Source organism: Palaemon carinicauda, chromosome 4 (genome assembly GCF_036898095.1).
Source record: "Palaemon carinicauda isolate YSFRI2023 chromosome 4, ASM3689809v2, whole genome shotgun sequence".
In the NCBI taxonomy this organism is placed as follows: domain Eukaryota; kingdom Metazoa; phylum Arthropoda; class Malacostraca; order Decapoda; family Palaemonidae; genus Palaemon; species Palaemon carinicauda.
This window is the reverse complement of record NC_090728.1, coordinates 32,191,570-32,330,905: the sequence shown is the minus strand read 5'-3', so window position 1 is coordinate 32,330,905 and position 139,336 is coordinate 32,191,570. Positions and strand designations below refer to the sequence as shown.

The 139,336-nt window shown below is 43.3% G+C and overlaps 4 protein-coding genes across 4 annotated transcripts in view; 1 reads left to right on the top strand and 3 right to left on the bottom strand.

Moving 5' to 3' along the window:
• Positions 1-8,161, top strand: part of LOC137639344 (glutamate receptor-like) — a 20,219-nt gene extending 12,058 nt beyond the window's left edge. The window contains exon 5 of the mRNA XM_068371623.1: positions 8,141-8,161. Coding sequence (XP_068227724.1) covers positions 8,141-8,161 — 21 coding nt within the window. The remainder of the gene's footprint in view (positions 1-8,140) is intronic.
• A 10,123-nt stretch (positions 8,162-18,284) lies between these two features.
• LOC137639864 (thymidylate kinase-like) lies at positions 18,285-55,474 on the bottom strand. The gene is made up of 6 exons (XM_068372126.1): positions 55,276-55,474; positions 52,458-52,639; positions 45,937-46,033; positions 20,200-20,302; positions 18,830-19,018; positions 18,285-18,419 (listed from the first exon to the last, which is right to left on the bottom strand). The coding sequence occupies exons 1-6, from the start codon at positions 55,326-55,328 to the stop codon at positions 18,309-18,311; spliced, it is 735 nt and encodes a 244-aa protein (XP_068228227.1). The 5' UTR covers positions 55,329-55,474; the 3' UTR covers positions 18,285-18,308.
• Positions 55,475-61,586: 6,112 nt separating this feature from the next.
• On the bottom strand, positions 61,587-111,909 carry mRpL18 (mitochondrial ribosomal protein L18). Its single transcript, XM_068372127.1, has 4 exons — positions 111,757-111,909; positions 86,189-86,360; positions 75,487-75,718; positions 61,587-61,954 (listed from the first exon to the last, which is right to left on the bottom strand). The coding sequence occupies exons 1-4, from the start codon at positions 111,797-111,799 to the stop codon at positions 61,766-61,768; spliced, it is 636 nt and encodes a 211-aa protein (XP_068228228.1). The 5' UTR covers positions 111,800-111,909; the 3' UTR covers positions 61,587-61,765.
• A 9,311-nt stretch (positions 111,910-121,220) lies between these two features.
• Positions 121,221-139,336, bottom strand: part of LOC137639021 (uncharacterized) — a 178,461-nt gene continuing 160,345 nt past the window's right edge. The window contains exons 3-8 of the mRNA XM_068371340.1: positions 131,761-131,895; positions 130,609-130,854; positions 128,514-128,700; positions 124,464-124,643; positions 123,952-124,156; positions 121,221-122,690 (exon numbers count right to left, since the gene is read on the bottom strand). Of these exons, the coding sequence (XP_068227441.1) occupies positions 122,604-122,690; positions 123,952-124,156; positions 124,464-124,643; positions 128,514-128,700; positions 130,609-130,854; positions 131,761-131,895 (1,040 nt within the window). The 3' untranslated portion in view covers positions 121,221-122,603. The remainder of the gene's footprint in view (positions 122,691-123,951; positions 124,157-124,463; positions 124,644-128,513; positions 128,701-130,608; positions 130,855-131,760; positions 131,896-139,336) is intronic.

Genomic DNA, 139,336 nt, shown 5'->3' with positions numbered 1-139,336 from the left:
CAATCCAAAAAAGGTAGGGTACAATTATTCTCCAGCTCCATAGTGAAATTTATTGATGGTACCAAACTATTCATTCTAAGAAGAAAGTTATCTAAATTTTCCTTGAGAGGGCACGAATCGTTGTCCAAATTGGAGGCAAAATGGAGCACCTTGTCCAGGGACCAGGAGATAGGTTTTGGTGGGGGTGCTGGGCGTAGACGAGCGCATGCCTTCGGCAGTTTATTGAAGATGTCGCTGGACAGATCAATCTGGAAGGCGTACATTAGTGGTCTAGTCAAGGCCGATTTGCAAGTAGAAATCGTGTTGGCTGCTAAGCCCTGTCCATGAAGGTGAATGAAGAAGGACATGCAAAAATCGATGGTGATTTCCGTAGGATTTTTCGTCTTGACGAATGAGACCCATTTTCTCCAGGATGATTCGTATTGCCGTCGCGTGGATTCGGTCTTGTATTCCTCGAGGAAGTCTAGACTTTTCTTCGAGATCCCAAACGTTTTCTTCACGGCTAGGGAGAGAAAATCATGAGATGAAGGTCCCTGACTTTCGATGATGAAGCGAAGACAGTCGACTTCTGTACTTGCTGGGAGAGAACTGGGCCCGGGAGAGGGATCAGCGTGGGTTGTAGCTCCAGGACTAGGGGGTACCAGTTGCTCCGGGGCCACTTGGGAGCCACTAGGGCCGCTGTTCCTTTGAAGGTTCTCAGTTTGGAGAGGACTTTTAGCAGAAGGTTGGTGGGAGGGAACAGGTAGATCCTGGACCATCTGTTCCAATCCAGTGACATGGCGTCCACTGCTTCTGCCTTGGGGTCCTCGTACGGGCCACATATCGAGGAAGTTGATTGTTGTCGCTCGTTGCGAAGAGATCGATCTGAAGTTCTGAGACTTGGTGAGAGATGAAGGAGAAGGATCTTGCGTCTAGAGACCATTCCGACTCTATCGGGCTTGTTCGAGATAGAGCGTCCGCCGTCACGTTGCGGAATCCTTGTAGGTGAACTGCAGATAGGTGCCATTTCTTCTTCTCTGCCAGACGGAAGATTGTTAGAAGCACCTGATTTATCTGGGGCGATCTTGAGCCTTGGCAATTGAGACATCGAACTACCACCGAGTTGTCCAGGGTCAGACGAATATGGATCGAGGGAGGCGGGGAGAGTTTCTTCAGAGTTAGAAGGACCGCCATGGCCTCCAAGATGTTGATGTGAAACGTCTTGAATAGGGGAGACCATATTCCTTGAGCCTGTTTTTAGTGGGAGTGACCTCCCCAACCCTCCAGCGAAGCGTCCGTGTGGATGTTGAGTGATGGAGGTGGGTGTTGAAGAGGGATGGACCTTTTCAGGGCCTTTGCTTCCGACCACGGCTTTAGGAGTAACCGAAGTCTGTTTGGGAGCCGTCTCTTGAGGTCTCTTCGAGCGATGGATGCGGAACGTCTCCAGACTCCCGCGGCATCCTTTAGCTGTGCACGTAGCACTGGGTTTGTTACTGAGGCAAACTGTAGAGAGCCTAGAACTCGTTCCTGCTGACGTCTTGAGATCCGTTCGGATTTCAGCAGTCGCTTGACAGACCCTGCTATTTCCTTCCTTTTCTTCTGGGGGATGGAAAGGCGGTGTGACTGAAGGTTCCACTGGATTCCTAACCATTGGAACTTCTGAGCTGGAGAGAGGCGAGATTTCTTTGTGTTTATCTTGAATCCCAGGTGTTCTAGGAACTGGGTAACTTTGTTGCAGGATCTTAGACAATCTTCGGGCGATGGAGCCCAGACCAGCCAGTCGTCGAGGTAGGCCATCACCTGGACACCGCGGAGGCGAAGCTGTTGAACGATGGCGTCTGCCAGCTTTGTGAAGATCCGAGGGGCCACGTTGAGGCCGAAGGGCATGGCCCTGAAGGCGTAGCTTTTCCTTTGGAGTCGAAATCCTAGGTAGGAGGAAGCGTGGTGGTTCATTGGAATGTGCCAGTAGGCATCCGCTAGGTCTATGGAGACCGTGTAGGAACCTTGAGGCAGAAGGGTCCTTATCTGTTGGAGAGTCAGCATCTTGAAATTGTTGTTCGCTATGAACTTGTTGAGGGGGGATAAGTCTAGAATGACTCTGAGTTTGTCGGAGTCCTTCTTGGGGACGGAAAAAAAGTCTCCCTTGGAACCTGGTTGGCTTTACCCTCCTTATCACCTTCTTGTTCAAGAGTTCTAGGACATATTCTTCCAGAAAGGGGGTTGATTGTTGGAAGAACTGCTGGAAGGTTGGGGGTAGTTGAGTCCAACTCCAGCCTAGACCCTTCTTGACGATGCTGTGTGCCCAGGGATCGAAGGTCCAACGATCCTGGAATTGGCGGAGTCTTCCTCCCACCGGAAGCACTTCATTGCTTCTGGTGTCCCGAGGGTTTACTGCCTCGGCCGCTAGCTCCCCTTCCTCCTCTGCCTCTGGAGGGACGGCGAGATGCGTCTCTGCCTGCACCTCTGTTTGAGCCTCTACCTTTGGGACGAAAGGTAGTTGACTGTTGCTCGAAAGCAGGGGTGAAAACCGGTGACTGTGGCAAGACCGGTTGGGTGACCAGCTGAAAGGTCTGCTGTGGCTGAGCTGCCACTTGGGGAGTAGCGGATCCCGGAAACTGTTGACGTTGCTGGGGTTTCGGCTTGGAGGATTTCCTCTTAGGCTGAGGGCAGTCGTCCTGAGAGGATTTCCTTTTCTTCGACATGCCCCACTTGTGGAGAAGGTTCCTGTTCTCCGTGGCGGCCTTGTCAGTGATCTCTTTCACAAGGGAGGAGGGAAAGAGGTGCTTACCCCAGATGTTGGAGGAAATCAGCCTCCGGGGTTAGTGTCTCACTGTGGCACTGGAGAACACGAATTCACGACAGGCTCTACGAGCCTTCGTGAAGCTGTACAGATCTTTTACTACGGTCTCCAAATGTGTTTTGGCGAGAACCATGTAGTAGTCAGGGACCCTAGTGTCACCGGCCATGACGTCGAGCTGTACCTGGAGGGACATGGATGCGGCGAGCCTTTCCTTCGTGTCATGTTCCCGACGAAGGAGATGGTCATTAAGTTTCGGGAGGTCTTCGTTAAACTGACGGCCAGCGACGTCAGGTTCTAGTTTTCCTACCACGAATGTATGCTGGACATCTTTCCAATGTCGAACATCGGGGGGAGTAGTCAGGGAGAAGGGTCTGCACTCCTCCAGTGCAGGGCAAGGTTTTCCTTCTTCCACTGCCTTATGTACCGCAGTGAAGGCCTTTTCCAAGAAGAGGAGGGTCGCATCGTCTGGTGCAACGTAGGTAGGGTGCTTCTTGCTAAGCGCCGTAAGTTTTGAGCAGGTAAAACCCCTACTTTTTACTGTATTGGCCAGCATAGCCTGGGCCTTCGGGAGATCGAACACAATCACCTCCTTCGGTTCGGTCTCCTCTTTAGAGGCAGGTTCGGATCGAAGTCGGACGTAACAGTCCGGATAAGCCTCAAAGTTCGGGAAGAATTCCACTTCTTTCAGTACAATCAAGCCGATTTTCTCACTGATGAAAATCCTGCCTGTTGTAATTGGCATGTGCTCGGCATACCTCCAGGGGTTGGTATCTGAGCATGCCGGGAGGTCCTTAACCGAAATCCTTTTCGGCTGCTTAGAACTTCCCATGTTGGACCTGATGTACTCGTGTGTCTCACGGAGTTTCTTGTCCATGAGAGCCTCGAGCATTTGGAACATCTCCTGGGCGCTGGATGGGATGGGATCCGGGGTAGCGGAGGTAGACGGGAGTGATACGTCCGTCAGTGTAGGAGTCGGTGTGGGGGTGGAAGGTGGAGCAACCTCCTGCTGCGACTCAGTGTATTCCACCTGGTCTTCTTCATAGTCCAATTCATCGCCCATGAGGTTCCTCTCCGTGTTCTCCGACACTTCCGACATACGTTCCGCGTTGTCGGCCACCAAACGGCACTCGTGCATGGACTGGGCCATGACTACGTCAGGTTCCACCGTTATCTGGACGGTGGGGATCTGATCCTTGGGGACCACAGAGTCTGGGGATGCCTTCGGGAAAAGCAAGGCCCTCAAGTCTTTGGTGGCAAGGTATGGTCCGTTGGCGTTCTTTTGGAAGCCACGCACCCACTTGCGTAGCTTCTCTCGAGAAGCGTCCCTAACCTCCGCTGAAGGAGGATTATTGAACGCCTCGACCAGGCGGTCCTTGCAGACTGTACAGTTCTGCGGGTCCCAAAACTTCAGATCGCCTTTCTTGTTGGCGCAAGGGGCGTGGGTCCTACACGCCGTGTGCCCGTAGAAGTGCGGGCGCTTCACTCCACAGAAGCCGTTGTCGCATTTCACGTACTCCTCCTGTAAGAGAAAGAGAACATGAGTATGGGGAAGTCATATTAATGACTTATATTCTAAAGTTAAATATTAAAAGGTTAATTTTTTAACTTAATCTTAAGTGATATAAACATTGTGATGTTTGGGAGTGGAGCGGGAAATGAAGTAGATAGACACATACTCCGTGTAACCCGCCCGGCTGGTTACCGTAACCTTATCCATAGGCAATTTGTTTGTGACCGAGGACACAAGGCAGAATTCTTCATAGATTGCCAGGGAGGCAAGGGGAATTCTAGTAGTTATTGCCAAGGATATAAATCTGGGACTGAGACCACTCAGACCATTGAATTGGGGATGTAGAAGACCCCATAGGGTAACGGTTTCCGGCAAGCAGCCGTGCTAAGATACACACAGGATGCTGGAAAATTGTGATATGCAAGAAGACAGCACGGCTACTAATAGAACGGTAAGACAATACCTATCTATTTATGTAGTCAAACCATCTGGTTGCAAGGTAGGGCTATCAGCATGTGTTGACAGCTAGGAGAAGGGGTGCAAGTCTCTTGGCGCCTCCGGAATGCCCCGGCAGACCGGCAGCACGCCGGGGGCCGCTCCAGCGGAGTTTCTGGCATTAAGACAGGCAGATAGAGAAGTCAAGAGTAATGCCAGGATGGCGGCCGCCGGTACAACGGCGGCACGCCGGCGGGAGGCGGAGGCTCCGGCAGCCAAAGGTTGCCGGCTTGGTGACAGGGACAAGGGTGAGCTATAGCAGAACCGGACCGCCGGCAATGGATGCCGGCACGCCGGGGGCCGGACCGATGGACGGACGACCAAAGCTAGGAGGTATGAGGGTAGGCCATCGGCTGTACGCCGACGGGAGGCGGCAGCCCTCCGGCACACGGAGGGCTGTCGGCCAAGGGGGGCAAGGAAGGTGTCACCAAGGGGGGAGGTCGTTATCGCCGACAGTAGAGGCGGCAAGGGATCGGAATCAGGACAGTGAAAGAGACAGAAGGAGGGATGTAGGAGTACAGACACGAACCCCAAGGCATCCCACCTGAATGGGTGTACCCATGATAGGGGCTAGCCCTATCACCCAGTGGCAGGGGGCCGCAGGCGGCCGGGAGCCAGTGTAGCCCAAGGGAGGGCTATGGAACACCCAAGAGGGGGAGAACCCCTGCGGACAAAACGCATCCAGTGGCTAACCCCATAGGACACTATGAAGGGTATATGTACCAGAGCGGACTGCACACAGGGACTCAAGGTAGCCCTATCACTCCACCCTAAGGAGGAGTTGTAGGACAGGGGACAGATGGGTATAGGCTAACCTAAGTATAGGCTAGGCCATACAAGAGATAGGTGGGGAGGGGAGAAGAAGAAGGGTCTTCCATAGGGGAGGTTCTGTACCAAAACGGCCACCAAGGAAGGGAGGACGTTCCCTAGCCTAAGGTAGGCAGCCTGGCTGAGAACGGTGCATGGGTACCGTTTCAAGCAAGGCACAGAACTAGCTCCCCCCAAGCCTAACCTAGAGCAGGGATATTACATCCTGAACCAGGAAGGTTGGAAGACGTATCGCAATTGCAGGGAAGTTCAGGTAACCTAGCCTCAGCAATAGAGGAAAGGGCAGGCCGTTCCTCATTCTCGGACGCAACCCTAAGGGGAGATCATTCCCTTAGGGAGGACAGAGAAGCGATAAGTGCTCTGATAGGAGCTTGATCCCCTTACGTGGTAGGGGGAGCAAGGCTACACAGAGGGAATGCCCTAAGGTAGGGGGTGAAGGGAGCATATAGGGGTCCTACATTTAGGTTAGGTTAGAAAGGCACACTATCAAACCTATCCCCTATATGGTCCCTGAAGGCAAAAACACTTGCATCACAGTAAACAGTATCATAAAATAATGCCACTATCTTCATAACTTAACCTAGGATCACTGTAATATATCATGCATGAACACTGATGATAGGCACTCTGGCCTAGGGGCTAGGCTAGCGATCTGGTATGGGGTCAGGCGATGACCAATAAAAGAGCATCAAAACACGATATATGAAGTTCCTAGCTATGAAGACGAAATAACTAATAGTATCGATTAGTTAATAAGGCCGGAAAAGCTGTTGAGGCTAGCTAAATAAGGCATGCAAGACAACAGCGACGCCATAAAATGGCGTATCCGGTAGCAGCACAGCTCTGCCAAAAAACATAAATATCTCGAAAAGTAAAAGTTACTTTACGGTCAGAGATTATTTAAACAATACTGGAACCTGGTACTCAACTTTCCAGAAGAAGGCGAGGCCGAGGGTAGAGACATGGCTAAGATGCAAGTCGATAAAGTAAGCACAGGGAAAATCCGTCTTAGTAAGGCAAGCTACTATGCGAAGGATGAGGACGGACGTGACGTCATTTAGCAATGGCGCCCGTTTGTTTACGTTTCGAGTACCAAAAGTAGCCACGGACGAGATTAGCTGTGGAACGGCTCCCCAGCTATTCTCCGCCCCTACACATCGAAGTGTTAACTCTATGTGGGGTGCAGATAGCTATGTGGCGCGTTAATACATGCGTCCCCTGTTGAAATACGATGTCTTAAAGGGAAACCTTTAGGATACTCGCTCCAGAAGTTAGAATTCTGTGATAACCTGTGGTTAAATTCTCTGGGAATATCTAGTAGTTATTTACCCAAGGAAGCTACCAAAAAGGAACCTTCCATCAGGACGCCATGGCTTGAGCCCAAAAAAAACATGAGGAAGCGACTGAGAGGGGCAAGCCAGCCTCAACTTGGTGCCGGTCCCAAGCCCAGGTAAATGGGGGAGGGTTGGCGGCAGGAAAAGCATCCGGCCATGAAAAATTTGCCAAAACAAATATGGACAGTGAATATTATCAGATTGAAATTAATGCTAGATGGAGAAAGCTGGCCACAAACATCAACCCCACATGAAAGTGGGAAATGATGCAGACAAACGAGAAGAATAAAAAACAAGAGGAAGAGAAATAAGATAGAATATTGTGGCACAAGTGCACCTTCAAGCAAGAGTTCTACTCAGACAGTGAAAGACCATGGTACAGAGGCTATGGTTTCTAGTGGTGTCTGCAACTAGGATGATTAATTTTTCCTCTAAGGTCTGCATCCTCATTAGCTAGGAATTGGGTATTTGGGGTAGCCTATAGGTCTAACTGCCGAGTCATTTACAGCCATTGTCTGGTCCTTCTTTGAGTGGAAAGGGTTCTTTGGCACTGATCGTATGTACATACGAACAGTCCTGTCCCTTGCCTCTGTCATTCATGAGTGACCTTTAAACTTTGTCAATTTCCCCCCTAGAAACTCTGTCTTGTTAACAGGGCTTACTTGGGAAATTTGCAAAATTTCTAGGACTTTTATTACGGTGAATGAAATTACATCATTATTGTGAATAAGAAATGATAACTATACAGTATGATTATATTATTCATAATTTTCCTGATATACAGTACAATGATCACAAATGCAGAATGCTGGCAATAGTTTTTAGATATTATAAGATACTTTTTATGCTGGCAATAGTTTTTAGATATTATAAGATACTTTTTATAAGAGAATTCAATCAGTTGTCACAAATGGTATTTGTATTTTGCGAGGCCTCTACTGGCGTGAGGGTGGACATGCCTTTTAGAAGTAATGGCTCCACTCAAGAAATAATTTCTGTTAATGGACCAGCTTCAATTTTCATATGTAGTCTATAGAATCTTAGTAGCATTTTGCTTAAAATATTTGCCTTATTATTTTCAGAAAATTAGTCCTCTACCTTTCCTTAAGACAGACAAGAATTTCTTCTTCATATCTGAGGTTGTCTTTATAGTCGGAAGATAATTCAGTAATTTTAACCTAATGTTTATTCCAGATAGCAAATATAAGATTATGAAATAAACTAATCCTAAAAACTTAACACTGTAGGCTATACTAGAGGAGAGTGCACATAAATTTGTTCTACTTAAATTATGCAATAGAATAAAAAAAAGATGTTGCATGTATGAAATAAAATATAAGAAAAATATTAGCTCATTTTTTCCTTGATATTTATGTAAGCATCAAGTTTAGAAGGTTACTGCCTGCACTGATGTATTTTTAATATTAGTATACACTTAGCAAATGTGGCTTCAAGTCCAGTTACAGAATGGTAAAAACTTTCATTCCTCAACTTCCCACTCAATATCAACATATCATGAGCCTGTGGTATGAACCAAGAGAGAGCCAGAGTAAAGAGTGAAAGAAGGGAACGATGTTCACGGGAAACGGACAAGGAGGGGTACTTGGCGGTTTTGTTGAACTGTTCCGTGACCTTTGAGGACGTACGGAAATCTAAGTGTAAGAGCGCATGATGTTCCTTGATAAAGGAATATTCCAGAAGTAAATCTTCCTCAAGGCCCACAGGGTGAGCAGGGCATTGTCCAATACCAACAGACAATTCAGAAGGAGGTGCTTCTCTTCCACAGTTTTTTACAGGTGGACCAAAACAGAAGTATACCCACTCGACAAAGAAGTCTCGTTGCCCAAGCTTTCACATTAACCCTCCATCACCGAAAGCTTCTCCTTGAGCACTTTGTGTAACTTGAATGTTCAAGGAGTGTCCAAATGATTCACGAGTAGGGTCTTGACCTGACAATTCCCACTGGCGTTTGCACCGAGTGCAAGGGTAAGCCTGTCCTTGATAGACCTATGCCCAGGCAGTAGCTTTTCTTCCGCCGTGATGTAGGTCCGAGGCATTTTTTTCCAGAAAAACCCAGTTTTGTCGCAGTTGAAGACTTGCTGGGGACTGTAACCTTTCTGGAGAGTCAACTCGTCAAATGTCTTAACAAAGGCCTTTGCTATTTTAGTGTCCGAGCTAGCCACCTCCACATGTCACATCGAATGAATGCCATTCTGTCTTGAATTTCTCAAACTACCCCCATGAAGCCTTGAACTCTGTGAGTGCCTGCTGCAAGGTCCCTTCTGCGTCTTCTTCAGCTTGAGCGTACATGAGATCACCTAAAATGGTGCTAGACAGTGGCAGATTAGTCTTGGCGAGTCTCCAGCAATATCCTTGTCCTTAATCCACAGATGTCTCTTTTTCTCTCACCATGGATGTGGCTTTTCTAACTTGAAAAATCACACCCTTAGGTGTTGCTGCTTTGATGGCTTCCTTCTGCTTAAGGATGGTGCCTAGTCAATGGATTCCAGCCCTATTCCTTAGAGATCACACTCAACCACACACCAGCCTCATATTTCTTGATTGTCTTGAGCTTAGTCTCCAAAGAAAGCACCTTCTTCTTTTCTTGAGCATCAGCTACATTCTTGAGACCCATGGCTATAGAATTAAGAGTTGAATGACGCAACACAAAAACTATAAGTACTATAAGCGAAATAACCAACACAAATTCTATGTGAACGATGGCGCTGCCGAAATGAAATGGTCGAGGAACGCCAATACTTAGATGCATAGACGCATAATGGGAAAGATGCTGACCAATAGGAGAGCAGGATCTTTTGGCAGTAACTAGCATCAGGGTAAGGAGATAACCAAGGAAGAGCTGGATGACAGTGACGAGTTTATTGTTTAGGAGCGTGCGAATTTTAAAATGTTATTTTAATAATAAAATAAATTTTTGAATATACTTACCCGGTGATTATAATAGCTGCAACTCTGTTGCTCGACAGAAAAACTCTACGGAAAAATTCACCAGCGATCGCTACACAGGTAGGGGGTGTACTCAACAGCGCCATCTGTCGTTCAGATACCCAGTACTCATTGTAAACAAAGAACTCAATTTTCTCCTCGGTCCACTGCGTCTCTATTGGGGAGGAAGGGAGGGTCCTTTAATTTATAATCACCGGGTAAGTATATTCAAAAATTTATTTTATTATCAAAATAACATTTTTCAATATTTAACTTAGCCGGTGATTATAATAGCTGATTCACACCCAGGGGGGTGGGTAGAGACCAGCAAAATATGTTTACATCATATGAGCTAAGAATTTTTATTTCATTTTAGAAGTTATCAAAATAACAAAAACAAAATAAATAGGTACCTGGTAAGGAAGTCGACTTGAACAATTACTCTGCCTTTTTAAGTACGTCTTCCTTACGGAGCCTCGCGATCCTCTTAGGATGCTGAGCGACCCCTAGGATCTGAAGTATCAAGGGTTGCAACCCATACAACAGGACCTCATCAAAACCTCTAATCTAGGCGCTTCTCAAGAAATTACTTTGACCACCCGCCAAATCAACCAGGATGCGAAAGGCTTCTTAGCCTTCCGGACAACCCAAAAACAACAATAAAAACATTTCGAGAGAAAGAGTAAAAAGGTTATGGAATTAGGGAATTGTAGTGGTTGAGCCCTCACCCACTACTGCACTCGCTGCTACGAATGGTCCCAGAGTGTAGCAGTTCTCGTAAAGAGACTGGACATCCTTAAGATAAAAAGACGCGAACACTGACTTGCTTCTCCAATCGGTTGCGTCCATTATACTTCGCAGAGATCTATTTTGTTTAAAGGCCACGGAAGTTGCGACAGCTCTAACTTCGTGTGTCCTTACCTTCAGCAAAGCTTGGTCTTCCTCATTCAGATGGGAATGAGCTTCTCGTATTAACAGTCTGATAAAATAGGATAAAGCATTCTTTGACATAGGCAAAGATGGTTTCTTAACTGAACACCATAAAGCTTCAGACGGGCCTCGTAAAGGTTTAGTTCGTTTTAAATAGAACTTAAGAGCTCTTACAGGGCATAAGACTCTTTCTAGTTCATTTCCAACCATATACGATAAGCTTGGAATATCGAACGATTTTGGCCAAGGTCGAGAAGGCAGCTCGTTTTTGGCTAGAAAACCAAGTTGTAGAGAACATGTAGCCGTTTCAGATGAGAATCCGATGTTCTTGCTGAAGGCATGAATCTCACTGACTCTTTTAGCTGTGGTTAAGCATACCAGGAAAAGAGTCTTTACGGTGAGATCTTTCAGGGAGGCTGATTGTAGCGGCTCGAACCTGTCTGACATAAGGAATCTTAGTACCACGTCTAAATTCCAACCAGGTGTAACCAAACGACGCTCCTTCGTGGTCTCAAAAGACTTAAGGAGGTCCTGTAGATCTTTATTGTTGGAAAGATCTAAGCCTCTGTGACGGAAGACTGATGCCAACATGCTTCTGTAACCCTTGATAGTGGGAGCTGAAAGAGATCGTTCTTTCCTCAGATATAAGAGGAAGTCAGCTATTTGAGTTACAGAGGTACTGGTCGAGGATACGGATACTGACTTGCACCAGCTTCGGAAGATTTCCCACTTCGATTGGTAGACTCTAAGGGTGGATGTTCTCCTTGCTCTAGCAATCGCTCTGGCTGCCTCCTTCGAAAAGCCTCTAGCTCTCGAGAGTCTTTCGATAGTCTGAAGGCAGTCAGACGAAGAGCGTGGAGGCCTTGGTGTACCTTCTTTACGTGTGGCTGACGTAGAAGGTCCACCCTTAGGGGAAGTGTTCTGGGAACGTCTACTGGCCATCGAAGTACAGTACCTCGGTGAACCATTCTCTCGCGGGCCAGAGGGGAGCAACTAGCGTCAACCTTGTCCCTTTGTGAGAGGCGAACTTCTGCAGTACCTTGTTGACAATCTTGAACGGAGGGATGCATATAGATCTAGATGTGACCAATCTAGGAGAAAGGAATCTATATGAACTGCTGCTGGGTCCGGGATTGGTGAGCAAAATATTGGGAGCCTCTTGGTCATCGAGGTTGCGAAGAGATCTATGGTTGGCTGGCCCCAGGTGGCCCAAAGTCTCTTGCATACATCCTTGTGGAGGGTCCATTCTGTTGGAATTATTTGTCCCTTCCGACTGAGACAATCTGCCATGACATTCAAGTTGCCTTGGATGAACCTCGTTACTAGTAATATGTTTAGACCTTTTGACCAGGTGAGGAGGTCCCTTGCGATCTCGTACAACGTCAGAGAGTAGGTCCCTCCTTGCTTGGAGATGTACGCCAAAGCCGTGGTGTTGTCCGAGTTCACCTCCACCACTTTGCCTTGAAGGAGAGACCTGAAGCTTTTCCAGGCCAGACGTACTGCCAGTAGCTCCTTGCAGTTGATATGCATTGTCCTTTGACTCGAGTTCCATATTCCCGAGAATTCCCGACCGTCTAATGTCGCACCCCAGCCTACGTCCGATGCGTCCGAGAAGAGAACGTGGTTGGGAGTCTGAACAGCCAGGGGAAGACCCTCTCTTAGGTTGATATTGTCCTTTCACCAAGTCAGACAAGACTTTATCTTTTCGGAAACCGGGATCGAGACCGCTTCTAGCGTCTTGTCCTTTTTCCAGTGAAAAGCTAGATGGTATTGAAGAGGACTGAGGTGTAGTCTTCCTAGTGACACAAATTGTTCCACGGATGACAGCGTCCCTACCAGACTCATCCACAGCCTGACTGAGCAGCGTTCCTTCTTCAGCATCTTCTGGATGGATAGTAGGGCTGGGGGCTGATCGTCTTGTTGTTCAGCAACGTCCTCATCAGAGGGTTCCTATTCCGAAAACTGATGAGGAAACGGCAATGGAGTGGGCAACGTCTTGCTCGCCGAGTCCGGTCGCACTGGTGGATGCGTGACGGAGCCGGACGCAATATCATGGAACTGCTGCACAGTCTGTGAACTGTCAACAACCATGGGTGCGCGAGGAAGCACAGCGTCAACCCGAGACTGTCTAGACCGTCTGGGTTGTGCAGTCAACACCCTACCGGGTTGCTGAGGTTGACGCACTGCGTCAAAACAAGTCACCTCTGCTGGTTGTTGAACGTCCTGAACGTCAACAACCACCTCCGAGCGTCGCTTAACGTCAACGTGCGGCTGGCAACCCACACTGGGTCGCATCGGTGGAGGAACCACCTCAACTGGCAGACGCGAGTAGGTTACCTCAGCGTCAACAGGGCGCACAACCGACCGGTTGGAAGGTTGTTGGCCAGAAGGTTCGGTAGCAACCTTCTCCTCATTTAAGTCCTCTATCAAGGACGCAAGCTTGGACTGCATGTCTTGCAGCAAAGCCCATTTAGGGTCTACGGGAGCAGGTGTGGCAACAGGCGGGGTTAGCGACTGAGGCGGAACCGTTTACCATCCCTGAAAGCCTTGTTATGCGTGACATAATTGTACAGCAAAACTTCAAAGGCTCGAAAACAGCTGTGAAGTTGACCTGTAAACAACTTGGAGCGTCTCCTGGCTAGGCGCCAGGGAGAGTCTACCAGAATTGAGAAGTCTATCTGGGCAGAGGCATGAACTCCCAAGCCGAGAACTTCTCTCGTGTCATATCAGACTCTCGCTCTATAAACCAGTTTAAAAGAAGGGAAAGCAAAGGCTGTATCCCCCAAACTCCTCCTGGTGAAAAACCAGTCGCCTAGCCAACGTAAAGCTCTCTAGGAGAGCGAGAGAGCACTAGCTTAAAAACAACGGCTTCGAAGTAGCTAGGCCTAGTGTAAGCTCTGACGTTTAGGCGAACGAGGAGCAGCAGTTACAAAAAGATCCGGACGAAGATCCTTAAAAAAATCATCATGATTTAATTAAAGTCCATAGGAGGCTAAGCAGCTTAAGGCTCCTCTCCATCTGACAGAGTCCTCAAGGGAATATCAGTAGGAGGGAGAACAGCAACTTCCTCATCTACAGGAACCTTGTCCGATAAAAGCCGAGTCTCAAGCAAGGGAGAGACCTACCGTGGTGGCAATGCTTTACAAGCAGCGTCCACACTCACTGGTGCATTAGTAGCGGACCAGAACGCAACGTCATGTAACTGCTTGACAGTCTGTGAACTGTCAACAACTGAACTGTCAACCACAACAGGTGCGTGAGGACGCACAGCGTCCACTCGAGACTGCTTTGACTGCCTAGACTGAGCAGTCAAAACGACTCTAGAATGCGGAGGTTGACGCACAGCGTCAAAACAAGTCAACTCCGATTGTTAGTGAACGTCTTGAACGTCAACAGGAGCATCAGCAAGTGGCCTAACGTCCAAATGCGGCTGAAAAACCACACGAGACCGCATCGAGTGTGGTTCTAAACAACCTGACTGACGTGACTAAGCTACGCCAACGTCAACAGTAAGCACAAAGGAACGTTAGGTTGGCTGAAAGCCAGGATATCGATGAGATAAACGGCTAGACTCAACGGACTAATCGGTAGAATAGTCTTCCATAAGGGAGGCAAGCATATACTGCATGTCTTGCCATACAACCCATTAAGGATCAACGGAAATGGTTGTGGTAAGAGACGAGGGTAACGTCTGTGACCGCAACACTTTGCCTACAAAAAAACTCTCGGAGTCTGTGTTACGCTTTTGTTAGGCGGCGAGCAGTTATCCGATGACTGCATAGGGTCAGAGCTGTCCTAATGGTTGTAACCAGGACGCTGGACCTGTCCTGAAAGGACTGACTTTCGCTTAAGGGCTTCGAAACCTTGTGACAGGTTTCTTATGCGAAAAGCCTTCGGATGACGAGGAGAAACAACGTCTCTCTCGTCTTATGGTAGGGGAGATCTTGGTAAGATACACCCGATACCATAGAGGGAAAAACGTCTGTTCGTTGGTCAAGGCCTCTCGAACCCATAAGTCGTTTGACATTACTTCTCCCCTGGGCTTGGGAGCATGTAAGAGGTCCCGGACTAGGTGAACGACAGGCATGAACAGACGAACCCTCGGACGCAACACTGTAACACTTTGCGCCTCGGACGCAACACTGTAACACTTTGCGCATATCACTTTATCACTTCGATTTTCTGTTTTGCACTTATTTCTACCTGAAACACGCAATTCTACCCTTCATTAAAAGGTAGTAATTGCGAAATCAGTCGTATAATGCAAGCTCATTAATACCAGCAAAAAATAGAAAACATATTTCAAGATAAAAAAAATCAGTGGCTGGGAAAGAGACTAAACACTAGTTCATATAACTACGTTTTCCATCTCTCACCGCACATAGCTTGGGGACGAGAATAAAAACCTAAAAACGTTTTATCCTTCCTCCCCGTACAGCGACTAGGGACGCGAGTAACACGAGAACAACGTTACCCGCTTGAAAAGAACGTTTTCTCTCCTCTCTCTCCCTCCGTCTCTATCTCTCTCTCTCTTGATTTCGCACCTAAGAGAAGAGCCCAATTATATTTCATCAAAAAAACATGTTATTTGACTAAAGGAAAAAACTGAAAGGTTTTTCAATAAAAAGTTCCTTTAAATTAGAATTTAAAACATTTAAGCTAAGAAAGAATGAACAAAACGTCAGAATCGATTTACTCTTACTGCAAAGTGAAACCGTGATACACTCTCTCTCTATCGTAACGATAGAGCGCATGTTGAACGTCCTGAACGTCAACAACTGCGTAGCATAAAAAAACTAAACGTTAGTTCATCTTTGAAAACAGTACGAAGACTATCAAAGAAAATCTTTCATAAATATTACATTTAAAAAGTTTTAAATCCTTAGCTCTTTAAAAGCTAATTACGATATAAAGGGCTCAACGTTGATTAACTTCGGTTTCCAAGTTAGGACCGCCTACTCTCAGGAAAGGTCTATATAAACAAAACATTAAAATTTATTTTTATATGTTTATAATAAATGGAAAGTTAATCGAAGAGACCTAATAAAGGCGGAGAGATATAAAATATATAGAGGAAAATCTAAAACGTGATAAGAATTACTAAAAGCCTAAACACACTTCCGTCTAAGGGAAAGGTCGGCCATTTAAAAGTGAAAGAAAGTCCATACTCTCTTTGTCACCATAATTAAATCTATCCAAAACGAGTTCAAGATTTAAGATGAAGATAAAACACCTGCATAGCGAAAGCTCAAAACTAGAATAAAGTACTTCACCAATTAGTTGTGAAAAAACTCCAGTTTAGCAACAGCGAATAAGAGCGTCTTGTCGATAGCTCGACAGAGAGAAAATTGAGTTCTTTGTTTACAATGAGTACTGGGTATCTGAACGACAGATGTCGCTGTTGAGTACACCCCCTACCTGTGTAGCGATCGCTGGCGAATTTTTCCGTAGAGTTTTTCTGTCGAGCAACAGAGTTGCAGCTATTATAATCACCGGCTAAGTTAAATATTGAAAAATTATTTTTCACTGGTCAGAATTTAATTTCGAATCATGCGGGGTTTTTCGTAATACAAGTCGATAAAATCTCTGTCTCTTTTCATATGAATTTTTCGTATACAGAAACTTTCATATCTAGAGGTATTACTATATAACAGAAAAAATATCAACACCCAATTAGCATAGGACTTGTAGTCCTTTGCACTTGTAAAATAATGCTGTTATTTGATAATTTATTACAAATATTGTACATGGCAGTATAAGTACATCTTCTCTGTACCTGAATCACCTTTAATTTGAGGAAACAAATAACTTTTTAAAACAAATTCTAGAAAATTTATTAAATGCAGTATCTTTTACCAAGTAATTGCACAATTTTATCAATTATCGAAAAGACCACATGGTAAACATAATAGCTAATGTATATTAATGTAAAACAACACATGGTAATGACTTCTCATTACATATAAATGGTCCACTTCCTCCAAGAAAATACAGCTAAATACAGTAACTGCATTTAATTTACAAATAAAATCTATAACACTTTCAAAGATAAAGGTTATTCTGCACAAAGACCATGTTATGACTTAAAAGGAGAAAATGAAGAGTGGACCCCCCAATAGTTCAGTATCAAAAAAAAGCCTTATCCATATGACAATTTTAAACAAAACCTTCTGACAAAATTGAAATAATAAACAGCTAAAATCTTTCTCAGCTTTGACAAAAAACCTGAGTATGAAACTCTACTTCTATAATGAAGTGATGCATACTTGGTCCTTAGAGTATTGTGATAAGGTCAGGAAATATGGAATTGAATGCAGTGACTTTTATACACTAAGAATAAAGGGATGAGGAAGTGATAACGGAAGATTCCCAAAACTTTCACCAAGCTACAATCGGTTGAACTATAAATTGGTTTTTAACGATATTCTACATATTTGAGACATGCAGGAGATATGATACAAATTGCAAAACACCCATTAAACAAACAATAGTGTAAGCAAGGAAAAACATATATATATATATATATGTATAATATACTGTAATGCATAACTTATGGTTACATGTTCCCTTATTTCTCTTGCACTAGGTAAAGGACAATTCTGTGCAATAATGACTTTACTGCCATTCTTAGTGAGTAAATTTTGAGATTCAAACAGATTTTTTATATAAAAAATAAATTATTCTAAATTCAGTTAAATTGCACAAAATAAGAGTGTAGGCAAATGGACAGTTATTTTGAACATTTATAATTTACTTAACAAAACCTCTGAAGTACTCATCCTAGTATTACAAGCCTCCCTTTCATAGCTTTCTAAATGAAGAGCTAAGAAACAACTTGCCTCTCCCAAATAGAAATGTCTGAAATTGATGACCAAATCATGATAATGTCGGGGCTTATAAGGTTTTATCCTGTTACAACAACATGAAGCAGTAAACACTATGATATTACAGTGATTACAGACTAAGACTAGGCTGCCCAATTCTGATACAATTGCTACATGAAATAAATGTATACCTTCTCTTAATGATTGTTAAAATAACTATTTGCACACCTTTGCTAAAATGACTTCTACAGTAGTATTGCTAGGTACTGTATATCTATAGAAAAAACATCACAAAACTACCTTGGCCTATTAGTAAAGGTGTAAATATGAATTGCTAAAAATATAAAAATAGCTAATTAAAATAAAACAAAAGGTTATGTCTACAACAAAAATAATAATACTTTGGTGAATGGTATGTCAAATAATAATATATAATGTACACACTTCTTGCCATTATCATAAAATACCTTAATAATATTACTAGAACACATTTAGACTCTTATATGGCTGATCACAAGATTTGTAAAGTAAGACAGTTAAAGAAGATGAATTTCTAGGTAAAAAAAATTACATAGCAGTACAGCTGGTGGCCAAAAGCATGCTAAAAGGAACCCTCAGGACTTCATATGAGTCATGTCTTTTCAGTTGTGTACTGTACTATACTATACCCAAAGTTTTCCTATCTTTACTCCATCTATGCTGCCAATGACATTCAAAACTTCAGCTACCAACTCTTTCTGCAGGGCTTCAACAGTTTTATTTGCATCAATTACCTGAAAAAAAATAGTAGTATGAGTGTTTTTAAATGGGTGAAACTATAAACTTTTACTACTACTAATAATAATGATAATACTATAAAAAATAAGCAAGACAAATTTACTACTCTCTTATCAATATTATCATATCCTTGTGAAAGCAGGGAAAAAATGCTTAAACTTTAAGGACATGCACTGTTATGTTTTGGATAATGTAACAATATATTCAGTTTTTCATGCAAAGGCATAATTGTTGTTTTGATGCCATACAAGCTCTGAAGAATAAAAGGTTAATTGTACTATAATTCTCACGGGCGGAGGTTGGCAAGGATTATTAGCACTAAGTTTATCTTATACAATATCAATATACATTTTATTCCTTAAAATTCATTAAATAGATTAATCAGACATCAAAAGTAAATACTCACTTTCCAAGATTCATCTCGCAATAAACGATAATTCTCATTAACTCTTTTCTGAAATTCGGCTTTTTCATACCGCTCTTCCCCATATTGGCCACGTCTCTGAGCTTCTTCCATACTCAGGTCCAAGAAGAGTACTCTATCTGGCTTCGGAAGACCTATATCACTTTGCTTACACCACTCCAAACTCATACCCTTGAAAAATAACAAATAAAGTTCAATAAAAGTTATGTTTGTGTATTCAGTGTAAATTGTATACCAAACTGCTTAGTAATACAGTAAAGTATACTGTATATAGCATGGAACTTTCTGCTTGTCTACATATTCATGTTTGAACTTACCTTTAAATAAAAAAACCCATATGCAATACAGAATACAGATTTATTTCTATCACAAACATATATAGTACAATATATAAAATTAGACATCAAAACAAAGTTTAAACTATGAACAACTCCTAATTCAACATTAATCCCAAATTACAGTACAGTACTGTACTTGTTCACCTGACCTCACAAAATTTTTACATAATTCATTATATAAAATTTTTTATACAAAACTGTTACCCATCACACGTATAACGTAAACTGAATGACAAATATACTGTGGAATATTAAGGATGAACACCCACAAGCCGTGAGTTTGAATCCTAAGAAAAATACTTTATCATAATTATTTCTATACTGAGGGCTGGTTGCTTAAGTGTAAGTATTACAACAATCATCCACATATTCTATGCAAACATATCGGTTTGCCTCCCTCACTAGCAATTTTGGGTTTATAATTCCCCAGTAGAGTACTTTCAAGTAAATTATTCTAAACAATGTATAAAAACATGATTTGGATTTAAATTTTGTTGATGAATACATTTTACTATTATTGTTTAAAAATAAATTATGCAAGTTTAGCTTGAGAAAAAAGTACAATTAATTGCAATTAAGTACTGTACTTCTAATTTTTGGCTTTGCTGGAAAAAAAAATCATATACTACAGTACACTGAAAAATCGATTACGAAGCCTATGCAATAAAAGCATAATACAGTACTGTACAGTACAACTGTTTCATAGAGAACTGCATATACATTACTGTACAAGACTTCAATGGTAATAAAGAAGTTCACAACTGAAAGGAGAGAGAGAGAGAGAGAGAGAGAGAGAGAGAGAGAGAGAGAGAGAGAGAGAGAGAGAGAGAGAGAGAGAGAGAGAGAGAGAGTCTTACCATCACTCTATTATATATATAATGAAAAAAAAAAAGTTTGACTATTATGCAAATAATTCTATAACTATTATGATAATAATTCTATTGCATGTCACTTGGTAATAAATTTCACACCTTTCTTGAGTTTAGTCAATACCACATTCATGATTTACTTTACCTCTTTTGCTGCAGAAAATGCAACTCCAGAAAATGCATATCGATCAATTATTACTGAAGTACCACTAAGCAATGTTGATGTAATTTTTGGAAGCAATTCCCATCTGAAATAAATGAAAAATGACAAACTTATAACAGAGTTTGTATTTTTCCTAACATACAAACCCAAATTCTTTACTATAGGAGATATTCTAGCGCGAGCTGGAAAATACGGCAGAAAAACCTTAATAAGGTCGTTAACGACCAGGCAGGTAATTGCCCACCTGTTAGTGGTGGGGGGGGGGGGGGACCGCCGGTCGGTAGCTGCTGTTTACCTTCAATCAGATTTTAGCTAGGACTATCCTAGGGGGCGGTGATGGAGGGAAGTTTTGTGTAAAGAATTCGGGTTTTTATGTTGGGAAAAATACAAACTCTGTTATAAGTTTGTCATTTGTTCCTACACTTGATACAAACCCTCATTCTTTACTATAGGAGACTCAAGTCTTGAGGCCAGGGTGGCTAAGGAGTTCCCTATTCCTAAGGAAGATAGTCCTCAGACTAGACTCTTTAGAAGCAACAATCTTTTGTCAATCTTCTTTCCTTGTAGATCCCCATAATCTCAGCATGACTGAAGGTTTGTAGCTTCGAGGAAACAAATGTTTCAGGATGAAGTGGGTCAGGAACATTCGACTCAGACCCCTTCAAACTTGGGATTCCCCTGACCTTGCAAAGGGGAAACCTTGTGACCACGAGTATAACTTATACCCTGTGAGAGGAATCAGATGAGTATCATATCTTATTTCCATTGGCGAGTCCAGCTGAAACTGGATACAGACTAGGATCCCCAGATGGGAGGGAGAAGGAGACAAAGAATAGATGGATGTCCTTCTTAAAACCTAGTGTAACCCAGTATCCTCAGCCAATGGTTACTGTCCCCTGAAAGGGCGTAAGGTAGTTACAGCACCTGTTGACCTGTCACAATAGGCCCTATAGAAAGGGTGTCTAGAGACCTATGTGTCACGTCGCTCAAATAGTGAGCGGTGAATGTAGATTGGCGTTTCCAGACCCCAGCACTTAAGACTTGAGAGACTGAGAGATTTCTCTTAAAGGCCAGTGAGGCAGCCACTCCCCTAACTTGATGGACTCTGGGTTGTGCTACCTGTGGGTCTCCGTGAAAAGACCTCGCAATAACTTTCTTGAGCCAGAAAGGGATGGTGTTGCGAGAGGTTCTCTCCTTTACCTTGTTGGTACTAAGGAAGAGATGACGGAGATGTGGTCTGAAAGGTCTGGTGCGCTTCAGATATTTCTTTAGTGCCCTGACTCGGCATAGTAACGACTGGTCTGTATCCTATGTTACCTTATTGAGGCTGGAAAACAGAAATTCTTGAAATCTCTCATCGGTAGATGAAGGATTATGAGTCAAGCCACCAAGCCCGGTACGAAGTTGCGAGACAACCCCCCTCCCTTAAAATGGGTGACAACGTAAGACAGACCAAGTAGCTCACTGACCCTTTTACCCAAGGACAGAGGTACGAGGAAAGACGGTCTTAAGGTTCAGAAAGTAGCCTGAGGTCCTTAAGGGCTCTAGGGCAGACCTTTCAGGGAACGTAAGACATGTCTCACGGTGATGGTCTAATCTCAACGGGGGGGGCAAGATCACTCAAAACCCCGAATCAATCAAGGTGATGTCTTCTGAGGCGGAGAGGTCAACCCCCTTCTCAGTCTACAGATGAGGCTCAAGGCTGAGCGATAGCCCTTAATCGCCGAGACTGAGAGGAGCTTTTCCTCACTGAGGTACAAAAGGAAATCTGGGAACTACTGATTCCTTCCTTTTGAGAACCCAATTGCTCCACATGGTCGCTGTTGTAGCGGTTAAGAAGTCCATTGTCTTGGCCCAAGCAGTTAGGACTTCCTGTAGGGACTGCCTGGAGTCTTGGTTTGACAAGTCCTCGTGGCTTGCGAGGTAGCTGACTGTACCAGACCACGTGTCAAGCCAGAAGGGTAATTGCCGAGGCTTCTGCGGCTGAGAAGAGCCTGGAAGAGTAGTGTGTCTCTGATCTCGGCGAACAGACCAGGTTTAAAGGTTTAAAGGTCGCTCAAGAATGGCAGAGGCAAGGGACAGTAACATTGCACTAGCAGTTAGGACAATGCCCTAGAGACTGACCATATATTATATGGTCAACGACCAAGCCTCCTCTCCATTCCAGCTAGGACCAGGGAGGGCCAGGCAGTGGCTGCTGATGACTCAGCAGATATACCTATAGGCTCCCCCAAACCCCCCAACCTTAGCTCACAACGATGGTAAGGTTGCAGGCACTAATGGCACTAACGAGTCTGAGTGGGACTCGAACCCCAGACTGTCAAACACCAGTCAGAGATGTTACCAATCAGGCCACAGCCAGAAGATCAATTCTGGTCTTAGGGTTTGGGGTGGACAACATAGCCTGTCTAAGGCTGGAGCGTCAAGAGGTCGAGGCATGAGATATTACACATAGTTCTTAGAGTCCTTAAATAGGAGGATTCTAAGTCGCTCGACGGCAGCTCTCCCGAGGATTCCTCAGGCTGCGCTAATTCCTCGCGTCTTATTACAGGTAAAGTGGAGACACGAGTAGCAGACAAACCTTATGTCTTACCCCTCGCATCTTTCTTATCAAAAGGGGAAGAACGGAGAAGTCGGAGTGTCTGGAGGAAATGGCAAAGACCGTTGACGAGAGTCGGAAGACTGTCATAAGAGTAAAACTCTTGATGATGATGGTCGCGCGCATAGCGCTAATTGCGTGCGTACGCGGACACTCTGTGCTGATTGTTACGAGAGCCCGACGACTCAGCGTAATTGAAACTCGAAGGTTCCAAGTCATGTGAACTCGTGAGTCCAGCGCGACAGAGGCCCGAAGGTCTCCTAAGGTTATGAGAACCCGTAGGATCAACATGACGACAGTTCAAAGGCTCCTGATCACGCCCACCGAAAGGGTGATCGTCACGAGACCCCGAGGGGTCAACGTGAGGAGAACCAATAGGTCTCCTTACAGCAAAAGGGGGAGAACGTCAGGGATGAAGATAACTCCTCCGCAGGGTAGATTTGTTCTCCCGAAAGAGAACGTCGCTTAAGACAAGGCTCTCGCTCCGCCCCTGGAGGAGAACCAAAAGCGTAAGGGGGAGGAGCATGGATCAGCAAACTCCTACAAGTTTTCTCTCGTGAATGGGAGGAAGGTTCTCCCGAAGAAGATCGCCTAAAACAAGCTTTCTCCCTGCTCTATGGGGAAAAGCGTAGGCGTAATAACCTCTCTCTCGCAAACGAGGGAGAAGCAATCCCAAAGGAGGACATCGCCTAAGACAAGCTTTCTCCCAGTTCTATGGGAAAAAGCATAGGCGTAATACTCTCTCTCTCTCGCGAACGAGAGAGAAGTTCTCCCGAAGGAGGACATCGCCTAAGACAAGTTTTCTCCCAGTTCTATAGAGAAACGTAGGCGTAATAATCTCCCTCTCGTGAACGGGAGAGAAGTCCTCCCGAAGAAGGACATCGCCTAAAACAAGCTTTCTCCCAGTTCTATTGGAAAAAAGCATAGGCGTAATAATCTCTCTCTCGTGAACGAGAGAGAAGTTCTCCCGAAGGAGGACATCGCCTTAGATCAGTTTTCTCCCAGTTTTATGGAAAAAATGTAGGCGTAATAATCTCCTTCTCGTGAACGAGAGAGAAGTCCTCCCGAAGGAGGACATTGCCTGAGCCAAGCTTTCTCCCAGCTCTTATGGGAAAAAGTGTCGACATCATAATCTCTCTCGCGAACAAGGGAGAAGTTCCCCTCGAAGGAGGAACAAGCCTTAGACTTGCTTTTCTCCCAGCTCAAGGGGGGAAAGCACTGTCTTTGGGGATGAGATAGCAGAGGTAAAACTCGTCGAGCTGTTCGCAACTCTTCATGAAGGAGAGAAGGTTGCTGAATGGCTGAAGTGGGGATGCTCTCCCTCGGAAGGGGGGGTGGTTCTCTCACGCAGCCCAATTCCGAGGAAGGTTATCACTCCCTCGTAAGGGGAGGTTCTCTAACCCCTGGAGGTGAACCTCCTGGCAGCAATCTATGTTTCCCAACAACAAGTTGATCAAGTTGCAGGTTGACGAGTGCTACCTTGTAACATGGGCAGCTCATGAGCTGCCACATGAAGCGCAGGATAGCGAACAGAGCGGCCGAAGCCATCGGCATTGTGTTCTACGTCGCTGCTATCTGGGTGTTTTCTTTTAGCCCCTCTAACATGTTTCCCCACTTCCTTCTGCTCTCAACCGAAGAGAAGAAGGGCCGAACCCCTGCATCTTCCTCCGAGGTTTCCGAGAGACTCGTAATCCTTAACTCATTAGGGAGCAAAGGAACTGGGGAGGTTGTCCTGTCTGTAACATGAGAGCGAGGGATTGACCCCACGAGTGTATGACCGGAGGTTTGCATGTGTAGCGCTAATTGCGTGCGAACACCTTGCGTGACGGGAGTCTGAAGACTCTGCCATAGGAGTAAAACTCTTGATGGTCATGGGCGCAGTGTTGGTTGAGCGTACGCGAACACTCCGCGCGACAAGAGTCCGAAGACTCTGTCATAAGAGTAAAACTCTTTGTGACCTCCTTTCACGAGAACTAGAAGGTTCAGCGTGATCGTGTGTGCCCCTAGAGGTTGTGTCGCGAGAACGCCAGAGCAACGGGAAACAGAAGCTTCCCTTGTCACTAGACATAAGTGTCAGCGTGACTAAATGCACGAGAGCCCGAGGTTTCAGCAACTTGAGTTGCGAGAAAACGAAGTTTCCTTGTCATGAGACCCCAAAGGGTCAGAGATCAAGAAGTCGAAGTCGAGAGCGATCTTCTCTGAAGATAAAGAGTGAAAGCGAGGAGTGCGAAGAAGAGGGTTCGAAGTCAGGACGTGCTTTGTCCTTGGCCGCGCTCCTGGCTTCTTAGATGATCCCTTGCAAGAGAAAGACGACAGCGAGGCATAACAATGACGAGAGGGAGCACTCTTCTTAGGTTTGTGCCAAGAGCGCTTATAGTCTCGAGGAGAGACAGAAGGCGAGGAAGAGCGAGAACGATGATGTCTCTTCCTATATCGCCTGTCTCTTCAGCGGGAACATCTAAGTGAAGGTGCGATAACTCTCCTTTTCCTCTTCTCTCTATCCCTCCTGACCTCCAAACAGGGCGATGACGAGGAGGAAGCGCTCTTCTTATGTTTGTGACAAGAGCGCTAAAGTCTTGCGGCGAGACATCTCGTGAAGAGATAGAAAGTGAGGAAGAGCAAGAACGATATCACTTCCTATGTCACCTGTGTCTCCGGTGAGAACGTCTGGGCGAAGGAGAGCGAGCTCTCCTTTTCCTCTTCTCTCTCTCCCTCCTAGCCTCTGAAGAGGGTGAGGACGATGTAGAGGAGGAGGAGGAGGAAGAGGAGGAGGAGGAGGAGGAGGAGGAGGAGGAGGAGGAGGAGGAGGAGGAGGAGGAGGAGGAGGAGGAGGAGGAAGAAGAGGAGGAGGAGGAGGTACGGCGATGTTTGCACTCGCGACGTTGTAATTTGTAGATGCACAATGGAGTGCGAAGTAGGCGCCGCAGGAGCTGAAGTTACTATATCCACTAAAACTTCCATAGGCGCCGACTGAGTTGATGGGAGGTAGGCGAGGTCCGGAACTCCCGAGGGTTCCAAAACACAAGGGACCTGAGGCACTACCTTGGCCACAAGGAACTGGTTCCAAACTTCCTCCGAAGGAGAACCAGGAAGTCCAGGGGCAGGCCATACCGCTCGTACATGATCTGGAATGGAAGCAGTAAGAGTCATTCCTGGTGGCGGAAAGTATTAACCCCCTGGGGGAGGCAATGTAATCCGCCTGACCAAGAGGAATGGGGGTTAAATCAATGGTGCCACTCTTCCTCGACTTCCCCCCGGAGGGAGGCAGGCAAGGAAGAGAGGAAAAGTCTGAAGGGAGAGATCGAGAGGCCGAAGAAGAGGTCCGTAACTCCTTACCTTCGACGGCGATCCTTGAGGTAAAGAGTCCTTCTAGGACTTCCTATACTACCTCTCTCGAACTTCTCCCACTGAGAGGGCGACCACTTCTACATACTTGGCAGGGAGAGCCTTCAGAACACCTATGACCTCTGTACCCAGGGCATAGGGAAAGAGGATCCACCTCCAGCAGTGACATAAAGGTGCCCGGAACACTTCCTCATAATAGAGAACATCATCTCTAACAAAGAAAAAGGAGGATTAATAAAAAAACCAAAAAAGAAAGGCTAGTCTGCCAGTCAAATAAAAGCAGGAGCAGCGGTGTTACCACTGCGATGGCTAGAATTAGATTGAGGGTAAACAGCAGCTACCGACCGGTGGTCCCCAACCCCCACCACTAACAGGTGGGTAATTACCTGCCCAGTTGTTAACGACCTTGTTAAGGTTTTTCTGCCGTATTTTCCAGCTCGCGCTAGAATATCTCCTATAGTAAAGAATGAGGGTTTGTATCAAGTGTAGGAACAATACAATATTAAGTGAGCAGTAAACATAATAATTCTAAACCTAAAGTAAACTAAAAACAAAACAGGACAAACTAAAATAACTTCTATTTTTACCTTTAAATAGTAAAATGCTGTTATGTAATTTGAAAGCGTCAACTTCTCGACTTCCGAACAATAAAAATAAAACCTCTCTTACTACCATGTAAATCCTTCAGTAGGAACACTATACTGCCACTCATCTATCATGTCCCAAGAGGTAAACACCGGAAAGTGTCTCTCAGGAATAACATCAACAAAAAATCACAATTTAGATTAGTTGAGTGGTGCCATACCTCCACACAAACTTCTCTCTATCTCACACTGATTTTTAAGTCTTCTTGGTTTACAGTTTGTCATAGTGTGTACTCTGTTTCAAAATTGCAAAGAATGTCTTCCATTTGTAGTTTACACATGTATTTGTCTAAAATCCCAGTTGAATAGGTTATATTTGGAGTCAATCATCCACCATGTGATCAATTCCAGGCACCGATAGTTCTTTGTCCATTCGTTGCCCTCAATATGTAGACTGATGATATAAAATAATATTGAATATTACTTATTCATTTAAGGCTAAGCTAAAAGAAAGAGATAAAAAGTGCAAGAAGAGACCTTTGGATAGAATTAGCGCAAGTATTTTGATCACATCCTCAAGTATTATTGATGAAGAATCTGCTACCGGAGTTGTTGATGGTGTAGCAGCCAATAAAGTAAATTTAGATCTTTCAAATAAAGTAGAAAATTTGGGGAACCAAATTGGAAGTTTTATATTTTTTTTCAAGTAATTTCCTGCAATCCTGGATCATCTTCATTAATACTGGCAGAAATTAATGATAAAGGCACTTTATCTAATGTTAATAAGGGTGGCTAACACACCAAAAAAAATTAGTTTACACTCATGTTTGTATGTCTCAATTTCTGTTATTGATGCATTTTTACCGTTCATGACAGACTAGCTTCTTTCTTATAACACTTATTGCATTTTATTCAGTATCTTCATCTATGCTCCATCTGTATTAATTGTACTTGATGCCAAAGGTTACAAGGTTTCCCCCATTTGTTACTCTTCTATTTCATTTTCATTTATTTTTTCCCTTCCATATTTTTACTGTATAGTTAAGTCTATATTTATTCCTTATACCCTTATTCCTTCCCTTACTCCATAAGATCCTTATTCCATTTCTTATATCTTATCATCCTTATTCCATATCATCCAGTATTTTCCACTACATTATTTTGATTTAATACAAATTTTTTCTGGGCTCGAACCTGTGCCGCCCAGTGAATAAGCTCCATTTAGCACTTATTCTTAGGTAATTTACTGCTAAATATACCAGAGAAAAAATGTAAAGGAGTGCTAGGTTAACTAGCTCGCTCACCTATTGGTGTCGGTATAAAATTGGGCTTATATTCCAGAGGTCCCGCACTATTTAGATTAATCCACGACAGAGAACCCCAATAGAGGAGAGCTGTTCAACCTCACTCGGTACTACTAACAATGCATCCGTTCAGAACCCAACTCCTTTTAGCACAACGAGTAAAGTAACCCGCATTTTGTTTGTGCTCTCGATTTTTGGTTATTTTCCATTTAATTATGGCTTCTTCGTCGGTTTCCCAGGAGACACCGTCTAAGTTAAGTACCAAGCTGGGTTTTACTATGTTTTGAGCAACCTAGATCGTTTAATATTTATATTATAGGAGTTTATTCTCTTCGTTCATACCGATCTTGCTTGATTTCACTACAGTTGGTACTCCTGTTTTTGAGAGCTTTTAATTTTCACTTGCGGTGTTACTATGTGTATTATTTTTATTATCAAATATTATTTGTTATTGTGAATATTCATTATTTAGCGTTTAGAATCCTCGTGGTTCAATTTTTGGGCCGATATCATTTACGTATCGTTATGGCTGCCGACCTTCGTGCTAAGACGGCAATGTTATTGTTAGCCATCAGGTGTGTCTTTTGTGATTTGATTATTATGTTGCATGCCTTGCCCAAAAATTTTCTGTGTGTTTATTCATACAATTTAACGCTATTATTATTATTATAATGAATATTTGTGCCATTACTCCGTTTGATCTGTCTGGTTGGGGATCGTCAGTTGGTAGCCCTGCTGCCTCGTATCACGTGATCCTCCCCCACGCTCCCCCTCTAGCTAGGTGGGAGGCTAGGCTTCTCCCCCCTCCACTAAGGGACCGTTGCCTTCCCTCCTTTTAGAGGGGGTAGTTAAGTGTTTATGGACTTTGTCCTCCGGGTGTCCCGGCGGGTTCGTCTCTGTCTAGTCTGGTTGGCCACCGGTCAACAGAGTTGGATCCCGGTGCACCCTATTTTATATTCACTTTTCATTCTGGCTTATGTTATACGAAACCCTCCGGGTTCGATTGGCAGTTCTTAGCTACAGTTCCGCCCCCCTATTATTTCATAACATTTCCTATGATGTTAATATATGACAGATCACTACCCCGGAGTCCCTAAAGGAATTGGTATTAGATATACCTTTATTTCCCGGCCCAGGGTCTACCCCGCCCCGGGAAATCAGACACCATGTGTCTTAATTCCTTGTTATTGCATCCTTTTTATGCTCCCGGCTTGACCGGAATGGATTGCTATACTTTAGTCTCAAGTTAGACTTATGTTTAGGCGGGACCTCCGGTCCCGCCCCTATGTAAGAATATTACAGTTAAGCTCTAACCTTGTGTTAGACCTATGTTAGGCCCGGGTCCTCCGGACCCGCCCCTACTTAAAGAATAGTACAGTTAAGCTCTAATCTTGTGTTAGACTTATGTTAGGCCCGGGTCCTCCGGACCCGCCCCTACTTAAAGAATAGTACAGTTAAGCTCTATTCTTGTGTTAGACCTATGTTAGGCCCGGGTCCTCCGGACCCGCCCCTACTTAAAGAATAGTACAGTTAAGCTCTAATCTTGTATTAGACCTATATTAGGCCCGGGTCCTCCGGACCCGCCCCTACTTAAAGAATAGTACAGTTAAGCTCTAGTCTTGTGTTAGACCTATGTTAGGCCCGGGTCCTCCGGACCCGCTCCTACTTAAAGAATAGTACAGTTAAGCTCTAATCTTGTGTTAGACCTATGTTAGGCCCGGGTCCTCCAGACCCGCCCCTACTTAAGAGAATTACAGTTTCTCATATACTATTCTTTTTATAGATGGTGCATTGTCTGACGCCGGCCTGTGCAGCTGTTCTGCACCAGCCTTGTGGCCACTCCGTCTGCCGATCTCACGCCCCTTGTGGGGTTCAACTGGAAGACGTTGTGGTATGGCACCCGGATAACTGTGTGATTTGCTTCGACCTCATCACTACCCTTGGATCTGACTCGGTGAGTCCCGTTGGCTATATTGCCTTCTTATTTTATTTACTATTAGTAAGATATCTATGGTCTTGAAGGACCATTGGGAGTCTTCCTTTTATAATTCCCACTATTATTTCAGGCATCCCCGGAGCAAAAGTCTGCGGCTCGGGCCACACTGAAGGTGTGGGTTGGTGGGTTTGCCCGGAATGTGAAGTCTAAGCAGCCGTACGTCCTATCTGAGGACTACTGCACCATGGTTTACCCCAACGCCAAGTCTTCAGCTGCGGTGGCTAGGCATGTGGCAGCTCCCATCATTGCCCACATTGATGCCACTATAACGGGTCTCATCGACCCAGAGCAAGATCCATCGGACGCCCCCGGAGGTCTGGAGGACAATGTTGCCTCCATGAACCTGGACGTCGAACCAATGTTGCTAGACGAGCCGGACACAGGTAGGGTGGTAAGTGAGGCAGGTGTGTCCGGCGCTGAGATCCCTATCCTCAGCCCCGCTCTTTCTTCTTCTTCTGATCGCTCTTCTTTTCTTGGATTGTCTGGGGACCGTGATTCGTCTCAACGTTCACACCCGGTTCCCCCTAAGGATAAGTCTACTTCAAGGACCTTACCCAAAGCTCGCAAGCCTCACAAGACCTCTCATGGCTCTAAACATGGTACGAACCCGTCTTCAAAGACCTCTGGTTCCTCCTCTAAGTCTCACGACCCGGGAGTTCCTTCCGCCCCTCCTGCTGCTAGCCCGGGCCTTTCCGAATCAGCCATGCTTCGCATCGTGTCGGAGATGCAGACAAAGTTGGTTTCGGAGATGCAGTCGAGGATGGACACAATGTTCTCTAACTTCGGTCAGAGAATTGGGGCTTTAGAGCAAGGAGCTCCGGAGAGAGTCCAAAGCTCTCTCATCCCGGATGCCTCTAAGCTCCCGCCGTTTGCCAAGAACAACCCCTGGCGGATGGCTCTTCATTCCCCGTTCTCAGACGGAATGTTGACTCTGGAGGGCCTTGGCACTCGTCCTCTAGAGGACTTTGAATTCTTTCCTCCGGGTCTGGCATTTCCATTTCATGGTTATGCCAGACTTACCGAGGAAGCTTTAGTCCGATTAGACAAGGTCCCCAAAGAGACGGTCATTTTCCCGAAGGAGCAAGCCCAATCTGTTTGGGCCAGATTTTTGAATGACATCGGCTGCACTAACACCATGCTGACGCCTTATAAAAGCTCCTTTACGATGTTCTTAATGGACAAGAACACCTTGACTCCATGCGTCAATAAGGTGGCAGAGCTTGCCTTTCAATATGCTCTGGAGGAGAAGCCCTTGCCTCCCATCCGAGAGGTGGATCCAATCTCCCTCCTTCTTCCCTCAGGTATTGAGTGTTGGGACAACGTCCATACCACCTTTACCTCCGGCAAGCTTGCAGCAGACTGTGCCTCAGTCTTGTTTAGTGAGAAGCTTCCCCGTCTCCCGGAATCCCTCATTAAACAGGAATATGATTCCCGCCTACGTGTGGGCCGTACTCTAAACCTGGCCACATCCACGGAGTCGATAGCCTTGACTTACGATACTGAGAGTATTTTTAAGTCTCTCAACAAGGCTACGTTACAGTCTTTATATTATGACTTGTATGACTTCGCTACTGCTAAACGCAGATGTCGTAAGCATGTTCTAGCTGAGGCGACGATTAGGCATGAACCTAATAAACTCATCCGGTCCTCCTGTTGGGGTTCAAATCTCTTCCCCGAGGATCTCGTAGAGGAAGTCTTGGCGGAGGCCACTAGGGTTAATCAGAGCCTTAAAGCCCGTTGGGGTTTGACCCCTAAACGCAAGTATGACCCCGCAAATTATCAAGCCCGGGGTAGGAAGAAGCTTAGACCATATACCTCCACCCAGTTCAGGCAACAACAGAGTGCTTCATCCAACTTCCGGCTGCCTCTTCCTCCATCTTCTGCTGTCCCTGCACGGCCTTCCACCTCTCGGGCTCCTTCGGATGACTATGTCACCGTTCTGCTACCTAAGAGCCAGCTTTCTGGTGCCTCCGCCACTTCCCCTGCCTTTAACCAGTCCTACGAGGCTCATAGCTCTTCCCAGAGTTATGGTAGAGGTAGAGGCTACCACCGTGGCTCTAACCAGAACAAAGGCAGGGGAAGAGCCTTTCGCAGAGGAAAGAACTTCCGAGGCGGACGTGGAGGCAACTCCTCAAACCAATACTGAGGTTCAGCAGGTAGGGGGGAGGCTCTATGCCTTCCGCAACAAATGGAGGTTCAGTCCCTGGGCGTTCAGTATCATCTCCAAGGGACTGGGGTGGAGTTGGATTCAAGGACCTCCTCCTCCGAACAAATTTCGTCAACATTCCACTCCGGATCTGGTCGAATTTGTCCAGGATCTTTTACAAAAGAACGCCATACAAGAAACGAAACATCTGAAGTTTCAAGGTCGGCTGTTCAGTGTCCCGAAGAAGGATTCAGACAAGAGAAGAGTGATCCTAGATCTATCCCTTCTCAACTTGTCCATTCAATGCGACAAGTTTCGAATGCTTACCGTCTCGCAGGTGCGGACCTTACTTCCCCGTGGGGCCGTCACCACCTCTATCGATCTTACAGACGCCTACTATCACGTCCCGATAGCGAGACACTTCCGTCCGTACCTAGGCTTTCGCTTAGGGGACAAAAGTTACTCCTTCAAGGTGATGCCTTTCGGGCTCAACATTGCCCCAAGGATCTTCACAAAGCTAGCAGAAGTCGCTGTTCAGGAACTCAGGAATCAAGGGATTCAAGTAGTAGCCTATCTGGACGACTGGCTCATTTGGTCAGACACCTCCCAAAATTGCCTAAAAGCCACTCACAAAGTCATCCATTATCTTCAATCTCTAGGCTTCCAGATCAACTTCAAGAAGTCCCGTCTTCTTCCAAAATCGAAGTTCCAATGGCTCGGCCTGCAATGGGATCTTATATCTCATACTCTGTGTCTTCCCAGACCCAAGAGGTTAGAGATTGCAAGGAACACCAAACGCTTTCTCAAAGACAAAGTAAGTTCCAGACGACTCCAAGAGAAGATTCTGGGGTCCCTTCAGTTTGCCTCAGTGACGGATCTTCTTCTGAAGGCAAAATTGAAAGATATCAATCGTGTCTGGCGTTCGAGGGCGAACCGGAAGCTCCGGGACAGGAAAGTCCACCTTCCTCCCATTCTACGAGAAAGACTTCTTCCTTGGACAAGAGCAAACAGTCTGTCAAAGTCAGTTCCCCTTCGATTTCCGCCTCCGGAATTAATCATTCACACGGACGCATCCTTATCAGGTTGGGGCGGCTATTCTCAGCTCAAGAAAGTTCAAGGTCTTTGGACTCCCTTGTTCCGCCATTTTCACATCAATGTGCTAGAGGCCATGGCAGTTCTTCTAACCCTGAAACGTCTCGCTCTTCCCAAGAAACAACACCTTCGTCTGGTTCTCGACAGCGAAGTGGTGGTCCGCTGCCTCAACAGAGGCGGGTCAAAGTCAGGGCCTCTGAACCATGTCCTAGTAGCCATATTCTCCCTAGCAGCCTCGAACCGTTGGCATCTTTCAGCTGTCCACCTGGTGGGAGTCCGGAATGTAGTGGCAGACGCCCTGTCCCGGACCTCCCCTCTAGAATCGGAATGGTCACTCGATCTAAAGTCATTTCGGTGGATTCTCTCTCAGGTTCCCGGTCTCCAAGTGGACCTCTTCGCCACGAATCCAACCACAAATTGAAAGTATATGTGGCTCCCAATCTAGACCCTCAGGCTTACGCCACAGACGCCATGTCACAGAATTGGGACAACTGGGAAAAGATTTATCTCTTTCCCCCGGTGAATCTTTTGCTGAAAGTTCTAGACAAACTGAGATCCTTCAAGGGACAAGTAGCCTTGGTCGCACCCAACTGGCCCAAGAGCAACTGGTATCCTCTCCTGCGGGAGTTGAGACTATACCCTCACCCGATACCCAATCCGGTTCTATCTCAGATAGTACAAACACGCGTTGTGTACGCTTTCTCAAACATTCAGAGCGCCCTAACTTTATGGACTTTATGAAGTTTGCGGCTATGCATGGTGCCAATATTGATCCTCAAAACACCTTGTTCCTAGAATCGGATAAACGGGATTCCACCATCCGCCAGTATGACTCTGCAGTTAAAAAGTTGGCAAAATTTTTAATAGATTCAGACGTGAACTGTATAAACTTGAACCTTACAGTCACTTTCTTTAGATCTTTATTAGAATCAGGTCTGGCAGCCAATACTGTCACCACTATTAAATCGGCTCTGAGAAAGATCTTCCTAGTGGGTTTTAACATAGACTTAACCGACTCTTTGTTAGCTTCAATTCCGAAAGCTTGTGCCAGACTGAAACCGGTTACTCGTCCTACCCCGGTGACCTGGTTCCTTAATGACGTACTCAAATTGGCTTCTGACACCATTAACAGTTCTTGTGATTACATGCCCCTTCTCAGGAAAACACTTTTCCTAGTGAGCTTGGCTTCCGGGGCAAGAATTTCTGAATTGGCAGCCTTGTCGAGAGACCCGGGTCATATTGACTTTCTGCCTTCAGGAGAGGTCCTTCTTTCTCCTAACAAATTCTTTTTGGCTAAGAATGAAGACCCTCAAAACAGATGGACCTCCTGGAAAATTGTTCCCCTCACGCAAGATCCGTCGCTGTGCCCTGTCACTACTCTTAGGTCTTATTTATCCCGGACCTCCTCTAACTCCTCGGGGCCTCTATTCGTTAGAGAACAAGGCGGTACCATTACTATTAAAGGGTTCAGGCAACAAATTTTGTATTTTATTAAACAAGCTAACCCTGACTCTTTTCCTCTTGCGCATGATATCAGGGCGGTTGCCACCTCGGTGAACTTCTTTCACCACATGAATTTTACAGACCTTTCCAGGTATACAGGGTGGAAATTACCGTCAGTGTTCAAGAAACACTACCTTAAACATTTGGAAGCCCTAAAATTTTCTACAGTAGCCGCAGGGAGCGTAGTTACTCCCGAGTAACTCACAGGTTAATACCTTGACTCTTTATCTCTCCCTCTTACCTGCCTCATTTATACCCTATTGTATTCGTTGGTCTCGCACCTGAATACTGTTATTATATTTGTAAATTTTATGCTCCTGAGTATCTGTATATATTATCACTCACGGCATTATTATACCTACCTTATTGGATTTATGTTCATATTTAAGATACCCTTATAATTGGTTTTTTGGTACTCATCTCTGATTAAAGCATCCTGTATTTCTCTTACGCTTATGTTTTTTCCTTTATTTTGCAAGTTTGGTGACATTTTTCTCTTGTATAGATTCACTGGGCGGCACAGGTTCGAGCCCAGAAAAGGGATTTTGACGTAGGAAAAATCTATTTCTGGGCGAAGGACCTGTGCCGCCCAGTGAACCCTCCCAGCTCCTCTCCCTTGGAGTCCCCAAACTTTGGGTGCTAAGGAGTTGGGTTCTGAACGGATGCATTGTTAGTAGTACCGAGTGAGGTTGAACAGCTCTCCTCTATTGGGGTTCTCTGTCGTGGATTAATCTAAATAGTGCGGGACCTCTGGAATATAAGCCCAATTTTATACCGACACCAATAGGTGAGCGAGCTAGTTAACCTAGCACTCCTTTACATTTTTTCTCTGGTATATTTAGCAGTAAATTACCTAAGAATAAGTGCTAAATGGAGCTTATTCACTGGGCGGCACAGGTCCTTCGCCCAGAAATAGATTTTTCCTACGTCAAAATCCCTTGTATAGAATAATTTGTCAAAACTTTGTCAATCCCTTTCCCAATTTTCTATTTGAACCTCTTAAAGCTTCATAGAACCATTTCAAACTACAATAAACACATGTTGTCAATATTACAGGCTGAGTAAGTGTAGTAGTACACAGTACAGTTAGTTGTTTAAGTAAGAAATAATTTCCATTAACATTTTTATTTAATGAAAATTATGCACATTCTTTAAAAGAAGGATCTTTGAAGATATAACATGAGCACATGAAATGTGTTCAACTCTATTCAACAAGGTAAGTGGCTGTAACAGGAATTTCATTTCGATTTGATTGTAGTGTTAAATTTCCACATGGAAAATTATTATTGAATATAGTATAACATGAATAGGAGGTAAATCAGTTGTTGTTTGCGGACGATACTGTACTGGTTGCAGACGCGGAAGAAAAGCTTGGCCGATTAGTGACAGAATTTGGAAGGGTGTGTGAGAAGGAAGTTGAGAGTTAATGTGGGTAAGAGTAAGGTTATGAGATGTACGAGAAGGGAAGGTGGTGCAAGGTTGAATGTCATGTTGAATGGAGAGTTACTTGAGGAGGTGGATCAGTTCAAGTACTTGGGGTCTGTTGTCGCAGCAAATGGTGGAGTGGAAGCAGATGTACGTCAGGGAGTGAATGAAGGGTGCAAAGTGTTGGGGGCAGTTAAGGGAGTAGTAAAAAATAGTGTTGGGCATGAATGTAAAGAGAGTTCTATATGAGAAAGTGATTGTACCAACTGTGATGTATGGATCGGAGTTGTGGGGAATGAAAGTGACGGAGAGACAGAAATTGAATGTGTTTGAGATAAAGTGTCTACGGAATATGGCTGGTGTATCTCGAGTAGATAGGGTTAGGAACGAAGTGGTGAGGGTGAAAACGGGTGTAAGAAATGAGTTAGCAGCTAGAGTGGATATGAATGTGTTGAGGTGGTTTGGCCATGTTGAGAGAATGGAAAATGGCTCTCTGCTAAAGAAGGTGATGAATGCATGAGTTGATGGGAGAAGTACAAGAGGAAGGCCAAGGTTTGGGTGGATGGATGGAGTGAAGAAAGCTCTGGGTGATAGGAGGATAGATGTGAAAGAGACAAGAGAGCGTGCTAGAAAAAGGAATGAATGGAAAGTGATTGTGACGCAGTTCCGGTAGGCCCAGCTGTTTCCTCCGGTGCCTTAGATGACCGTGGAGGTAGCAGCAGTAGGGATTTCAGTGTTATGAAGCTTCATCTGTGGTGGATAACGGGAGAGGGTGGGCTGTGGCACCCTAGCAGTACCAGACAAACTCAGTTGAGTCCCTTGTCAGGCTGGGAGGAACGTAGAGAGGAGAGGTCCCCTTTTTTTGTTTAATTTGTTTGATGTTGGCTACCCCCCAAAATTGTGGGAAGTGCTTTGGTATATGTATGTATGTAGTATAACATATTTCACATTATAATGCTATGATACCTTTAAAGACCTTCCTTTTAAGTGAGAACATTTTCTTCAATGAATAAAAGATATCAAATATCAGAAATTTTAAATAAATTCTTACTTCATCAGTTTTCAAACTGAAATAAAATACTTAATCTAAATTAATATCATTTAAGCTTACAAAAAATAAGAAAAACTTTCAAGTCTATTTCAAAGAGAAGGAGCATGTGTACCCACTTTCACAAATTTACTTAATTATGAGTTCTTTAGACAAACTCTGGTCACGAATTTCACAACGATTCTCGAAATACAGTATGGCAAATTTCAGCAGAAATAAACATTTTTGAAAATTCATTTCTATCATCATTTCACTATCATCATCATCTCCTACGTCTATTGACACAAAGGGCCTCAATGACAATAATTTTCTATCTCCTCAAATCAAAAAACACATTGTTAAAAATTTCACACAAAGAAAGTATGCTTGAACAAATGTGATAAAAAATATCCACTACGTACTGTATATACAGTAGTACATTATCGTCTGTGTGGCTAATTCAAGATCATACATCACACACTATTGGCTAGCAAAAGTCTGCCATTCAGGGAATGATAATCTATATCCTGGATGCTGATTGGCCCCATGAAGCACAGCATCACCCAAGAGTGATGTTAGTCCAGGCTGCATTTCCACTTTGTGTTTTGCAAGCTATATGTCTACAAGTGTTATTTTGTACGTGTGTGTTTTGTGATGCTTGTGTTAAAGTTTTTACTTATTACATTCAATCAAACTCTACGATAGTGCCTACGACTGGCTTTGCAGTAAATACCATAGCATTGGCTTTGTCACCTATTGTAGTTCATTCATTATCATCATTCAAGTTTCATTGGAGTCTGATATGATTTACATAAAATATATTCATAAATGCACGATATGCTGAGGGAGCGATACGTGAACCTCGATATGGCGAGATATTACTTATTAAATTTGCTATATCTCACTAATGCAAAGTTGATACAATTACTTCCCTACCCGGGAATGAGACATTAAAAATTTTGAACGAGAAATCTACGTAGCACCAACAGGCATTTGATGCTGTTTAATCGCTTATTTTATTCATTGGCAACTCAACCCACTAGTAAACAATAGTGTTTATACACGTCATGGACATAATTATTTTTCATTTTTGGTTGAAGCTCTGAATACAGTAGTACATGAATTCCAGGTAGGTACTAAAATAATTTTAGTTTAAAATTGTTATATTTTAGTTTGAAAATATAACAAATTCGAAGATAATTTGTATTTTTCCTAACCATACAAACCTTAGCTATTTACACAAGGTTTACCTTTTAGCGCAGTTGAAATGGCGAGCCATTAGAATTTAACGAGGGTGTATTACCCCCGCGCTAGTTAGCGGGGGGGTAGGGGAGTGGTAGCTAGCTACCCCTCCCCTCCCTCACACACAGATGAATGCTCACTTTCACTTAGAGGTAGGACTTGTCTTGGGGGACAGGGCTGGCGGGCAAATGTGTGTAAATAGCTAAGGTTTGTATGGTTAGGAAAAATACAAATTATCTTCGAATTTGTCATTTGTTCCGTAACCGAAATACAAACCACGCTATTTACAGAGGGTGACTTACCCCTTAGGTAGGGTGGAAAGTCCCCAGCCATACTGGCTTTGGCTTTACCCGGGGACTCAGATAAAAGGAGTCCCTGCACCTCACAAGTTCCTTGCTTCGCAAGGAACCATGTGGCCTACGTAAGCTTGTGTGTGAAGGAAGAAGTGTGACCCGTCCTAGGCAGTTGACCAGGAGTTCCAGAAGGAACTCTGGGTTAGGACGTTCTCAATACCACCTCGTCAGGGTATGGGGGACGCGACAGTATTGACTCAATACTCGGAACACAAGGAAGCATGGTTTACCTGCAGAGGTTCGAGGTCAGCTATGCAGAGACCAGGATGCTGCTTCCCCGTAGAGGGGATGATGAAGAAAGAAGTAAGGGCCAGACATACTTCTTTCGTTCATGCAGACTAAAACCTGATAACAATGCCCTCAACCTTCTGCTACCAGTCCAAAAAGGAGCCTGAGGTTAGACCAGCTGTTGTGTAGCCACCACAGAGCGATAGAAAACGTATCGAGACTCCTGTGGGTCACGCCCTGCAGGAAGCGGGCTGCGAAGGTCATTAGACGCTTCCAGACTCCAGCTTGTAGCACCTGCGTCACAGAGTAGTATTACTCGAAGGCGAGGGACGTTGTGATGTATCCAACATCGTGCTGTAGGGCGACGTGACGGGGGAGGGTCTGGAGACAAGTCGAGATGAATGTCCTTGAGTCCGGGCTGAAGAGGTATACTGGTGACTCTCCCCCATGTCCTCCTTGTGCTCCCAAATCGGCTGCAACTGAGGACAAACTGCAGCTGTTCCCAGTGCTAACCTCTCGATTCCTTTACTGGCAAGAAAGAGAAGGTCTTGGGACATCAGATACAGAATGGAGACTCGAAATCTTGAATGAATCGGACCGAAGGGCCGGGACCCCCAGATTCTGAGTCTAGCCAACAACTCAGGAGCGAGCCTGAATGTTGCCTTCCCCTCTTCCTTAGAAAGGGGGGTCGTAAGAGACCAAGAAGATTGCTTACACACTGGCCGTGGCCAGAGTGAGCAGGAGACCCAAGGCAGAATACAATCCGAGGCCTGTCGTAAAGGGTCTTGAGAAGATCTCTTAAAGGACTAAAAGTCCGAGCCATGCTCCAAGTTGGAGGTCTTCCTCCGACTAGGGCAGGGACGATCGTAGCTTCACATGAGCGAGGATAGATCCAGCGGTCAGGAAAAAGTTATTCCTTTAAGCCGGAAGGTCAGGGAAAGGCTGAGCGACAGGCTTCATTGCTGAGAGCGGAAAGGAGTGTCCTCCCGCCGAAAGGCAATAAGACCGTTATTGCTGGAGAAGAGGCCTCAAGGGAAGAGGCATATCTCCCACGGCACCAACCACCTTAGACTCTTCACTTTGCCTGGGAGACCCCTGTGGATGACTATCGCAGATGACGCGACCTCCGTACCGCGACTGTAGCGGGTTGTCTCTTCTTGTGGAGGAGGCGTAGTGTCTCCAGGCATGAAGCCGAAGCGACGCCCCGGTTCGGGAGAGATGTCGCAGTGTGGTTGCTTGAGTAGTCTGCGCCGTGGGAGAAGCTCTCCCGGGAGTTCCGTCAGGGAAAGCAGAGGGTCCAGAAACCGTTCTGCGCATAGTCCCAGTGGAGCTCTCCCATTGAAAGGTTGACAGACAACCTGGTCTTGTTGAGACCCATTGTCCAGAGACAAAAAGGAGGGAAGACGCAGGCGTCGAAGTTGTCCCACCATCACCGGAATGCATCTTGCCAGAGTCTCGGGGTCTGAGACAGGGGGGAAGAATAGCGGAAGCTTGAGGTTCCAAGCTGTCGCGATCAGGTCCCCCAGACCAGTACTTGCTGGTTACCCAAGGTCAAAGACCCCCAGGTACACTCTCTCTACGAGGCTCTGCTCGGATAGACTGAGAGAACATTCCCCTGCCTGGAATGAGAGAGCCGATGGTGGTATTGAGAGAATCTCAATCATCCCGGTATCTCTACTGCAAGATGTGAAGGTGTGAAAATGCGTCCCCTGCTGGTTAGAATACGCCAGAATCATGAAGTCGACGCGCACGGGGCGACTCGGCAGGAGCTGTAGGATCTGTAGAGGGGCCAGACTAAGACCCCTAAGCCTGCCTGAATGATGGAGAGGTATCCTTCAGGTCTTGACCATAGGCCTGGACCGGAACATGCTCCCCCCTTTCCTTTGACGAGTCCGAGAACAGCATCAAGAATGTGGGGAAAGGACGAGAATATCCACTACCATCAAGAGGCTCCATAGGTCAACACCCATTGCAGGTCTAATAGTTCCGCTGGTCCCATAGGGGCCAGGAAGTCCGGTTAAACAAAGCCTGAAGCCACCGGAACTTGGATCGCCCCACATGGAACTTATCCTGAGGCGACCGTTCGGACTATAGACGGGTCAATGAGGAAAGGAGAACTAGGAAACGTTCCAAGGTAGGGCTGAAAGCTCTGCTTGACTGAGAACAGGTACTGCGACTCTCCTCAGTCTTGCCACAGTCAACCGAAAGGAAGGCTCGGAGGATGTGGTAACAGAATCTGGCGTCCCCAGGTGGTCACCCATCCAAGTACCGATGTTGCTTAACCTCGCTGGACGGACGAGAAGCGGGGTTTCCAACGTGCTAAGGCCGTTGACTCAATATCATGGCTAGATACTCCAGATGTTGAGGCAGAGGAAGAGAAGGCTCCAAGCAAAATACCATGAGCCCACACTCATGGTAAGCATCCGGAAGCTTGTCCCGGCGCTGAAGAAGGTCGAACCCGAGCCTACCGGAGTTGACCAGCCCTCCAAACAGCAGAGGAGGCGGAAGCCTGCACCTGAGCGGCCAAGAGGAAGGCAGGGAGAGTTCTCTGGGGAAACAAACCTGCTATGCCACGGCGGGATAGCCACACTGCATCATAAGCAGGAATACTTGCAGTCTAGGCTGAATTCGACGAGCACCCTGGAAGATGGATGGAATGGAAACTGAAAGTACCCGTCCTTCCGATCCAGGGTTTAAGGAGTCCTGTCGCCTCGTTACCAGTCTGGTCGATTCTGCTGGTCTACGCTGGCCGAAGTTTGTTCGACAAACTTGATCAGGGCTGAGAGGTCGACCAAGGACATCCCCTCTCAGATCCTTTCTTACAAGAAAGGATCGACTGAGGAGGCCGGGGGTGAAGCCGTCGATGATCCTAAGGAAGACCTTCGCCTAAGGTATGGATCATTCTGCCCAACCGGGCAACTCTGCTGACGCTATGGCATAGAGGTTCAGAGACACTGAATTCGCTGACAGAGACGGCAGGCGCGATATCCTTGGCTGATCACAGAGATTGTGCGGGAATGGGCATCGGGAAGCTGTCATTCGGATGAGTAACCTTAAGCATCCTCCCAGAGAAAAACTTGCAATCCTAGAATTCGTGAACTCCTTTTAGGACTATGCCCCCCCGGGGGAGTCTCCCGTGCCATCTGTTCCTGACAGGAGGAAACTGCAATTGGACACCTTGTCCCAGTTGTCGTAGCCGATAACTTAGGCCGACGTGATTGAAAGAAAAGGGCGCCGGAGCCCTGCAGAGTCTGGAAGAAAGCGCCTTGGAGGAGTGAAAACGGAAGTCGATTTCCTCCGCACAGCCGCTGTCTAAGTCTCTGTCCTTGGGCACAAACAAACTCTTCTCAAGGATGGAAGGGTGTCTGAGGTCGTCGACCTCCACAAATGAGACACCCGAAGGAAGCCCTCAGTCATCGCGTCCAGATGGTACAACATCGAGCTTGTCCGCAAGTTAGATACTTAACGACGAAAGGCCAAGGTGCCTGAGCTCGAGAGGAGGAAAGTACCCATGCTCTTCCTGTAGCTTCCTTGAACCCAACCTCGGGCTGTAACCGAGGAGGGAAAGAACCTGGTAAGCTCCCAGAGGAAGGGGTAAGCAGTCACCCCTTGTCCGATGGAGAAATCTCGAACGGAAAGCCCCCCCCCCGCCAAAAATCCTTCCAGGGAATGACGGGGAAGGGCTAACCAGGTTCAGGAAAGAGGAGTGTTGCTCAGATCTCCCTTAAGTTTCTCCTATTCTTGCAAGTGCCATGCTCTGCGTTTACGGGGTGAGGCCGTGTTCTGGAAATACGCTCCAGAAGAACTCGCCAGGCTGGCCATGCTGCGAAAACTCCATTGGGAATCGTGGTCGCAATCGCCCTGGAGCTCGCGCGACGGTAATTCAAAGATTTTCGCGTGGGCGAACGTGGGAGCTCCCATGCGCGGTAACGCAAACGAAGGTGAGCGAAGGAGCGCAGAAGGAGGGCGAGCGTGGTAGGAAGGGCGAGAGCTGGTGGTCGGCGAGCGATAACCCATAGACGAGCAATGGATACTGCAAGAAATAAGCCGACGTTTGTGCGAAGAAACACCATCCGTCCGTGCGATGGAAAACCGTTGGTTCGCGCGTGGGCGAACATTGGAGAGCATGGGCACGGACGCGCATGAGCGTAGACGTGCAGGCACGTGGGCGTGTGGGCGCGCAGGCGAATGGTCGGGCGGGCGCACAGGCGAGCGGTCGCGCGGGCGAGCGGTCGTGAGGGTGGGCAGGTGGATGAGTGCGAGTCCGAGGCGGCGAACGCAAGCGTTGGCGCGATGGCGAGGAAACGCGCTGCCGCGTGGGGGAGGAAGACCGCTGGCGATATGGATCAACAAGCGATCGGTGGTGAGCTGGTGAGCGCTAACGCGCAGGTTGGCGATGGGGCGTTGTGTTATGCCGACGCGATGGTCGAGCAGCATGCGCAGGTAAGCGATCGTGCGTTGGCGAGCAGTATGCGAAGGTGAGCGATCGCAAGCAGCATGTGCAGGAGGGCGATCGCGCTATGGTGATCAGCATGCGCAGATGGGGGGTCGCGCGATGGCGAGCAGCCTCTGCAGGTGGGCGGTCGCGCGATGGCTATCAGCATGCGCAGGGTCGCGCGATGGCGATCAGCATCCGCAGGTGGGCGGTCGCGCGATGGCGATCAGCATCCGCAGTTGAGGGTCGCGCGATGGCGATCAGCATCCGCAGTTGAGGGTCGCGCGATGGCGATCAGCATCCGCAGTCGAGGGTCGCGCGATGGCGATCAGCATCCGCAGTCGAGGGTCGCGCGATGGCGATCAGCATCCGCAGTCGAGGGTCGCGCGATGGCGATCAGCATCCGCAGTCGAGGGTCGCGCGATGGCGATCAGCATCCGCAGTCGAGGGTCGCGCGATGGCGATCAGCATCCGCAGTCGAGGGTCGCGCGATGGCGATCAGCATCCGCAGTCGAGGGTCGCGCGATGGCGATCAGCATCCGCAGTCGAGGGTCGCGCGATGGCGATCAGCATCCGCAGTCGAGGGTCGCGCGATGGCGATCAGCATCCGCAGTCGAGGGTCGCGCGATGGCGATCAGCATGCGCAGGTGAACTAGTAGCTGGCGAACCATGTTCCTTCAGAAGAGTTGGAGAACGTTGGCGTGCCGGCTGTAACACACGCGGGCGATCCGGAGATCGCCAAGAGACAGGTGATCGCTGGCGAGCTGATGATCGCTGACGAGCAGAAGGCTACGCGTGGAAGCCTGCGTATAGAAGAAGAGTCCTTGACCCCGACCTGAACCGAAGTTCTAGATCGCGAGGGCGAACGTGGGCGCACAGGGCGCGTAACAGGAACCAACAGGAACAGCAGGGATGATCATCATGAAAGCGCTGACGAACAGGAGAGCGCTGATGAGCAGAAGAGCGCCTGTGTGTTAACACTGAGCAGGAGCAGGAGAGAACACAGCAGAAGGGCGCGCAGGGAAACCCTGACACGCAAGGGAAGAACCCCCGTGGGAGGCAACCCTTTGCCCCGAAGGAATCGTTGTCCGCCGGGAGACTGATGTCCGTCGGAAGACCGCTGTCCGTCGGAAGACCGCTGTCCGTCGGGAAGACCGCTGTCCGTCGGGAAGACCGTTGTCCGTCGGGAAGACCGTTGCCCGTCGGAAGACGAGATCAGACTGCTGTCCATTTGCACCAAGGCGGAAGATCGAGAAAAAGGAGTTGTAGGCTGCAAACAGAGATTCAAAAAGGCGCCTCAAGCACCCTTATAGAGAGATGAGAGGCCCTTACGACGAGGCGGACGGTGGGCCTTACGGCGAGGGAGGCCAACAGCAACAGCAACAGAAGAAACCTCCGAAGAGGAGTCTCTATGAGTGTACTCACTCGCGAACGAAAGAGAAACACTTCGTAGAAGAGACTGGTCAGCAGTGACCTAAAAGGAGCAATCCTCCGAAGAGGAGCTCCTGCAGTTGCCCAGCCCCTTGAGCGAAACTGCAGGTGTGACCGCTCAGCACCAAGAGCATAGTCGCACAAAAAAAGGCAAGAGGAGAACCCTCCATAAGGGGAAAAACTCAAGCCTGGACAGGAAAAACTTCCCTCGGAAGGAAAGTTACCTGCCCAAGGAGGCAAGCCTCCTGAGAGTTCTGAAATGAACTGGAGAGCTGTCCGTCGTCACACGAGTACTTCCAGTAGAAGGAGACACACCCCTTACGAAAACACAAGGGGGGAGGCAGCAACAGCCGAATCCCCAGGACTCAACAAGACAGCTCACACCGTTGCCATATTACAGAAACGAACTAGATCGGTAACTGTAAAAAAATAAAACAAAAAAAACATTAGTACACATTCATTCCCCCGGGAAGGCTCCGAAGAGGAATCCCGAGGGAAAGGAAACAAGAATTACACAAATCTGAAAAGGAAACTTACTGATTTCTATACTCAAATATGTATACAAACATGAAAACATGTTTACATATATATTGAGTAAATGAAAAGTAAGCGATTAAGTAAAGACAAAACAAACAATGGCTGCCAAGAGAGGACCAAGACAGAGACGTCTGTCACAGTCCGAGCCAAAAGTGAAAGTGAGCATTCATCTGTGTGTGTGAGGGAGGGGAGGGGTAGCTAGCTACCACTCCCCTACCCCCCCCGCCCCCGCTAACTAGCGCGGGGGTAATATACCCTCGTTAAATTCTAATGGCTCGCCATTTCAGCTGCGCTAAAAGGTAAACCCTGTGTAAATAGCGTGGTTTGTATTTCGGTTACGGAACCATTATTAATTATTCTAGACTAAATCTGTTAGTTATAAGCAGTAATATAGTTCTTGCAAAGGTACTAATTTTCATCATTCTTGGATGGAAAATATTGTTATTATTAGTAAAAACTTAAAAATACAGACCTGTTGGCTGAAAATAAAAGATGGATAGAATGGTCTTCAAGTTCACTACTGCATGCTAAGTAGCTGTCAATAATGCTGCCAATCTTTGTGGTTCTATCTGGAATGAAAACGGGAAATGACTGTCACAGTCTCATACATTCCATAATCAAGTTTACATTCCATAATATTATATACTTCAGTACTTCACCTTCCAACACATCAAATAGTTAATAGTTATTTCTATGTATAATTTCTGTAATTAGGTTTTCCTAAAGAAGTCCACACAAAAGTCAAATTTTAGATCACTTTATCCACTGATATACCTATAGCTTGACGAATTCTAATTAGGGATGGATTAAGCTTGTTGGCTGAACCTCCTCTGTATGAGACCAGTGTGTAAGCAAATAAGCAAGGAAATATTCTTCCACTAATGAGACGCTGGATAGCTTTCGGTTGGTAAAGACTAACATGGGAGGGTTTTGATAAAACCTTAGGATTTGTAACTGCTTCAATAGGTCTTTTCCCTTAAGTAGTGTCACTATTTTACTCACAAGTAGAGCCAGGATATAAGGGAACGATTCCCTCTAAGGCCAATAGGTTTGTATGATTATTCCTGCATTCTTGTCCTTTCTCAATTGGCTTAGCACCTACCTTACTTCAAGTACTGTATAGCAAATGGTGGGTACAGTAAAGTTCCGGTTCCTCCCCTCTTGAAGTATTGCCTGAGGGTCTGGTCTACCAAAGTAATGCCCCTAAGCTTTCAAAGTTCCCTTCACACTTCTGGGTGTAATGACCATTTTATGGGCCATTAGTAACACTAGGTTTATCAACCCCATTCACCTGCTAAATATTGAAAAATAATTTGTATTTTTCTTAGCCATACAAAAGTCATTTAATTGAGTTAGTTGTAATGCAGCCTGTTACAACCACTTGAAGAATTATCGATAGTCTGGCAACCTGGTGCGGTTGCATTATCCACCCTCTATGAGGGCAGGTGCATTGGTCCTTGCGTCTTGGATCCCCACTCTATCCCTGGTCGAGATTTGTAGGGTGGCAGAGGTGGAAAATATAACTTAAATGACTCAGGGTTTGTATGGTTAGGAAAATTAAAAATTACCTTAAAATTTGTACGTTGTTCATAAGTAGATACAAACCCTCATCATTTAATTTATAGTCTTCCCTTGGAGGGAGGGGAAATCCCGAAGTGAACAGGGTATCTATCTGACCCTTAATCTAGAATGATCATGACCGGTCTTGATAAGGAGCAGGGACATAGCATTCTAGCCTCTCGTGATTCATGGATAGGTAAATGTGTCATGGCCCGACGAGAAAGGTTTTAATCGTGTAGAACAGCCCGAGGTATGTGGCTGAAGGACTTAATTAAACAAAACATCATTATCTCTGATGGTGAGCTTACCTTGAAGTGTCCGATTAGTGGTAATACCCCCATGAGAGGGAGAACAGGAAGAGAAGAAAAGATCAGGCATTCAACTCAAACAAAAAAAACATAAAAGTAACTGATAATGCGACACTCAGAAGTCCTGCAGGAACTAGAATTATACATCAATTGTTGGACAGACACAATAGGACCTAAAAAAAAAGTGTCCAAGGACCTGTGGGTATAATCCCTCTGATAGTGGGCTGTAAAGGCAGTACAGTATGTCTTTTCCAGACTCTCACTTTAAGTACCGTATTTGACAGCCTATAAGACGCACGGGCATATAAGATGCACCCTCATTTCAGCAGGTCAGATTCAGGGAAACAGTTTTTAGTGTATTTAAGCATATACAGTTTTGTTGAAAATAGTCTAGCTGTACATTGCACAAGTCGAAACATATCGTATATTTCAACGCATAAGACAACCATTAGTGCATAGGCTAGCTTTTGTTGTAAACTTAAAAATCCAAAATAAATTAATTAAAGACCCTTTTATATCATGCCTTTGCTAAACATAAAACTGAAACCATTGCTTTGTTTACATTTCATCACCGATCATAAAGAACAAACAAAACCATTTACACGTGTATAAGTTAGCTTTTGCAGCAACAGATATCTTACTAAGTATTGATTATGAAATAATAATATTATCAATTATTTTTACTTACTTTATCCTTAGTAATTCCCAATAATTGAAATAAAGAGCTATTCTATATAAATTTTTTCCTAATAAACACTGCCTAGAACAATAAACGTTGTCTTGTTTATGTTTCATCGCCTATCATAATGAACAAACAAACTCATTCACACATTCGAGCAATAACTAACAATACTAAGAGCTTTTAGTAAAGAAGTTATTACAAATATTTCTCTTGATATATCCCTAAATAATTTCTACAAGTCAAATGGCAGAAAAGCCATTTTGTTTGAGTTTAGTCAATAAAAACAAAGTAACACTAATGACAGTATGATGTGACAGAGAAGATGGTGCTTGTTTGGAAAAAGAGTGAGGATAATTTGAATCATGGTGGATTCTTAACGAAAAATAAATATGCTAATCTAAATTTGATTACTACCGTTATTAACGACACCATTAAAATTATCAAAGGCTAAGGAATGAGAAAGGAAAAAGATTGCTGAGAACCCAACCATAACTTCTGGCCTTGTTGAGTACCCTTCACATCAGACAGAATGTGGGAAAGGCATAAACGTCGTCGTTGTCCCCAATGTTATTGGAATGCATCTTGTCAGAGAACCTTGGGGTCTGAGACTGGGGAGCAGCGGGGCCCTGAGGTCAGGGCCATTGCGAACAGATTCACAGTTGGAGAACCCCATAAGTCAATATTTCGTAGGCTATTAGGTGATCCATAGACCATTTGGTACCCATTATCTGAGATGCTCTGCTCAGATTGTCGGAGAGCACATTCCTCTAGCCTGGAATGAAGCGGCTGATAGTGGTACCAAGTAGACTTCGGCCCATCTCAGTATTTCTACTGCTAGATGGGATAGGGGCTGCGAACAAGTACCTCCTTGTTTGCTGTTGCTCACCACCACTGAATGGCCCACCAGGAACTGATGGGATTGTGGAAGGACCAGAAAGATGGCCTTCATCTCTAAGAGATTTATGTGAAGGTATTTCTTTAACTCTGGCCAGAGGCCTGAGGTCGTGTGGTGTAGCACGTTGTGTCAAAAACAGAATCAAGTGCGGAGGGAGAACTAGAAGATCTACCACCCCTCCGCAGATTGTCTGCCACCCACCACTTGAGGTTCGTCCGTTCCTCTCGTCCCATGGGCATCAGAATGTCCGGGAAATCAAAAGCCTGATTCCAATTGGACTCAAGCCACCACTGGAGAGTTCGAATCCTGAGGCTGCCGTTGGGAACTAGACGGGCCACGGATGATAGGTGTCCAAGGAGACATAGCCACTTCTGGGCAGGGAGTTCTCCTTATCTTGGGAAAAGGTTTTGTGACCTTTTACAGCCCCATTATCCGGTCTTCTGCTGGGAAGGTTTTATGGAGATTGGTGTCTAAAATCATTCCTAGGTATACCAGTCTTCTGAGTGGGAAGCGGGGAAGACTTGTCTAGGTTTACCATGATCACCAGATCTTGGCAAAACATCATACTGTAAGTTTGTCTCGGTGCCAAAGAAGGGTTGCCACCGAGTCTGCTAGGATCAGCCAGTTGTCCAGATAACGGAGGAGACGGATGCCGATCCTGTGAGCCAAGGACGATACTAGGGCGAACACTCTGGTGAAGATATGGGTACTGTGGAAAGACTGAAGCACAGTGCCCTGATTTAGTATTTCCTGTTGTCTAGACTGAATCTCAGATACTTCCTTTAAAATGGATGGTTTGGAATTTAGAAGTATGCTTCCTTTAGGTCCAGCGTGCACAAAAAGACCTGTGGTCTTACCACTTGTCAAACCTTCTCCAACACGGTACTAGTAAGTAATTTGGCCCAAAGCGAGCCAGCTCCTTTGTGGATCCCTTCGCATAGGAGCTCGTCGACGCTGGGGTCTTGACACGTAGATGGGTAGATGAGTGAAAGGGACGCAATACCCTGCATAAGGACTCTTCCCAGGGAGAGAACTCAGCCTTAACTGATGAAGAAGTGGGTAAAGCAACGCTTGACCTTACCTTGGCTGGTTAACGACAAGACCGAGGAGAGTCTGAGGTCACAGGCGAAAGGTGATCAATAAGATGTCCATTGGTGATCAGAGAACAGTGAGCTGGAGATTGACAATTGGTGAAAGCACGAGCAGACAATTGACGATACGGCATGGTGATCAGTGACCGCCGATCGTTGAGCTTGCAAGGTAGGCTGGCCACCATTGGGCTGGCACCAGTTGAGATGGCAATCGGTGTGCTGACGATCGGAGCGCTGCAAAATAGGAGAGCTGGTAGATGATCGGATAAGCAGAAGAACAGCAGTACGGTTCAACGATCGACTAGTTAGTGATCGGCGAGCCAGAGATTGAAGATCAATGCCCGGGAGCTCTGAGAGGAGGCTCAGAGTGTTGCTGATTGACAAATGGAAGGTTAGAGTAAGGTTCGATGATTGAAGTGTTGAGCTAATGGTTGATGAACGGCGAGCTAGTGATCAGAAAGCTGACAATTGGCTATCGGTGAGCTGGGGATCAAAGGTCGGCAAAACTGGAGGTTGATGAGCTAGCAATCAGCAGGCTGACGATTGGCTATCCATGAAAGACGACCTAGCAATCAGCGATCAGCGTGCTAGTGATCGGTAGTCGGTGAGCTAGAGATTGGCGAACTAACGAACAGCAATCAGCGAGACTGGAGGAGAATGGAGGTCAATGATCGGAGAAAAACGAGCTAGCAATCGGCGACTGGCGATCTAGCGATCAGTAAGCTAGCGATCAGCGACCTGCATTCAGTGATTGGCACGCTAATGTTCGGCAATCGTTGAGATAGCAATCGGAGAGACTAGAGCTAGTAGAACGACAAGCTGCAGTAGGTCAAACAGCCGAACAATGATCTGGAGACATTATATGCCCTTTGGAAGGGCAAACATCCTTAGGAGAGGCTAGCGAATGAGACCTCAACGGTGCGTAATGAACCAGGGTTCGTTGACGAGCAGGCGAGAGGTGGGCTGGCGATCAGCGAGCTGGAAATCGGCGATCGGCAAGCGGCCATTTGGCAATTGGCGAGCTCGCAATCAGCGATCGGTAGGAGATCGATGAACTGACGATAAGCAAGTTGATGACATATATTGGAGCGCTGGTGATCAGCGATCCATGAGGCTGGAGAAAGATGAGCTGCAAAAGGTCGGAACAGCTGATCGGCAAACAGCCGACCGATGATCTGGAGACAGGATATGCCCTTTGGAAGGGCAAATATCCATGGGTGAGTTTCGCAAACGAGACCTCGACGAGCGGGCGAGTCCAAAGAACCAGGCGAAAGTCAACCAGTATAATCAGGACGAGAAGGATCCCCCAAAGAGAAGAGCTGCAATGACGAGGCTGGAGAGCCGAAGAGGCGTTTTTTCGTCAAAGGCGAAGGAGCACAAGAACGGTGGGGTCAAAGTCCACGGTGACGAACCCCCTAAGGGGTAGGAGGATCAGCAAGTTGATCAACAGCAGCAGGTCTCCAAAGAAGTCTCTATGAGTGGCCTCTCTCGTGAACGAGAGAAGTGAACACTTGCAGAATAAACTTGCCTCAGACTTTGCTCCGCACCCGACGGAAGAGTCGACTCAGCAAAGGAGGAGAAGCGTAGTCTCAGGCAAAGAAAGAGAAACAGTAAACAGCGTCAATGTGAAGTGATGAAGATGATGAAGGGAAGTTCTCCCTTGGAAGGGAGGACAACCCAACACCTGGGGAGGATAACTCTCCTTTGGAAGGGAATACTGTATAGTCCAACCCCTGGAGGCGGATCTCAGGGCAGCCCTCTTTGCTTCCCATCAAGCCTTGTTCAAGATCTGCTTCAAGATCTGCATCAAGCACTGCATGAGAATAGGTAGCCTGAGGTAGTTCTTCAAAGACAGTGTGCTGATCAAGAGCTGCCACAGGCGTAGAAAGACAGGAAAGTGATGGCAGGTTCAAAACAGGTGAGGAGAAAAAGCGGCAACGACTGCTTACCCTCTGAGCCAAAAGTAAAGTGAAGCTCAGTCACAGGTGTGTGAGTGAGGGGGTAGCTAGCTACTCCCCCTACACTCCGCTAACTAACGGGATGGGTAGTTAACCCTCGCTGAATTTTAATGGTTCATCCTTTCAGCTTCGCCGAAGTAATACTGTACCCCTAATAAATAGTGTAGGTTTGTATACCAGTTATGAAACAATTACCAATTAGAGAAAACATCTGTTGCCACTGAACGCTGATATCCAAATGAGTTGTCCGTAAGCCAGCAGAGGGTGGGGGTCCTTAACACCTAGTACAGTAATAAGTTTTTAACTGACGTATTCTCAGCTTTGCAGGTAAAGGATGAGGGTTAGTATTTGAGTAGGAACAAAGAAAAGTTCCTTACCTTTAATCTTTAGGAACCAAATTTCGCCTTTCCCCATTTCTATCTTTTACATTAGAGTACAGTACTTCAACATATCATCATCATCATATCAACAAAACAAGTGCAACATTATTTCAACTTACCAGGAAATCTCATAAATGTTGCCGGTTTCCCTGATGCATTCAAGGACTCGACCAACTTTTGTGCTTGAGTTGTTTTGCCCGTTCTGTCACAACCTTCTAAGATTATAAGCGCACCACGGCATGGAGTAACGACCCCATTCTCATGTGTTTCTGTTCCGTTCATCCTATTTATTGTGTGTGACCTGAAACACTGAACATTATAAGGACAAAAGAAAAGAATCCATTTTAGAGATTAACATCCTTCCTATAAAACTGTACCAAGAGAGGATTGTCTAGAGACAAAACCCTTGATTCCAGGTTTCTGACAAATATCTATATTAAGAATAGGTGAACCGAAAAAAGAACTGGTAACTAAAAGAAACCATCAACTGTACTGTATTTGCAGCGAAATATCTTGGGAGAATAGAATGACACTATTTGTGTAATTTTTTGTAGATTTACTATGCATCCCAAAGAATGATATAGGCTATACTGTAGAGAAGAAAATGTTATTTTACCTTTAATTATTGATTCCTCAGTAAGTTTTCCCCTCCCAAAACCCCGGTTCCCACTGGGTAGCCCCATTACCGTAGGATATATTAAGGTATACCTTATTGACTATTTATTTGCAATGGAATTAAAAGTCATTTTCAAAGAAAATGTAAGTTTTTTCTATACAAAACCCAATTTATTTATTAGTAAAGCTTTTCTTGTGTTGTTCTATGATAATACCTTAACAACTATACAAAATTAGAATTTGATTACCCCGGTTATCATAACCCAGCGATTCATGGTTATGGGTTTAAACGAATATACAAGTAATAATTTATTGAAATATCCTGATTAAAATAGTTTTGGGAAAATTTTATTTAGACAAAATTAAACTGGGGCATCAGGCCCCAAGTAGATAAGAAGGTAAGGATATGTCTCATAGGTTGGGTTAGGTGGGGAAGTAAGTTCAATTATGGAATGGTGCAATATTAGTTAGGGTATTGAAACTTGCATAATTGATTAGATCTTTGCAAATACACTAAAATGAATACAATATACAACTGGCGGAAACCTCTATTAACGAAGTTACAGATCTTAATAAAAAATAACCGTTTTGCTACTTTTGTTGTCATAGCACATAATAAGCGCCTCCTTCCACCCAGTAGTTCAGAAAAAGACTGATAGGTGGGGCTTCTGCCATAAGTTATCTCTTTGAACAGAATATAGAGCCCAACATTTTATATTCTAAAACTCTTTATTATTTATAGGCCTAATCAATATTGGAATATGCAATATAATCATAGCTCTTACTTTATTGATCAAGTAAGAGGGATGAAACATGTCTCTGACACATTTAGTCAGATCATTGGAAATGGAAGCCGAGTCCACGTTCGAACAGATGCTGGACCAGGAAGCTACAACTCGCCCCTTTGTTTAGTGTGTAATCACAACTTTAAGTTTGTATAATTGATAATTAACGCCAAAATACTAGTCCACAGGATTAACCGCGTGGCAAAACAGTCCAGTTGGCAGAAAATAGGAGCAGTGAGATAATGTTTAATCTGAGGCTAAGCAAGCGTACAGTACAGCAAAAACCAATAAATCATAAGCTCAATTAAGTAAGGAGGTATTTGTAATACAATGAATATTGCTACTAACAACTCCATAGAAAATGGGATGGAAACCCCTGTTTTCTATGTGTCTGAAAGTTCTGGCAAACAAAAGCTCAAGTGTTTCATGACTGTTACTGGGCTTTAATTATGGTAACTTATTTTATTATGATAACTTTCTCATGAAGATACCTGATGGAAACAGTTTAAAAAGGGTAATTTAATTAACACAATTGGACAAGTACACTATATCTTAGGATGTCTTGGACATAATTGATGACGATACCTAGCACAAACCCATGGCTTTTCAGGTATGGTAGTCGGTCCACCATAACTCAATATCTTTGGATTTCCATCAGAAATCATTGTCGAAAACGTTCAAAACACCACAAAATACATTACAAACAAGTCTTACCTACAAATCGTTAATTGCAACATTCTATAATCTAACCGGGAAGTTTATATTAGGTGGTGTTCTTGTGTAATAGTCTTGCAGTACAACGGCCAAGGCTATGAACGACTGTAAAATAAATATTCGGACTGTATGTACAATAGAGGCCACTTGTGTGCGCTACAGCCTACTAAGAATACAGCAGTATAAGGGGGGTCACAGGGGGCTCCTCCAGAAAGTAAGCGGGTAAGGACATTACTTGTAAGTTAGGTTAGGTTGGGGAAGTTTAGGTTAGTCTGTGTTCTTGCGTTCACCAACTCTCTGGGTAAGTAAGGTAAGGTTCACCTTAGTTTTGAACTCTGACCTGACATAAGGCCTTGCGCAGAATGTTATCCGTAAGCCATGAAATTAATGTAATAAGCTATAGACACCGGAAAGCATAACGTGGGGTGTAAGTATGATAGCAGCCACATATATGTATTATTATGTCTAACTTAGAATACAGCAGTGTAAGGGGGGTCGCATGGAGGCGTTAGCTCCCCGTTACGTAAGTAGGTAAGGACACACCTTGTAGGTCAGGTTAGGGGAGAAAGTTTAGATTAGTTGTCTATCTTTAATGAACGCGTGAGGAACTGGCCGCTGATATACAAAGGCTCTTTTCATTAAGTTGGCCTAACCAAGAGGCAATCAGTCATATAAAGGACATGGAAAGGTTAGGAAATTATTACTATGGTTCATTCAACGTTATTGCTGACATTCTTAATAAGGTATTATTGTAGTGTATTACAGGGCAAGTTTACCATTAATAAATATTCTAAAATATGTAATCAAAGGTTATTCCCCTTACCAAAGTTGGCTTCCAATAATACAGCTGCGGCGGATAGCAAAACCTTTGAGCATCTACAGAATATTTTGTTAATTAAATGGATTATTCACTTGACACTAAATAGGAATAGAGTATACGTGGCTATTGCCTCATTAAACAGCATGCGCGCCTTTTCAAATAATCCCGTTGTTGTGTAATTAACGTTCATTTTCTGAATTATATTACCGCTGTAACGCCTCTTCCTTTATTGGATTAGATTGAGTTTTAGATTTGCCCTTCCTCATGCAAGACAGATTCTTGCTGTTTAGCAGACCCTATGCCCTTATAATAAATAATTTTTATGAAATAGAAATAAGCGAAAGGGTTATGTGGAGTGAAGTACATAATCACCAAAGGGGGGATTGAACAAGTTGCAACTACATTATATTTAGGGTTAATAACGATGATATGCACATGGTCAGTAGAGAGTTTCTTTTAGAAATATTAGAAAAGTAGGAAATTTTATAAAGTTGAAGAGATAAGAAATTACAGAAAGCGAAAATTCAAGATAGAACTAAAGTATAAAGTAGCAAATTAAATTTAAAGAAAAACAGAAGAAAATAAAACAGAATTGTCAATGCTGGCGCTTGAAAATGGGACTGGGAGAGGGGGTAGCAGGTGAACATGTACTAAGGAAGCTATTAATATAATAAGGGAAGCAAATATGGAACATTTTGCAAGAAATTAGGAAACATGAAGACATATAGTAGGAGAGCTGGTGTTACAGGCTAGAATAAAGATATGTATAAGACAGTAGTATATTTTTTTTCAACCTGTAGTGTTATTGAAAAAAAAAAAAATGTTAGAGGGACTTCAGTACAAGATCGCTGAATTGGCGCTTGAACAAGTAATAACAACACCATAACATGGATGAATAACAGAGACAGGGCCATGGCCAGTAGAAAACAAAATTAATTCTTATAAGATAGTACACATTGATAATATCCTCTGATATAATACAGTGCAAGATTATGCAATATACAGAAAGTTCATTGTAATTAAAGTCACTTCCTACAGGGACAGCATAGCGTTTTTTTTTTTATCTTTCATGGCATTTCTAGTAATAAATCAGGCAACTTTTTTGTTTGGTAGGTTAATTCTAATTTTAATTTTGGGCTACTGATTCTAAATTTTCTAAATGCTTTACAACTAAAAATAAGTTCTATTGTACCATTCGCTTCTCTGCACGACTCACAGTCTATCCTTTACTTCCTGTTGTCATATATATATATATATATATATATATATATATATATATATATATATATATATATATATATATATATATATATATATATATATATATATATATATATATATATATATATATATATATATATATACACTGTATATATATTAAATCCATTATATTTATCCTTATCTTCAATAGTATTACAGTTCCCTTAATGTTAAGTTCACATATATAATCCCTTCTGTTATTTGTAAATCTTAATTTTGTTATTTCTTTCTTTTCTTCATGTTACCTTTTAATTTGCCACTTGAACTTTCATTCATTCTTAGTTTTAAGCTTTCTATAATTTCGTAACTTAAATCTTAATACCATATATCTTGTATATTTCTACCAGACTTTTTCTGAGAATCCCATTATAGTTTCCTTTATTTAGTCTTCCATTATCTCTCGACTAATCTTTTGTCATTTGATATTATGAAAAAGCATCACCTCTATAATATTCAATTCTACTCTCTACTGATCATAAGCCAGTTTCTGCTATTAATCTCCAATAAGGAGTAGTTGCAACTACTTAATCAAACATTCCTTTAAAAATATTGTACTGAATTCCCTCTAACTCTTTCATTTAGGCATACACCTCTCAATAGTTAGAAACAATGTAAATACCAGTTAATAGTTTCCTATGTCTATTCTCATCTGGATTAAAAATTCTCCTGCTCTGTTACCGTCTTCATAGATTTTAACTTCTTATACCATACCATATACTCTATTTTTTCTTCCCTTTTGCTTATGCCAAGACTATGGTCTCCTTTTTCTAGTTACCATTCCCCTAGGTATTTATGCTCGTTAACCATATTAATCCCTCCACTTTTAACCAGCTCTTTATTCCATACTGCAGAGGCTTCTTATCCTTTGTCTACTCTATTTCTGATATTACTCGGGAAAATAATGCCATCAACATATATCAGGGCTTCTATTCTGATAACAGGTATTGTCTTCCCACATACAGTATTAAATTTTACATTTACAGTAGAGCATAATTTTGGGTAAAAAAATGTACTTTACATTTCCTTTAATTCTAATTTCCTCTGTAGTGCAATATTACTGACTGGAGTAACTATTAACCATAGCTTTACTTTCCTATTTTGATTTGTATATAAACTCAGTATCACCTTTACCTACCATTTTACCCAATACTTTAGTACTGTACAGCCATTCAAGCATAACTTATTAAAACATTTAAGACATCACAGTACCAACATCTGGTATTGAAATGGTGTCAACTCATGGGCGGGATATTCGTAATGCAGGAAGAAACTTTTTTTTTTCTCAGCAAAAGCTGATGTTTGAAACTCATTGGAATATTAATACGTGTATTACGTAAGACTTTTTCATACAATGTGTTCCAATAAACTGAAACCTTTTCCTCATCCAAAATGCATTGCCTATGCAGTTTCAACAAAACAAGCATTTTTTTCAATGGCATACTTGTGAGAGAAAACCAGCTTAATCTAACATAGATAAAAAATAACTGTAGTTCATTTATCTCATCATATAAAACTGAATGAATAGCTTTTGCATGGCCTTTATAGCATGTGGAATAAATTAGCAAGCACTTAGTTCAAAATGCTCACTGGAGAACCAAATTTAATACAAATGAAAAAAAAAAAAAAAAGATCAACCCTCACAGGTTGTTGTGGCCTATTGAAAAACCCCATGCCTGGCGATCACCTGGACTGAGGTTTGAGTCTCGCTCAAGCTCGATAGTTTCTTGTAGTGTCTATAACCTTACCCTCCTTGTAACCAAAGGATGGGGGCTTTGGGGGAGCCTATAGGTCCACCTGCTGAATCATCAGCAGCTATTACCTGGCCCTCCACGACCATAGCTTGGGTGGCGAGTGGGCTTGACTACTGATCATATATATATATATATATATATATATATATATATATATATATATATATATATATATACTGTATACATATATATATATATATATATATATATATATATATATATATATATATATATATATATATATATATAAATCTGTTTTTGGGTGAGATAGCCATGTTGTCCTGATGGAAGGTTCCCAATAGTAGCTTCCAAGGGATATATGAACTACAGTGATATTCCCAGAGAACTTACCTTTAGGTCTCCAAAATTCTAACTTCTGGCACGAATATCCTTAAAATTCTCTTAAGGATATCGCATAAATCAGGGGACGTATATCTTGATACGACACATTGCGATCTTCACCTCAAATAGCGTTTTCGCCTCGAGGGGGAAGAGTGGCAATTTTGGAAGGGGAGCCGTTATCAAGGTTACCCTATTTCCCATACTACTATTGAGTATCAAGATGGCGGTCATTCCTTGTAGTATTGAGCATGGTGCTACAGATATAGTAGTTTCGGAAGTGATTCTGCACAGGCCTTTTTTATAGAAAAGGAGGGTGGGTCCATCAGGACGACATGGCTATCTCACCCAAAAATAGATTTTTTGATTGAGAAGTATTCAAACATCAGTCAAAAAAAAAATATCGTCATTTGTGTCAACCTGTAAAACATGTCAGTAAAAAAGAAAATAAAACCAAATAAGGGAATTGCTGTATGGCCTTTGAAAAGTAAGATTTTTGTTGAACGAGGACAGGTTGATCTCATTGTGATGCAATCAAACCCTGACCGTGGATTTAAATACATTTTAAACTCTCAGGATAATTTCTAAAAATTCCTGATTCTTAAACCAATGAAGTCCAAGACAACAGCAGAAACAGCATACAATCTAATTGTCATATTTTGCTGGATGATCCCACCTGCTGTGCTTCAGTCTGACAACGGAAGAGAATTCACAGCTTCTGTCATCAATGAAATTAAGTTAATTTCCCCGCGAATGAACATTGTCCACGAAGCTCCAATACATCCATAGTCCCAAGGAAGCATTGAGAGATCTAACTGCGATGTCAAGCAGATGCTGATAGCTTGAACTATTGGCAATGACTCGATTCAATGGCTTAGTCTATGATTTATCATGCTTCAAAGAAAAAAAAAAAATCTCTATAGAACACCCTTGGAAGTTTTTTTGTGGTCAGAAAGGGGCATCAGGTTAGGAAAGGTCAAGTATGCCAAAAGATGTCATTGAGAAGCTTGAAAGAGAAGATGAGTTTGAGCATTTATTACCCAAAATTACAGATGCAGAAGTTGATGATCAAGAAGCCGCTGTCGGTTCGGAACACAATATCGACGAAAACAATAATGAATGAAATTCAAGAAAAAATGGAAGAAATTTTGGAGGCCCTGTAGAAGTTACAGTTTCTGAAAGTGGATCTGATGCAGAAGGAAAAAAATCATAAAACATAAGCAGTCGTTTATCTCTGTTGGATGCCTGTTTAAAAGATGCAACATCTGGGCAATAGAAAAACAGAGAAAAAATGCTTCATACATCTCGCACTCAACTCTTACATATTCAAGATAATCTTGCAGTTTTTGTCCCGGTGAGTGAGTTTGACCGGGGAAGATAGGATTGCAGAAACATCCCAGGCATAATTATCGCAATCCGAAATGACACCTACCAAATCGGAACGAACCATGGCATTATAGACAGTTGGATATCAGGAAACCAGCTTATAAAAGAAACATGGTTAAGACAGACAATTCTTCCATTTTGACAAATTACCACCCTGCACTCATTGTATGGTGGTCAAGGTTTCACAAAGTGTTCCTGTCAGGGGGATTGCATGAAAAAAGATGTCATTGGAAAAAGAATTAAACTTTGTGCCACAGCCATTGTCATTCACAAAATCAAACTTCCAAAAATAAATAACAAGGTAATTTGGTCAGCAGATTACGATTTTAGCATTTCTTAACGTTTTTATTCATCTTCTTAAATTTTGGCTGATAGTTGTTTTGGTTTTCCATTTTTGTCTATGTAAGCAGCATGTATTTTATGATAAATTGTGCAAAGATTGCAAAGGTTAATAATTGGTTAATACCCTCGTTGATGTGTATAATAAACTAGATATGTTATAATGAAAAAAGCTATATCTATTGGAAATCAAACAAAAGTTGCCTAATACACAAACTAAGCAAATTGCCTATTTAACAAACTAGGTTACCTAATTTACGAATTAGACTGCCTAGTTTATGAAGTAGGCATAGTTTTAAAAGGAGTTTATAAGTTAGGCATCGTATTTGCCTAATATATAGATTAAGCAAATCGATTGCCTAGTTTAAAAATCAGGTAATTCATCATATTAGGCACGACATATATATATGGTCAGTCTCTAGGGCAAAGATCTGCTAGCTAAGGCATTGTTACTGTAAATTGTCTTTGCCATTCATGAATGACCTTTTAAACTTCAAGTACTTACACATATCCTTACCAAAAACCCATTAGTGTTAAAACCCCTTTGTTGGCAAGAGGAACAAAATCTGAGGATAAGACATCATCAATAAATTGAAAAGAAAAAAAATAAGGAACAAAGAGATAAGGGTTGGATTTATGAATCTTAGCCAGTAAGGCCTTAAAGCATCTAAGTAAAAAATGGGGGAAACCCCAGCATTTATATTATTTAGTAAAAGTTGGAAGAAGTTTGACAAGAAGAAAGCAAGAAATTAAAGGATAAGGAAATTTTGAGAGAAGTTGACAGGGTTGCTGAATAAGGTGTAAAGTCAGGGGATATCAGGATGTCAACAGATACACAAACAGTTAAGAGTATTTACAAGAGAATCAGGAATCTTTAGGCATGTGTGACTTTCCTTTTTGGTGGTTGTTTCTATTTCGCTGGCAAAACAGAAATTGTACAAGGGAATTTGCAAGACTACAATATTATGAATATGTTTATGACACAGGAAACCAATATGAGGTAATAGAAACACAAACAACAGCATACCAGATGAAAATATTTGATGGTAGATTTCCTATCTAGAAGATTATATTCAAACCAGGATTTAAAGTATTATGACTGGACAATACAAAAGTAATCATGGCATATTGAAAACACTCGTACATATCAATACAAACCTTATTCTTTATAAAGTGAAGGGCAAGTATTAATGAGTATAAAGGAAATTCACTATCATTAAAACTTATAAACACTATAAAAGTTTTTCACATTATTTTATTTTCATAGAGCATTTATATTTACAGGATGAACATCAATGCAATATTAAAGAGCTCTCTCGATGTAGTGTTGCTAAGTTTCTTTATTTATATAAGGATCTTAAAACTTGATAAAAACATAATTTTACAAAACGGGGAAGTTTTCACAGCATGTAGGCTAGTTAAGATCTTTTCTTATCCTCCTTCTCCAAAGACATTTCTTTGTCCTCCTTCAGCACATCTTCTTCAAGTATGTGCCAAGGTAAAGTTGGTAGATATCTTTTCCATCGATACATATCATGTGAGCCAATGTATTCGGGTTCTTTCATGCAAATACCTCCATCTTCTACAGCTGCCATGAATCTTCTTAACTGTAAAACATATTGATAAATCACAGTATAGAAAAAACTACCATTAGTATCTAGAATTTATCAGATCAGTAAAAAATTAGTAAACTGAACAATTCTCCATATTTTGTTTAAAAAATATTAATTCTCTGTCTATATTCCCATTTTACAAGAGTAATGATAAGATGAAGATAAAAGTTTTTGGTAGCATTCTTAAGACTAAAATAAAAATTACAGGTGACAAATTTGAAGAAAGTTACAATGGTTATAAAGTATTTTCTGGGCTCGACCTGTGTCGCTCCGTGAAATGCTCCTCTAGCACCATTTCTAAGGCATAGATATTGCTGAATATACCAGAGAAAAAAAAAGAGATGCGTGGAATGCCAGGAATAAACCTAGCTCGCTCACTCATTGAGTATCGGTATAGAAAACTGGGGCGTGATTGAACCACAACCATAGATCCCTCGCCAATTAGACCTCTCCTTCATCAACATCCCCCCTCTCTACCCCTACATCTCCACACCCCCTTTCTTCATTCCTCCTCAGCACCTGCACAGGTTCCTCGCCCAGATATAGATTTTTCCTTTGTCAAAATCCCTTATATAGACTGAATACATTCATATCAATCTCTGTACACAAGCATCAACTGCCTTGAAGAATTAGTAACTAATAGTGTAAGTACATTAGTGATATACAGTGGAACCTCTACATACGAATTTAATCCGTTCCAGAACTCACTTCGGATGTAGAAATTGTTCGGATGTAGAAACGAATTTTCCCATAAGAATACATTGAAATAGGATTAATCCGTGGTTGAGCCCAAAAACCTATGATAACTTCTTAATAAACTACTACACATAATTTTCCCATGAGAATAATGAACACTAAATTAGATAATAGACATGTAAATAAGAAGAATAGACATGTAAATAAGAAGAATTAGCAAAAAATGATATTTTAATTATAAAATAAATTTTTGAATATACTTACCCGGTGAATATATAATAGCTGCAACTCTGCGGCTCGACAGACAACATACTTAAAAAACTCGCGAGCGATCGCTATGCAGGTTGCGGGTGTGCCCACCAGCGCCAACTGTCGGCCAGATACCACTCTTGGATGTAAACAAAACCTTCAATTCTTCTCGTCCCGCTGCGTCTCTATTGGGGAGGAAGGAAGGGTCATTTAATTTATATATTCACCGGGTAAGTATATTCAAAAATTTATTTTATAATTAAAATATCATTTTTAAATATTTAACTTAGCCGGTGAATATATAATAGCTGATTCACACCCAAGGAGGTGGGTAGAGACCAGAGTTAATTATGTTTACAGCGTATAAGCTAAGAGTTTTTTCATTTTGACAGTTATCAATATAACAAAACCAAAATAAATAGGTACCTGGTAAGGAAGTCGACTTAGACGATTACTCTGCCTTGTAAGTCTGTCTTCCTCACGGAGCCCAGCGATCCTCTTAGGATGCTGACAGACTCCCAGGAGCTGAAGTATCAAGGGCTGCAACCCATACAACAGGACCTCATCAAACCCCTAATCTGGGCGCTCTCAAGAAATGACTTTGACCACCCGCCAAATCAACCAGGATGCGAAAGGCTTCTTAGCCTTCCGAACAACCCATAAAAACAATATCAAAAACATTTCAAGAGACAGATTAAAAGGATATGGAATTAGGGAAGTGTAGTGGTTGAACCCTCACCCACTACTGCACTCGCTGCTACGAATGAACCCAGTGTGTAGCAGTTCTCGTAAAGAGTCTGGACATCTTTCAAGTAAAATGACGCGAACACTGAGTTGCTTCTCCAAAAGGTCGCGTCCATGATACTTTGCAGAGATCTATTTTGCTTGAAGGCCACGGAAGTTGCTACAGCTTTAATCTCGTGCGTCTTAACCTTAAGCAAAGATCGGTCTTCCTCACTCAAGTGTGAATGAGCTTCTCGTATTAACAATCTGATAAAATATGACAAAGCATTCTTTGACATAGGTAAGGATGGTTTCTTAACCGAACACCATAACGCTTCAGATTTACCTCTTAAAGGCTTAGTACGAGCTAAATAGAACTTAAGAGCTCTAACAGGGCATAGTACTCTCTCTAATTCGTTGCCTACGATCTCTGATAAGCTAGGAATATCAAAAGATTTAGGCCAAGGACAAGAAGGCAGTTCATTCTTGGCTAGGAAACCAAGTTGAAGAGAACAAGTGGCTTTTTCTGTCGAAAAACCGATGTTCTTGCTGAAGGCATGAAGCTCACTGACTCTTTTAGCCGAGGCCAAGCACACCAGGAAAAGAGTCTTAAGAGTGAGATCCTTCAGGGAGGCTGAATGTAAAGGCTCAAACCTGTCTGACATGAGGAATCTTAGGACCACGTCTAAATTCCACCCAGGTGTAGCCAAACGACGTTCCTTAGAGGTCTCAAAAGACTTAAGGAGATCTTGTAGATCTTTATTGTTGGAAAGATCTAAGCCTCTATGCCGGAAGACCGAAGCCAACATGCTCCTGTAGCCCTTGATCGTGGGAGCTGAAAGGGAGCGAACTCTTCTCAGGTATAAGAGAAAATCAGCGATTTGGGCTACAGAGGTACTGGACGAGGATACAGATACTGACTTGCACCAGTCTCGGAAGATTTCCCACTTCGATTGGTAAACTCTAATGGTAGAAGCTCTCCTCGCTCTTGCAATCGCACTGGCTGCCTCCTTCGAAAAGCCTCTAGCTCTAGAGAGTCTTTCAATAGTCTGAAGGCAGTCAGACGAAGAGCGTGGAGGCTTTGGTGTACCTTCTTTACGTGTGGCTGACGTAATAGGTCTACTCTTAGAGGAAGACTTCTTGGAAAGTCTACCAGCCATCGAAGTACCTCGGTGAACCATTCTCTCGCGGGCCAGAGGGGAGCAACTAACGTCAACCTTGTCCCTTCGTGAGCGGCGAATTTCTGCAGTACCTTGTTGACAATCTTGAATGGTGGGAATGCGTATAGATCTAGGTGAGACCAATCTAGGAGAAAGGCATCTATATGTATTGCTGCTGGGTCTGGGACTGGAGAGCAATAGATTGGAAGCCTCTTGGTCATCGAGGTTGCAAAGAGGTCTATGGTGGGTTGACCCCAAGTCGCCCAAAGTCTCTTGCACACATCCTTGTGGAGGATCCATTCGGTTGGAATTACCTGATCTTTCTGACTGAGACAATCTGCTAGAACGTTCAAGTCGCCCTGGATAAACCTCGTTACTAGGGAGATGCCTCGATCTCTTGACCAGATGAGAAGGTCCCTTGCGATCTCGTACAGTGTCAGAGAGTGGGTACCTCCTTGTTTGGAAATGTACGCCAAGGCTGTGGTGTTGTCCGAGTTGACCTCCACCACTTTGTCTCGAAGGAGACTCTCGAAGCTCATCAAGGCCAGGTGAACTGCCAAAAGCTCCTTGCCGTTGATATGCATGCTCCTCTGACTTGAGGTCCACAGACCTGAGCATTCCCGACCGTCCAGTGTCGCACCCCAACCCAAATCCGATGCGTCTGAGAGGAGAACGTGGTTTGGTTTCTGAACTGCTAGGGGAAGTCCCTCTCGTAGACTGATATTGTCTTTCCACCAATTCAGGCAAGTCTTTACTGTTTCGGAAATCGGGATCGAGACCGCCTCTAGCGTCTTGTCCTTTTTCCAGTGAAAAGCTAGATGGAATTGTAGAGGTCGGAGGTGTAGCCTTCCTAGCGATACAAACTGCTCCAGGGATGACAGAGTTCCTACTAGACTCATCCAATTCCTGACTGAGCAACGTTCTCTCTTCAACATCCTTTGGATTGCGAGCAGGGCTTGATCTATTCTGGGGGCCAACGGAAAAGCCCGAAAAACTGGACTGCGAATCTCCATCCCTAAATACAGAATAGTTTGGGATGGGATCAGCTGGGACTTTTCCAAGTTGACCAGAAGTCCCAATTCCTTGGTCAGATCTAAAGTACAATTGAGATCCTTCAGACAGCGATGACTGGACGAGGCTCTGAGAAGCCAGTCGTCCAAATAAAGGGAGGCTCGGATACCCGATAAATGGAGGAATTTTGCCACATTCCTCATAAGCCTCGTAAACACGAGAGGAGCAGTACTTAGACCAAAGCACAGGGCCCGAAACTGGTACACCACATTGTCGAACACAAATCTCAGAAAAGGTTGGGAATCTGAGTGAATGGGGATGTGGAAGTAAGCGTCTCTTAGGTCGAGAGAGACCATCCAGTCTCCCTTTCTGACCGCTGCTAAGACTGACTTCGTGGTCTCCATGGTGAACTTTGTCTTTGTGACAAAGACATTCAGAGCACTGACGTCTAGCACCGGTCTCCAACCTCCTGTCTTCTTTGGTACTAGGAAGAGACGGTTGTAAAACCCCGGTGATTGAAGGACCGAGACTTTGACCACCGCTCCCTTCTCTAGCAAAAGAGACACTTCTAGTTTCAGGGCTTGTCTCTTTGCTTCCTCTCGGTACCTGGGAGAGAGATCGATGGGGGACGTCGCTAGAGGAAGTTTGCGTACAAATGGGATTTTGTACCCCTCTCTGAGCAACCTCACAGACTGTTGATCTGCGCCTCTCTTCTCCCAGGCTTGCCAGAAGTTCTTGAGTCTGGCACCTACTGCTGTCTGAAGCTGCGGGCAGTCAGACTCTGCCACGCGAGGACTTGGCTCCTTTCCTCTTTCCTCTCTTCCCTTCGGCACGAGTACTTCCCCTGCTGGGGGCTCTGCCACGAAAGGGCGGAATAAACCTGGACGCTGGAGTGTCTATCCTAGGTCTAGCAGACAAGGCAGACGAAGGGATCCCTTTGCGAGCCGAGGACGCAACCAAGTCATGGGTGTCCTTCTGCACTAGAGACGACGCTATTTCCTTAACTAAAAGTTCAGGAAACAAGAACTTAGACAAAGGGGCAAAGAGTAGCTCAGATCGTTGACAGGGCGTCACTCCTGCTGACAGAAAAGAGCAAAGCGACTCTCGTTTCTTTAGGACTCCTGACGTAAACGAGGAGGAGAGCTCATTGGATCCATCGCGGATGGCCTTATCCATGCAGGACATAATGAGTAAGGAGACATCTCTATCGGCTGATGAGATTTTCCTACTCAAGGCTCCCAAACACCAGTCAAGGAAGTTGAAAACTTCAAAAGCCCTAAAGATGCCTTTAAGTAGATGGTCCAGGTCTGAGGATGACCAACTAATCTTTGAGCGTCTCATGGCTAGGCGGCGGGGAGAGTCTACAAGACTTGAGAAGTCGCCCTGGGCAGAGGCAGGAACTCCCAAGCCGAGAACTTCTCCCGTGGCATACCAGACGCTCGATCTAGAAGAGAGTTTAGATGGGGGGAAGGCAAAGGCCGTCTTCCCTAAACTCCTCTTGGTTTCCAACCAATCGCCTAACAGCCGTAAAGCTCTCTTGGATGAGCGAGAGAGAACGAGTTTTGTAAAGGCTGGCATGGCAGCAGGTACGCCTAAAACAAACTCAGACGGCGGCGAACGAGGAGCCACAGAGACAAAGTGTTCAGGGAACAACTCTTTAAAAATGAGCATGACTTTTTTAAAGTCCATAGATGGCGGAACTGCTCTAGGCTCATCAATATCTGGAGGATGATCCTCAGGCTGAGGGTCAGCAACGTCCTCATCCGAAAGTTCCTCATCTGATAACTGATGAGAAACAAGCAAAGGGGTTGACAATGCTTGACACGCAGCGTCCGCCCGCACTGGTGCATAAGTGGCGGAGCAGGACGCAGCGTCCTGAAACTGCTGAACAGTCTGGGAACTGTCAACAACAACAGGTGCGTGAGGACGCACAGCGTCCACCCGAGACTGCTTAGACCACCTGGGTTGTGCAGTCAAAACAACTCTAGGTTACGGAGGTTGACGCACCGCGTCAAAACAAGTCAACTCTGATGGTTGGCGAACGTCCTGAACGTCACCAGGCTCATCAGCGAGTTGCCTAACGTCCACATGCGGCTGAAAATCCACATGAGACCGCATCGGGTGTGGTACAACCCCAACTGGTTGACGTGAGATGGCTACACCAACGTCAACAGGACGCGCAACAGAACGCTTGGGTGGCTGAAGGCCAGGATCTCCATGAGATAAACGGCTAGGTTCAACGGAAACCTTCTCTGCGTTGTAGTCTTCCATAAGGGACGCAAGCTTAGACTGCATGTCCTGCAGTATAACCCATTTAGGGTCTACGGTAACGGGTGCGGTAACAGACGGGGTTAGCGTCTGAGACGGCACAACTTTGCCTTGCTTAGGCGGCGAGCAGTCATCCGATGACAGCAACGGGTCCGAACTGTCCCAATGGCTACATCCAGGACGTTGGACCTGTCCTGAAGGGACCGACTTGCGTTTCAGAGGCCTAGAAACCTTGCTCCATGGTTTCTTGCGTGAAACGCCTTCGGAAGACGAGGTAAAAATGGGCTCTCTCGTCTTATGGTAGGGGCGATCTTGACGAGATACGCCTGATACCATAGAGGGAACGTCTGTTCGCTGATCAAGGCCTCTCAAACCCATAAGTCGTACGACATTGCTTCTCCCCTGGGCTTGGGAGCTTGCAAGAGGTCCCGGACTAGGTGAACGACAGGCACGAACAGACGAACCCTCGGTCGCAACACTGTTCACAACACTTTGCGTAACACTAATCACTTTCCCACTTTCCGCCGTGGCACTATGGCACTTAAGCTCCTTCACGTCAGCCATGAGTTGATTACGGTCACTTGCTAACGCTTCAACTCTCTCCCCCAAGGCATGAATAGCACGTAACATGTCTTGCATAGACGGTTCCTGAGTGCTAGAAGGGGGGTTAGGAACAACCACTACAGGGGAAGGATTAGGTTCAGGGGCATGTGGAGAGGAAAAATCTACGGACCTAGATGAACTTCTCCTTACCCTATCTCTCTCTAGTCTGCGTGTATACTTATCATATTCGATCCAATCGAATTCCAAAAGGCCCACGCATTCCTCACACCGATCTCCCAATTGACAGGTTTTACCCCGACAATTGGAACAAACAGTATGAGGGTCGAGAGAAGCCTTTGGAAGACGCCTATTACAGTCCCTAGCATTACACTTTCGAAATCTAGGTACTTGAGAAGGGTCAGCCATTTTGAATTAGTCAAAGAAAATTCCAAAAACAATCCAAGTCATCAACAAATAATCCGATTCAATAAAGAGTTCAAGAGTTTATGTTGAGGAAAAACACCTGTACTGCGAAAGCTCAAACCAAAATAAAGAACTTCACCAAATATGATGGGAAAACTCCAGGTTCTACAGCGAGTATAAATACGTCTTGTCGTCAACGTCGACAGAGAAGAATTGAAGGTTTTGTTTACATCCAAGAGTGGTATCTGGCCGACAGTTGGCGCTGGTGGGCACACCCGCAACCTGCATAGCGATCGCTCGCGAGTTTTTTAAGTATGTTGTCTGTCGAGCCGCAGAGTTGCAGCTATTATATATTCACCGGCTAAGTTAAATATTTAAAAATGATAAATAAGAAACGGGTTTTTAGTGTCACTTTACCTTAGAAACTCCAGCGCAGGTGTTGTTAGTCTTCGCTACGCAGAGAGGAGAGAGGAGACGGACGGACGGCGAGGAGGTAGAGAGGTTAACTACGATAAACGTACACTACCGTAACTTATTCTAACTTACACTAAGTGAACTTTAACATAACTTAGCTTATTTTTTTTTTATTTTTATATTTTATATTTTTTTTTTTACATTTTCATTTTTTCTTTTTGATGATTACGTAATTTTAATCACTATCACTCTCTACATTTAAAATTGACTGAATTTCTTTTGCTTCACTCTTTTCCGTTTTCTGTGTTTCACTTTCTTCCGCTTCACTCTTTGCCGTTTTCTTCGATTCACTTACATCCTCTTCATCGCGAGTTCGCTTCGCAGTTTTTTTAAAGAAAGCATCGATAGATAATTGCTTGGTATGGCTTTTCAGAATGTTTCGAAAGTGAGTTAGGCAAACATCATCGAATTGAGAAACTACACGACAAACCTGCAATTTCTTTGGATGGTATTTGTCGATGAAGTCGACCCCGTCTTGATATTTTCCTAACACCTCTTTTATTTGCGCTGAACCTAACACATGTTCTACCTCCTCGCTCTCTTCCTCGTCATCACTCATGTGCTCCGACATAGCATGGAGTTCCTTGAGCTCATCCGTCGCGATGTTCGGTGACGAGTTCCGTAATGTCATCTACGTTGACCTCCAGACCCATGGACTTGCCAAGGGAGACGATTTCCTCTACGGCTTCCGCTGCACCGACCACGGGATCAGGTTCGGGGTCAAAACCCTCGAAATCTCGGGGAGCAACAGCATCAGGCCAAAGCTTCTTCCAAGCGGAATTCAGGGTCCGTCGAGTTAATCCCACTCAAGCCTGATCTATGATCTTCAAGCAGTGCACGATGTTGAAGTGGCCCCTCCAAAATTCACGCAAAGTTAAGTTGGTGCTTTGCGTGACATTAAAGCACTGCTTAAATAAGTGCTTGGTGTACAGCTTCTTAAAATTAGAGATGACTTGCTGGTCCATGGGCTGGAGGAGAGAGGTGGTATTCGGTGGAAGATACAGCACCTTTATGAACTTGAATTCATCAAAGATATCATCTTCAAGTCCGGGGGGGTGAGCGGGTGCATTGTCAAGGCATAGCAGGCACTTTAAAGGCAATTTCTGTTCATGAAGATACTTCTTCACAGAAGGGCCGAAAACTTGGTTTACCCATTACACAAAGAATTGCCTAGTGACCCAGGCCTTCGAGTTGGATCGCCAGAAAACATGAAGCTGATCCTTATCGACGTTGTGTGCTTTAAAGGCCCTAGGGTTCTCTGAATGGTAAACCAGTAAGGGCTTGACTTTAAAGTCCCCGCTAGCGTTGGCACATAGGGCAAGAGTCAACCGATCCTTCATTAGCTTATGCCCAGGCAATTTCTTCTCTTCGGCAGTGATGTAGGTTCGACTCGGCATCTTCTTCCAAAACAGCCCGGTTTCATCACAATTAAACACCTGCTGCTCTACGTAGCCTTCTTCCTGCAAGATCTTTTCGAAGTTCTTGACAAAGTCAGCTCCAGCCTTTGTGTCCGCACTAGCAGCCTCTCCGTGGTGAACAACTGAATGAATCCCGGACCGTTTCTTAAATTTCTCGAACCAGCCACGAGATGCCTTGAAATCATCTGAGGAAGGCTCGGTTGAACTCTCCCCAGCATCACCCCCAGAGCTCTCCTCCTTCAAGTCCGTAAAGATGGCGTGCGCCTTCTCGCAGATAACGGTCTCGGTGATGGTGTCGCCAACGATCTCTCTATCCTTAATCCACACTAGTAGAAGTCGTTCCATCTCTTCCATGATAGGGGTACGGCGTTTGGAAATTATGGTGATCCCCTTAGAAGGTTTCACTGCTTTAATAGTTTCCTTCTGTTTAAGGATTGTCGAGATCGTCGATATATATCGGCCATACTGTTTAGCAAGTTCACTCACGCGGATGCCACGCTCATGTTTTTCAATAATTTCCTGCTTAATTTCTATAGAAAGCATTTCCTTCTTCCTTTTCTCACCACTACCACTACCACTGGCAAAACTAAGCCTTTTAGGACCCATACTTTACGTAAATTACCGTTAAAGGATGCACGTAAAAAATCACGATTAAAACAGAGTTAATAGCAGAACGCACAGAGCAGAACCGCAAGAAGCCGACGAGAACAGAGGACTGACCCAAGCCGCGCTAATTGAGCGTCCCTCCGAGGTCGATGTGCTGCCTTCTATCGGCGGAAATAAAAAACACTTCAGGCGCTATGAGCACCGACTACGCGTACGAGTATTGTTTACTTCGGGTGTCGAAAAAAACATTCGGGTGTAATCGGAACGTGTTCGAATTGCACTTCGCGTGTCGAAAAATTCAGATACAACCATACAACCGGTACGACGAAAATTGCTTACTTCGTGTGTCGAAATAAAATTCGGGTGTAGAGTAAAAAATTTGCTCGAATTTTACTTCGGATGTTGGAAAATTCGAATGTAGATACGTTCGTGTGTAGAGGTTCCACTGTACTTATATGTAGCAAATCTATATTAAAAAATAAATCCCAGAAGACTACTTAAAACAAATTGCATAACACGAGCAAACGTCCGATAAGCCCGGCAATGCCCTTTGCCAAAAACACTAAAGGAAATTAAGTAAGGAGCATACTGTTCTTTAAGATAGTTAATGTGGTTTATAAAGCCATAAACCATTGATATTAACCAAAAAATTAATCATCAGAAAGTCGAGACATAATTTTTCTTCATCTCATTAAATTTTGTTCATTCATTCTCACCGATATATTACTTAACATAACATACAAAGGTGAAATTTCACTAGCAAAGGCAATAATCCATGGCACATTACTGAGTACTATATTTCTGATATGGATGGTTGAATAACTACAATCTACTCTGCAAAGTTTTATGTTTTTTGAAGAACAATGTAAAATACCCATACTCAAATCATAAGTTACGAAAACAACTAGGAATAGTTTCAGTTTTCCCGTTCAATGCCTCATCTCATTTAACAATTCCTATTGTCATATCCTGACACCTGTTTTACAGATGAAAGTAGCCATACCATGTGCAATACCTAAACACTAATACAAATTTCCTATATCAATTTCATCATCCTTCTTCAAAAAGTAAAAAGGTATTATTATCATTATTATTATTACAGTATTATTAATATCATTACTAGCTAAGCTACAACCCTAGTTGGATAAGCAGGATGCTATAAGCCCAAGGGCTCCAATAGGAAAAATAGTCCAGTGAGGAAAGGAAATAAATAAATAAATAAACTATATGAAAAGTAATAAACAATTAAAATGAAATAATTGAAGAACAGTAACAATATTAAAACAGATCTTTTATATATAAACTATAAAAAGACTCATGTCAGCCTGTTCAACTTAAAAATATTTGGTGCAAGTTTAAACTTTCAAAAATTCTACCGATTCAACTATTTAATTAGGGAGATCATTCCACAAATTGTCATAGCTGGAATAAAACTTCTAGAATACTGTGACTGTATAGTATTGAGCCTCATGATGGAGAAGGCCCTATTAGAATTAAATGTATACCTAGTATTACGAACAGGATGGAACTGTCCAGGAGGATCTGAATGTAAGTGATAGTAAGAATTATGAAAAATCTTAGGCAACAAGCATAACGAACTAATTGAACGACGATGCCAGAAATTAATATCTAGATCAGGAATAAGAAATTCAATGGACCGTATGTTCTAGTCCAGCAGATTAAGATGAGAATTGGCAGCTGAAAACCAGACAGGAGAACAATACTTGAAACAATGTAGAATGAAAGAATTAAAACACTTTTTTAAAAATATATAGATCATCAAAAAATCAAAAGACTTTCTCAATAAGCCAATTTTTTGAGCAATTGAAGAAGAGACAGACCTAATGTGTTTCTCAAAAGTAAATTTTCTGTAGTGAGCCACACCTAAAATTTTGAAAGAGTTATACAGACTTAAAGAAACAACATTAACAATGCTGAGATCCGCATGTTGAGGAGCTACTGTCCTTGACCTATTTACAATCATACTTTGAGTTTTGCTAGGATTCAACTTCATGCCCCATAATTTCACCATGCACTAATTTTAGCTAGATCTCTATTAAGGGATTCAGCAAACTCAGATATAAATTCAGGATATAGAATTGATGCAAGGCGTGTAGCATCATCTGCATATGCAACAAGCTTGATCACTCGGCCAAACCCCATGTCACGTGTATATAGTATGAAAAGTAATGGGCCAAGAAAACTACCCTGAGGAACTTAGATACCACATTCTTATAATCACTATGGTGCCCATCAATAACAACTCTCTGCGATCTATTGCTTAGAAATTCAGAAATGACACTAAGAAAAGACCCACCCATTCCCAACTGTTTTAGTTTGAAGACAAGAGCCTCATGATTAACACGGTCAAAGGCAACACTCAAATCAAGGCCAATCATATAAAACTTTCTGATCACAATCAATGGATTTCTGTATGGCATTGGAGAATGTAAGAAGGGCATCACATACTCCAAGCCCTTTACAAAAGCCAAATTGAAAACTAGAGAACAGATGATTACCTTCCGCAAACCTATTTACACGTTTTGCCAAAAGACATTAAAAACTTTGGATAATATGGGAGTTATGGAAATTGGGCGGTAATCAGTTGGACTTGAGCTGCCACAAACACATTTACATAATGGAGTGACATTATCATTTCTCCAACAAAATAACATAACTTTGGAGCTAAGAAATCTGCAGTCCTTATAAAAAAACAAAGGAAAAAATAATTTTTGGGTCTAAACCTCCATAAGCATCAAGGTCTATCAAGAGAGCTTCTATTTCACGAGATCAAAATGCTAAACTAGTTAGTATAGCCTCAGGAAAAAAGGAATGAAAAAGAACAAGTTTCTCATTACTCTGCTTACTGTCAAATACATCAGCCAAGAGGGTTGCCTTTTCCTATGGACAGTGAGTGACAGAGCCATCTGGTTTGAGTAAAGGAAGAACTGTTGTGTCTACACCAAAGAGTGCAGATTGAAGGGTAGCTCAGACATGTTCCCGAGTTGAACCAGAAAGGGTTTCTTTTATGGTTAAATTGTATTCCTTTTAAGTTGAAGCATAAACTCTCTGAGCAAAAGCTCTAAGGTGAGTATAGTTATTCCAAGTCAAATCTGATCTGTTACCCTTCAAAGAAGTTAGTCCTCCTGCTTCTCCAAATAAGCACATCTACAATCATCACTGAACCAGGGTTTGTATTTCACTCGGTACCTTAGCACATGAGAAGGGATACGCCTATCAATCATGTTGACTAAATTCTTATTCCAAAGAACAACCGGATCAACATCATTCTACAATTGTGACTAATTCAAACCCAAAAGATCACACAAAATGCCATTCCAGTCTGCTTGAGATTTTATATAAATCTTACACGAGTATGATGCATCTGGGCAAGCTGCTCAGTCTTCATGACTAATGAAATCAAGGCATGATCAGATGTCCCAACTGGAGAACCCACCTTACTTGTTATAACACCAGGGGAGTAGGTGTATACGAGGTACAAGCAATTACCAGACCTGTGAGTAGCTTCACTTATGATTTTCTCACAGCCTGATTCATAAGCAAAGTACAAAGCTCTTACAGTATATAAATGACCCTAGTAAAACTCATAACACACAGTAAGTTGGGAAATCGATATAAATAAAAACTGCGAAAAGAAGAGAGAAAGAATACAGAACATGTAACATTACAGTAGCAGTAAAATTCCCAAGATTATCCTTAAATGTTACTTCAAACTGAAATACAGTTTCGACTAGGGTTCTTTCCATTTTCATCTAGGGAAGTTTTCATAGTTTTTTTTTAAAGCCATCCAATATTTTACACATATAAGATAAAAATTGAAGAATTGAAAATACGCAGGACATGTAAAAAATGCATGAATACCCTCTCTTTAATGATAAAAAAAAAACCATCAACGTTGAATGTTTCAGTATCAAAGTCAATAACCAGCGCATACCTTTTCTGAAGACTCAGCAGATTTTCCTAGGTCAGTGTACACCTCAGAGATTCCTGACTGTAAGCACCGATGTGCCAGTATTCTTCCAATATTTTCAGCAGCACTAACATCTGCATTTGAATGCAAGTGTTGTTTTATAGCCCATTCTTTGGTGGAAGCAGAAACAACAACAGTTCCTGTGTAATGCTCTACTTTGCCAGTTATGAACTTGTGAGTTTGCTCAAACAACAACCTGAAAAAAAATGAATTTTAATAATATTTATTACAGAATGCTTCAACTATTGAAGACACCATATCTTTAAAAGATAAATTCTATCCCACTCTCCCCTCCTGTGATGCTCAGTACCCTACGTGGAGGCACTGAGTGAACACACAACTGGGCATTACTCCCGGGAACTCCATATATTTGGAATCATCATAAACTTGGAAACAAAAAATTCTCTTGATAACACTAAAATTAGGGAGGGAGGAGGGAATTAAATAACTACCCGGTAAGTACCTGTACTTAAATAATATATCCTACAGCATGATCAAAATAACAAAATTGGAAATAATTTTTATTTTTCCTAACATACAAACCTGGAGCTATTTATAGGATATTACTTTCGGCAATGCTGAAAACCAGCCAAGACAATTTTAGTGAGGGATAATTACCCCATCCGCTAGTTAGCGGGAGGGTGTTGGGGTAGACTAGCTACCCTGCTCACTCACACCTGTCGGTTGAGTAACCAATTTTGCTTTCTAGCAGGACTCCTAGGGGGACATGGTGGCGGGCCAATTTGTATAAATAGCTCCAGGTTTGTATGTTAGGAAAAATAAAAATTATTTCCAAATTTGTTATTTTTTCCGACACAGATACAAACCTTCGCTATTTATAGGGTGACTTACTCTTAGGAGGGAGGAAGTTCTACCAACTGTCCTTGGTCATGACCCGAGGTTCCTTCTAATTGATTTTGATCTAGTCAGTAGGAACCCTACCCTCGCTAAAATCAAAGTAGTTACAAGGTAACTAACTGATAGCGCCCTGCAGAAGCTTGTGTGAAAGACTCGTGGCTTGTCTTTACGTAGGAACTCGAGGATTCTAAGACATATCCAATACCCTCCCACATGAGGTATTGGTGACGTAACATAGTATTCATTCATACTCGGGATGCACAAGAGAAATGACTCTTACCTGCAGAGGGGTGAGGTCAGCTATGCTTCGGTCTTGCGGAGCTATTTCCCCAGGGGGAGAGAAGGAGAAAGAAAGAAGTGAGCCAGACATTCTTTCCATTCACCCTAGGCTAACCCGGGTAACCTCAGCCCTCAACCCTCTGCTACTTCTCCATCAAGGAGCCTGAGGCATTAGATCACTTGTGTGGCCACCACAGGACCAATGGAGAAGGTTTCCATGCTCCTGTGGGTTACGTCTTTCAGGTAGTGGGCTGTGAAGGTCGTCTGACGCTTCCACACGCCCGCTTGCAATACCTGTGCCACAGAAAAATTCTTCTTGAACGCCAGAGACGTTGCAATGCCTCTAACGTCATGAGCTCTGGGTCGGTTGGACAGAGGAGGATCTGGATATAGAGCGTATTCGATTACTTTCCTTATCCAGGAGGAAATAGTATTCCTCTTGACCTTCCCCGTGCTGACAAATAGTGCTCGTACATGGGGGCGAGCTTTTGCTGTTCTTTTTAAGTAACACTTCAGACTCCTTACTGGACATAGTAACAGTTGGTCTGGATTTTCGGTTACAGAACAAAGACTCTCTCTCCGAAATGGGCCGAACTTGGAGTCCGGCACACCCGGATTTTTAGTCTTAGCTACAAACTCAGGGAAGTAGTTGAGGATTACTTCCCCCCATTTCCTAGAGTGGGAGACATCGGCAGATAGACCATGAAGTTCGCTGACTCTCTTGGCCGAAGCCAGAGTGAGCAGGAACACCGTCTTCCACGTGAGGTGGCGATCTGAGGCCTGGCGTAGTGGTTCATAGGGGAAGCCCTTCAGAGACCTGAGGACCCAAACCACGTTCCAAGGGGAAGGGAGGTCAAGTAAGCTCGTAACTGCGTATGAGCAAAGAAAGTTCCAACGAGGAGGAAATATCGACTCCTTTCAGTCTAAAGGCGAGACTCAAGGCTGAGCGGTAGCCTTTGACTGCCGAGACCGAGAGGAGCATTTCTTCCCGAAGGTATATAAGAAATTCTGCTATAGTTGGAACAGAGGCGTCGAGGGGAGAGATACCCCTTCCACGACACCAACCACAGAAAACTGACTACTTCGACTGGTAGACTGCCTCTGTGGATTTCCTGAGGTGTCCAGCTATTCTTTTCGCAACCGGTTGCGAAAAGCCTCTCTGTGTGAGGAGGTGCTGGATAGTCTCCAGGCGTGAAGTCGAAGCGAGGCTACGTCTTTGTGGAAGATGTTGGCATGTGGTTGTTTGAGGAGGTCGTGCTGAGGAGGAAGCTCCCTCGGGATCTCCGTGAGGAGATGCAGAAGGTCCGGGAACCATTCTGCATGATGCCATAGCGGAGCTATGAGGTTCATTTGCAAGTTGTTGCTTGCTCGTACCTGGTTGAGGACCTTTCTCATCAGACAGAACGGGGGAAACGCGTAAGTGTCCAGGTTTATCCACCGTTATTGCAAAGCATCTTGCCAAAGAGCTTGGGGATCTGGGACTGGGGAGCAGTGCAACGGGAGCCTGAAATTCAGGGCCGTTTCGAACAAATCCACAGTCGGGGAACCCAGCAAAGTCAGGACTTTGTTGGCTATCAGAGGATTCAAAGACCACTCGGTGCCAACTATCTGAGTCGCTCTGCTCAGCTTGTCTGGTAGCACATTCTCTTGCCCGGAATGAAGTGAGCTGATAGAGTCACCGAGTTGTCTTCTGGCCATCTGAGTATCTCTACTGCAAGATGGCACAGCTGCTGCGGAAAGGTACCGCCCTGTTTGCTTAGATAAGCTACTACCGTGGTGTTGTCGCTCATCAGCACGACGGAGTGCCCCGCCAGGACCTGGTGGAACTCTTTGAGGGCCAGAAAGGCTGCCCTCATCTCTAAGAGATTTATGTGCTGGTACCTTTCTGATTTGGACCATTGGCCGGAGATGTAATGGTGCAGCACGTGAGCCCCCCACCCTTCTTTTGATGCATCCGAAAAAAGCATCAATTCCGGGGGAGAGATGAGAAGATCGACCCCTTAGCAGAGGTTCGGCTCTGCCAGCCACCACCTGAGGTCCGACTGTTCCTCTAGCCTTAAGGGGACTAGGTGATCCCGGGAATCGGTGTGCTGGTTCCACTGGGATTTTAGTCGCCACTAGAGGGATCTCATCCTGAAGCGACTGTTGGGGACCAGTCGGGTCAGGGAAGAGAGGTGACCGAGAAGGCGAAGCCAATACTGCACCGGGAGCTCTTCCCGACTGAGGAAGACCTGTGCTATCTCCCTCAGTCTTTGGATCCTTTCGTCTGATGGAAACGCTTTGTGCCTTAGCGTGTCTAATCGTATGCCTAGGTATCCTAGTTCTTGAGAGGGGAGCAGTTGAGACTTCTCGAGGTTTACCACGATCCCCAGATCCTGGCAAAACCTTAGAAGCTCGTCTCGGTGGCAGAGAAGGGCCGCCTTCGAGTCTGCCAGAATCAGCCAGTCGTCCAAGTATCTTAGGAGACGGTGGACGACTCTGTGAGCCCAAGATGATACTAGGGCGAACACTCTCGTGAATACCTGGGGTGCTGTGGAAAGACCGAAACACAGTACTCTGAACTGGTAATGCTTCCGATTGCACATGAATCTCAGATACTTCCTGGAAGACGGGTGAATTGGGATCTGGAAGTATGCGTCCTTCAGATCTAGAGTGCACATGAAGTCCTGGAGTCTTATCGCTTGTCTGACTGTGTCGGCCGTCTCCATCCTGAAAGGTGTCTGTTCGACAAACCTGTTCAGGGTCGAGAGGTCGATGACTGGTCTCCAGCCTCCAGACGCCTTTTTCACAAGAAAGAGTCGACTGTAGAAGCCTGGGGACCCATCGAGGACCTCCTGGAGAGCGTCCTTCTCCAATATGGACTGGACTTCTGCCCTGAGGGCAAACTCCTGTGCGGATCCCTTCGCACAGGAGTTCGATGGAATCGGCACTCGAATCAGTGGAGGGAGAGGGAGCGTGAACGGGATACGATACCCTGAACGAATCACCTCGACCGTCCAGGATTCGCCCCCGTGGTGAAGCCACCTCTGCCAGCGGCTTTGCAGGCATCCCCACACAGGTGGGCAAATGGAGATTGCCTGTCTTATTGGGACCGGCCTTGGCCGGATCTCTTCCTACCCTTTCCTCCACGTAAGGACTTTTTTCTGTGAAAGGCCTGCTTTGCACCCTTTTCACCCTGCTGTTTTGGGTCTCTAGCCCTTTTCGGCTGCGGGTTTTGCTGTGCTTTCTGCTGTGGCTGAGAGGGGTAAGGTCTAGCTGTTAAGACCTTTTGGATGAGGGAGTCCTGACTGGACTTCCTCCACCTCTCTGCCACCCGCTCGACATCCTCGGGATGGAACAAAGAATTGCCCTCGAAAGGAGCATTTCTCAGTCTCGCTACTTCGGCCTGAGGGAGATGTCTATAGAGCTTGCGTATGACGGCATCTCTCCTCTTCAGGATAGTGTTGGCCCAAAGGTTCACTACCTGATGGGAGAGGAACTCGATGGCCCGAGTGCCAAACAATAGGAAAGTCTCCAAAGACTTCCTGGAGGACTCCCGAGACAGGTCTTTAGACCGCATCAGTTGTCCTAAGGATCCTAACCAGAAATCCAGCAACGAAGTAGCCTGCATGGCGTAATTCGCCACCTTTTCCTGGTTTAGGATTCCAGAGGCCGAAAAGGAGACTGGAAGTCCCGTAAGTTTCTCGAAGGGGGTGGCCTTCAAGAGTGCCTCTATAGAGAGGTCGAGAGGCAGCGTTGGAAGAGATTCCCTGAGGATCTCGTAGTACCTCCTCTGAAACACATATGGAGGAGGAAGAAGCTTGGAGGACGAGTTGGAGCGGAGAGTTGCCTGGGACACTGCCTTCTGTTTGGCACTCTTCAACCCCTTTGACCAGGGCAAAGCTGCACTGGTCCTATGAGGTTTCTGAGTGCCATAGAACTGGTCAAGGATCATTTCTTTTCCATCTAGAGGGGCTGCCGAGGGATCTGGAAGTCCACTGATGGAACGGATGCAGGTTAGGACCTGCCAGAAGGCGTGTCCCGACTCCTTCCTCTCATCCTCTGTAAGCTTAGGGCTAGCGGCTACTGGCAGAGCGTCGTCCTCGAGATCGCTCTGCCCTTCCACGTCCGAGCTCTCATCCATAGGAGCCCGGAGTGGGTCGAAGTCGTCAACTGTATAGACTGGGGATAGGGAGACTACCGGGGAGGTGTTCCCTTCCGGCTGCCTGGGAGGCAGTGAGGAAGAAAGCCTGGCCGAGGATTTGGGGATGGTGAACAAAACCTTCGGTTCCCTCCCACGAGGCCGGAGGTCCTCTGTCCCCAAAGGCCTAGAGGACTCCGTCAGCTTACGGGTGGAATGTAAGTCCATTGTCGTACGGGGGTGAATCCCGTCTGGTCGCAGGTTGTGCCTCCTCAGACACTATCTCGACCGGTAGAGAACGGAAGGAGTCTACATAGGAAGTAACCCTATCCTCCTTGGGGGACGAAGGACGAATCCTTTTCCATTCCCCCTTTTGCCTGGCCTGTGGCGTTTTGAACTGCAGGGGGCTAACCTGCGGTTTATGCCTAATCTTCTCCAGAGGTCTTTTGCAAGGGGATGATCGTCTCCCCTTGCCTGAAGGACGCGCCTGTGCGGGAACTTCCGACCTCCTCCTAGGATTGGAGGGAGGAGAGGACCCTGGGAAGAGAGGAGGCAACAAGGGAATCCTAGGTGTATCACCTAAGGACTGGGAGTGGGGAACGACTCCCTTTATGGCTTGGGGCATTACATTGAATAAGGTGCTAAGCCACGGGGGGTCACAGGCTCCAGAGGAACTAAGGGGAAGGTCCTTAGGAAAGAACTACTCCCTGGGTTTAGGAACCTGGGCAGGATTCCTAACCCTCTTGTCTGATGGAGGTTTCCCTACAGGCAAGAACGGCACAGGCCTACCCCTAGGGATAGGGTCTGGGGTCGGTCGCGCAGGCGACTGTTGTCTCTGTTGAGGCCTAAGGGGCTCGAGAGACTGATTGTGAGCGCCAAGATGGTTGTGCGCTCTTGCGCTGAACTGTTGGTAGGCGGAGGGGAGCTCGTGCGCGCGCCTTTCCTGATTGCAGGCACCTTCATAGCGCTCGTGGAGCGCATGAGGTTGTTCGCGCACTTGGCATGCATAAGGTTGCTTGCGCGCATGGCACGCAGTGTATTGTTCGCGCGCAGTAGGCTGTTTGCACGCACAGCGCGCAACAGGATGTTCGCACGCATGGCGAGCAACAGGATGTTCGCGCATATGGCGCCCATAGGATGAACCCCCACGCCATGATTGCCATTTTATTTGCGCGCCAAGTCGGTCGTGCAGGCCGTGTGCGCCAATTTGGCCGTGCGCGCGAGAGCTCTCAGGTTGGTGAGAGAACTCACTGCTACGCTCACCCGAAGGTTCACGATAGCTTGTGTTGTGTGAGCGCGAATGATCAACACAACGAGAGTTTGAAAACTCTCTGTCATAAAAAGAATGACTTTGGTCACGAGAACCCGAAAGTTCAGCGTGAACTGTGTTGCGCGAACACGAAAGATCAACGCAACGAGAAACCGGAGTTTCTCTGTACCGATACACCGAAGTGTTAGCGCGACTAGAGTTACGAGAGCCCAAAGGTTCAGCGTAACTCAGGTTACGAGACCCCAAAGGGTCAACGTAACGAGGAATCGAGATTCCTCTGTCACGAGATCCCAAAGGATCAAGGTGACTGACGGTACGAGAACCAGGAGGTTCAACGTTACCGTTGTTACGAGAGCCCGAAGGTTCAGCGTAACAGAAACCCAAAGGTTTCAAGTCGCGAGAGCCCGAAGGTTCAGCGCGACGGAGACCCGAAGGACTCCTGCTGTCATGAGAACCCGTATGATCAACATGACGAGAGCCCGAAGGCTCATGATCACGCCAGCCCAAAGGGTGATCGTCATGAGACCCCAAAGGGTCAACGTGAGAAGAACCAGCAGGTTCAAAAAGACGTCTCCTCACAGCCCAAGGAGGAGAACGCCCAGGGCGGAGAGGGGTTACCCACCCCTCCACTCTACGAACCTCTGGAGAGGAATGTTCAACAGACTTCACCCGAGGGGGACACTGATTAAGGTCAACAGATAATTCCTCCGCAGGGGAGGAGAGTTCGCCCAAAGGACAACTACGCTTATAACAAAGTTCTCTTTCCACCCCTGGAGGAGAACCTAAAGCGTTAGGAGATTGCTGAAGCACAGAGGCAACCTTCTCTCGCGAACGGGAGATATGTTCCCCCGAAGGGAAAGCTTGCCTTGGAGAGAGCCCTGCCACTGCCCCTGGTGGGTTAGCTAACTCCTCGGCATCGGAACCAGACCCAAGAACTGGAAAAGAAAAGGCGCTCCCTGGGGGAAGAGAAGGAGCCGACTCACTAGGGGAGCCGCCATCCTTGTCTATCCCACAGGGTTGAACTGGAGTCACAAGCCCTGCGCTACTGCTCGACCGTGCTCTGGAAGAGCCTGGTCGAGGATTAGCTTCGGGAAAAGATTTGGACGTAGAGGAAGCAGAAGCCCGCGATTTCTTCGATTTCGAGGAAGACCCCGAAAGCGAAGATTCGCGTTTAGACTTCTTCTTCTTACGCGCAAACCTCTCCTACTGGGAGGCAGGCCACTCCCTACACTTGGAACAGGTGCTGTCCAGCGAACACTGAGTTCCCCGGCAAGCCGGGCATAAAGGGTGTGGGTCCGTCTCCACGGACGACATAAGGTGACGCAGCGGCGGCCTTTAATCCCTAGACATGTCCGCATAGCGGGACAATAACCATACACACACCGACACACTAAAGAAAAAGTAATAAAGTCAAGGCAGTTTGTTTAACGGGAGAGAGAGACGGCACGCACGTCTGCACTCTACCAAGCCAAAAGTAAAAGTGGTTACTCAACCGACAGGTGTGAGTGAGCGGGGTAGCTAGTCTACCACAACCCCCTCCCGCTAACTAGCGGATGGGGTAATTATCCCTCACTAAAATTGTCTTGGCTGGTTTTCAGCGTTGCCAAAAGCAATACCTTATAAATAGCGAAGGTTTGTATCTGTGTCAGAACAAATTACATTTATTTAAATGAATCTTACTTGGTAGTCATTATGCTGCCTCCCACACTAAATTTATTGAAGGGGGTATGGAATGGAGAGAGATAAAATCACCCAATTTAAAATAAAATCATACTCATACATATTAAAAACATATTTTCTCTTAATAAGCTCTTTGTCTTAAACTATAGCCTTCTTTTTGTGTTTTTTCCACATCTAAAAAAAATTTCTCTTCACCTAAATTTGATAAAGGATAATATTTCATTATCAGAAAAATTAGAGACTCTTTGCTTCTATTCTAAATACCATAGACCTAACCACTATATTTTACACACATTAAGTGAAGATTATATTTGATATCATAAAGCCACACAAAATCTTTCTTTAACAGAATTGGAAGAGAATGATATACATTCTTATAAGTAAATAAAATAAAAATGAATAAAGAACACCACTATACTAGCAAAGCTATGTCTATTCAGCAATTTAAATATTCTTTCCCACTGTTATCCCTACATTAAGAGGTCAGTATCCTGTTGCGCCATATCTAATGCCTTTTATCAAGGGCATCCTCTTCCACCAAACCTCTTCTCCCCATACCATCTTACACCTTATCATGCCATCTAATTCTCTGTCTTCCTTCTAATCTTCTCCCTGACAGGTTCCTCCTAAGCCTTCCTCACTCCCTCCCCACCTTCCATCGTTATCATGTGCCTACATTTTATCAGTTGTGACACTCTTATCACCTCTACAATCTTTACTATGCTTGCATTTCTTCTTATTTCCCATTTTCCAATCTTTCAAGCAGTGATATTCCCCATAATCCACTTCAGAATTCTCATCTCTGTTCTCTCAAGCTTTACTTCCTCTTTTCGTCTTAGAGCCCACATTTCCAATCAATACATTAACATTAGACCTTGAATTTTAGCTTGGTTGGCATTTTCTTATCACATACCACTCCAGGTGCCTCCATCCACTTCCCACAGACTGCTTTTAACCTATTCTCAATTCAGCCTAACATCCTTCCTCCTGACTTATAGTACATCCCAAGTATCTAAATTGTTCCATTTATTTTAAAACAAAGCTTCTATTTTCATGTATGGCTATTCTGTCCCTACATTCCTTACTGCTCACCATAGCTTCAGTCTACGTTTACTCTAAAGTCCCCCCTATTACCACTGTACAACCCTTCCCTGTAAGTCTTCCTTATTTTCAGCAGTAATCACTAAATCATCTGCTTATAGCAACTCTTCATTTCTGATCACTTAACACATCCATGACCACCACAAATAAAAATGGGCCTAATCCTGATGCCTGGTGTAATCCAATATTAACTTTAAGTGTTTCCTTAATAGCTGTAATTACTTTTGTCCTTGTTCTTTTGTACACCATCTCTTCCATTCTAATCAACTTCTCTGGACTTTCCTCTTCCTCAATCACCAAAAATCACTTCTCTTGGCATTCTATCATAAGCCTTCTCTAGATCTACAAAAGTGCAAAAGACCTTCAGATTTCCATCTAGCCTCTTTCCCTGTAATTGCCTTACTGTAAAAATGGCATCCACAGTCCCTCTCTCCATCATGAATCCATACTGCTGTTTCCCAAACTTTATAATCTTTCTCAGTCTCTCATCTTGTACCTTTCAAATACTTTCAAACCATGTTCTGTTAGTTTAATTTCCCTGTAAATATCACATTCCATGACATCACCCTTCTGCTAAAATATAGATACAGTACCATTAGACTCTCCTCCCAGTCTTTAGGTATTATCTCCTCTCCCTATATTACTCTTAATAAATCGAGCATCTATTCTTCCCCCTCTGTAGATAGTATCTTGACCGTTTCAGCAATCTGAATACTAACACTCAATTTACTGATGTCTCAACTCTGTCAAACAGTTGTTCATCATCAGATGACAAGGAGGAACCTAAAGATGGTAGCCAACAGATGTTAACAATTCAAACCTGGTGGCGAGGTGTAAAAAACTGGGTGGGCTAGCTAAAATCCAAGAAAATCTCACTTCCATTTTTTCTTGTGGACAGTATAGTGATTAAAACCTATGGCATACAGTCGGCCCTCCTTATTTGCAGGGTTTAGGTAACAGACACATCACAGAAGAGTGAAAATCTGCATTTTTTGTGCCCTAGGGTGGGTCAACTCATAGCCTACCAACTCACTGACCATTGCCCACCTGCAATTGACTAACACACTAAGTAACCCACTGTCCTGCACTGCATTGTTTTCACATGGTTTCTATCCCAGAATTGTAACTCATACTACTTTGCAAAGGTAATTTTACATTATCAAGACAGCTTCAGTATAAGGTAAGACAACCCATAACATGCAAGTCATTGCCACACCACCCTATGTATAAGTAAAACCAAAATACTGTATGAGAAAGAACTGTCAAGTGCACAGCTCCAGTATTTCTGTATAAAGGGATGAAGGCACAAACTATCCTCCTATTTGAAAATGATTAGAAAAGAGCCAGTTTCATCTTACCTGTACCAATAATGATTTGTTGGTGTATCAAGTGCATATCCTTGAGGCTTCCTTGCTATACGTAACATTTCCATGTTGCGAGGATTCCGATTCACAAACTCTGGGTTGATATCATCATTGCTAGACTGCCCTCCAGAATGTGTTCCCCTCTTCAAGTTTGTTAACAAAGAACCTAACAAAAATTGAAATTTTTAGAGAAATATGTTATTTTCATTAGTAAAATAAATTTTTGAATATACTTACCCGATGATCATGTAGCTGTCAACTCCGTTGCCCGACAGAAATCTACGGTCGGGATACGCCAGCGATCGCTATCCAGGTGGGGGTGTACACAACAGCGCCATCTGTGAGTAGGTACTCAAGTACTTCTTGTCAACAAGAACTCAATTTTCTCCTCGGTCCACTGGTTCTCTATGGGGAGGAAGGGCGGGTTCTTTAATTCATGATCATCGGGTAAGTATATTCAAAAATTTATTTTACTAATGAAAATAACATTTTTCAATATCAATCTTACCCGATGATCATGTAGCTGATTCACACCCAGGGTGGTGGGTGGAGACCAGCATACATGTTAACAAAGAAGCTAAGTATCCCGTATTTCATTTTAGCAGTTATTCAAAATAACAAACATAAAATAAATAAGTACCTGGTAAGGAAGTCGACTTGAACTATTACTCTGCCTTTTTTAAGTAAGTCTTCCTTACTGAGCCTAGCGGTCCTCTTAGGATGCTGAACGACTCCTAGGTGCTGAAGTATAAAGGGCTGCAACCCATACTAAAGGACCTCATCACAACCTCTAACCTAGGCGCTTCTCAAGAAAGAATTTGACCACCCGCCAAATCAACCAGGATGCGGAAGGCTTCTTAGCCGACCGTACAACCCAAAGAACAACAATAAAAAGTATTCAAGAGAAAGGTTAAAAAGGTTATGGGATTATGGGAATGTAGTGGCTGAGCCCTCACCTACTACTGCACTCGCTGCTATGAATGGTCCCAGGGTGTAGCAGTTCTCGTAAAGAGACTGGACATCTTTGAGATAGAATGATGCGAACACTGACTTGCTTCTCCAATAGGTTGCATCCATAACACTCTGCAGAGAACGGTTCTGTTTGAAGGCCACTGAAGTAGCAACAGCTCTCACTTCATGTGTCCTTACCTTCAGCAAAGCAAGGTCTTCTTCCTTCAGATGAGAATGTGCTTCTCTAATCAGAAGCCTGATGTAGTAAGAAACTGCGTTCTTAGACATCGGTAGAGAAGGCTTCTTGATAGCACACCATAAAGCTTCTGATTGTCCTCGTAATGGCTTTGACCTTCTTAAATAGTACCTAAGAGCTCTAACTGGGCAAAGTACTCTCTCTAGTTCGTTCCCCACCAAGTTGGACAGGCTTGGGATCTCGAACGACTTAGGCCAAGGACGGGAAGGAAGCTCGTTTTTAGCCAAAAAACCGAGCTGCAAGGAACATGTAGCCGTTTCAGATGTGAAACCTATGTTCCTGCTGAAGGCGTGGATCTCACTTACTCTTTTAGCTGTTGCTAAGCACACGAGGAAAAGAGTTTTTAATGTGAGGTCCTTAAAAGAGGCTGATTGGAGCGGTTCAAATCTTGATGACATTAGGAACCTTAAAACCACGTCTAGATTCCAGCCTGGAGTGGACAACCGACGTTCCTTTGAGGTCTCAAAAGACCTAAGGAGGTCCTGTAGATCTTTGTTGGTGGAAAGATCCAAGCCTCTGTGGCGGAATACCGCTGCCAACATACTTCTGTAACCCTTGATCGTAGGAGCTGATAGGGATCTTACGTTCCTTAGATGTAACAGGAAGTCAGCAATCTGGGTTACAGTGGTACTGGTTGAGGAAACTGCATTGGCCTTGCACCAGCTTCGGAAGACTTCCCATTTAGACTGATAGACTCTGAGAGTGGATGTCCTCCTTGCTCTGGCAATCGCTCTGGCTGCCTCCTTCGAAAAGCCTCTAGCTCTTGAGAGTCTTTCGATAGTCTGAAGGCAGTCAGACGAAGAGCGTGGAGGTTTGGGTGTACCTTCTTTACGTGAGGTTGACGCAGAAGTTCCACTCTTAGAGGAAGAGTCCTGGGAACGTCGACTAGCCATTGCAGTACCTCGGTGAACCATTCTCTCGCGGGCCAGAGGGGAGCAACCAACGTCAGCCGTGTCCCTTTGTGAGAGGCGAACTTCTGAAGTACCCTGTTGACAATCTTGAACGGCGGGAACGCATACAGGTCGAGATGGGACCAATCCAGCAGAAAGGCATCCACGTGAACTGCTGCTGGGTCTGGAATCGGAGAACAATACAACGGGAGCCTCTTGGTCATCGAGGTAGCGAATAGATCTATGGTGGGCTGACCCCACAGGGCCCATAGTCTGTTGCAAACATTCTTGTGAAGGGTCCACTCTGTGGGGATGACCTGACCCTTCCGGCTGAGGCGATCTGCCATGACATTCATATCGCCCTGAATGAACCTCGTTACCAGCGTGAGCTTTCGATCTTTTGACCAAATGAGGAGGTCCCTTGCGATCTCGAACAACTTCCTCGAATGAGTCCCTCCCTGCTTGGAGATGTAAGCCAAGGCTGTGGTGTTGTCAGAGTTCACCTCCACCACCTTGTTTAGCTGGAGGGACTTGAAGTTTATCAAGGCCAGATGAACCGCCAACAACTCCTTGCAATTGATGTGAAGTGTCCTTTGCTCCTGATTCCATGTGCCCGAGCATTCCTGTCCGTCCAGTGTCGCACCCCAGCCCGTGTCCGATGCGTCCGAGAAGAGACGGTGGTCGGGGGTCTGAACAGCCAATGGTAGACCTTCCTTGAGAAGAATGCTGTTCTTCCACCACGTTAGAGTAGACCTCATCTCTTCGGAAACAGGAACTGAGACCGTCTCTAGCGTCATGTCCTTTATCCAGTGAGCAGCTAGATGATACTGAAGGGGGCGGAGGTGGAGTCTCCCTAACTCGATGAACAGGGCCAGCGATGAAAGTGTCCCTGTTAGACTCATCCACTGCCTGACTGAGCATCGGTTCCTTCTCAGCATGCTCTGGATGCATTCTAGGGCTTGATTGATCCTTGGGGCCGACGGAAAAGCCCGAAAAGCTCGACTCTGAATCTCCATACCCAGGTAGACAATGGTCTGGGATGGGACGAGCTGGGACTTCTCTAAATTGACCAGGAGGCCCAGTTCCTTGGTCAGATCCATAGTCCATCTGAGATTCTCCAGACAGCGACGACTTGTGGGAGCTCTTAAAAGCCAGTCGTCTAAATAGAGGGAGGCTCTGATGTCTGCCAAGTGAAGGAATTTCGCAATATTCCTCATCAGTCTGGTAAACACAAGAGGTGCCGTGCTTAGGCCAAAGCACAGGGCTTGGAACTGGTACACAACCTTTCCAAAGACGAACCTTAGGAAAGGTTGGGAGTCTGGATGGATGGGGACGTGAAAGTACGCGTCTTTCAGGTCTAACGAGACCATCCAGTCCTCCTGCCTGACCGCTGCTAGGACCGACTTCGTCGTCTCCATCGTGAACGTCTGCTTGGTGACAAAAGCATTGAGAGCACTGACGTCCAGCACCGGTCTCCAACCTCCTGTCTTCTTGGCTACCAGGAAGAGACGGTTGTAAAAGCCCGGGGATTGATGATCCCGGACTATGACCACCGCTTCCTTTTGTAGCAAGAGCGACACCTCTTGTTGCAACGCTAGCCTCTTGTCCTTCTCCTTGTAGTTGGGAGAGAGGTTGATGGGAGACGTAGCTAGAGGGGGACTGCGGCAGAACGGAATTCTGTATCCCTCCCTTAGCCACTTCACAGACTGGGCGTCTGCACCTCTGCTCTCCCAAGCTTGCCAGAAGGTCTTGAGTCTGGCTCCTACTGCTGTCTGGAGAGGAAGGCAGTCAAAACTTGCCTTTTGCGGACTTGGAACCCTTCTTGGACTTGCCACGGTGACTGTCTGCACGGGTACCTCCTCTGCTGGAGGCTCTGCCACGAAAGGGCGGGATGAACCTAGATGCAGGTGTGTCAACTGCTGCAGGGCGGAAGGGTCTAGGCACGGAAGGTAAGGTTTTAGCCTTACGTGCAGAAGATGCCATAAGATCATGAGTATCCTTCTGGATAAGCGAGGCAGCCATCCCCTTAATCAGCTCCTCCGGAAACAGACACTTGGAGAGAGGAGCAAACAACAACTCTGACTTCTGGCAAGGAGTGATACCAGCTGATAAGAAGGAGCAAAGATGTTCTCTCTTCTTAAGGACTCCTGACACATACGAAGCCGCAAGTTCACCAGACCCATCCCGAATTGCTTTGTCCATGCTAGACATGATCAGCATGGCCGAGTCCTTATCTGAAGGGGAAGTCTTCCTGCTTAAGGCTCCCAAACACCAATCGAGGAAGTTGAATATCTCGAAAGCACGAAAGACTCCCTTCAACAGATGATCTAAATCGGAAAAGGACCAGAAGATCTTCGAACGTCTCATCGCCAACCTGCGGGGAGAGTCAACCAGACTTGAGAAGTCACCCTGGGCAGAGGCAGGAACCCCCAAGCCGGGTTCCTCTCCCGTGGCATACCAGACGCTCGACTTAGAAGCAAGCTTGGTAGGCGGAAAGACGAAAGAAGTCTTTCCCAGTTGCTTCTTGGAATGCAACCACTCTCCCATAACCCTCAAAGCTCTCTTAGATGATCTGGCGAGAACAAGCTTGGTGAAGGCAGGCGCAGCAGACTGCATGCCCCGAGCAAACTCGGAGGGAGGAGAACGAGGGGTTGCAGACACAAACTGCTCAGGATACAAGTCCCTGAACAAGGCAAGGACTTTACGAAAGTCTAAGGAGGGAGGCGTAGACTTGGGCCCTTCAAAATCAGAGTGAGGCTCATCCAGATGTGCAGCTTCGTCATCCGATACACCATCATCCGAAAGCTGAGTTGTAAGTGGCAAAGGTAGAGCAGAAAGCTGAACGGCTGAATCCGGCAGTACGGGTGCATGCGTACCTGCGGATCCAACATCATGCCGCTGCTGGTCGGTCTGCGAGCTGGCAACAACAAAAGCAGAGGGCTGGTGTGTGGGAGGGGCTGCGGTGGGTTAAGGAGCATGCGGTATGGTATGCAGAGCGTGCTGTAAGGTATGCGGCTCATGCTGCATGGTATGCGGAGCATTCTGTAAGGTGTGCAGAGCATGCTGCATGGGCTGAGGAGAATGCCGCATAGTGCTGGAACCCGGCAACTCCTGATGCGGTAGCTCACGCATGTTAGCAGATGGTGCAGCAAGAACATGCGTCTGGCAGGGAGGACTGCGCATCGGTGGTGGAGCTCTCACAGGTGGAGTGTGGGAGCAGGCAGCCGCAGTATCTGCTGAGCGCACAACCTCGGCGGGTTGTAGGTTAACAGGAGAGGTGCTAACCTTTTCGGCATGATACTCCTGCATGAATGCCGCAAGCTGAGACTGCATAGTCTGCAGCATGGACCACTTAGGGTCTACCGTGGTTGGAGCAACAACAGACGGAGCAGAGGCCTGTTGTGGAACCACTCTACCTCTCTTGGGAGGTGTGCAGTCATCAGATGACTGCAGCGAGTCCGAACTGACCCAGTGGCTACACCTGGGCCGTTGGACTCGCTCGGAAGGGACCTTACGTTTAAGCGGTCGTGAGACCTTGGTCCACCGTTTCCTCCTGGAAACTTCTTCCACAGACGAGGAATGTAAGGGCTCATTCGTCTGTATGTGGATGGGACGATCCTTAACAGATACGTCCGCAACCACTGAGGATACATCCGTGTGCCGATCAAGGCCTGCAGAACCCTTTGGTCCTTCGACATTGCTTCTCCCCTGGGCTTGGGAGCTTGCAAGAGGTCTCGGACTGGGAGGACGACTGGCACGCACAGATGTACCCTCATGCGCAACACTGACACTGACACTTTGCACATCACTAGCACTAACACTTCCCACTGCACTCTTCGCTTTCAGCTCTCTGACATCTGCCAAGAGCTGATTACGGTCATTAACCAATGACTCCACTTTGTCACCGAGAGCCTGAATGGCACGCAACATATCCGCCATTGCAGGCTGAGCACTCGTAGCAGGTTCGGGAGTCACCACCACAGGGGAAGGAAAAGGTTGAGGGGCATGGGGAGAGGAAAAATCCACAGAGCGAGAAGAACTCCTCCTATCTCTCTCCTTCTCTAACCTACGTGCATATCTAAGGAATTCGTTAAAATCGAATTCCGAAAGCCCAGCACATTCCCCACATCGATCTTCCAATTGACAGGATTTACCCCTACAATTGGAACATACGGTGTGAGGATCTATAGAGGCCTTCGGAAGACGCCTAGTACAAGTCCTAACGCTACACTGCCTGTACTTAGGAACTTGGGACTGGTCAGACATCTTGAATTTAGAAGTAGTCAAGGGGGGATTCCAAAATCTAGCAAAGTTCGTTAACAAATAATCCAAATTAATTCCAAAAGCTTGCTAAGCTAATGATAAAGCTTCCTGAATAGCGAAGGCTAAACTTTAGAGCAAATACATCACCAAATCGTGAACAATAACTCCAAAATCAACAGCGTATCCAAGTAGGTCTTGCCGGCGGCACGACAGAGGAAAAATTGAGTTCTTGTTGACAAGAAGTACTTGAGTACCTACTCACAGATGGCGCTGTTGTGTACACCCCCACCTGGATAGCGATCGCTGGCGTATCCCGACCGTAGATTTCTGTCGGGCAACGGAGTTGACAGCTACATGATCATCGGGTAAGATTAATATTGAAAAAAACAAATTTAACAAAAAAGTGTAATGAATTAAAAAAAATTACCGCTCAACTTTATATAAACCAGGTCTGTAAAAAAGTCTATTTTACCATACTGTACTTAAATCTATAAGAATATGTTTAAAAAATAAAAAAAATTTCAAAGTAATTTGTATTTTTCCCAACAATACAAATTTCAGCCCTTACTAGGAATATGACCTCAGGCCTAGGACTTCTGGAGGTAATGAAGCAATAGTGCAACTTGGAGAACTCAGATTTGTATAGGTAGGAAAAATACGAAATACTTTAAAAATTTGTAGTTTGTTCCTACAAGAAAACAAACCATTGTCTTTTAATATGAGACTCATCCAAAAAGGGTAGAAACTCCTTATGAACCAAACTCTGGCTGATTTTACTTTCCTGGGAAATGTTAAAGCCACTGGTCCTGTATAAAAGCAAAGGTGATGACTCCTGCTAATCTCCTAACTGTCTACGCATGGAGATGTCACAGGTATTAGATTAAGTCTATACCACGAGTAAATAATAACTGGTCATAGGAGAACTTATATCCTTGTAAAGCATATGTTGTCTGAATGTATTTAAAAAAATTGGGGTCATATACGTTTTATCCATCTTCTCCATCGCCTGGGAGGATATGTGAGATCCCTCTTAAATCTTTTCTGAAAAAAAAAAAAAAGTTTCTGGCCACCTTATAAATTCTAGCTTCATTTTGCTGCATGTGTACTGGATGCACTATAAAAAGGCATGGATGACAAATATGCTCTTCTTGAGCTGGTTTCAATACTGCTTCTTGCCGGAGGTAAAGGACTGCCTAGAGAGTAAGGGCATGAAGTTAAAGGTCCTCCTCACCCTTGACAATGCTCCCAAACATCCATCCTCCATTGGGATGATGATTACTGTACTGTACTAATATGCAAGTGGTGTTCTTTCCTCTGAACACCCCTGCCCTCATCCAGTCTATGAACCAGGGAGTCACCAAGAATTTCAAGGGCCACTACACCTGACGAGTGATGGCGCGACTACGAGAAACCATTGACAATGACCCCGACTTGAATGTTATCCAGTATTGGAAGGGATTCACAGATCCCAATCATAATGATGTGTGAGCGCATGTGTTCAGCTCTTGCAGATGCAAGAGTCTCTTGTCAAAGAGAACTCACCCTTGCACTCTTATCAAAGAGAACTCATCCTTCCACTTTTATCAAAGAGAACTCACACTTGCACTCTTATCAAAGAGAACTCACCCTTGCACTCTTATCAAAGAGAACTCCCCCTTGCACTCTTATGAGGTGCTTAAGAGTGATGTACATGGCAAATTTGTAGATAATTTGTATTTTTTCCTAACTACACAAACCTTAGCTATTTATTAGGGGTTATACTTTTGGCGGAGCTGAAATGACGAGCCATTAAAATTTAGCGAGGGTTAACTACCCACACCGCTAGTTAGCAGGGGTGGGGGGGGGTTAGCTTGCTACCACTCCCGTTCACACACCTGAGATTTAGTCACTTTGCTTGGAGGTAGGACTTCAAGGGGGATAGGGATGGCGGGCAAGTTTGTATAAATAGCTAAGGTTTGTATAGTTAGGAAAAATACAAATTATCTACGAATTTGTCATTTGTTCCATAACTGCAATACAAACCAAGCTATCTATTAGGGGTGACACACCCATTAGGAAGGGTGGACATCCCTGCCAATCTGGCTTTTGGCTTTGCCCGGGGGCTCCCTATCTGAGTATGTTAGTACTCAAAAATAAGGAGTCCCTGCCCTCGCGGCCTACGTAAGCTGTGTGTTGAGACATGCAGAAGTGTAACTGTCCAGGTAAAGTTATTCCGAGTCTATGTAGGAAAAATCTGATGTAACCAAGACTTACCAATACCACCTCGCCAGGGTATGGGGACGCAACAGTATTAGCTTAATACTAGGTACACAAGGGAGCATGGTTTACCTGCAGTAGTTTGAGGTCAGCTTATACAGAGAACCCAGGATGCTGCTTTCACCACGAGAGGGTAGGATGAAGAAAAGAATAAGGGCCAGTCAAACCTTTTCATTCACGCAGACTAAAACCAGGTAACAGTGCCCTCAACCTTCTGCTACTTGTCCAATAAGGAGCTCGAGGTATACAACCAGCTGTTGTGCAGCCACCACCGGACCGATAGAGATCGTATCGAGTTCCTGTGGGTCACGTCTTGCAAGAGAAAGGATGTGAAAGTCACCTGGAGCATTCACATCCTTTCTTGTAAAACCTGCGTCACAGAGTAATCTGCTAAGAAGGACCAGGAGCATAGCTATGCCCCTGACACTGAGTCGTCATGATGTTTCGGTGATCCTCCTCTAGTCTCTCCCAGTGCTGATGACAAGAGAAGGGACCCGGGTGGGCTGTTGCCGTTTTCTTTAGGTAAAGTCTCATACCTTACCCTGGGTACAGTAACGGATGATCTGGATCGTCCGTTACCGAGTGGAGACTTGTGTAGGATCCGTGACCTCTGGAGACTGAATCTGGCGACATACTCAGGGACAAAACTGAACATTGTCTTTTGCCCTTCTCAATAATGGGTGATGTCGAAAGAGAGACCATGAAGTTCCTTGACTCGTATGGTTGCTGTCCGAGTGTGTAGAAACAATGTGTTCTTAAATCAGGAGAAAATTTGTTGCCTGGTGAAGTGGAACATAAGGAGGTCTCTTTAGAGATCGGAGAATTTGAACCATGTTCCGAGAGGAAGGTCTCAATTCCGACTGGGAAAGGCAAGTTGTAAGTCCGTATGAGTTAGGAAAAGTGTATCGATGAGAGGGTGTCCCTTTCTTTCAGTTTGAAGGTGAAGGATCAAGGTTGAGTGATCATCTTTACCTGTCAAAACTAAATAGGGGGTCTTTTCCTCTTGTATGTACTCCAGGATTCCGCTATTGCTGGAATAGAGGTATCGAGTGGAGAGAGACACTTTCACATGACACCCACCACACAAGACGTTATACTGCCTGGTAGACTGATGCTGAGGAATTCCTAAGATATCTAGACAACCTTTTCGCAAAAGAGGTATTGGGTAGTCTCCAGGCGTACAATCAAAGCAAAGCTATAGCTTGTGGTAGGTGTCGAAGTGGGTTGTTTGTGATGTGGAGAGGGTTCTCTTGGAGACTATCAGGAGCTGCAAAAGGTTTGGAAACCATTCTGCATAATGCCAAAGCGGAGCTAGGAGAGTCCTTGAGAGGTTGACCGATGTTCTAGCTTTCTTGAGTGTCCTTCTCCAGATAAAACAGGGACGAGACGTAAACGTCATTGTTGTACCAACCGTTGTTGCCAGAGAGCCTTTGGGTCTAGGGCTGGGGAGCAACGGCAGCCTGAGATTCCGGAGCGTTGTGAACAGATCCCTAGTTGGAGTACCCCGTAAGTCGGGACTTTGTCGGCTACAAGGCGATCCAAAAACCATTCGGTATACCTTATCTGAGATGCTGTGCAGATTGTTGGCAAGCACGTTCTATTAGTCTGGAATGAAGCGGGCTGATAGGGGTACCGAATAGACTTTGGCGCATCTTAGTGTTTATACTGTTAGATGGGAAGAGGCTACGAGCAAGTTCCTTCTTGCTTGCCAATGTGAGTCTCTATGTGGTGTGTGGTGTTGTCGTCCATCACATCACTGAATGGTCTGTTAGGAACCAATGAGGCTGCTGAAGGACCAGAGAGTTGGCCTTCATCTCTTAAGAGATTTAAGTGAAGGTACTTTCGGACTCTGTCCAGAGGGCTGAGGTCGTGTGGTGCAGCACTATGGTCCCTCCTCTCTTCTTTTGATGAGTTCTAAGCAAAACCTCAAGTCCGAGGGGTGGGGAAGGATGTGAAGGTTATGCCGCTCTGTAGATTCTCGACTAACACCCATCCCTTGAGGTTCGTTAAAACTTCTGGTCCCATGGGGGTCAGAATGTTTGGGGGAACGAGGGCCTGATTCCAGTCCGACTCAAGTCCCTTTGGAATGGGAGTTGTTCTCGTTTTCGAGAAGATTGTGTGGAGATTGGTGTCTAGAATCATTCCCAGATACATCAGTCTCCTGGGAGGGAAGTAGAGAAGACTTCCGCAGGTATGCCCTGATCACTGGATCTTTGTAAAAAGACTTCAGAAGTTCCGGTGTTAATGCAAGGTTGCCACTGAGTCTGCTAAGGTCAGTCAGTCGTCCCGAAACAGAGGAGACAGAAGCCGATACTGTGAGACCAGGATGGGTGTAGTGGAAAGACCGAAGCACAGTGCCTTGAACTGGTGTTTCTTGTTTGTCTAGACTGAATCTTCCAATCTTCCTAGATGGATGGTTTGGGCCTGGAAGTAAGTATCCTTTAGGTCCAGTGTGCAAATGAAGACCTGAGGTCTTAGCCCTTATTCGAACTCCAACATAGTGTGGACATCGACCCAAAGGGACAGCTCCTTGCGGATCCTTTTGCATGGAAGATTGTTGACGATGGAGTCTTGACTCGTGTCGTAAAGGATCAGACGCGATACCCAGTGTAAGAATTCTTCCCAGAGAGAGAATTTCTTTAACTAACAGGAGAAAGGCAACGCTTAGCCTTACCATGCGACCTGATGGGATTGATGCTATTCCTTAGAATAGAATCAATCTGGCGAATGTTAATCAATGGATAACAATTGGGTATCGTGGTTACTCTGCAGTTGGAGAGTGCTCGCAAGTAGTTCCCTGTCAAGCCATTGATGAGGGTTGTCGAAAGTTTGCTGATCACTTTAGTGTGATGGCGAACGGCCAGTAGCGAGAAGTATATTGTATACCTTCTGATCTAGGAAACTATGGGCAGAGGTTGACTAGTAAGTTCGAGTTATGAACTGCTGGTGAATTGCCGATGATCGGTGAATCGGTGGTCTGTGAGCCGATGGTGAGTTAAGAGATCAGCAAGCTGATTATGGTCCACCCTGGTTGGTCAGAGATGACCGAGCTGAAGATAGGCTAGTCAGAGATCAGCGAGCTGAGTTCAACGATCGAAGAAAGATGAGCTGCCCATCGGTGATCTAGTGATCAGCAAGCTCATGACTGGTTATTGACTAGCAGTCGGTGATTGGAACGCTACAATCGGAGATCGTTAGTCATTGGAGGGACTAGAGGTCAAAGATCAGCGTTGAGCTAGCAATTGGCGATCTGGTGATCGGCGACCTAGCAATTAGTAAACCGTGAACTAACCATCAGCAAACAGTGATCTAGAGATCAGACTGTTGATGCTTTCCTGTTTGCTGACAGTAGTCAGTCAAGGGAAAAAAAAGAAACTTCAGAAGAGACAGGGACCAAGGGTTCCCCGTTTTGATTCCCCTTGGAAGATGGAATCTTTGGGATCTTGAATCCTTCTGTGAAGCCTTTTTCCTCTTTTCCCAGTGGCAATGTTATGTGTTTGCGGGAAGGAATGGGGCAATGGTGACCTGTCCAAAGAGTTTTATTCCTTTTTTTCTGCCTATTGCGCGAGTGTGTAGGAGAGTACTGGAGCGATGGCACACAGGATGATGCTGGTGCTTAATTTCTGCCTGGAGAGCAGGTAAGCACTGGCTCTTAGGAAAGAGCTGGCGCATTGGATCTGCGAGCAATGGCTCTTTGGCGAGAGCTGGCGCATTGGATCTGAGACCGCAACCGGCGCAGGAAAGTGCGGAAGAGCGCTATCGCGCAGTAAGGGACTATGTAGTTTTGTGCATTCTCCCTAGAATGCGCTAAAGCGAGTGACTGGTTGTGCAAGGGGGGGTGCATTGGCGCATGCGTGAGAGTACTACGTGGAGACTGCTGGCGCGAGCGTGCGGAAGACCATTGGCGCGGGAGACCATCAGCACCAGTGCGCGGAAGACTGTTGGCGAGCGCAAGAGCATTGGCGCCAACGCGCTGAAGACCGTTGGCGCGCGCACGCGGAAGACCGTCGGTGAGAGCGCGCAGAAGACCGTCGGCGCACACGCACGGAAGACTGTTGGGGCGCGCGCGCAAGAGGATTGGCGCTCGCGCGCGCGGAAAATCATCAGGGCGTGCGCCGGAGACCATCGGCACCCGCGCGGAAGAATGTTAGCGCGCACGCACGAAAGAATGTTGGCGCGCGCACAGAAGACTGTTGGCGCGTGCGCGAAGGTAGCGCTAGTAAGTCGGCAGGTGAGCTGGCAGGACGACCAGAAACTGGGATGAGCCCTTTGGAAGGGCAAACATCCATGATGGAGACAGTAAAGGTCCACGGAAGAGTCCAGGACCGAAGTCCAAGGACTAACAGCGGCGTAAGGTTGCGTTGGTAGATCAGTAGGTCAGCTGGCAGGACGATCAAGAACTGGTATGTGCCCTTTGGAAGGGCGAGCATCCACCGGTGGGGACAGTAAAAAAGGTCCGCGGAAGTGTCCAGGACCGAAGTCAAAGGTCTACCAGCGGCGTAAGGATGCGTTGGTAGATCGGCAGGTCAGCCGGTAGGACGATCAGGAACTGGGATGTGCTCTTTGGAAGGGTGAACATCCACTGATGGCAACCGTGAAAGGTCCATAGAAGAGTCCAAGACCGAAGTCCACGGCCTAAGTTGCAGCGTAAGGTTGCACTGTTACGTCTGCTGGTCGGAACATCAGGAACTGATGAAGCCCATGAGGGCCGGTGGACCAGCAAGTTGGCCTTAGGAAGAGTCCAGGACCGAAGTCCACAGACTAAGTTGCAATGGTAGGTCTGCTGGTAGGATGATCAGGAACTGATGAAGCCCATGAGGGCCGGTGGACCAGCAAGTTGGCCTTAGGAAGAGTCCAGGACCGAAGTCCACGGACTAAGTTGCAGCGCAAGGTTGCGCTGGTAGGATGATCAGGAACTGATAAGCAGTGTGATCCTCCGAAGAGGTGTCTCTATGAGTGGCCTCTCTCGCGAACATGAGAGGTGAACACTTCGTAGAATAGACTTGAAGAAGACGCCCATGAGGGCCGGTGGATCAGCAAGCTGACTTTTAACAGTAGCGATCCTCCGAAGAGGAGTCTCTATGAGTGGCCTCTCTCACGAACGAGAGGTAAACACTTCGTAGAAGAGACTTGCCAAGGCTGTGCTCCGCCCCTGAAGGAAGAGAAACTCAGCAAGGGGGGAGAGAAGTCTGGCCGAAGGCAGCAACAGCAGTTGGAGACGATGAATTTATTAAGATGTGGGAAGTTCTCCCTCGGAAGGGAGAAACAACCTCACACCTGGGGAGGAAAATTTTCCTCGGAAGGGAAGTTGTCCAACCCCTGGAGGCGAACCTCCTGGTTAGCGTACTAAGATGATCTGAAGTGTTGGTCGCGTTGTCACGGGAGTACTTCTAAGAAAGGGGATGATGCCCATGATGATGTCCTCTGAGGGACGGCAGTGACAGCAGATTCCCAAGGCATGAACAGAACAGCTCTGCTTCGTCAGCACTCTTAGTCGAACGAAGAAAAATTGCATAGTTAACTGGTAAAAAATAAAATTAATTATTTAACAGAAATTCTCTAGGGAGGAACTCCTAAGAGGAACCCCGAGGGAACAACATGCAAATAAGTATTGCGCCCTTCCTTCCCCAGTCGACATTCATGGGAGAAGGGGGGAGCGGAGTAACTGTAATAAAAACAGAATTACAATTATTTAAATCGGCTAAGAATATTCACTAATAGTGAGAACCACTGATCCTCCGAAGGGAAGTGTTCCCACGGAGAAAAGCTGAAAAGTTAAAATTGCAATTATAATTTCACTAAAAATAATCGAGACAAACAATCGGAAGAGCAACCTAACCCGCGCACGGGAAAGGAGCTTCCCCAATAGTACACTGTTGTTGAAAAGGTGAACGACCTCGGGAAGAGAAAGACCGTAGTCAATCTCTGAGAGGCCACATTCTCTTCGCTCAGTAATCCATGTTTCCGGTAGGAAAAGGGAAAAGGCGAAGACAATAGTTGAATGAAGAGGGTCCAGGCTATGACGATTCCCCTGCGGAGGCCGAGTCAACGGTTATATGCTGACAAAAAGACCGATGGACCAGAGAGGGAGAGGTCGTTCCCCACGACGTGGAACTGTGCTGGCCTTGCTAATCTACGCAAGTGTCATTGTCGTATATGTATCACACACATACAGCACAAACACTGAAAAGGAAACTTATTGCATTTCTATACACATATATATACACAAAAATTAAGAATGTTTTCATATATATAAATGTACAGTATACAAAAATGTACAGTATACAAAAAAGTAAGTTAAAAGACAAAAATTAATGGCAGTCCAGAATAGGCGAGGAGGGAGAGAGGAAACAATCGTTCTCCATCCGAGCCAAAAGTAAAATGACTAAATCACAGGTGTGTGAACGGGAGGGGGTAGCAAGCTACCCCCCCTACCCCAGCTAACTAGCGGTGTGGGTAGTTAACCCTCGCTAAATTTTAATGGCTCGTCATTTCAGCTCCGCCAAAAGTATAACCCCTAATAAATAGTGTGGTTTGTATTCCAGTTACGGAACAAATAACGTTTAGGTGCAGTAAACCTCCTACTGTATTCTGAACAACTAATGGCCTGAGCACACGCCAGTAGTTTAGTAAGGTTAGTGTGAGTATGTGGCCATGCCAATGCTTCTGAAAAAAATACTGTATGCAAAAGCTCTGAAGAGCTAGCACGTTCTGGTGAGAGTAAGTCAGTGCTCAGGTGAGAGCACTGTGTTCACCTTAAGTGCACGCGTCTAAGTGATTTGCGTCTAGCGATGCTTCTAGATATTGTACGCCTGGGCAACCCTATCTGGGTGAGGCAAGTGTGGATGAGCATGTCTTGTTGGATGAGGCATGTCTGTGTTCTTACGGATGATAAAGAGGGGTCAAGCAAAGGTTGACTCACAACCTTGCTGTAGGTTGAGAGGGTTCACTTGTAAAGCAATCTCAAGATGCTAAAAGCAAGTTGATTGCAGACCAAGTCTGGCTATCGGCAAAGCAATCAACTTATAATTTGCAAGATTTAGAATGTTGATTCAATGGCACTTGCTAGAGACCTCATGCTTGCAAGTGTAAACATGACAAATTCGAAGATAATTTGTATTTTTCCTAACCATACAAACCTTAGCTATTTACAAAGGGTATTACTTTTAGCGCAGCTGAAATGACGAGCCAATAGTTTTTAACGAGGGTTAATTACCCCCGCGCTAGTTAGCGGGGGGTGGGGAAGGGTAGCTTGCTACCCCTCCCCCCTCCACACACCGGTGACTTGCTTCACTTCACTTAGAGGTAGGACTTGACTTGGGGGTCAGGGATGGCGGGCACATATGTGTAAATAGCTAAGGTTTGTATGGTTAGGAAAAATACAAATTATCTTCGAATTTGTCATTTTTTCCGTAACCGAAATACAAACCACGCTATTTACAAAGGGTGACTTACCCCTTAGGAAGGGTGGAAAGTCCCCAGCCTTACTGACTTCGGCTTGCCCGGGGGCTCGATCCCTTAGTGAGCAGCACTAGAGAGAGGGAGCCCCTGTACCTCACAGGTTCCTAGCATCGCTAGGAACGAGTGGCCTACATAAGTAGTGTGAGGAGGAGAGTGTGACTCGTCCTATGAAGTTGACCTTGAGACCTTCAGATAGGAATTCTAGGATAGGACGTTCCCCATACCACCTCGTCAGGGTATGGGAGACGCAACAGTATTAAGCTTAATACTAGGAGCACAAAGAAGCATGGGTTACCTGCAGAGGTCGAGGTCAGCTATGCGAGGACCAGGATGCTGCTTCCCCAAGAGAGGGGAGAATGAAGAAAGAAGTAAGGGTCAGACATACTCTTTCATTCACACAGACTAAGACCGGGTAACAACGCCCTCAACCTACTGCTACTTGTCCAAAAAGGAGCCTGAGGTTAGACCAGCTGTTGTGCAGCCACCACAGGGCCGATAGAGAACGTATCGAGGCTCCTGTGGGTCACGTCTTGCAGGTAGTGGGCTGTGAAGGTCGTTTGAGGCTTCCAGACCCCAGCTTGAAGTACCTGCGTCACAGAGAAGTTTCTCTTGAAGGCCAGGGATGTAGCAATACCCCTGACATCGTGGGCCCGAGGGCGACGTGACGGAGGAGGGTCAGGATTCAGGGCATGGCGGATAACCCTTCGAATCCAAGCAGAAATGGTGTTCCTGGTGACCCTCCTCTTTGTCCTGCCTGTGCTCACAAACAAAGCTCGCACATGAGGACGGACTGCAGCCGTTCTCTTCAAGTAGTACCTCAGACACCTCACTGGGCATAGTAGCAGCTGGTCTGGGTCGCTTGTTACAGAACGGAGACTCGCGATCCTTAAAGAGTCGAACCGAGGATCCGGCACTCCAGGATTCTGAGTCTTGGCCACAAACTCAGGGACGAACCTGAACGTTACCTCCCCCCATCCCCTTGAATGGGCGATGTCGTACGAGAGACCATGAAGTTCACTAACTCGCTTGGCCGAGGCCAAGGCGAGTAGGAAAGCCGTCTTCCAAGACAGGTGGCGATCGGAGGCCTGGCGTAATGGCTCGAAGGGAGGTCTCTTGAGAGACCTGAGGACTCGAACCACGTTCCAAGGAGGGGGTCTCACTTCCGACTGGGGGCAGTAAGCTCATAGCTACGTATGAGTAAAGAGAGTTCTAGCGATGAAGAAATATCCACGCCCTTCAATCTGAAGGCCAAGCTTAAGGCTGAGCGATAGCCTTTTACTGCCGAGACAGAAAGGCGCATTTCTTCTCGCAGATACACAAGGAAGTCCGCTATTGCTGGAATAGTGGCATCGAGTGGAGAGATACCCCTTCCACGACACCAACCACAAAAGACTCTCCACTTCGCTTGGTAGACTCCCTCAGAGGACCTTCGCAGGTGCCGAGACATTCTCTCCGCAACCTGTTGCGAAAAGCCTCTCTCCGCGAGGAGACGCTGGATAGTCTCCAGGCGTGAAGCCGAAGCGAGGCTACGGCCCTGTGAGGGACACCGGAGTGGGGTTGTCTGAGAAGCTCGTGTCGTGGAGGAAGCTCCCTTGGGAGTTCCGTCAGGAGTTGCAGAAGGTCCGGAAACCATTCCGCGTGATGCCATAGCGGAGCTACTAGAGTCATGGAACAGTTGACCGATAGTCTAGTCCTGTTGAGCACCCTTCTCATCAGACAGAATGGTGGGAAGGCGTACACGTCGATGTTGTCCCACCGTTGCTGGAAAGCATCTTGCCAGAGTGCCTTGGGGTCCGGGACTGGTGAGCAGTACAGGGGCAGCTTGAAGTTCAAGGCTGTCGCGAACAAGTCCACCGTCGGGGAACCCCACAAAGTCAGGACTTTGTTGGCTATCTGAGGATCCAAAGACCACTCGGTACTCACTATCTGCGAAGCCCTGCTCAGACTGTCGGCGAGCACATTCCTCTTGCCAGGAATGAAGCGAGCTGATAGTGTTATCGAGTGGGTTTCGGTCCACCTCAGAGTCTCTACTGCAAGATGGGATAGCTGTTGCGAAAAAGTGCCTCCCTGCTTGTTGATATAAGCCACTACCGTGGTGTTGTCGCTCATCACCACCACGGAGTGACCCGCCAGGAACCGTTGGAACTGTTGAAGGGCCAGAAAGACGGCCTTCAATTCTAGCAGGTTGATGTGTAGGCACTTTTCTGATTCTGACCAAAGGCCTGAGGCCCTCTGGTTCAGAACGTGCGCCCCCCACCCTTCTTTTGACGCGTCCGAAAACAGAGTCAATTCCGGGGGGAGGACGAGAAGACTCACTCCCTTTCGCAGGTTCTCGTCGGCCAGCCACCACCGCAAGTCCGTCTGTTCCAGAGACCCCATTGGGATCAGAGTGTCCGGGGAATCGGATCCTTGATTCCACCGGGACTTGAGCCGCCATTGAAGGGATCTCATCCTGAGGCGGCTGTTTGGAACCAGACGGGCCAGGGAGGATAGGTGGCCTAAGAGACGCAACCACGATTGGGCGGGGAGTTCTTTTCGCCTGAGGAAAGGTTCCGCCACCCTCCTCAGCCTTGCTATCCGGTCGTCTGATGGAAAGGCTTTGTGGAGATTGGTGTCTATTAGCATGCCTAGATAAACCAGTCGTTGGGACGGCTGCAGAGAGAACTTCTCGAGGTTTACCACGATCCCCAGATCCTGGCAAAGATCTAGAAGCCTGTCTCGGTGTCGAAGAAGGGTCGACTCCGAGTCTGCTAGGATCAGCCAATCGTCTAGGTAACGAAGGAGACGAATGCCGTTCCTGTGCGCCCAAGTCGAAATCAGGGTGAACACTCTGGTGAACACCTGAGGAGCTGTGGAGAGACCGAAACACAGCACCTTGAACTGGTAGATCTTGTTGTCTAGGCAGAATCTCAGGTACTTCCTGGAAGACGGATGGATTGGGATCTGGAAGTACGCATCCTTTAGATCCAGTGTACACATGAAGTCTTGTGGTCTCACCGCAAGTCTGACCGTGTCTGCTGTCTCCATGCTGAACCGGGTTTGTTTGACAAACCTGTTCAGAGCCGAGAGATCGATGACGGGTCTCCAGCCTCCAGTACTGTAGCCTTCTTTACAAGAAAGAGTCGACTGAAGAAGCCTGGAGAGCCGTCCACGACTTCCTGGAGAGCACCCTTCTCGAACATGGTCTCGACTTCGGCCTGAAGGGCCAGCCCCTTTGCCGATCCCATGGCATAGGAGCTCAACGACACTGGATTCGCTGTCAGGGGAGGTTGAGATGACGTGAACGGGACGCGATAACCTTGGCCGATCACTGAGACCGTCCAAGCATCGGCCCTGAGATGTTGCCACCTGCGGACGCAACGCTGAAGGCATCCCCCCACAGGTGGACACGCAGGGGGACTGCCACCCCTAGGGCTTGCGGCCGCGGCCGCCACCCCTAGAAGTCTTGCCTCCCCTGGAGGACTTACTGCCCCTCTTGACCTTGGCTGGAAAGGGCTGGGGCTTAGACACCACTTTCTTAGCTGCCGGTGCCTGTTTGGGAGCCTTACGAGGCTGTTGCTGCTGTTGTGGCGGGGCTGGAGGCTTATAGGGCCGAGTTGTAAGGGCCCTGTGGAGGAGGGAGTCCGTGCTGGATTTCCTCCACCTCTCAGCCGTTCGCTCCAAGTCTTGAGGCTCAAACAGGCTCTCCCCCAGGAGGGAGGCGTGTCGGAGCCTACACACATCTACGGCGGGGACCTTCGGATGGAATCTCTCGGACACAGCATCGCGACGCTTCAACACCGAGTTGGCCCACAGGGTGGTAACCTGGTGCGCCAGAAACTCGATGGAGCGGGTGCCCGAGAGCAAGAAGGTCTCTAGGGCCTTCCTATTGGTCTCCTTGGACAAGTCCTCCGATCGCAATAGGATGCCCAGAGATCCTAACCAGAAGTCCAGCCACGAAGTGGCCTACATGGCACACTTAGCGACCTTCTCGTGGTTAAGGATCTCTGCCGCCGAGAACGGCACCTGCCGGGCAGAGAGTTTCTCCAAGGGAACTCCCTTCGCCAGCTCCTCCACAGAGTGATGGAGAGGAAGAGCGAGGTTGTGCTCACCCAGGATCTCGAAATACCTCCTCTGCTGAAGGCGAGGAGGAGGGATGAGTTTGTTCCCGGCAGTGGAACGACTGGAGGAGGCAAGAAGTGCGAGCTGAGCATTGGCCCTAGCTCTGGCACTCTTCAGCCCCCGAGACCAGGGCAGAGCTGCACTGGTCTTAGGGGCCTTCCGAACGTCAAACGCTTCATCCAGAATCGTGTCTTTGCCTTCACGGGGGGGGGATGACTGGATCCGTAAGACTATTAAGTTGCCTTATCAGGCTTAGGACCTGCCAGAAGGCATGTTCGGACTCTTGCTGTTCTCCTCCCTGCGGGCTGGCAGCTAAGTCTCCTGCCCCAGGAATCTCTTCCTGGGGTGATACGTGGACATTCCCCTGGGTAGTCGTGGGTTCCTGTCGAATCCTTGCAGAGGATTTAGGGATGGTCTTGGAATCCTTGGGTTCCCTCCTAAGAGGGATACAGGATCCCAACAACGAGGTTCGAGGGGCCCCTTCCTCACGAGACGATTCTCCTGCCTGAAGCGAAGTCTCCCCCCCTGGTGCCGAGGGGAAGACTACCGCCCCACTGGACTCACCTGAGGACGGAAAGGCTTCGTCCACGGGAGAAGGAGAGAGTACTCGTGCCGGAGAGGGGACCCTCGAGACCGACCTCTTGGGAACCAACTTCGCCCTGGGGGAAGTCACCACGAAGTCCACTCCTCTCTTTCTCTTCAGCGTAGGAGAGACAGCCGCTGGTTTGTTACCCTGGCCGGCGAGTGCTAGTTTCATAACCCTCACTAACGCCCGTGCCAGCGGACCAAACCAAGTCTACTGCTCAAAGGACACAGAGTCCGAAATCCTCGCTAAGGTGAAAGGGATCGGGTGATCCTTTGGAGTGGACACGACGGTACCTGCCTGAAAAGAAGGTGGGGAAGAATGCTGTACTGACCTGTCTTCGTCCTGCAATACCAACCTGTGCTTGGATGGAGGTGATCCCGAGTGCCGTCTAGGAGTACGCGTCCCTGCTGCTACCACCGGCTGTGGAATTCGCCGCGAACTATGGTCGCGCGAGGGCGAACGGTCGCGCAAAGGCGAATGGTTGCGCGGGTGATCGCGCGGGCGCACAGGCGAGCGGTTGCGCGGGCGCGCAGGCGAGCGGTCGCGCGGGCGCGCAGGCGAGCGATCGCGCGGGCGCGCAGGCGCGCAGGCGAGTGGGCGTGAGGGTGGGCAGGTAAATGAACACGTGTCCGAGGCGACGAACGCAAGCGATGGCGCGACGGCGAGGGATCGTGCTGCCGCGTAGGTGAAGAAGATCGCTGGCGATAATGACCGCGTGCTGGTAAGCGATGGCGAGCAGCATGTGTAGGTGAATGATCGCGTGATAGGGTGCGATGGTGATCAGCATCCGCCAGAGGGCGGTCGTTCAGGGTTGTGCGATGAGGAGCAGCATGCGTAAGCGGGCGATCGTGCAGGGTTGTGCGATGGCGAGCAGCATGCGCAGGTGAATGATCGCGTGAAAGGGTGCGATGGTGATCAGCATCCGCAGGAGGGCGATCGTTCAGGGTTGTGCGATGAGGAGCAGCATGCGTAAGCGGGCGATCGTGCAGGGTTGTGCGATGGCGAGCAGCATGCGCAGGTGAATGATCGCGTGAAAGGGTGCGATGGTGATCAGCATCCGCAGGAGGGCGATCGTTCAGGGTAGTGCGATGAGGAGCAGCATGCGTAAGCGGGCGATCATGCAGGGTTGTGCGATGGCGGGCAGCATGTGTAGGTGATCGCTGGCGAGCTGGTGATCGCTGGCGAGCAGAAGGTCGACGCGTGTCCTGTGAGAGGACAGGTGGTGCGGCGTGTTCACGAGCAGGAACGGGAAGATCGCTGGCGCGTTGGCGAACATGTGTTTCTGACACACGCGCAGCACGATGTTGCGTAGCCACAGGACCAGGTGGATGGTGAGCAGGGAGTTCAGCAGGAACTAAAGGGTGGTCAGAGACCGCAGGGCGATAGTCCTCAAATGAGCGCTGACGAGCAGGAGAGCGCTGGCGAGGGGGGCGAACATCAGGAGAGAGCCGACGAGCAGGTGATCGTCGGCGAGCAGGAGAGTCTTGGCGAGCAGGAGATCGTCGACGAGCAGGAGATCGCTGGCGTGCAGGAGATCGCTGGCGAGCAGGAGATCGCTGGCGAGCAGGAGAGCGCTTGTGCGCTGGCCCTGCTCGCGTAAGGGAAGAATCCCTTAGCCCCGAAGGGACCGTTGCCCGTCGGGAGACGAGTTCTCCAGAAGGCGAAGATCCGGCAGGAGATGGTGAGCGGTCTGCAGAGAGGTTCAAGGAGGGCGGAGCAGTCGGTTGAGGCTGACGAGGAGAGTCCCCCCCGGAGGACGAAGACCCAAAAAGGCGCCTCTTAGTCCCCCTGTAAGGGGAAGGGAGGCCTTTGTGGCGTAGAGGGCGGTGAGCCTTACGGCGGAGGCGGCCTCGGGGGAGATCGTCGGGACCATCGGTCCTCCGAAGGGGAGTCTCCGTCAAAACACTTCCCTTAGAAGGAAGCTGGGCAGCAGTCGAGACCGAAGGACTCACTTCCCCCTTCGAAGGATGCACGGAAGGAGGAGGAGAGCCTTGAGCACCATCACCAGCAACAGCACCTGCGTCGGAAGGCCCAGCCACGTCGGAGGCCTCTGTCACCATGACGTCGACAATAGACAGAGGGTCTACCTCCGCTACCACCAGCGACTGTTTAACAGCGGCCCCCAACGAGACAAGGTCAATAAGAGCGACCCTGGAGGGCAAGCCCTTAAGCCCCAGGGACGACCAAATCTGTAAAAGATCATCACTGGATAAGGCATTATTATCAATAACCTCCCCCGGAGGAGGAGGGGGAACCGCCTCGCTATGGGAGGCGACGCCCTCTCCCCCCACCGAAGGTAGGGAAACAGAACAAGGGCCTGCGCTCCCACTCGGACGACTCTCCTTAGGAGGCGGACGAGGGGGAGCTTCGGAGGAGGTTTGGGCGGCGGAAGAAGAGTCCCGAGAACCTTCCTCCTTCAAGGCTAACCCCGGAGGAGAACGGTCTCTCTTGGACTTCTTCTTACGCCGACGGCCAAACCTCTCCCACTGGGAGGCAGACCACTCCCTGCACTCACGGCACATGTTATCCTGGTCGCACCGTCGGCCCCGACATTGAGGGCAGAGGGTGTGAGGATCCGTAATCACGTCCGACATGAAAGTCCCACAAGGACGGCCGGCAACTCCAGGGCATGTCCGCATATTAAATAAAGAAAATAACTGAAGGTCAACTTCCAACCAATCACACAAGCTGAAAAGAAAAAGAAGAAAATTAAAGGCTGTCACGAAGGCGATGAACAGACACGTCTGATCACCGCCGAGCCAAAAGTGAAGTGAAGCAAGTCACCGGTGTGTGGAGGGGGGAGGGGTAGCAAGCTACCCTTCCCCACCCCCCGCTAACTAGCGCGGGGGTAATTAACCCTCGTTAAAAACTATTGGCTCGTCATTTCAGCTGCGCTAAAAGTAATACCCTTTGTAAATAGCGTGGTTTGTATTTCGGTTACGGAACAAAAAGGAAACAGAATTCCTCTGGGAAGAAACTTGTTTCTTTGACTTCAGGGAAGTCAAACTCAAAAGCGCCAAAGGTGAGAATCCTGCGTTTACCTCTGGGTAACCGAGTGAGTTGTGGGAGACATGTTAACCTTAAGCATGTTTCAGATTCAAGGTTCCAAGATGCTATAGCATCATACCAGAAACAAAGTCCAAGAGCACTGAAGTAAAATGTTGGAAAAATCTGTCAAAGTCTCCAGCCAGTTGAAGTATGTCCGTTTCTACTGATGGCTGCTATCAAAGTGACTACTCAGTGAGCAGGCAAGGGGGAGATGAAGTTTCCCCGTTCCCTGCCGTTAACAACTAACTACCTAAGTACACCTTGCTATAATATTTTAATTGTCGTATTCCAGCTTTGTTGTTATCATACCTTTACTGTATGTAGAGGACGAAGGTTTATATTTGTGCCTGTGCAAATATTTCTGACAATTAAAGATATCAAACCATTTAAAGTACCTATAAATACAACAGTAACATATTTTCTGCAAAAGGGAAATGGTCCTTTGTGAGGGATGATGTTAATACGAACATCTTTCTTACATATGTATCAAGAAGAACCATTTCAAATGCATGGAAGTACGAGATTGGCCAAGAGAAAGTCACTTGACAGTAAAAACACTTGACTGTTGATTAAAAATGGCTACTAGTACTAATAATACAGAAAATGGGAAATAAGTAATCGGAAATCAATGTTTGGGCAGGAGAACCATCTGTCGGGAATTTTATGAACTGTTCTCAGGAGTTTCTTGTATCAAGGCAATCAAAACAAAAGGAGCAAAAAGGGAATTTTTACGAAAGTAGGTATCAAAGTTATTCTTAACAGCCGAGTGTACGTAATAGGGTTCAAACTAGTTTTAGTAGGGATAGAATCAATGATGTTTGTTAAAACAATTTATGAATATTGAGCTACAGTAAAGTAGATCCTGTTACGTTGTATCCCTATGCTTGTTCCCTTCTTGAAATTTATGGTTTTTAGTTGTAAAATCAAATGAATATAAGGGGTATATGTATGATAGCGTCCACCTGTATGTATTATTATGTCTAACTTAGAATACGGCTGTGTAAGGGGGTTGTAGGGGGCGTTAGCCCCCCCGTTACGTAAGTAGGTAAGGACCAGGCTTGTAGGTTAGGTTAAAGGGGAAAGTTTAGGTTAATTGATGACCATTTTTAATCAACACGTAAGGAACTGGCCACTGTTGTATAAAGGCTCTGATTATAATTTTTTCATATTTTGATAAACAAATTTCCAATAAATATCATTTTCAAAATTGTTAAAATTACTGGTAAACATAGCAGTAAATTCACTTATTATCATTATTAGGGTTATAGTACTGGTGTATTAATTTTTCGATATCAACAAAGATATAAAATAATGAGTGGCTGTATCAATAATGACCAGAAACACATGGAAAAATAAACTATAAAAAATGGGGTGATTGTACTTCGTTGGGACAGGGTAAGGTAAAAATACAGCAATCTAAAGGGAGAAGCAGAGGGGCATAGCCCAGATTGGGTAAGTAGGTAAGGATATGGCTCCTACATTAGGTTAGGTGGGGGAACCTTAGGGTAGGTGGAGTTTTTGTGACCGTTTGTAAAATGTGGTTTTTCAGTATGTCCCAATGAACTCCGAATGCTCGGGAAAAATATTCTTGGGTTCTCAAGTTTAACCAAAAACTAAAATGCTATATTATTTCATTGCCAAGAAATGTATGACAGCCGGTGCCATAAGGTATTGTATGATCGAAGAATGTACAGAGCTTGTTGTCTAAACTATTATGGGCTCATTACACCAAACCAACAGAGTAGCTTACATGTTCTCTCCCTAAAATGGGTTACAGAATTTCTGAGTAACATTCTGGCTTAACTTTAACCGTATTATCCTATGGATTTTACAATATTGGAAAAAACAACAAAGCGATGTTTCTGGTAATAGTAGTTATACCGGGACTTCAAGTATGTAACGGCTCTCTTTTTAACTCCCCCCTTACATGATCCTGTATGGCTTTCTCTTCTGTTTTCCTATGTTCTATTTTTTCAATAGCTACGTTCTTTCTTCTATTTTATTAGGATAGATTCCCAGTCTCCAGATTTCTCTTTGGTCATTTCACAACGTTATGATTGTGGGCACACTACTTAAATGTGTAGGTATGAGGCGCTGTAATCAGTGTGTGTAGATTGCCTTACCTTATGTAAGACACGGGCTCTTGCCGCTGGGCAGCCCGTAAAACTGTAATCTGCAAAGTTCATTGTCATTAGTTACCTCCTACAAAGACAGCACAGTTTGCGTTCTTTTATTTCTAACTTCAATGTCCTTTCTAATACATCGGGCCATTTCTTTGGCTGGCGATTCTAATTTCCTTAATTCCGTGCTACTGCTCATAAATTTCTTAATTCTTTACATTTTCATTCTTTTTTCTATATTTATTAAGTCTATCATATTTACCCTCTCTTCATTAATATTACAGCTTCCTTAGTGTAAAGTTCACCTATCTATTCTCTTCTATCATTGCCATTTACAAACCTCAACTTGGTCGCTACTGCTTTTTTTTTTCTTTACGTTTTGCTTCTTTCTTTAGGTCTTGTTTTCTATATTTCTTACTGCTTCAATTCCAGTATGATATTTTTTTTATATATTTCAACAATGTTTTTTCTCATTATTCCCCACATGGTTTCCTTATTTGGTCTTGAAAAAGGAAAATGTCAGTAATATTCATATGTTTGTCTTTTGAGTATAGCAAATTAAATAATTCATGTTTGTATAGCTACGAAAAATGCAAAGTATTTAAAAATTGTGATGTTTCCTTTTTTTTTAAGATACTAACATTACTCGTCTTCTTCGGTAATTTCCCTACTAGCTGGAGTTTTAGTTTGCTCAAATGATAAATAATCTTATAGCCATTTTATTTGTTCTGGTTTCTTTTATTCTTCACCACAGCGAGAAAGGAATATAGTAGAAAATTTAGGCAAATGTTGGTAAGCTAACCCACTCATTCAGTTCATCCAAGATTCATCAAATCATGAAATTTACTTGTGTAATTCTTATTTTGTATTATGTCTAACCAACAAGCGGTACTCATAACCCATCCCAGTTTATCTTCAAGAAATATGGCTATCTTTGCTTCAAAATAATTGTATTACACCAAAGAGAGAAAATCATCCCAGGTTTTGACAGTCATCACTAAACAGGAAAATTTATTTTTCTCATACTCTTGGTTCCTTGTTGGTATACAACAAACATTGTTGCATACACGCTACCCCTTGAGAGCTAAGGGCAGAACTTGAGATGTCTCAAAGGATAGAGAGTAGGGTATTTCACTTTAATTCCTAGGATTTTGTGTAAGGGTTCTGCTATCCATCTAAAATAAAAATATATTTAACTAATTTTCTGATGGAGCTTCTGTTTATCATACTTAAGATAATTTTTGGTATGTTTTCCAGTCCTACTATTATAAAATTTGTATCTCTCATTTGTTCCCATTTTTCCTGAACACATGATGTGTGATTCATATTGATTCAAAGTTAAAATATCCTTTTTTCCACACTACACCTCCAATAACTCACAATTTTAAATAGTGAAAAGTAATATTTCACGTTTTTCATTGTTAATTTTCAATCTTTTTTTTCTTAATCTCATAGTAACTGAATCCTAAATATCTTTTTAAAAGAAATTGAAATTGGTACAGGGGAAATCCTTTCTCGGGGTGAAACGCCCTTTATCAATCGTGCTCCACCTTTTATTATGTTTTGTAACTTCTTATGTTGTAGTGATAAAATCTGGTTACAACGCAGTTAATCAAAAATTTCTTTACAGAACATTCATCCAGACATTTCTTCATAAAAACAATGTTATTGAGACGATATCCAGTGATTATTAATACCTTATCTATTTTAACACTGAGATAAATTACAATCCAGTAATACAACCAGGTCACGAATTCTACTAGGTAATGAGACCAAGTATTCATTGATATTGATTTAGATGTCACCAAAGTTTCTTAAAATGCTTTCCTTTCCCATCCCCATAAACTCGGTTTTATTTTAATTTAATTTTGATAATTAAAATGTTCTCGATTCCCTAACACTAGTAAGAATGTGGTTTAAATTCTTAGCTGCATCATTAATGTCATTTATGGAGAAGTGAAATTGTGTATCATCCGCAAATAGCTTTAACTTCACCCCATGTCTCTGTAGTACTTTTGAGAGAACAATAGTATAGATACAAAATAGGAATTGTGCTAGTACACTACCTTGGGGTTCATATGATGAATAATGATTTTAATTCGCACGTAATAGTTTCTGTCAGGCAATTAATCTTTTAGATACTCAAAAGCTTCATCATCAATAGCAATGGATCGCAAATCATTTAGTAGCAATTCATAAACAAATGTATCAAAAGATCAAGGAAAATCAGGATGCCACATTTGCTCTCTTCCATCATTTCTAACAGATTATTAATAACTGTCTTCGTAGAATGTAAATGTCTTCATAGTAACTGGTCATCTGGCAACGCTTCGATTTTTCCGAAATGACTAGCTAGTTTTTTAATCATCACATATTCTATCACTTTTGACATGAAGGAAAGATTCGGAAAAGGTCAGTATAAACTTGTCCTCATAATCGAGAACACCTTTCAGAACATGTGTGATTATAGACACGTTCTCAGGTGTAGGATACTTGGCATCAGATCAATTGCACATTTTGTTTGCTTTGGCCCCTTGATAAAGCTGACAACATCATTATTTGTTATATCCCATAATATTTTCCAATTTATTTTCAAAGAATATAACCATCTTGGAACCTTTTTTTTATTTACATTTCTTACTGGACCATCTAGAAGACGATGCAAAATATTAATTTCTGTTGCCTTTCCCCGGATTTTTCGCTTATAGTATTGTTTTACTTTTCCGTAATAAGTGATTGTATTGTTATTTTACGATTTTGTATTCCCTTCATGTAATTCCAGAGATCTCTTACTTGCACGAGTCGTCCCTTGTTTACTATTGTTCATCATTTACCAACTTTCGAGTTTCTTGAAAGAAGTTAGTTTTAAATGAAAGAACTCGTGATTAAGTTAGTTAAGCTATTACTTCACATTGCTCCTGTACTCTGTAACCAATATATATATACATACATACATATACCAAAGGCACTTCCCCCAATTTTGGGGGGTAGCCGACATCAACAATGAAACAAAACAAAAAAGGGGACCTCTACTCTCTACGTTCCTTCAGCCTAACCAGGGACTCAGCCGAGTTCAGCTGGTACTGCTAGGGTGCTACAGCCCAACCTCCCACATTATCCACCACAGATGAAGCTTCATAATGCTGAATCCCCTACTGCTGCTACCTCCGCGGTCATCTAAGGCACAGGAGGAAGCAGCAGGGCCTACCGGAACTGCGCCACAATCGCTCGCTATTCATTCCTATTTCTAGCACGCTCTCTTGCCTCTCTCACATCTATCCTCCTATCACCCAGAGCTTTCTTCACACCATCTATCCACCCAAACCTTGGCCTTCCTCTTGTACTTCTCCCATCAACTCTTGCATTCATTACCTTCTTTAGCAGACAGCCATTTTCCATTCTCTCAACATGGCCAAACCACCTCAACACATTCATATCCACTCTAGCCGCTAACTCATTTTTTACACCCGTTCTCACCCTCACCACTTCGTTCCTAACCCTATCTACTCGAGATACACCAGCCATACACTTCATCTCAAACACATTCAATTTCTGTCTCTCCATCACTTTCATTCCCCACAACTCCGATCCATACATCACAGTTGGTAAAATCACTTTCTCATATAGAACTCTCTTTACATTCATGCCCAACCCTCTATTTTTTACTACTCCCTTAACTGCCCCCAACACTTTGCAACCTTCATTCACTCTCTGACGTACATCTGCTTCCACTCCACCATTTGCTGCAACAACAGACCCCAAGTACTTAAACTGATCCACCTCCTCAATTAACTCTCCATTCAACATGACATTCAACCTTGCACCACCTTCCCTTCTCGTACATCTCATAACCTTACTCTTACCCACATTAACTCTCAACTTCCTTCTCTCACACACCCTTCCAAATTCTGTCACTAGTCGGTCAAGCTTCTCTTCTGTGTCTGCTACCAGTACAGTATCATCCGCAAACAACAACTGATTTACCTCCCATTCATGATCATTCTCACCTACCAGTTTTAATCCTCGTCCAAGCACTCGAGCATTCACCTCTCTCACCACTCCATCAACATACAACATGCCCCCTGTGGCCGCGGGGGCATAAAAACATTTAGAATAGCGCCAACGTTATCCCTGCGTGTCGTAAGAGGCGACTAAAAGGGATGGGATGAGGGGGCTGGGAACCCCCTCTCCTGTATGAAAATCCTGTGAGACATCATATATATATATATATATATATATATATATATATATATATATATATATATATATATATATATATATATATATATACATATATATATATATATATATATATATATATATATATATATATATATATATATATATATATATATAATATATGTATATATATATATATATATATATATATATATATATATATATATATATATATATATATATATATATATATATATGTGTGTGTGTGTGTGTGTGTGTGTGTGTGTAGTATCTTAATCATGAAGGATATTTTCATTATATTTATGTGGTAACTGATAAAGGACTCCTATGTAACAATAGCTAAGTACTTTATGATCTTTTATGATTAAAGAATACCAAATTTGCACCAATAAAGAGATTTAGTTGATTTCAGCTCTTTGCAACAGATTTGGCTCCTAATTTACAACTGCTCACTCCACAAAACATATTTGTGGGCACTCTATTAACAGAGATATGGGCAAAGCTTCTTAACTTATGCACAATAATTTAATTTTTTTCTCATTACAATAATAAATACTAATATCAGTGAGAATCTTCAGTTTTTTGTTTTATCACTTTTTGCATAAAAGTATGTTTTGAGATGCTACATTGATATCAGTTTTTGGCAACCTCTTTCAGTTTCATGGCCGGCCCCGTAGATGCAACAACAACAACAACAACAACAACAACAAAAGCACCCATTTTTAGTTCACTGCGGGACAAATGTCTCAGAGATGTCCATAGATGTAGTGTTGGAAATGGTAGACTATACAATTTGTAAACCAGACGCCTTTACAGATCGTTGAGCAACGTACTTAACCGTCTTTTGTCACAAATGCTGTCACTTGAGACAATAACATAAAGATCAAATTGAAATTACCGTTAATGAAACCGGAGACGAAAAATATCGTAATGTAATCTACAGTATTGTAATGGAGAATATAAAGGGTATTTTACATAATAGAATGGTAAAAAAAAAAAATATAAGAAGTTGGTGTGACAGTTACTGTACCTTCATACAAAAAGAAAATAATGTGCTTTACTTGGATCACCATATTGTTTAATTCTTCCAAAAATTCTGGTCCGACTTCTATAAATCTTGGGAATGATTAGAAAAAATATAACTAAAGATGGCTATTAAGTGAATTATTATAAGTAAATTGCTTAAAAACAAAGTTTGATAGAATAATTCAAGATGTCTTTTCATGGGATGATGGTAAAATAACACATTCCCATAGATAATAATCAACAGTCGTTATCCTAGAGTTAGAATATGTGTGTTTGCTTTTATATTATCTTTCAATTTCTTATATAAACAGGCTTTTATAAGAATATGTAGTTTTACATTCTGTCATTATCATTTACAAGTGGAAACCAGTGAGATTCACTGGACATTTGTTTTCGGTTTGTTATTGCCCACGTTTGATAAAACCTACGGGAACCACATTGCATTTTTAATCTTAATGCTCTGGTTATTTCATCCATCTTTTCGCAAAGCCAAAACTCAACCTTATGCCTAACACTTTAAACAATTTTCCACAATTTCTAGGAATTTAAATGAATTGATCACTGTATAATAACATAGGTATGATTAGGGAAGTGCTCATATTATGCGCTTTGACATTGTTAGATGCTGTTTGAATTGTCGCATGAAAACGCACCCAATATTCGTTAACACTGGTAGCAGTAGTGTTTTGTCAAATGAGAATGCACCCAGTTCTTTGTTTACATTATCGAAATAAATGAATTGTTGAGATATATGTTTATTTTGGAATATTGATATGTTATTGTTATTGGGTCATTACAATTATGAAGAGTAATCAATGTTAATTGTAATTATATTGTGAAAACTATATTAATTTCTTGTGAGGTTGGGATCTGGCACTTCCCCTCTCCCATTTTCCTCCACGTATTTATATATTTTCCCTTCGGAGAAGCTTTAAAGAGATTGAAAGCGAGAAATTTATAATGTGCTTGTCAAATGGATTTGTCTTGTCTGTAGCTCAATGTTATTTTTTTTTATGAAGTTTTCCACAAAAAGGAACCATAAGACCTGCGCGCTCCCTCCAAACTTTTGAGAGTAGAAAGGCATGAAGAGGAACGTAAGGAAGATTCACATCCTTTCTCCCGGAGTTTTTTTTTGTTTGTTTGTGAAGAGTAATTGAGGAGGCCATGTCTTACCAAGAGAGCCTTATGGCCCAAAACCAACAGACATAAAGAATATCGTTCGGTACTTCACAAAGATCTTCTCCACCTTGTCAGGTACAACTATTTTCCATTGGTGGCCATAGTACTATTTTAATCCTCTTTCTTTTTTTCTTTACTATTGTTCTTGCTAGGAAAGCCAAATTTCTAATTCTTACGCATTCTAGTTATATAGATGATTCCATCGGTGTTCAGTCAGATATTTTCACGATCTTACTTATTGCGTAGAATCAGTACCAGAATACCTTATCTTGTAATTACAAGTTTTCCTCTTATCAAGAACAAATTTCAAGCATTTGCGGAATAAGACTAGTTTAGGCCCCCTTTTACGCTTTGATGTTCTTACTAAGACATGGAGAGATTTTAGTTTATTGAAAATCCTCTTTGAAATTAAATAAGAATAACTTTTTGTCTATGCAATGTTTATTATCACTTGGAAGGCATCACATGACAATGATAATATCTGCAATGAAAGATAGCACGATGAGAAATGAAATGGCATTTGCATCGGCAGTCCAAATAAATTCAATATGAAATTACACTGACACCTAATAGCATATATGAGTCAGTTAATAAATTCACAATATACACAGCTAGCTAATGAACCTTTTGCTGCTAGCATATAATAGATAAAGTTTAGCTAAAGTCTATAGAGAATAATACTGTACCATATACGCAGCGAGTAAATGAGCTACCAAACTGAAACACCATTTGTTTACATTCTCACAATGAGCGCCAATGTATAGACGATGCAATGCATATAAATGAAATAGGATCCTATAATGTACATAAATGAAATAAGATCATATAATGATTATAACATGTACAGCAGATATGAATAGACAATCCTCTAGCAATGTTTCTTTTCGTAGCTTTACATGCGCTGAACATTCTGCACAGCCTTACAGCACATGATCTTAAGGACTGCCACAAGGGTTTTGAGGCTTCCAAGAAAACAAATCTGAATTTCTTGTGTCACATTCTCTCAGTCGATGAAAAACTCTTGAGTTATTTCATATAAGAGCAACACTTGGTAGATGAATTGATCAGTGAGAATTATTTTGATATTCGTGGGTCTCGTGGCGTAAATTGTGAAGATAGCATTTTCAGTAGATCTAATATAAACAAAACTCTAAATAAAATCTTTAGAGGTTAGGCGATGTGTAAGGAAGATAATTTGTATAACGATATGGTACAAAACAGAATATAAAAACTAGAATGTTGCCCACTTCGTCCTTCTAATGAAGATCCACCTAGTACAGTGGTAACGTGTTTGCCTATCATTTCGTATGGCAAGAGATCGATCCCCGCCCAGGACCGTGAGTTTAAGCCGTTTACTGGGGAGGCTACTGCTGTGGTAGGGCACCACAGTGGGGGGTTGGGCTTGTCCTTCTGACGTTCTGGTGAACATCTATTCTGATGGAACTGGAACTGAAACCAGACACCTTTAACCTTTAAAAACTGAACAGGGAAAGTACACAAATCAACTGATAATAATTTCATGTATGAAGGAAACAAGAAACAAGAGTATGTACATATTTTTATTTGGCTTTACACTGTACATCGTCAGTCAACTTTATACTAAACATCAACAACCAGCTAAATAAACTAGAACGTTAGAGAGAAAATATATATACGAGACTCCGTATACAAACCACGGATTTCGTTGTAAAGACCATAATATAGCAAGTGATAATTTTCCATTTTTTCTTATTTAGATTTTAGATTCATAGTTTTGTGACTCTGAAATACGAAATATTTACGGATTCTTGGTTATTAAGATGACGATTAAAAGAAAACAGCTCATATAGTTGAATAAAGAATTTGATTAGCTTCAAGTTTTCATTTTTACGAACCAACCAATTTAACCAAATTCTTGCTAGAAATTCCACTTTTGAACATTCGAAGGTTACTCAGTTTAATTTAGTCAGTTAATAATGGTGAAAACACAGGGTTTAATATATATAGTACCAGTAAGTTTCATTCAAGATTGCTTTTAGATGATATTCACCTTCAACAACATCATATTTTTCTTCTGTATTCGTGAACCGTAATATAAATCTTAAGGTGATACCTTTGGAGCTCTTTTGTGTGATTTACTTACTTAAAAGCTAAATCAAGTGGCAAATATTTCGTTGCTAAAACTTTGGAAGTACCGAAGTGTGAGAAGAGGCAATGACCTTTCAAGAAAGAAAATCAGCAGAATAGAAATAATGTATTTCATGAAGTGTATACTTCTTACTTATACAGTAGGCACACATATATGTATATATATTAATATGTGTATATACATGTATGCACCTTTCGTTAATGTATATGCATATATATGTGCATAAACAGATAACACATATACTATATATATATATATATATATATATATATATATATATATATATATATATATATATGTATATATATATATATATATATATATATATATATATATATACACACACACATATATATATATATATATATACAGTATATATATATATACATATATATGTATATATATACATATATATATATATATATATATATATATATATATATATATATATATATACATGCATACAGTATATATATATATATATATATATATATATATATATATATATATATATATATATTTATACAATATAATTTAAATTTACTCACATGACGCATTGATTTGGTTATGTATGCATTCATATACATGTACGCGTATCTTAATAGTTATTCATGATATTGATAATAATTAAATAAGAATAACAATCATTTCCGTTAGGAGGAATCAGATTAGAAAAAAATTACAGTAAAAAAATATGATCTTTTCATAAAGTAAGCCAAATATACATTTCGGACGAGAAAATTTTGTTTTTGCTGATCCATATTTAAATGTTTATTAGAGAAAGTCATTTGAAATAAGATATTTTCTTATTTAGGAGATTTCAGATTAGTGCTTTAAATAAACAGGTACTCGGAGATATGTGGTACTAGGCCTTTGGAGTCGAAATTTGATAGAGAGACCCATACTTCTCACTCAGTCAGTTTACCAAATCTTGGATACCAAAAAATGCCGCATTGATGTCAACTTAAATCGTGGAAATATTGCAAGTTAAAATCGGTAATTAGTAAACTTGTTTGAATTCCACATTTCTTAGAAATGATCATATTGTTTTATAGTTGATCATGCTTATGTGATATACCACATTACCCTTCTTTGAAATAGAGCCTAAAATCCTTTCAGTTTGTTTATTTTTGAAGAAGTTTCGATCTTAATACAGTATGAAATATATAAGAGTAGTAGTTTCGGCTTATCTGTTTTTGAAAGGAAGACTTAAATTTTAGGTTTAGGACTTTTTCCTAAAGCATTTTCTGATGGATAAAGGCAGTTTTTATAGCCCTCGGTATAAAAGACTAAAACGCTCACAACAAAAGGCATTGATCAACGTTAATTCACGCAATAAAAATTCCGAAAACCTCCGTAAATGCAGCTTATCTTAATTAAAATCTGTAGATAGAATTTTATACATTAAATTCACGAAAACATTGGACGTTTTTTGCAATCTACTTCGATTTTCTCATGAGTGCCTAACACTATGGAAATAATTGCGAGTGTTAATTCACTTTTTCTTTAATTTTTTTTTCACAAGTACTTATATGTACAGATTAACGGACTGTTAAGTGTCCTAATTACAATAGTCTCAAATATTACTCTTTATTCCAAATTCATTAATTCAAGAAAGGCCCATAACGGACCAAGAATTTGGAATAAAGACCAAATTGAGACAGGTTTTGTTATTTTCTTTTTCAAACTAAAATTGCATCATTACTCACATAACTCATTTTATCTTGGCATGTTTCCTGCAAAAGAAAAAAGAAAGTATTTTCTCTTGAAAAATTGTCCATTCATAATTAAAAGTCACGTTGAGATTTCCTTCCTTCGTACTTATCACTTTTGCTATATTCCTGTTAAAAGAAGCTTGGTCCACGAAACCGTCATTTGAAAAGTTGCTCATATACGTTGAAGATAAGAAAAAAGAAAAAAGAAATCTTTTGATTACGCAGCCATTCACCGCAAAGGGTTATCAACGCGATCTCTGTTTTCCCTGAGCCAGTCTTGGATCCTTCTCTCGGTGTCAGTTCGTTCTTCGTCGGGCTGAAATAGAAAAGTAAAAATAGTCAATAAGGAAACACTTTGGTTTAAAAAATATGAATATGAAATCACTGACATAATGTAGATTTTTTTTTTTTTTGTAGTGTAGATAACATGTGACAAGACCTGTGAGTAAAATGATATTGACATGCACTTAGCAACAACAAAGGAATTTGGATTTATTTGTGGATAGTAACTTTTACTTTCAATAGCCGCAAATTTTCTTTTATTTTAAGGAATTATTAATTGTAACATATGTTCTCTATCACGCATTGCAAATGCGTCAATAAATTTCAACGAATAACCCGAAGAGACAGTGACGTAGCTAGAGATTTAGGGGCCTGGGGGCTGAGTTAGTAAAGAGGACCCCTCAGCCTTACCTTTGTGAGAGATGAGCAAACCTCGATTAGCTGGAGGGGAGGGGGCACTATAGAAAAAAAAATCAGTCACTTTTATACTTTTCAAGATCGTCTTGAGGTTGATTTTATAGATTCTTTAAATTTAAAATGCTGTATACTTACATACTGACCCTAATTTGGAGGTCCCCCCTCTCGGGTGTCTTTTTTTCTTAGAGGGCCCCTTCTCTTGGGGGACGCCTCTCTTGGAAGCCCCCTCTCAACGAAGGCCTCCTTCCCTTTGAGGCCCCCTTCTTGAAGGATCCCAATCTTTGATGCCTCACATGTTGAAAACCCCTCTCTTGGAGGTTCCCTATCTTGGAGGCACCCCCCTCTTGGAGGCCCCCTCTCTAAGAAGACCCCCTCCCTTTGAGGCCCCTAATCCTTGATGCCCCTCTTTTTGAGGCCCCCTCTCTTGGAGCCCCCCAATCATTGATGCCCTCTCAGGTGTCTTTTTTTCTTAGAGGGCCCCTTCTCTTTGGGGACCCCTCTCTTAGAAACCCCCTCTCAACGAGGGCCTCCTTCCCTTTGAGGCCCCCCTCTTGGAGGACCCCAATCTTTGATGCCTCACATATTGAAGACCCCTCTCTTGGAGGTTCCCTATCTTGGAGGCACCCCCCTCTTGGAGGCCCCCTCCATTTGAGGCCCCTAATCATTGATGCCCCTCTTTTTGAGGCCCCCTCTCTTGGAGCCCCCCAATTATTGATGCCCCCTCTCTTTGAGTCCCCTCTCTTGGATGCCCCCCTCTTTTGGAGGCCCTCCTCTCTCGGAGGCCCCCTCTCTTTGAGTCCCGGAAGTATCTTAAAAAAGCACCTCGTCCTACCTTAACTAAGCCACTGCGAGAAGAATAATCAGAATAGAAGGCTCACCTTAGGAATGATGAAGGCCCCATTCGTGTATTCGGCGACCATCTCAGCTTGTCTGGCCGTAAGAGGCGTCTTGCTCACTCTAGGATGGAAACCTGTGCTGTCGGCGTAATATGATGTCTTGTGGGAATATCCGTCGGAGGCTAGGTGACCGAATTCTCCTGTTCGGTTGGAGTTCTCGTGACAGTGTTCCCAGTGATAGTTAATTCTGAAGAATAAATGGTTTAAAGAGGGTGAATATTCTATAGGACTATTTCTTTACGTTTTCATCCGTTTGTCATGGAATTACGAGCAAAAATACGAGAAGCAGAAAGTTTTTATTAAGTATCGAATATAACTATATTTCCATTATAGTACCCTTGTAAATATCAGATGGAAAACTTCAAAATTAGTTTAAATCTTGGGGAAGATATTTTCAAAGGATATGACACACGTCAAAAACAGCATGCCACTGTGAAATTAGTTAACAGAATAGCCCAAAAAGTATTTTTCTAAAGAGAACCTGAATACAGTACCTAGTATTGTAGTAGAAGTAGTAAGGGCAACCTCCTACGGGGACAGCGATCTCTTCAGCAGTGTCAGGACCCAGTTCCTTGGCGATAGGGTTTCCGTTATCTGAACCACCAGTAGGCTTTGGAGTAGTGGGTGTGAGGCGGATGCGCCTCACTCGGGGGTAGAAGCCATTTTTGTTAGCCCTGAGGATAAAAAGGAAGTTAGAAAGATAGATATAAACTCTTTAATAGGGAAATTCAGACAAAAATTAAACAACTTTCTTTACGATCTTATTGGCAGATCTCTCTCTCTCTCTCTCTCTCTCTCTCTCTCTCTCTCTCTCTCTCTCTCTCTCTCTCTGTCCTTGCGATATGAGTATAACACTTAAAATGGTGATTTGGTATTTATATTTGAAAAAATACATATGAAACATATTTTTTCCGTAAAATTTTTTTGATGGGGGCTTCCTGAGTTTAAAATGAGTGATAGCTTATATATATATATATATATATATATATATATATATATATATGTGTGTGTGTGTGTGTATATATGTATGTATGTATGTATGTATATATATATATATATATATATATATATATATATATATATATATATATATATATATATATATGACAAGGAACCGGGAATTAAATTAATGAAAATCCTCTATGTTATGCAATATATTGCCCAGAACATAAAACATTACTATTTTTTTCTGTAAATGTCGATGGCAGCAGTATACAAGTTCTTAATTTTCACTTTACGTGAAAGAGTGCAAGATCGTTAATTTCATAAACAACGTTACAGGTGAATTAAGATATTACTATCTATTCTACTCAGATATTCATACATTGTCAGGGGTCAGTCGTTGATGAAAAATACGTAGATTTTCAAAAACTTAATTTGGTGCGTCATGTTAGCTGTTTCGCCTTCCTATGACTTTATCAAGTGACTTGAGTTACATTGTCGGGTTTCTGATGTCCCAAGCCAATTTGCGAACAGGAACGTGTTCTGAATACTTTGTCGGCAAAAATTCAGAAGGAAAGGAGCAGCAAAGTAGAAACTTTTAGATTTTCTTTAAAGACTCTGTCTCAGATGACAAGAAAGAGTACAAGGCTCTAGAAAGGGGTTTTGCAAAATATTTGATGCCTTATGTGCTATGGCATTTGATGAAAGCACGCAAACTCTCTCTCTCTCTCTCTCTCTCTCTCTCTCTCTCTCTCTCTCTCTCTCTCTCTCTCTCTCTCTATATATATATATATCTATATATATATATATATATATATATATATATATATATATATATATATATACACGCAAGCTGTCATGATTTAAGGTTCATTACAGCTCAAATACACATTGTAATCAAGCCATACCTATAGTTACGTAGGCATGTAGATAACCCTATGTAGATGTGTAAGTGATACGTATACATGTATGTGAGAATGCAATGATGATAACTTTGCTATCGCGCAAAATCTCCGACAATTTCTGGTTAAAGAGGCGTAAATAAGCTAAGCCGACAGGCCTGACAGCGGCTCCTCGGAGATGGCTAGCGCCATGTCAGGTATTATAAACAATCACATTTCCCCCCACGTTCCTTATTTTCTTTTGTCCTTCGTGATATCTTATGATTGGTAGGTGCTGCTGTAGCTATAGGGCAAAGTAAGGCTGTTAGACCAAGAAATCATCGTCTGTCTTGTATTGCGTGGTGACCCAAGGCCTTCTTTACTTGGGTGGCTATCGTTGAAAAATTCCCGATGAAGATGAAATCATCTATTCATGCATCACTTTTGATAGCAGGAGATTGTTTTTCTCAGCAATAGATGGCGTATAAGATCGAATAAACTTTTGCCTTGACCTTACTCGTATTTTTTGATGACATAATCTTTCACAGTTATTTCACTGAGGATACATAGCAACTGGGACTTATTTTCAAGAACAGAGCATCCTAATGCCAGTTTCTTGACCAAGAAGTGAAATGGATCCTAATTAAATCTTGATCTAGTAATATAGGATAAAAAGTCTTTTCAACATCCATTGCTTCAAAATAAGGAGAGAATGTTAAAATCAGAGAACGCCAATAATTTCATTATTGGGTTACGAGAAAATAGGCGAGGTACAAAGCACCTGATAACATGTAATTTAATTTTCGAGATAAATGAAATGAGATGTCACGTAAGAAGCAATTCATAAATTCAAATTCGATCTACTAATGGAAGAAGAAAGATGCCAGTTGTGAATAAATTTAAAGGGTTACAAAGTAATTGAAATTAAAAAGAAAAATAGCAGATGGAAAGTGATTTATGAGCTCAATGACGAAGAAAGATAACGAGCTGTAAGGTAATTGGAAAATTACGTTTTTTAAACAGTGTAATTGGAAAATGTAAACCTCATGGTAAAAAAATATAAGAATCACACAAACGTATAGCAACTAAAGAAGTCTAGTTTTATTGGCTAGGTACAGAACATTGATATGTTTGAAAATTTGTATATAAAGAAAAAAAAAGTATAAATCAGAAAGCGAGGAATGAATTCAAGGGCCTTTGGCCAGGTAAAGACGAAATACGCTCAGCAATTGATTGATTAATTGTAAACTACTTGGGGTTACAACTATCATTGCCACTGACACTGATGACAACCAGTGTAATACGACGAATACGTAAGTTATAGTTCTGAAAAAATGTAAAACAACGAATTTACCTAAATTGTTGCTGCTCAGATAAAGATATATTAAAGGTGTGATGAAATTAATTGATTCAAAATGTACTAAGAAGTCGGACTGATTGACTGATTTATTTGGAGTTTTCTGGCATCCTGACATTGTAGGTCATTGATGCCTATATAGTTTGTTATGAATAAAGAATAACAGGGAATTCAATTTGAAAACACAAAAAGCGAAGATGTCCTTATAAAAGTTAAATAGTTTTCAGAAGACCTGCTTCTGAAATAAATTGTATAAAACAAATGATTTCATCTGATGTCCCGAAGCAGTTGCAAGGATCAAAGATCTCAGTGAGGATGCAACATACCAGCAATTGAGCAAAGCCGCCAACGAAGTCGAATTTCGGTAATGCTAAACCAAGGCCCATCTGTGGGTCCTTTGCTCAAGGAAATCCGGAAGCTTGTTTAATTGAGGAAATCTAATCACAAATTATTCTGATTTGCATTTAAAAGACCTTCTGGCTAGATAAATAAATCTACTAAGCTAGAAAGGGAAAAGATTATCTTCTTGCATGCAAAAACACAGAAGAGATATAAAATCTTTTATTTCGCTATTACAAAACTTCAGTAAATTTCTCACGTACTTACGAAAATCTTCATCAAGAGGCTTCCATAATTAAGGAAAAAGCTTATTGGTTAAATACGAATAAGGGCTATACAGTAAAAACTAAAAATCTCAAAAATATGTGCTCCCAACAGCTAAATCTGAAGGAAATAACATAAAGTTTTCTAATACAACAGCATTGTATTTCTTTAACATATACTGTAGACACAAATCAATACTAAGGACTCCATATTTGTGAACACTGAATTATCACGGACGTTAGTGAAATCTGTTGTTAATATGTAAAGTCCTGATATTTTTTTTTACATTTTAAGTATACAATAATAATTAGCAGGTAAATTTTATAAATAGAGAGAGAGAGAGAGAGAGAGAGAGAGAGAGAGAGAGAGAGAGAGAGAGAGAGAAAGGATTTTATTAAGTAGTCTTGTAAAAAATTAAATAACTTTGTTATTTATTTTCAGTATAGAATAATAATTATCTGGTAAATCTTATGAAAGAGCAGCTTCAGTTTGTAGAGAGAGAGAGAGAGAGAGAGAGAGAGAGAGAGAGAGAGAGAGAGAGAGAGAGAGAGAGAGAGAGAGAATGTTTTTATTAAGTAAAGTATTGTAAGATTCCAAATAGATTTTTTATTTATTTTCAGTATAGCATAATAATTAGTTAGTAAATATTATAAATAGGCAGCTTCAGCTTGTAAAGAGAGAGAGAGAGAGAGAGAGAGAGAGAGAGAGAGAGAGAGAGAGAGAGAGAGAGAGAGAGAGAGAGAGAGAGTTCCTTCACTTACTCGTAGGTGACGATGATTCTCCATCCGTCAGGACTGTCCCAGTAGTACTCTCCCTTCTTGGAGCCGTCAGGCAATCCCGACTCTGTGTGCCCGTGGGTCTCTGTCTTATACCCGTAGGAGTAAAGGGGTTCGGGCTCGTTGGCGGCTGTGCTCGGCTGGCTGAGTTGGCGACCTTGTGATTCCTCGGCTTATCGTGAGCAATGAAGAAAGCGTAAGAGGCGGGATTAATGCCCTTCAAGGCAGATTTGAAAGATGGTCAAATCTCATGCAAATGATTAGGGATCGCTATAATAACATGTAAGGATTGATAATGCAAGATCACGTATGTTTAGTCTCCTATAGGGGACCGGTACATAATCATAGCATATACTACACATAACAGATTAGGGATCTTTGTAATAATATATGAGGATTAATACTAATGCAAAATCAGGTGTTCTAATATCACTTAAATGATTAGAAATATTTGTGATAACATATAAGGATTAAAAATCACAGAAGATACTACCTCCGGAAGACATATTACTTCGGTTTTCAATAACAGGTGGTAAAATAAAGTCAGTTTAACCATGTTAATGTTATGTAACATCCAAGATTCGCAAATGAATTCTGTGTTAACTGACACATTTATAACCAATCTTAGCGAATGTGTTTCTCTTCGCATAGGAGCAAACCAAAAAATAAAACCCAGTTTTTATAATAGAAGATGCAGCTACTGCAAGTGTCTCTGCCAGTAAAAAGCTTTCAATCAAATTAATCTTTTAATTCTGGTTTTTCTGCTGTCTATCTTTAACAAACGATGACATTTACAGCAGAGTTTCTATTCAATTTATTCTTAGATATTTCCCAACGATGGCCTTCAACAGCTTTATCTTACCCACGGAGGATGCTAATGATATTCTCCCTTTTCCTAACCTCATTTGAAGGAAGCTTCAGACGCTCTTTGATTACATTTGATAGGTATTGATCTCATTTTTAGAATACATTTAGTTTTATCCTGACACTATAGTCCATTTATTTTATCGAGGCAGATTTGCACCGACTCGCAGCGGTGCCCTTTTAGCTCGGAAAAGTTTCCTGATCGCTGACTGGTTAGAATTATCTCGTCCAACCAATCAGCGATCAGGAAACTTTTCCGAGCTAAAAAGGCCCCGCTGCGGGTCGGTGCAAATCTGCATCGCTGAAAGAAATTGACTATAGTGTACCCGAACCAGCAAAAATGACGTCTAAATATTTAGATAGTTATGCACAAAAACAGAGATTCAATCCTTCCCACCCCCTCCCCTTTTCTAACTACAATCCATTGGCTTGGCAATTTGTGGGATAGTGTGGTTTCCGAGTGTACGTCTCGGGTTACCCACTCTCATGAAAGTGTGATTGCTCTCTCACCCCTAAGCCTGACAGGGAAGAAATATGTATGTATATATATACACATACACACACACACACACACATATATATATATATATATATATATATATATATATATATATGTGTGTGTGTGTGTGTGTTTGTGTGTGTATATACTGTATATATATATACATATATATATATATATATATATATATATATATATATATATATATATATATATATATATATATTTATATATATGCATATATATATATTTATGATAAATTTTGCACATTCAAACGTGTTTTTCATATTTCAAATAAGCCATATATATCAACACATTAAAGTCTGGATTCTCTTAACAACCTAGGGATCAGAGCCCGAGGCGAAATCACTCAAAGACTATAGTATCTGTCCGGCCAGGCTAATATATATGGCTTATTTTATATATATATATATATATATATATATATATATATATATATATATATATATATATATATATATATATATATATATATTTACACCATATGTATATATATCCAGACATCTCTTTATTACATAAGGTAAATGGCTTTTGGAATAATGATGTTGACTAGACCTCAGCAAAATTGCTCCTATCAAGATTATTTTGCTTCGATTACTTTCATTGCTGTGTTCAAAACCGAATTAATCTACCAGGAAGGTCTGAAGTTGTAGGAGAGTTTCCAGTGACGTAATAACTACTTCTTTTAGTCGTTACCTCCAATAGCGTTGTTAACTTGTGGCAGCGGACTGACGGACAATGGATTACGAGGCTTTGGTGTAGTAGTTGTGGTCGTAGTTCTAGGGGTAGTGGTAGTTCTAGGAGTAGTGGTAGTTCTGGGAGTAGTGGTAGTTCTAGGGGTAGTTGTAGTTCTAGGAGTGGTTGTAGTGCGGGGCGTGGTTGTGGTGGTTATCGTTGTGGTCGGTCGTTTTGTTGTCGTCGGAAATGGACCACGATTATGTGCTGTAAATGAAAATGAGAGAAATGAGAAATAAGTACACACACACACCTATATATATACATATATATATATATATATATATATATATATTATATATATATATATATATATATATATATATATGTATTTATATTTATATATATAATGTGTGTGTGTGTCTGTCTGATTATATGTACCTGCATATATATATATATATATATATATATATATATATATATATATATATATATAATGTGTGTGTGTCTGTTTGTTTATATGTACCTGCACACACACACACACACACACATATATATATTATATATATATATATATATATTTGTGTGTGCGTATACATATTTATATATATTCCTGTACAATATACTGTGTATATATATATAATATATATATATATATATATATATATATATATGTGTGTGTGTGTGTGTGTGCGTGTGTATACATATTTATATATATTCCTGTACAGTATACTGTGTGTATATATAATATATATATATATATATATATATATATATAATATATATGTGTATATATATATATATATATATATATATATATATATATATATATACACGGTATACTGTACAGGAATATATATAAATATGTATATATATATATACACACACACACACACATATATATATATATATATATATATATATATATATATATATGCAGGTACATATAAACAGACAGACAGACACACACATTATATATATAAATATATATCACACACATTATATATATATATATATATATATATATATATATATATATATATATATATATATATATACATGAAATGTTTGATGAACATCTTTCGATTGTATGCCATGGAAAATGACATGTATATTTCAGCCCTTCTGATGAGAAGGAAACAATCTTTCAAACAATCTCTAAAGAGATCTCACCTTTAATGGCACAATCTCTCTTACTGGAGCCCAAGACCCGGTATCCTCCTTGCTGGTCGGCTTCGTACTTCACTACGTGCATACATCCATCGGGCGTCCGGAAGCCGTACTCGCCTAGCGTTTTGCCTTCGGGAGCTGTAGAAGGAGAAGAAAGTGTTAATAGTGACTGATTAAATTGCCATTTTTTCTTTTATTTATATGATAGGTTTTCGAATCAGGTAGAGAGGAATGCATTGCTAACTTTTACCAATTTACTTTGTTTTTAATTAGATATTCTTGATAGTAAAGATTTAACTATCGGTTTTAAACTTGCTGCAAATTTTTTATGTTGAACAGGCTGACATAAGTCTCTTTGTATAGTTTATATATGAAAGATTTATTTTAATGTTGTTGCTGTCCTTAAAATATTTCATTCTAATTGTTCATTACTTCTCTTGTAGTTTACTTATTTCTTTATTTCGTTTCCTCACTGGGCTAATTTTTCCTTGTTTGACCCTTGGGCTTATAGCATTTTACTAGGACTGTAGCTTAGTAAGTAATAATAATAATAATAATAATAATAATAATAATAATAATAATAATAATAATGATAATAATATCATCTGATACAGGATACTGCTGGCTTTTGTTGAAACATCCTTCACTGACTACAGTACTCCTTTTGCCTCACTTCAGCTCGCTACCATGATACCATGAAAGCAGGGGCATGCCTAGTAGCCCGCCAAGAGCAAGGGCCTATAGCAACTTTTAAATTTTAGTGTTAAGTATGAAAACTAATGGGTATTTACTTCACTTGTAATATCATTGTAATTAATTGAACAAAAATACAGCGTGAAATGTGCCTGGCGAGCCCGTTGTGGGATGTCGAAGGACCCTAAGACGGTCGAAGCCTCAGGGTCCTGTCATGGGTTCATACAACCCTGCTTGAAAGATAAACTGTTCCCTTAAGATAAATCTTAGCCTTGCTAAAAAAATGGTGGACAATTTCTTTATCTCGCCTCCTTATTGTGATAAGAACAATGATCGTAAAGTGCTTTGACAAGTAATCGTGGACGTGTAACGTCGTTTTTGCAATCTTCGTTCGCATCTTGATCTTCCTCTGTCGATTAACTTGCAGCCTTCGAGGAGGATGTTTTTAACGGTTCCCTCCAATCACATCCAAGACATTTGATAGTTTATTTTGCATTATGATATTTGCCAAGATGGTCAAGGTATTCAACATTCATTAACCTCTATTCTTCGCGTTCTTACAAGCATGTGGTTTTTTATGTTTGCTTTACCAGACATACGTGTTTACATAGAGTGTTATCTGTGTTTACACGGCTAGGTGACTCGGGAGGTCTCAAGGCGCTTGTTCTCACATCGTAGGCAATATGTCTGACAGATAAAAGGCAACCATTTGCCTTTATAATCACTTAATTGCCAGTCTTCTATCATTTTTTACTGTCTCACCATACACTCGGTTCCATTGGATGACTCAACGGCGAGTCTCGAAATATCTTGGAAAAAAAAACAAGTATTCAATTGCATGACTTAAGGTCGTTGAAACCTACTTAATAATCTGATGGCTTCCATATTTTGTAATTCCTTTTAAAAAATGTATTCCTTGTCTTTCATTTCATTTGATTATCCATCTGCGCACACATGTGTATCATATACTGCATATATGTATTATATCAACAACAACAACAACAACAACAACAAATGACAGCTGTTTCTAATCCACTGCAGGAAAAAGGCCTCAGACTCTCAATTCGTGTATGGGGTCTTGCCAGTTTTATATATATATATATATATATATATATATATATATATATATATATATAAACTGTATATGTATATATATATACATACATACTCATACATTCATACAAACACAAACACACACACACACACACACACACACACACATATATATATATATATATATATATATATATATATATATATATATATATATATATATAAATTTCTACCTCTGCTTGGGATCGAACCCTAGCCCCTTCAAATAAAAGGCCAGGGAAGGGGCTGGGGTTCGATCGCAAGTATGAGGTAGAAATTTGTTTCTATTTGAACACGATATTATGTTTATTTTCTTCTATATATATATATATATATATATATATATATATATATAATATATATATATATATATATATATATATATATATATAATATATATATATATATATATATATATATATATATATATATATATATGTAATTTAATAAAACTTACAGCTTGTTCATCGAGTTCATTAATTTGGTGTTACCTCTCACTGACCTTCGACCGGCCTTCAGCTGTCTTGACCTCTCTTTAGAAGATAGGCAGTACTTATCTCGAAAGGGCCATCGATCGTTGTCCTTTGCTTCTATCACCCTTTGCTTTTGAAGAAGTTTCAAGAAAATACTAACTATTCTCTTAGCCGATCTTATCTAAAATTAGTTTCTTTTTACGATGTCTTAATGAATTAAACTGTTAAAAAAGCGTAATTTTAATCGGAAACTCCGTAAAAAATATACTTTTCAGCCGTATTTCAGTAAAATACAGGCAACTGCAATTTTACCTTACTTTGTTATTATGTTTTACTGGTTGGTGACCGTAATATCACTCGTTCACGTGAATATATCCGTTTCAAAACAGTAAATGCTTGTCAACATTTATTCTAGGATTTTTACCGTTATTTTTTTACGGCAATTTTTAAGTGTAGGATAAAACCATAAATCACTTGCTTTGCGTTTATATGTTTTCCATACGGAAAATGTGTTAATTATATTTTAAATTCGTTGAAATGGAGTACGAACATCTTTTTATAAGGCAGAAGTTGGATACTAAATACTGTATACTTACTGAAGCATTTCCGCTGCGTTGCCTAGTAGGAGTTCGGATTTTGTATTATTATTATTATTATTATTATTATTATTATTATTATTATTATTATTATTATTACTAGGTAAGCTACAACCCTGGAACCTACTACTACTACAACAACAACAACAATAACAGCTACTACTACTACTACTACTAATTGGCCTTGATCTACGTCTATCTTTGCCTTTGAATCTTTCTTTCATTTCATTGCTCCAAGTTTCTGTCCTAACTATGAAATAAAATGTCATTGCAGTTTTTATAATTGATCGCTTTTCTACTTTTTTAATTTTCAGCAAATGTCCTTTTTATTTATGTACCTTATTTCTATTTTATTTTAAAAGAAATAAATAATTTTTCTTTGGTCTTCTTCTTTGTTGTATATGTTAGTTTTTCAAATTTTCATCTGTAAATTTTACTTGAATCTAAATGATTAAACAATCATAACTTTATCATACCCTTCTGTATGATTTTTCCCTTTCATATATTCATTAATTACACATTCTGATGCTGCATTTATCGTCTTCTTTTCTTTATCAGTATTTCCTTTTCATAATTTTTTCATTTTCTAATCTAAATCATTTAAAATCATCTCCATTTGTCTTTTACTATATTTTTCTTTCTTCTGTTTTTCTACTCATTCTTTCATCAATTACGCGTTCCTTTTCCTTTCTCCTATCCGCCATTTCTCGCCAAGTTTTATTTCCTATGTTTTATTAGACGTTTGTAGTCTTCTTTCATTAACATGCAGTCCCGAAACTACCTTTGACCCCCATCATTAAATTCTCTTATCGCTTTTGACAGAATTTTCATTCGTATATATGTGCCTTTATCGCTTGCCTCATTCTTTAATTCTTCTTTCCCAAGACATATACTATCATTCCCCGAATCATTACTATCATTTATTTTTCAAAATCTTCATAAAGATGCTATTGCTTATTGCGTGCTCGTACTCAGGTAATTTTTCTTATCTTCTTTACTATTAATATAGAGAAAATTCGCTTCGGTAATTTAAAATAATGGTTGGAAAACATATGATGAAAGAAATTTATTTAGAGATCCGTTAATATTAGTTTATTCTGGCATGTAAGGTTAACTTCTTATTGGTTAAACGTGAATAAGCCCATTCTATAGGTCAGGTATTAGTAGAAAGACATAATTACAAAGGTTGTATTAGAAATTTGTGTTAATTAGTAATCACCAAGTACACCGTGAAACAAAACATACAAAATGTGGACCCTTATATCGTATGAATCAAGCAACAGCTGTGTACATGTGCGCGAATGTACATGTGCGCGAATGTACAAATGCCAACTAATTCTGCACTGAAATAGAAAATGTGACGTAAACTGGAAAATTCAAGATAGGTATAGAGAAGTGTATATTGACAGCTTGGTTTCATAAGGATTATGATGAAAACAAGCAAAATAGGACATCGGAGATAAGTTAGATAACAGACAATGAACTCTCTGCAGTATACAGCGCTTTGCACCATATACATCTGGTAGTGTGCCCACTATCATAGTGTTGTGTTGTGAGCAACGAGGAGCCTGGATGTGTAAAGTGGACAGAAGAAGAAACATCGTCAGATCCAAATGCTCTGTGCTGACGGGAACTAAAGTAGTTGACAGTGAAACCCACACTCATCCTGTAAGAGAGCATTCAACCCAAGAATCTCTTTAGAAGCCGTTTCATTGTTGTTGAATTTGTTTTAACCGAGAAAGTCAGCCTCAAATAACCAAATTGATCATATAGTTAAAGACTACAGCAAAGCACACATTTCTAGACCTCAGAGTTGGTGAGAAGAATTTCCTCACAATTTACCCTGCAACCTATTGGAACATCACTGTCTTGCACTCTGTTAGAAGAGAGTTCGAGACAGCTCAAACTCCGTAGTTCCTATCTTCACCGAGTTTTTTTCCCTATGGGAGCCCTGAGTCTTGCAGTATCCTTCTTTTCTAGGGTTGAAGCTTAGCTAGTGATAACAATAATGATAATAAGAGTAGTTTCTGCCACCTCACCGTTCTGGTGAGCTAAGGATGTAAGAAAGGGGGGGGGGGGGGTGGTTGGTTGGTTGAGGGACCACATAAGTCTACCTGGTGAGTCATCAGCAGCCATTGCCTGGACTTCACTGGTCATAGGTTGATGGAGAGGGGTCTTTACAAGGTCTTGGTCTTGGGCGCTAATCATATGTATATATGGTCGGTCTCTATGATAGTGCCCTACCCTTGCCTCTGTCATTTACGAGTGACCTTTAACCTTTAAACTTTTAAAGGAATTATTTCTGGTTTCCAGGTAGTACTTAATGTCGTCTTAAAAAGATTATGTTATGTTACTGATCATCTGATAGTTGACAGACAACTTTCGTTCAAGTACATTCGATTTTGTCTTGTCAAAGTACAGTTCCAGAACGAGGAGCTACTTTTGTGTTTAAAAATAATAGTATTTATGAAAGATCAAAGGTGTGGTACAGCAGTTTGAATCACTTGGTTTTAATACCCTTTATCATTTGAATTACCAACAAATTTAAATCTCCGGCTAGGAGCTTGGCAACTAATTTAAAAAACCTAGGCGAAATATAAGAAAAAGTAAACTGTACAGATTTCAGAGGAACAAGTTTAGTTGTCTTGTGTAGCACTGGATTGAAAAATTAGATTAGTACAAGAACAGTCTAAAATATACCTTTTTTTATATAAGTTAGTAGCCCTAAAATTTATGAAACCGTTACAGTAATGAAACTGACCGTAGAGGAAAGGAATCCAGCAAAATATTTAAAATACGAAAGAAATCTTCCACGGTTGCCACTCAAAATTACAATGTTCAATTTGATTAGTATAGCAACTGTGACATATAAGAAAAAAATTACAGTCGTGAAACCTATTGTTTATATTGTAGTGAGGTGCATCTTTATGTGCAATTTGAAAAACTGCAGCATGGCAATGGAAGTTTAAAATCCATATGCTATATTATTGTTTATGATGATATCTAAACGGAATATTTAATGCTGGAAGAGAATCCTGTGTTATAATAGGCAGAAGGTGATTTCAAAACAAGAGTGTGCTATGTCTGTATTATTGCTTTATTCTTTAGTAGTGTACGCGACCTGTCAAAAAGCGCGACTAAATATTTAGATATGCGCACGCGCACACAGATTCAACCCTTCCAACTTCATTCACCCTTTCCTAACCACAACATGCTAGTTTGGGTCATATATTGGTTTGCCGTTCAGCGTGACAGAAATTGTATGTTTATATATATATATATATATATATATATATATATATATATATATATATATATATACATATATAGATATATACACACACACACACACACACACACACACACACACATATATATATATATATATATATATATATATATATATATATATATATATATATATCCAGACACTCATAATTATATAGGGGAGATAGATGGAAAGATGAGAAAAGTCTAGGAAAAGAAAGAAGATGTCTTTGTTAATTTGTGATATTAGAAATGGGGTCATAAATATATGAACAATAATTACAGGCGATACGTAATGATTGGTGATATGAAAGAAAAGCTTGAGATACAGGTGAAAGAATTTGAAATAACTTGTAACTGGGAGAGAGCTTAAAATGTATGCTAACATCAGGTAAGTGAAATTCAAACAAAGCTGGAACAGTGAGCTCCAGTAGAAAAGGTGTTAAAACAAGAATGATTTTATTCACGTAAATATTTCAAATCGAATGTGAATGATAATGGCGAGATGAGAGATATGAATTCAAATAGTTTTCAAACTCTATCAAATAAGTTTTTTTTATTTAAGAAGGTTCTGTTTAGTGTGTGAATTTACAGAATAGTTTAAATTGATTAGTAATTGAAAGAGAAATAAAAAAATGAGGATCGATGGAAATCGTTGCTAATGTGTCTTTGAAATGTGAATAGTTAATACGATGGAGTTGTGAAAGCAACGGGTGTAAGTAAAGTGGAGAATACAGTATAGTCTTTGTAGGTGAAATGTTGGAGGTTACTTCCTTGGAGTTTTCGATCTTAACAATTATTGCATCTCGATATTGACCTACACTATTGACTTAATCATCGCTGAGACATACTGCAGATAAATTATTCTTTATCTTATGATTTTTCCTGTCTGAAAATTTTCCAGAATTAATCAATATCAGTAGAAATAGAAACCTACATTAGTCGAGTTACTTTCATTACTATCACTATTTTCGTTTCCTTGACTAGCAATGTTGTTTTGCAGGTCATATGCCGTACAATACTATTACTATCATTATCATTACCGCTGTTGTTGACCATTTTCCTTGCTTGACTTTTTCCAGTATGATGTTTTTTTTTCCTGTCTGAGAAAACTGCTTTCACTTCAGATTTGCACGAACTATTTCAATAGATAATCTCCAACAACACGTATTTTCCTCTGTTCAGGGCCTTCACCTCGGACGACCTTGATAATCATCCTTAAAGATCTCCTTCGTCCCTTTCTTTCTGTTCTACTCTCGCTTCTTCTTTAATTTTTTCAAAGACAGCCATACTTTGCCCCTCTTTGTTGAAGCCCATCGATATCTTTCTATCATTGTGTACGGCTCTTATTTTCAGCAGCTCTTCTCAATTGATCTGCCTCCATCGAATTTGGAGACGATGATTCACCTCATAATAGTCGGTCGTAATCATAATTTTCTTTACCAGGATATGTACTGA

Excerpts from the sequence above, each read along its gene's own strand:
- mRpL18 (XM_068372127.1), bottom strand. The coding sequence starts at position 111,799 with ATGTTACTCAGAAATTCTGTAACCCATTTTAGGGAGAGAACAT. Across the intron at positions 75,719-86,188 it reads ACAAATCATTATTGGTACAG|GTTGTTGTTTGAGCAAACTC; the intron begins GTAAGATGAAAC and ends ATTTTTTTTCAG. Across the intron at positions 61,955-75,486 it reads CTGCTGAGTCTTCAGAAAAG|TTAAGAAGATTCATGGCAGC; the intron begins GTATGCGCTGGT and ends TATGTTTTACAG.
- LOC137639864 (XM_068372126.1), bottom strand. The coding sequence starts at position 55,328 with ATGCTCAAAGGTTTTGCTATCCGCCGCAGCTGTATTATTGGAAGCCAA. Across the intron at positions 52,640-55,275 it reads ATTATTGGAAGCCAACTTTG|GTCACACACAATAAATAGGA; the intron begins GTAAGGGGAATA and ends TCAGTGTTTCAG. Across the intron at positions 19,019-20,199 it reads CATTTTCTGCAGCAAAAGAG|GGTATGAGTTTGGAGTGGTG; the intron begins GTAAAGTAAATC and ends TTATTTTTCAAG.